General features: G+C 44.8%; 1 long non-coding RNA gene across 1 annotated transcript; it reads right to left on the bottom strand.

Annotated features, from left to right (window-relative positions):
* Positions 1-70,509: 70,509 nt before the first annotated feature.
* LOC143781235 (uncharacterized) lies at positions 70,510-139,414 on the bottom strand. Its single transcript, XR_013216635.1, has 3 exons — positions 139,373-139,414; positions 122,960-123,084; positions 70,510-70,644 (listed from the first exon to the last, which is right to left on the bottom strand). It is a non-coding gene; the product is annotated as an uncharacterized LOC143781235 (long non-coding RNA).
* Positions 139,415-144,179: the final 4,765 nt, after the last annotated feature.

The following is a 144,179-nucleotide window of genomic DNA, read 5'->3' as shown; positions in this document are numbered from 1 at the left end:
TGGTGGCCTTTAGCGATACTGCGTGTCTGGAGCTGGGCTCAGCTGCCTCATTTCCTGCTATGCTGGTTCCTATTTAACTCCACCTGCACCTTTGTTTGTTGCCTGCTGTCGTTGTATTCAGTACTGGTTCTGATCTCTCTGGACTTCCTTGTGACCTGTCTCCATCCGGAGAAGCTAAGTCTTGCTAGTTCATGTTTGCTCATTTTTCTCTTGAAAATATGTTTCATTATATGATGAGTTCAGTCCAGCTTGCTTATATGTGATTTTTTTGCTTGCTGGAAGTTCTGGGGTGCAGAGTGCGCCCCTCACATCGTGAGTCGGTGTGGGGGTTCTTGTATTTTCTGCGTGGATAGTTTTTGATAGTTTTTGTACTGACCGCACAGATCCCTTGCTATCTTCAGTCTATTTAGCGTTAGCGGGCCTCATTTGCTTAAACCTGTTTTTCATTACTACGTTTGTATTTTCCCCTTAACTCACCGTTATTATTTGTGGGGGCTGTCTAAACTTTGGGGTCATTTCTCTGAGGCAAGTGAGGCTTGCTTTCTCTCTAGGGGTAGATAGTTCCTCAGGCTGTGACGAGGCGTCTAGGTTTTTAGGTAACGCTCCACGGCTGCCTTTAGTGTGTTTTGGATAGGTTCAGTGTTGCGGTCAGTATAGTTTCCACATCCCCAGAGCTCGTCCTAATATTCTGGTTTACCTATCAGGTCAGTTTGGTGATCCTACCACTGGATCATAACAGTACAGCAGGCCGGTAAAGAGTTAATGCATCGCAAAAGAGGGATAAGAGAAATCTTGAGTTCATTTTTTTTTTTTTTTCCTTTGCAGTGTGTCTAGCCTCTCTCCTCCCCTTAATCTCTGGGTGGTTCAGAATTCAGCTGCAGCTATGGACCTTCAGAGTCTGTCTTCTAGTGTGGATCATCTCACTGCTCGAGTACAAGGCATTCAGGATTATGTAGTTCGCAGTCCTATGTCAGAGCCTAAGATACCTATTCCTGAGTTGTTCTCCGGAGACAGATCTAGGTTTTTGAACTTTTAAAATAATTGCAAATTATTCCTTTCTCTGAGACCTTGTTCCTCTGGTGATCCGGTTCAGCAAGTTAAAATTGTTATTTCTTTGTTGCGTGGTGACCCTCAGGATTGGGCATTCTCTCTGGCGCCAGGAGATCCTGCATTGCAAAATGTGGATGCGTTTTTTCTGGCGCTTGGAGTGCTTTATGAGGAACCTAATCTGGTAGACCAAGCAGAAAAGGTTTTGCTGGCTCTCTCCCAGGGTCAGGATGAAGCAGAGGTTTACTGTCAGAAGTTTAGGAAATGGTCTGTGCTCACTCAATGGAATGAGTGTGCCCTGGCAGCGATTTTCAGAAAGGGTCTTTCTGAAACCATTAAGGATGTTATGGTGGGGTTCCCCACGCCTGCAGGTCTGAATGAGTCAATGTCTTTGGCCATTCAGATTGATCGGCGTTTGCGGGATCGCAAACCAGTGCACCATCTGGCGGTATTTTCTGAACAGAAGCCTGAGTCTATGCAATGTGACAGGATTCTGACCAGAATTGAATGGCAAAATCACAGATGTCAGAATGGGTTGTGCTTTTACTGTGGTGATTCTGCTCATGTTATCTCAGATTGTTCTAAGCGCACAAAAAACTTCGCTAAGTGTGTCACCATTGGTACTGTACAACTTAAATTCATTTTGTCTGTTACTTTAATTTGTTCTCTGTCATCCTACTCAGTTATGGCTTTTGTGGATTCAGGTGCCGCCCTGAATTTGATGGATTTGTCTTTTGCCAGGCGCTGTGGTTTTGTCTTGGAGCCTTTGCAATTCCCTATTCCACTAAAGGGAATTGATGCCACGTCATTGGCCAAGAATAAACCTCAGTACTGGGCTCAAATGACTATGTGCATGACTCCTGCACATCAGGAGGTGATTCGCTTTCTTGTGTTTCATAATTTGCATGATGTTGTCGTGTTGGGTCTGCCATGGCTACAGGCTCATAATCCAGTCCTGGATTGGAAAGCAATGTCTGTGTCAAGTTGGGGTTGCCAGGGGATTCATGGCGATGCTCCTTTGGTGTCAATTGCTTCTTCTACTCCTTCTGAAGTCCCTGAATTTTTTTCGGACTACCAGGATGTATTTGATGAGCCCAAGTCCAGTGCCCTACCTCCTCATAGGGATTGTGATTGCGCCATAAATTTGATTCCTGGTAGTAAGTTCCCTAAGGGACGACTTTTTAATTTGTCTGTACCAGAACATGCTGCTATGCGGAGTTATATCAAGGAGTCTTTGGAGAAGGGGCATATTCGCCCGTCCTCGTCCCCTTTGGGTGCGGGGTTCTTTTTTGTGGCCGAGAAGGATGGTTCTCTGTTGTGATTTTGCTTTTTGCTCCCTCTAGTGGTCATTAGTGATTTGACTCTGGAGCGTCTGTCTTTTCCTATATCCTCACCTGGGCCGTTAGTTCAGGGGCGTTGCTATATAAGCTCCCTGGACCTTCAGTTCAATGCCTGGCATCGTTGAAATCAGAGCTAATCTGTTGTGCTCTTGTCCTCTGATCCTGGTTCCTGTTTTTCAAGCTAAGTCTGCTTCCTTGCTTTTTGCTTTTGTTTTGTTTGGTATTTTTGTCCAGCTTGTTCCTATCTGTATCCTGACCTTTGCTGGAAGCTCTAGGGGGCTGGTGTTCTCCCCCCGGACCGTTAGACGGTTCGGGGGTTCTTGAATCTCCAGCGTGGATTTTTATAGGGTTTTTGTTGACCAGATAAGTTATCTTGCTATATTCTGCTATTAGTAAGCTGGCCTCTCTTTGCTGAACCTGGTTCATTTCTGTGTTTGTCATTTCCTCTTACCTCACCGTTATTATTTGTGGGGGGCTTGTATCTTGCTTTGGGGTCCCTTTCTCTGGAGGCAAGAGAGGTCTTTGTTTTCTTCTCCTAGGGGTAGTTAGATTCTCCGGCTGGCGCGAGTCATCTAGCGATCACCGTAGGCATGATCCCCGGCTACTTCTAGTGTTGGCTTTAGGAGTAGCTATTTGGTCAACCCAGTTACCACAGCCCTATGAGCTGGATTTTTGTATCTTGCAGACTTACACGTTCCTCTGAGACCCTGTCCACTGGGGTCATAACAGTATGCCAGGCCAGTATTAAATGTTTAATGCATTGCAGAAGTGGGATTATAAGAAAGAAAATTTTGAGTTTTTTTTTTTCCTCTCTCATTTTTTTTTTCTTTTCCCCTTTACCTCAGAGTGGCTTAAGCTTGCTGCAGACATGAATGTCCAGACCTTGATTACAAGTGTGGACCAGCTTGCCGCTCGTGTGCAGGGTATACAAGATTATGTTACCAGAAATCCTAGGTCTGAACCCAAGATTCCGATTCCTGAACTGTTTTCAGGAGACCGATTTAAGTTTAGGAATTTCAGGAATAATTGTAAATTATTTTTGTCCCTGAAACCTTGTTCGTCTGGAGACTCTGCTCAACAAGTAAAAATTGTTATTTCATTCTTACGGGGTGACCCTCAGGATTGGGCTTTTTCGTTGGCGCCAGGAGATCCGGCATTGGCTGATATTGATGCGTTTTTTCTGGCGCTCGGTTTACTTTATGAGGAACCCAATCTTGAGATTCAGGCAGAGAAAGCCTTGCTGGCTATGTCTCAGGGCCAGGACGAGGCTGAGGTGTATTGCCAAAAATTTCGGAAATGGTCCGTGCTGACACATTGGAACGAGTGTGCACTGGCCGCTAATTTTAGAAATGGCCTTTCTGAGGCCATTAAGAATGTTATGGTGGGTTTTCCCATTCCCACAGGTCTGAATGATACCATGTCCCTGGCTATTCAAATTGACCGGCGGTTGCGGGAGCGCAAAACCGCAAATTCCCTCATGTTGTTGTCTGAACAGACACCTGATGTGATGCAATGTGATAGAAAAACCGCAAATTCCCTCATGGTGTTGTCTGAACGGACACCTGATTTGATGCAATGTGATAGAATCCTGACTAGAAATGAGAGGAAAATTCATAGACGCCGGAATGGCTTGTGCTACTACTGTGGTGATTCTACACATGTTATCTCAGCATGCTCTAAACGTATATCTAAGGTTGTTAGTCCTGTCACCGTTGGTAATTTGCATCCTAAGTTTATTCTGTCTGTAACTTTGATTTGCTCACTGTCATCTTATCCTGTCATGGCGTTTGTAGATTCAGGTGCTGCCCTGAGTCTTATGGATCTCTCATTTGCTAAGCGCTGTGGTTTTATTCTTGAACCATTAGAAAATCCTATCCCTCTTAGGGGTATTGATGCTACGCCATTGGCAGAAAATAAGCCGCAGTATTGGACACAGGTTACCATGTGCATGACTCCTGAACACCGCGAGGTGATACGTTTTCTCGTTCTACATAAAATGCATGATTTGATTGTTTTGGGGCTGCCATGGTTACAGACCCATAATCCAGTCCTTGACTGGAAGGCTATGTCAGTGTCTAGTTGGGGCTGTCGTGGTATTCATGAGGATTCCCTGCCTGTGTCTATTGCTTCTTCTATGCCTTCGGAAGTTCCGGAGTACTTGTCTGATTATCAGGATGTCTTTAGCGAGTCCAGGTCCAGTGCATTGCCTCCTCATAGGGAATGTGACTGTGCAATAGATTTGATTCCAGGCAGTAAATTTCCTAAGGGAAGACTGTTTAATCTGTCGATACCTGAACATACCGCTATGCGTTCATATATCAAGGAGTCTCTGGAGAAAGGACACATCCGTCCGTCTTCTTCCCCTCTTGGTGCGGGATTCTTTTTTGTGGCTAAAAAGGACGGATCTTTGAGGCCTTGTATTGACTATCGGCTTTTAAATAAGATCACTGTCAAATTTCAGTATCCTTTGCCGCTGTTGTCTGACTTGTTTGCCCGGATTAAAGGTGCCAAGTGGTTTACCAAGATAGACCTTCGTGGTGCGTACAACCTTGTGCGCATTAAGCAAGGGGATGAATGGAAAACCGCATTCAATACGCCCGAAGGTCATTTTGAGTACTTGGTGATGCCTTTTGGGCTCTCTAATGCCCCTTCAGTTTTTCAGTCCTTTATGCATGACATTTTCTGGAACTATCTGTATAAATTTCTGATCGTTTATCTGGATGATATTCTGTTTTTTTCTGATAATTGGGACTCGCATGTGGAGCAGGTCAGGATGGTCTTTAAAATTTTGCATGAAAATTCTTTGTTTGTCAAGGGCTCAAAGTGTCTTTTTGGTGTACAGAAGGTTCCCTTTTTGGGGTTCATTTTTTCCCCTTCTGCTGTGGAGATGGACCCAGTCAAGGTCCGAGCTATTCTTGATTGGACTCAGCCCTCGTCAGTTAAGAGTCTTCAGAAGTTCTTGGGTTTCGCTAACTTCTACCATCGTTTTATCGCTAACTTTTCTAGCATTGTGAAACCTTTGACGGATATGACCAAGAAGGGCTCCGATGTGGTTAATTGGGCTCCTGCTGCCGTGGAGGCTTTCCAGGAGTTGAAACGTCGGTTTACTTCGGCGCCTGTTTTGTGCCAGCCTGATGTCTCGCTTCCCTTTCAGGTTGAGGTGGATGCTTCAGAGATTGGAGCAGGGGCCGTTTTGTCGCAGAGAGGCCCTGGTTGCTCTGTTATGAGACCTTGCGCCTTTTTCTCTAGGAAGTTTTCGCCTGCGGAGCGAAATTATGATGTGGGCAATCGGGAGTTGTTGGCCATGAAATGGGCATTTGAGGAGTGGCGTCATTGGCTCGAGGGTGCTAAGCATCGTGTGGTGGTCTTGACTGATCACAAAAATCTGATGTATCTCGAGTCTGCTAAACGCCTGAATCCTAGACAGGCCCGCTGGTCATTGTTTTTCTCCCGTTTTGACTTTGTTGTCTCGTATTTACCAGGTTCAAAAAATGTGAAGGCCGATGCTCTTTCCAGGAGCTTTGTGCCTGATGCTCCTGGAGTCGCTGAACCTGTTGGTATTCTTAAGGATGGTATTATCTTGTCAGCTATTTCTCCAGATCTGCGACGTGTGTTGCAGAGATTTCAGGCTGATAGGCCTGATTCTTGTCCACCTGACAGACTGTTTGTGCCTGATAAGTGGACCAGCAGAGTCATTTCCGAGGTTCATTCCTCGGTGTTGGCAGGTCACCCAGGAATTTTTGGCACCAGAGATCTGGTGGCCAGATCCTTTTGGTGGCCTTCCTTGTCTAGGGATGTGCGGTCATTTGTACAGTCCTGTGGGACTTGTGCTCGAGCTAAGCCTTGCTGTTCTCGTGCCAGCGGGTTGCTCTTGCCCTTGCCTGTCCCTAAGAGACCTTGGACACATATCTCCATGGATTTCATTTCTGATCTTCCGGTGTCTCAGGGCATGTCTGTTATCTGGGTGATATGTGATCGCTTCTCCAAGATGGTCCATTTGGTTCCTTTGCCTAAACTGCCTTCCTCTTCCGATCTGGTTCCTGTGTTTTTCCAGAACGTGGTTCGTTTGCACGGCATCCCTGAGAATATTGTGTCAGACAGAGGATCCCAGTTCGTTTCCAGATTCTGGCGATCCTTTTGTAGTAGGATGGGCATTGACTTGTCGTTTTCGTCTGCTTTCCATCCTCAGACTAATGGACAGACGGAGCGAACTAATCAGACTTTGGAGGCTTATTTGAGGTGTTTTGTCTCTGCTGATCAGGACGATTGGGTGACCTTCTTGCCATTAGCTGAGTTTGCCCTTAATAATCGGGCTAGTTCCGCCACCTTGGTTTCGCCGTTTTTCTGCAACTCTGGTTTCCACCCTCGTTTTTCTTCGGGTCATGTGGAACCTTCTGACTGCCCTGGGGTGGATTCTGTGGTGGATAGGTTGCAGCGGATCTGGAATCTTGTGGTGGACAACTTGAAGTTGTCACAGGAGAGGGCTCAGCGCTTTGCCAACCGCCGCCGCGGTGTGGGTCCCCGACTACGTGTTGGGGATTTGGTGTGGCTTTCTTCCCGCTTTGTTCCTATGAAGGTTTCCTCTCCCAAATTTAAACCTCGTTTTATTGGTCCTTACAAGATATTGGAAATTCTTAATCCTGTATCCTTTCGCCTGGATCTTCCTGTGTCGTTTGCTATCCACAACGTGTTTCATAGGTCCTTGTTGCGGCGGTACGTTGTGCCTGTGGTTCCTTCTGCTGAGCCTCCTGCTCCGGTGTTGGTTGAGGGCGAGTTGGAGTACGTGGTGGAGAAGATCTTGGATTCTCGTCTCTCCAGGCGGAGGCTTCAGTACCTGGTCAAGTGGAAGGGCTATGGTCAGGAAGATAATTCCTGGGTGGTCGCCTCTGATGTTCATGCGGCCGATTTAGTTCGTGCCTTTCACGCCGCTCATCCTGATCGCCCTGGTGGTCGTGGTGAGAGTTCGGTGACCCCTCACTAAGGGGGGGGGTACTGTTGTGATTTTGCTTTTTGCTCCCTCTAGTGGTCATTAGTGATTTGACTCTGGAGCGTCTGTCTTTTCCTATATCCTCACCTGGGCCGTTAGTTCAGGGGCGTTGCTGTATAAGCTCCCTGGACCTTCAGTTCAATGCCTGGCATCGTTGAAATCAGAGCTAATCTGTTGTGCTCTTGTCCTCTGATCCTGGTTCCTGTTTTTCAAGCTAAGTCTGCTTCCTTGCTTTTTGCTTTTGTTTTGTTTGGTATTTTTGTCCAGCTTGTTCCTATCTGTATCCTGACCTTTGCTGGAAGCTCTAGGGGGCTGGTGTTCTCCCCCCGGACCGTTAGACGGTTCGGGGGTTCTTGAATCTCCAGCGTGGATTTTTATAGGGTTTTTGTTGACCAGATAAGTTATCTTGCTATATTCTGCTATTAGTAAGCTGGCCTCTCTTTGCTGAACCTGGTTCATTTCTGTGTTTGTCATTTCCTCTTACCTCACCGTTATTATTTGTGGGGGGCTTGTATCTTGCTTTGGGGTCCCTTTCTCTGGAGGCAAGAGAGGTCTTTGTTTTCTTCTCCTAGGGGTAGTTAGATTCTCCGGCTGGCGCGAGTCATCTAGCGATCACCGTAGGCATGATCCCCGGCTACTTCTAGTGTTGGCTTTAGGAGTAGCTATTTGGTCAACCCAGTTACCACAGCCCTATGAGCTGGATTTTTGTATCTTGCAGACTTACACGTTCCTCTGAGACCCTGTCCACTGGGGTCATAACAGTTCTCTAAGACCCTGTATAGATTATCGCCTTCTAAATAACATCACGGTAAAATTTCAGTATCCTTTGCCACTGTTGTCCGATCTGTTTGCTCGGATTAGGGGGGCCAGTTCGTTCACCAAGATAGATCTTCGTGGAGCGTATAATCTTGTGCGTATAAAGCAGGGTGATGAATGGAAAACAGCATTTAATACGCCCAAAGGCCATTTTGAGTACTTGTTGATGCCTTTTGGGCTTTCTAATGCCCCTTCTGTGTTCCAGTCCTTCATGCATGACATCTTCTGAGAGTATCTGGATAGGTTTATGATTGTGTACCTGGATGATATTTTGGTCTTTTCTGATGATTGGGAATCTCATGTGAAGCAGGTCAGGATGGTATTTCGGGTCCTGCGAGCCAATGCCTTGTTTGTGAAGGGCTCTAAATGTCTCTTCGGAATCCAGAAGGTTTCCTTTTTGGGCTTTATTTTTTCTCCTTCTACCATTGAGATGGATCCAGTCAAGGTCCAGGCTATTCATGACTGGACTCAACCTACATCGGTAAAAAGTCTTCAGAAGTTCTTGGGTTTTGCTAATTTTTACCGTCGCTTCATCACTAATTTTTCCAGTGTGGTTAAGCCTTTGATGGATTTGACTAAGAAGGGTTCTGATGTGACGAATTGGTCTCCTGCGGCCGTGGAGGCCTTTCAGGAGCTCAAACGTCGGTTCTCTTCGGCTCCTGTCTTGCGTCAACCGGATGTCTCTCTACCATTCCAGGTCGAGGTGGATGCTTCTGAGATTGGAGCAGGGGCTGTCTTGTCACAGAGAAACTCTGATGGCTCTGTGATGAGGCAATGTGCTTTCTTTTCAAGAAAGTTTTTGCCTGCCGAGCGGAATTATGATGTTGGTAATCGGGAGTTGTTGGCAATGAAGTGGGCATTTGAGGAGTGGCGACATTGGCTTGAGGGAGCCAAACATCGTGTGGTGGTCTTGACTGATCACAAGAATTTGACTTATCTCGAGTCTGCTAAACGGCTAAATCCTAGACAGGCTCGATGGTCGCTGTTTTTCTCCCGTTTCAATTTCGTGGTTTCATACTTTCCGGGTTCGAAGAACGTGAAGGCTGATGCTCTTTCTAGGAGCTTTGTGCCTGACTCTCCGGGAGTTTCTGAACCGGCTGGTGTCCTCAGAGAAGGGGTGATTTTGTCTGCCATCTCCCCTGATTTACGATGGGTACTGCAGGAATTTCAGGCCAATAGACCTGATCGTTGTCCACCGGAGATACTGTTTGTCCCGGTTAGATGGACCAGTAGAGTCATTTCCGAGGTTCATTCTTCGGTGTTGGCAGGTCACCCTGGGATTTTTGGTACCAGGGATTTGGTGGCTAGGTCCTTTTGGTGGCCTTCCTTGTCGCGGGATGTGCGTTCCTTTGTGCAGTCCTGTGGGATTTGTGCTCGGGCCAAGCCTTGCTGTTCTCGTGCCAGTGGTTTGCTTTTGCCTTTGCCTGTCCCGAAGAGGCCCTGGACGCATATTTCCATGGATTTTATTTAGGATCTTCCAGTATCTCAGAAGATGTCTGTTATCTGGGTGGTTTGTGATCGTTTTTCTAAAATGGTCCATTTGGTGCCCTTGCCTAAGCTGCCTTCCTCCTCTGATTTGGTTCCACTGTTTTTTCAGAATGTGGTTCGTTTGCATGGTATTCCTGAGAATATTGTGTCTGACAGAGGATCCCAGTTTGTGTCCAGATTTTGGCGGTCCTTTTTTGCTAAGAAGGGCATTGAATTATCTTTTTCATCGGCCTTCCATCCTCAGACGAATGGCCAAACCGAACGTACTAATCAGACCTTGGAGACTTATCTGAGATGTTTTGTTTCTGCTGATCAGGATGACTGGGTGACTTTTTTGCCATTGGCTGAGTTCGCCCTCAATAATCGGGCTAGTTCTGCTACTTTGGTTTCGCCTTTTTTTTGCAATTCTGGTTTTCATCCTCGTTTTTCCTCAGGTCAGGTTGAGCCTTCTGACTGTCCTGGGGTGTATTCTGTGGTGGATAGGTTGCAGCAGATTTGGAACCAAGTGGTGGACAATTTGACGTTGTCACAAGAGAAGGCTCAGGGCTTTGCTAACTGCCGTCGCTGTGTGGGTCCCCGACTTCGTGTGGAGGATTTGGTGTGGTTGTCTTCTCGTTATGTTCCGATGAAGGTCTCCTCTCCTAAGTTCAAGCCTTGTTTCATCGGTCCTTATAAGATTTTGGAAATCCTCAACACTGTGTCATTTCGTTTGGACCTCCCAGCATCATTTGCCATTCACAATGTGTTCCATAGGTCATTGTTGCGGAGATATGTGGTGCCTGTGGTTCCTTCTGTTGATCCTCCTGCTCCGGTCTTGGTCGAGGGAGAATTGGAGTATGTGGTGGAGAAGATCTTGGATTCTCGTGTTTCGAGACGAAGGCTTCAGTACTTGGTTAAATGGAAGGGCTATGGTCAGGAGGATAATTCCTGGGTTGTCGCCTCTGATGTCCATGCGGCCGATTTGGTTCGTGCCTTTCATTTGGCTCGTCCTGATCGGCCTGGGGGCTCTGGTGAGGGTTCGGTGACCCTTCCTCAAGGGGGGGTACTGTTGTGAATTCCGTTTGGGCTCCCTCTGGTGGCCTTTAGCGATACTGCGGGTCTGGAGCTGGGCTCAGCTGCCTCATTTCCTGCTATGCTGGTTCCTATTTAACTCCACCTGCACCTTTGTTTGTTGCCTGCTGTCGTTGTATTCAGTACTGGTTCTGATCTCTCTGGACTTCCTTGTGACCTGTCTCCATCCGGAGAAGCTAAGTCTTGCTAGTTCATGTTTGCTCATTTTTCTCTTGAAAATATGTTTCATTATATGATGAGTTCAGTCCAGCTTGCTTATATGTGATTTTTTGCTTGCTGGAAGTTCTGGGGTGCAGAGTGCGCCCCTCACATCGTGAGTCGGTGTGGGGGTTCTTGTATTTTCTGCGTGGATAGTTTTTGTACTGACCGCACAGATCCCTTGCTATCTTCAGTCTATTTAGCGTTAGCGGGCCTCATTTGCTTAAACCTGTTTTTCATTACTACGTTTGTATTTTCCCCTTAACTCACCGTTATTATTTGTGGGGGCTGTCTAAACTTTGGGGTCATTTCTCTGAGGCAAGTGAGGCTTGCTTTCTCTCTAGGGGTAGATAGTTCCTCAGGCTGTGACGAGGCGTCTAGGTTTTTAGGTAACGCTCCACGGCTGCCTTTAGTGTGTTTTGGATAGGTTCAGTGTTGCGGTCAGTATAGTTTCCACATCCCCAGAGCTCGTCCTAATATTCTGGTTTACCTATCAGGTCAGTTTGGTGATCCTACCACCGGATCATAACAGGTTAGGGTTGTGTTGAGTTAGGTTTCTGTTGGGTTAGGGTTGTGGTTAGCGTTAGGGTTGTGTTTTGCTTAGGGTTGGGTTTAGGGCTGTGTTAGGGTTGGAGTTACAATTGGGGTGTTTCCACTGTTTAGGCACATCAAGTGGTCTCAAAACGCGACATGGTGCCTGCCATCGATTCCAGCCAATTTTGCGTTCAAAAAGTCAAACAGTGCTCCCTCTCTTCTGAAACCTGCCATGTGCCCAAACAGTGGATTTACCCCACTTGTGGGGTATCGGAGTACTCAGGAGAAATTGCACAACAAACTATGGGGTCCATTTTCTCCTGATATCCTTGAAAAAGTAAAAAAGTTTGGGTCTAAAGTAAATTTTATGTGAAAAAAATTAAATTCATTGTGTGCAGAATTATTAGGCAAGTTGTATTTTAGAGGATTATTTTTAGTATTGATCAACAACTATGTTCGCAATCAACCCAAAAGACTCATAAATATCAATGCATAATATTTTTGGAAGTTGGAGTGGGTTTTTTTCTTTAGATTTGGCTATCTTAGGAGGCTATCTAAGGAAGTGATTGAAATTTTGGAGTCATTGGCAGAAGAAAGTGAGCCACATGAGGTAAATACCATCCCCTCTAGTCTGTTCACTAAATCTAAGATTTTTCCATCTCTTAGTATATGCCCTGCCATAGAAATTTTTACTCGGCTGGTTACTAAAGATATTGAAACCTTAGCTCGGACCCAAAAAAATGGAGACAATTTGTCTAAGGAAGAAAGAGTAGCCTTAAAACAGCTAGGAGATTGGGACGATGTGGTTCTAAAACCAGCCGATAAAGGAGGGAATTTAGTAATTTGGCCAAAAGCAATGTATGAGAGTCAGGCCTATAAACTCCTTAATGATGGCAAGTGCTATAAGAGATTGACTTTAAACCCCATTTCTTCATACCAACAGAGCCTGGTGTTGATTTTAGAGACAGCATTCGAAAAGGGTCTAATTACTAAGATTTTTTTAGACCGAATTCGGGATCATCAACCGAAAATGCCTACCTTTTATTTGATACCAAAGGTACATAAAAATGCTTTAGATCCACCAGGACGGCCTATTGTGGCAGGGAATGAGGGCTTATGTGAAATTATATGTAATGTAATTGATCATTTTTTGAAGCCGATTGTTTCCACTCTGCCCTCTTTCATTAGAGATACTAGTCAAGCTCTACAGCGAATGGATCAGCTACAGCTGGAGGACAATCAAGTTTTGGTGACAGCTGATGTGGAAGCCTTGTATTCCTCTATAAAGCATTGTGATGGTTTGGCAGCAACAGCACTGTTCCTCCGCTCTAGTAATATCGAAGACTCTCTGGTGGACCTCATCCTGATTCTCCTTGAATTCGTTTTGAAACATAATATCTTCACCTTTAACAACAAGACCTATCTGCAGCTCCAAGGTACGGCAATGGGGGCTTCTTGTGCCCCCTCATATGCCAACTTATTCCTTGGAGCATGGGAGAGAGACATTTTTATGGGTGATAAAATTGTGGAAATAGGGGGGGTCCACAACTGGATGAGGTATATAGACGACATCATGTTTGTCTGGGAGGGTACGGAACATGGCTTGGAAAATCTGATGAAACAACTGAATGATAATGACATCAATGTAAAACTTACCTTTAAATCTGGCAGGTGTCTTGAATTTTTGGACGTCTGGATCGAGGCATCGGACACTGGAATCATCAAAACTGACGTATATCGAAAACCGACGGCTACAAATTCATACCTCCAAGCTGACTCAGCGCACCTGGCTAGTACCATCCGTGGCATTCCTATAGGTCAGTTCTTAAGGGCTAAGAAAATTTGCTCTGATCAATTGAGTTATGACAAACAAAGTATAGAATTGACCAGGAGATTTGAAAACCGAGGATACAGCCGCAGGATGATAAAGAGAGGGCAGAGGAGGGCGGAAGCGATTTCACGTAATGACCTCCTGTACAAAAATCAACTCAAGAAGAACGATGACAAAAAACAAATACGATTTATCTCTACATTTAATGGCCAGTGGTGTAATTTGCAAGGGGCAATCCAGCAACATTGGAAAGTATTGCTCACTGACCCCATTCTGAGAAAGATTTTACCTACATCCCCTCAATGTGTCGCAAGACGTTCTGCTAATTTTAAAGATCTATTAGTGCATAGCCACTACGAGTCGAAAGGATTTTCTGGTATTAAACCCTTATCTTGGGGTTTTTTCCCATGTGGCTTGTGCAAAGCCTGTGGGAATTTGGATAAATCCAAAAAATTTGGAAACTTCGATGGGTCACGTCAATTCGACATACGTAGGCACCTTACCTGCATGTCCAGAGGTGTTGTTTATCATGCCACCTGCCCATGCGGGAAGGTGTATATAGGCCTGACCACGAGGGAATTAAAAATTAGGGTTAGAGAACATGTTTTAGACATAGAAAAAGCTGCTATAGTGAAGGATGACCTTCTGTTAAAAACACTCCCTAGGCACTTCAAAAGATACCATAAGTGCAACCCTCGTGGCCTGCGATTCAAAGCCATTGATCAGGTGGATTTGGGAGTGAGGGGTGGAGACATCAAAAAATCTTTGGCAAAACTTGAATGTCGATGGATCTACCGTTTGGGCACTTTAAGTCCGGCTGGACTTAATGAGAACATGGGCTATTCTGCATTTTTATGATTGGCATCCTTTTTAATAAGGGGAAGGGGAGTCCATTTATATCTGGTTTATCAAATGTATATATATGCTGATTTTAATGTCTTTTATTCTTACACTCTTTAGTTCCATTTGTATGAGTCGTTGTCCGATACTATGGAGGGCCGAGAGAGGATATGTGAAATAATGTCCTGAATAAATCACCGTATCTTGTGGAGGAAGAATGAAATATGGAGGAAGACCCCTCTGGGGGGGGGGGGGTATAATTATAATTAGGCTGGTAGAGTATAGTTTGAATATTTTGTATATATCAATTATTTGTTATATATGCACATCACATGGACTTTATATAGAGGTAGTATGTTATATACCTTGGTGTGTGTGCATATAGGTATAAATTCAGCACCTGGGATTGATACATAGGGGTTGGATTGGATGGAGCCTTCTTTATGTATATGTACATGTATATTCATGTGAAAGTGTATATATATATATACATAGCACTATATTAACACTTTTTGTATTTTATTATAATAATTATATTGGGATTTTAAAGAAGTTTGTTGAGAGATTAGGGTATCATAAATCTTGGATATATTAGTAGGATAGTGCACTCATACATTATTTATATATATATTTTTTAATTTTAATATTGGCACTTAGTTTATAAATATAGCCTGGTGCTATGGTATAGTAATTAACTAATATGCACATATATTTATATTTTATGAGGCACTTAAATAGTGTTTCATAATGTAGAATATTATAGCACTATATGCACTTTTCAATTATAAAGATCGCACAGTTTTTGAGCTATAATTTTATTATAAAAATTTGCACAATATACACTTTATACACAACAACATGTATATACTAGGGCGATATCAAATTTACTATATACTGATTGCAATCTAGCCGCTATGTGGAGAATGGTTTTGTCCTTATTTTCCCCTCTTTTTCCTTCCTCCATTTACTTTGTCTCTTCGTGTACAGCTGTTTTCTTTTCAAGGTTTTTTCTAAGTGCCGGTGGGTAGTGCGCATGCGTACCGGCCCCGAACTCCGTCACTTCCGGTAGACGCTCTTACACTGACACTGACACGCAAACTATAGCGTGCGTGTCATTGAGCGTTGTTATGGAAGGATGACGTAGGAGGCGGGGAAGGGTACGCGATGCGCCGCATCACCTGACCGGCGCTGGACATCACTGATAGGATAAGGCTCATATAAATACACGGCCTCCCCTCACCTTGACACGCCCCCGGAAGAAGCTGGCGGCGAAACGCGCGTCGGGGTGAGGGGACGCCAGGACCATCCACGTTATAGGTAACCATTATATTTTCTACTATTTACTACTTTTGTTATAGTCCATCAGGCTTTAGTCCTAGGTTTCACATTATTCCTCCTGATAGAGAGATAGTGCTTGTAGAGATTTGTCTGCAGGCTAAGTACAACATAGGCTTTTCAAGCTATTATTTATGCGTAGCCTCTTAGGACTTACAATCATTTTGATTTTTAAACATTGGTTATTTTTGTGGGAAATTTTTCTTGGTGTATACCTGGCGTCCTTTAGACAGTATTTTGCTATTTTATTTTGTTTTTATTTATTGTCACATGTGACCTAATAAAAATGTTTATTTTATATTATGTGGGATCTCTTCTTTGTCCCTGAAAGAATTTGATGGGATTTGGTTTGCGTAGTTATTTGAAGTGCCCCCTTAGATTATTTAGGACTTTAGTTGATTTATCTTAGGAGGATATCTGTATGTGCAGGTAAATATTACTGTTCAGAATTATTAGGCAACTTAATAAAAACCAAATATATTCCCATCTCACTAGTTTATTTTCACCAGGTAAACCAATATAACTGCACAAAATTTAGAAATAAACAGTTCTGACATGCAAAAACAAAACCCCCCAAAATTAGTGACCAATATAGCCACCTTTCTTTATGATGACACTCAGCAGCCTTCCATCCATAGATTCTGTCAGTTGCTTGATCTGTTTACGATCAACATTGCATGCAGCAGCCACCACAGCCTCTCAGACACTGTCCCAAGAGGTGTACTGTTTTCCCTCCCTGTAGATCTTACATTTTATGAGGGACCACAGGTTCTCTATGGGGTTCAGATCAGGTGAACAAGGGGGCCATGTCATTATTTTTTCTTCTTTGAGACCTTTACTGGCAAGCCATGCTGTGGAGTAGTTGGAGGCATGTGATGGAGCATTGTCTTGCATGAAAATCATGTTTTTCTTGAACGATACCGACTTCTTCCTGTACCACTGCTTGAAGGAGTTGTCTTCCAAAAACTGGCAGTAGGTCTGGGAGTTAAGCTTCACTCCATCCTCAACCCGAAAAGGTCCCACAAGGTCATCTTTGATGATACCAGCCCATACCAGTACCCCACCTCCACTTTGCTGGCATCTGAGTCGGAGTGGAGCTCTCTGCCCTTTACTGATCCAGCCTCTGGCCCATCCATCTGGCCCATCAAGAGTCACTCTCATTTCATTGGTACATAAAACCTTTGAAAAGTCAGTCCTAAGATATTTCTTGGCCCAGTCTTGACGTTTTATCTTATGTTTCTTGTTCAAAGGTGGTCGTTTTTCAGCCTTCCTTATCTTGACCATGTCCCTGAGTATCGCACACCTTGTTCTTTTTGTTTCTCCAGTAACGTTGCAGCTCTGAAATATGGCAAAACAGGTGGTAAATGGCATCTTCGCAGCTTCACACTTGATTTTCCTCAATTCATGGGCAGTTATTTTGAGCCCTTTTTTGTCCAACACACTTCTTGCGACCCTGTTGGCTGTTTGCCATGAAATGCTTGATTGTTCGGTGATCACACTTCAAAAGTTTTGTAATTTTAAGACTGCTGCATCCCTCTGCAAGACATCTCACAATTTTGGACTTTTTAGAGCCCGTCAAATCTCTCTTCTGACCCATTTTGCCAAAGGAAAGGAAGTTGCCTAATAATTAAGCACACCTTATATAGGGTTTTGATGTCATTAGACAACACCCCTCCTCATTACAGAGATGCACATCACCTGATTTACTTAATTGGTGGTTGGCTCTCAAGCCTGAACAGCTTGGGAGCAGGACAACATGTATAAAAAGTATCATGTGATCAAAATACAACTTGACTAATAATTCTGCACACAGTGTATTAATTTTTTCCTCCCCATTGCTTTAGTTCTCGTGAAGCACATGAAGGGTTAAATAACTTCTAGAATATGGTTTTGAGAACACTGAGGGTGCACTTTTTAGAATGGTGTCACTTTTGAGTCTTCTTTGTCATGTTGACCCCTCAAAGTCACTTCAAATGTGATGTGGTCCCTAAAAACAAATGGTTTTGTAAATTTTGTTGGAAAAATGAGAAATCGCTGGTCAAATTTCAATCCTTATAACTTTTTACTCCAATATCCCACACCAGGATGGATTAAATGCCTGCAAATTCTTCCTGGAAAACACAGGGACTGAAGCGGATTCTGTGGTGAAACTTATAAAATTCATCCCCACCCACAATTACTTTGATCTTGACAAGAAGATCTATCTACAGGAGACTGGCACAGCAATGGGAAGTAAAATGGCCCCACAGGATGCAAATCTTTTCATGGCCAAGCTTCAAAGTGACTTTTTGTCCTCATGTCCCACCAGGCCTCTGGCGTACTACCGCTACATTGATGATATTTTAATCAGCTGGACGGAGTCTGAGCCACAGCTAAAGACGTTCCATGAACAGTTTAATCAATTTCATCCTACCATCAACTTGACACTCAACTACTCCTGTACTGAAATTAACTTTTTGGACACCATCATTAAGCTGCAGAACAATAAAAGAAAGACATCCCTGTATCAGAAGCCAATCGACCATCCAACATACCTTAAATGGGACAGTTTCTATCCAAAACACATAAAAAACTCTATTGTCTACAGCCAAGCCATCAGATACAATCGTATATATTCCAACCCAATGGCTAGGGATGAACACCTTGGTCGCCTCAGAAAGACCTTTTTGAATCAGGGCTACCATCCAAGAACAACTGAAAACCAGATTACAAAAGCCATCAGAATATAAAGGAATCACCTGCTACATTACAAAGATAAAGAAGAAAATAACCGGGTACCTCTAGTAGTTACCTACCATCCAAATCTGGAGGTGCTAAGGGGAGCTGCACAGAAATTACAACCTTTCCTTGCAATCAGAAAAAATGTAAAACCTGTCCATTTATAATGACCACGGACAAGATAAAGATCCCCAATTCACATCAGGACTACGAGATACCAGGTACTTTCAGCTGCGTCACTTCTAATGTGGTGTACTTAATTATTTGTACTAAATGTCCAACTGGGGGTCTGTATGTTGGGGAGACAGGGCAAAAGCTTAGAACAAGAATGAATTCTCACTGCCACACAATAAGAGAAAAAAAGATGGATCTACCTGTGGCAATACATTTTTGTCTCCCAAATCATAACATTATGGACATGAAATTACTTGTATTAAAAGGTAGCTTCAAATCTAAGAGAGACAGAAGAGTATGGGAACATAAACTGATGATGACCTTTGACAGTCTTAGTGCAGGAATGAATGTGTCGCATGGATTTATGTCTTTTTACATCGACTAAGGAACTCGCCCCTCAGGCTATGTGGGGTTATCACAACAGAACCAGACCCCAATCAGAGGACAATAAAACATTGGACCAAGAACTGGACCAATATTTATGGACATAACTGTTTAGCACTCATGGTAATTCTGCTTCATGTCACCTGTCTTATCCATGGGGTTTTTTTCTCTGTGTTATGTTGTGCATAAATATGTGATTCTTCAGAATTCCTTTTAGTCTTTGCCTCATGAAGAGACCTGTGTAGTCTCGAAAGCTTGCAATTTGTTACCATCTTTTCAGTTAGCCATTAAAAGGTATCAACCACTGAGGTCTCTCAATTCTAAATATTTTTCTGTCACAGGTAAAACATTATAGTTGTAGTAAATCCCCCAATCCCACTCTATTAAATATGGAAACACCGTAACCACAGCATTTTATACTAGTGTCTTCCAGGAAATTTATACTGTGTAGTTTTGGCTGATGGTTTTAATCACTTCCAGTAATGTGCAACATCTGGTTTTATAGGTTTTATATGACCTGTGGATATGTTTACGAAACGTGTGTCGGAGCAGAGGGAAGCACAAACTCAGACCTTGCTGCAGTTCACGGGACGTCCATTGATTTAATCACCATTAGGTAATGTTTTGTTAAAAAACTTCTCTTATAGACTATTAAGTTAGTGCTTATATTAACATAGTGGTGGCCACATGGCTTGTAATTGGGGAAAAATGTAAACCCTATTCACATACAGTTGCACTTTGACATTATGAATGTATATGGAGTTGTACTTTAAATGTGCTCAATTTCACATTGACTAAGGCTACAATCCTATAATTAGTAATTATATTGCTTGATAGGGTTTTCTCTATTTTGAGTTGGATTTTCATAAAACCTGTGAATCGACTAATTACTGCTATCATATGCAGAGTTTGTTATGCAATCCCTCACATAAGAGGCATGTTCTGTTTTATGAAACTATATGTTGTTTTGTTTCTTTTTCATAATTTGGATAATACAATTTATTTTTTAAATAATTACGTTGAAGTGGTCACCTATATTTGCCTGCTCCCATTAATGTGGGACGATTATGGACAACATTTTGACTTACTTTATTGTTTGTGATGCCGCATTTTTGGACACTTTTCTTTCATCGTACTGTATACGTTCTTTACATGAACTGATACAAACTCTTAAAAAACAGTGCAATTCCGGGTTGTGAGGTTATAAAATGCAAACAATCTTAAGGGTGGTGAACACTTTTCAAAGCCACTGTATTACATAAAAATAACATTAAAATGAAATATAGACATATACTATATAGTATAGGGAAATTTTTTTAGGAAGGTGTGAAAAAATGCTGCACAGGAAAAATGCTTTAAAAAATAAAAATGTAACAAAATGAATAAAGAAAAGAGACATTTAAATGAAATTAATATTTGTAATGACTGTCCCTTTACCTTCAAAACAGCCTCAATTCTTATAGGTTCGCTTGCACTTTGTTCTTGAAGAAACCTGGCAGAGAGCATGGTTGTCAACTTGACTTTTTATTTTTTTCTGGACAGCTTGTCAAAAAATCACGGACAATTTTTTTTTTTACGGACGCATTGGAAAACCATAACAAATGATTATCATTAGAAGTGTCTCCTGACCATAATTCTGATAAGAAAACATTAGTTGCATTCATTGTAAATTCTAAAATGATGATAATTACAGTCGTAACAACCTGTATAAGTTTATTCAGCCTCAAAAAATCACAGACACTTCAGAAAAATTTTAGAGACATGGAATAAAAATCCTATTTTTATGTACTGTATTGGAATTTCTGGACATCTGGAAACCCTGGCAGAGAGGTTGTTCCAAACAACTTAGAAAAATAAATACAGATCTGCAGATGTATGCTTGTGCAAATCTTTCTGTCTCTCATGTAACCCACACAGACTCCATTATATTGAGATCGGGGCTGTGTGAAGGCATTGTCATCACTTCTACGACTCCTTGTTCTTCTTTCCACTGAAGATAGTTTTTACTGACATTAGATGAATGTTGGGAGCTGTTGGTCTGCAGCAGAATAAATTTAAAGCTAATCAGACGCTTTGATACCATTTTGAAGGTAAAATGTTGTCACACTGATTATTGATGTGATTTAAATTTCTCATTTGATTTCTCTTGTCTTCTCTTATTGTTTATTGATAAAAAAATTGTAAACAATTCTATTTCTGAACGCCTTTTTACTTTGTAGCAGTTTTTTCCACACCCACCTAAAACTTGTATGTATAAAAATATACAGGGTGAGCCATGAATATGGATACACCTAAATAAAATGAGAATAGATGGTGATGTCAACTTCCTGCTTGAGGCACATTAGTATATGGGAGGGGGAAAACTTTTTAAGATGGGTGGTGACCATGGCGGCCATTTTGAAGTTGGCCATTTTGGATCCAACTTTGTTTTGTCCAATGGGAAGAGGGTCATGTGACACATCAAACTTATTGAGAATTTCACAATAAAAGCAATGGTGTGCTTGGGTTTAACATAAAATTATTCTTTCATGAGTTATTTACAAGTTTCTCTTTGTTTACAGCCATTGACATGTCGCAGAGGTTAACACGTGAGGAGTGGATAGAAATTGTGTTGATATCTGAATGCAGTACCCAGGTCATTGCAGCAGATTTCAAATGCAAGACACCCTATGCAAGAGAACTGTCACTATTCCCATGTTATTTAGGCTTTGCTTTGCCCATTCTGCAAATTCAGAGCACTAATCTGGGTCATCCTCGTTGAGATGCTGGCTGCAGCAGCCGGATTTTGTAAATGTGCCATTTGTGAGTAGCTAATATCCGTAGAAGGGATGTTTGACTGATGCCAGATCGGTGCTCTGAATTTGCATAATGGGCAAAACAAATATTGGAACAGTACCCTCAGTTTACACAGAACATTATGTTCAGTGATAAGGCAAACTTTTTTGGGTGGGACATTTATATGGATACACCTAAATAACATGGTAATGGTGACAGTTTTCTTGTGTAGGGTGTCTTGCATTGGAATCTGTTGCAATAACCCGGGTACAGCGCTCACCAGACATCAACACAATTTCTATCCACTCCTCACATGTTAATCTCTGCAACATGTCAATGGCTGTAAACAAAGAGAAACTTGTAAATAACTCAAGAAAGAATAAAGTTACGTTAAAACCAAGTACACCATTGTTTTTCTTGGGAAATTCTCAATAAGTTTGATGTGTCACATGACCCTCTTCCCATTGGACAAAATAAAGTTGGATCCAAAATGATAGACTTCAAAATGGCCGCCATGGTCACCACTAGTGATGAGCGAATATACTCATTACTCAAGATTTCTCGAGCATGCTCAGGGGTCCTCCGAGTATTTTTTAATGCTCAGAGATTTAGTTTTTCTTGCTGCAGCTGAATGATTTACATCTGTTAGCCAGTAAAAGTCCATGTGGGGATTCCCTAGCAACCAGGCAACCCCCACATGTACTTATGCTGGCTAACAGATGTAAATCATTCAGCTGTTTCAAGAAAAACGAAATCTCCGAGCTCTAAAAAATACTCGGAGGACCCCCGAGCATGCTTGAGAAATCTCGAGTAACGAGTATATTCACTCATCACTAGTCACCACCCATCTTGAAAAGTTTCCCCCTCCCATATACTAATGTGCCACAAACAGGACGTTGATATTACCAACCATTCCCATTTTATTTAGTTGCATCCATATACATGGCCCACTCTGTAGATCTCTCTGTATATACAGTTGTGTGAAAAAGTGTTTGCACCCTTCCTGATTTCATATTCTTTTGCATGTTGTCATATTTAAATGTTTTGGATCACCAAACAAATTTAAATATTAGGCAAAGATAACACAAATAAACCCAAAATGCAATTTTTAAATTAAAGTCTTTATTATTAAGAGAGAAAAAAATCCAAACCTATGGGGTGCTCCCCCCACTTAAAACATAAATTAACTCTGGTTTATCACATCTTTGAGAAGCTGAGTTCAGATTTCCTACCTAAATGCAGGCCTGCTCACTGCCATGCCTGTTCTCAATCAAGAAATAACTTAAATAGGACCTGCCTGATAAAGTGAAGTAGACCAAAAGCTCCTCAAAAGCTACATATCATGCCGCTATCCCAAAAAATTGTGTAACAAATGAGAAATAAAATTAATTGAGATCTATAAGTCTGGAAAAAGTTATTAAGCCATTTCTAAAGCTTTTCAACTCCAGCGAACCACAGTGAGAGCCATTATGCACAAATGACGAAAACAGGGACCTGCGGTAAACCTTCTCTGGAGTAGCAAGCCAACCAAGATTACCCAAAGAGCGCAGCAATGACTCATCCAAGTGATCACAAAACACCCCACAACAACATCCAAAGAACTGCAGGCCTTATTTTTCCCAGTTAAGGTCAGTGTTCATGACTCCACCACAAGAAAGAGACTGGGCAAAAAATGGCCTGCATGGCAGAGTTCAAAGACAGAAACCACTGCTGAGCCATAAGAACATAAAGGCTCATTTCAGTGTTGCCAAAGAACATCTTGATGATTCCCAAGACTTTTTGGATAATAGTCTGTGGACTGACAAAACAAAAGTTGAACATTTTGGAAGGTGTATGTCCCATTTTATTTGATGTATAAAAGTAACTCAGCATTTCAGAAAAAAAATTATGCCAACAGTATAATATGGTGGTGGTAGTGTGATAGTCTGGAGCGGTTTTGCTGCTTCAGGACCAGGAAAACTTTCTGTGGTGAATGGAGCCATGAATTCTGCTAACTACCAAAAAGTCCTGAAGTAGAATGTCTGGCCATCTATTTGTGACCTCAAGCTGAAGCACAGTTGGGTTATACAGCAGGACAATGATCCAAAACACACCAGCAAGTCCACCTCAGAAAGGCTTAACAATAACAAAATTAAGACTTTGGAGTGGCCTAGTCAAACTCCTGACCTTAATCCGATCAATATGCTGTGGCATATTATTAAAAAGGCACTTCATGCTTGGAAACCCACCAATGTGGCTGAATTGCAATGATTCTGCAAAGATGACTGGGCCAAAATACCTGCACAGAATTGCATCAAATCCGCAGTGTAGTGCACAACCAATGTAAGTCTATGGGAGCTGCAGACTTGTTGTGCACATGCTGCCGAAAAAGCCGCACCGAAACGCAGCTTTTTTTCCGCAGCATGTCACTTCTTTTGTACTGAACTGCAGCGTTTCTGCACCCTTAGGCTGCCGTCACACTAACAGTATTTGGTCAGTATTTTACATCAGTATTTGGAAGCCAAAACCAGGACTGGGTGATAAATGCAGAAGTGGTGCATATGTTTCTATTACACTTTTCCACTCCTGGTTTTGGCTTACAAATACTGATGTAAAATACTGACCAAATACTGCTAGTGTGATGACAGCCTTAGGCTGCCGTCACACTAGCAGTATTTGGTCAGTATTTTACATCAGTATTTGTAAGCTAAAACCAGGAGTGGGTGATAAATGCAGAAGTGGTGGATATGTTTCTATTATACTTTTCCTCTATTTGTTCCACTCCTGGTTTTGGCTTACAAATACTGATGTAAAATACTGACCAAATACTGCTAGTGTGATGGCAGCCTTAGACTTTCATTAAGTCGGGCACATCCGCAGCACAACCACAGATGTAAAAAAGATCTGCAGTTTTGCTGCCGATGTGGGTCCAAGAAAAGCTGCAGTTCGGGAGGAGGGAAGTGTGTGGGTGGTGACTGTGTGTGTATATGTGTGCGGGCGGGGTCTGCCGGCTGTTCAGATGTGTGCGGCGCTGTGCAGGACTGTTCAGGTGTGTGCAGGGTCTGTGGGCTGTTCAGATGTGTGCGGGTGTGTGCAGGACTGTTTGGATGTGTGTGGTGCTGTGCGGGACTATTTGGGTGTGTGCGGGACTGTTCGGGGCTGTGCGGGTTTTTGCCTGGCTGTTCGGGTGTGTGCGGGACTGCTCAGGTGTGTGCATGAATGTTCGAGTGTGTGCAGGGCTGTGCGGGTGTGTGCCTGGCTGTTCGGGTGTGTGCGGGACTGTTCGGATGTGTGCGGCGCTGTGCGGGGCAGTTCGGGTGTGTGCTGGACTGTTCGGGTGTGTGCGCGGCTGTGCGGGGGTTCTTTTGGGGTGTGTGCAGGCATCATCCAATGGGACTACAAGTACACAGCATCTGCAACTAATTCGGATGTAATCCGGACAGTGGACACGCACCCTACACTATACATACATCTATGAATAGATATATCTATCCAGATATATCTATAGATAGATATATGAATAGATAGCTGTATGCATCTATAGATCTATCTATATGTAGATCTGTCTATCCATTTCATCTATCATCTATCTGTCTATCTGTGTGTAATTGAGTGTGGGTTGGACAATTGTAAAAGAGGAGGTTGGACAATAATGACATCACAAATCTTTTTTTGTTCAATAATACATCTTTATTTAGCTTACAAAACGCACACAAACCGCACAAAAAAAATTAAAAATGCATCAAAACCTCACAAAAAATGCACCAAAAATGCATCAAAACTGCATCAAATACTGCATCAAAACTACACCAAAAACTGCATCAAAACCGCCCCAAAAACTGCCTCAAAACTGCACCAAAAACTGCATCAAAACCACAACAAATACTGCACAAAAACACAAGAAAACTGCACCAAAAAGTGCATCAAAACTGCACCAAAAACTGCATCAAAAACGCATCAAAACTGCAACAAAAACTGCATCAAAACCGCACCAAAAACTGCCTCTAAAGCTGCATTAAAACCGCACCAAATACTGCATCATAAACACAAGAAAGCTGCACCAAACACTGCACCAAAACCACACCAAATACTGCATCAAAACCGAACCAAAAGCTGCATCAAAACCGCACCAAAAACAGCCTAAAAGCTGCACTAAAAACTGCATCAAAACCACACCAAATACTGCATCAAAAACGCAAGAAAACTGCACAAAAAATGCATCAAAACCGCACTAAAAACTGCATCAAAAGCGCATCAAAAACTGCATCAAAACCGCACCAAAAACTGCCTCAAAACTTCACCAAATACTGCATCAAAACCGCACAAAGTACTGTATCAAAAACACAAGAAAATTGCACCAAAAACTGCATCAAAACTGCACCAAAAACTGCATCAAAACCGCACGAAATACTGCATCAAAACTGCACCAAAAACTGCATCAAAACTGCACCAAAAATTGCATCAAAATGCATCAAAACTGCATCAAAACCACACCAAAAACTGCATCAAAAGCGCATCAAAACTGCACCATAGACTGCATCAAAACCGCACCAAAGACTTCCTCAAAAACACAAGAAAACTGCATCAAAAACTGCACCAAAACCACAACAAATACTGCATCAAAGCAGCACCAAAAACTGCATCAAAACCGCACCAAAAACTGCATCAAAACTGCAGCAAAAACTGAATCAAAACCGCTCAAAAAATGCACAAAACTTGCGTCAAAACCATGCAAAAACCATGAAAAAAACGTGAAAAAAATGCATAAAAAACGCAGCTGCGCTTTCTGCAAGGAGATGCAGATTTTGTGCAGAAAATTCTGCACCCAAATTAGCAGCGTATGCACACATCCTAAAACTGACCTGCCATTATGATTCTCCAGGTGATAACGAGTTCATAGACACCAAACACATCTAGGTTATTTTTTATCTAAGTGGTGAAAAAAAATTCCAAACTTTGCTAAAAAGAAATAAAATAATTGTGCCATTTTCCGATACCTGTAGCGTCTATATTTTCTCAGATATCGGGTATGGTGAGGGCTAATTTTTTGCATGCCGAGCTGACGTTTTTAATGATACCACTCTTGTGCAGATACATTCTTTTGATCGCCCGTTATTGCATTTTAATGCAATGTCGCGGCGACCAAAAAATCATAATTTTGGCTTTTGATTTTTTTTTTCTAGCTACGCCGTTTAGCGTTCATGTAAATTTTTTTGTTGTATTGAAAACAGCTGACATGTTGCACATTTGAAGTGGGCTCATCGCTGAAGCCCACCTCAAAGCGGGGGATACTGCCACCTGACGTACTATTCCGTCAGCTAGCGTAGGAAAGAACAAGACGTGCACTCTTGCTAATACAGTGCAGACTGAACATGGAGGAGTCCCCCAAAGTGTAGTCACGAACATCAACAGTTGCACTCAAATAAATCTTCAGAGTATTATTAGCCAAACACGTGGTTTTTTATTATTTTGAAAAAACACCCAAATAGATATATCACCGCAGTGTTGCAAGGTAACGTTTCGACCCACTGGGTCTTTCTCAAACCTTACTGAAACAGAAAAAAATATATACACGGTATCACTAAAACATGAACGAATAACATAATCAAACAAAAGTATGTACAAGTATAATGTCCCTATACAATAGAATTCGCACTAAGTCAGTACAATAGTAAATGAGGCGGCAGTATGGCGGGACCCTTCAAGGTACTGGAAAGGAGCCGTGGTAAATAACATCAGCGGTGCAGAAGGACGTATACTCTAGGCGTGATATCTAGGAGTGAAATCAAGAGGCAAGCACCTTTGGGATCTCAATATGACAAGGGCTCAATAAACGAAGAGCACAGTAACAACAGTATCATAGAACGTATAGCAAAATAGTATCTTGGAAACAAACAATATGGAAGACACTTGGAAATAACAATCACATTATAATGTAGGAGCCAGTGGAGGTTCCTTGGTAGTATATATAGCACCATAGCTGAAGATATGAGGTACCCTGGTGGTGGACATAAACAGCAGTATATTAAGTAATGGGTACTGACCTTATAGCAGTAGAGACTGAGAGGAGGGCAAAAATCCCTGGAAAGGGGCAGGATTCCCGTTAGGCGCTGTAAGAAGGAAGGCCACAGTGGCAAGTATAGTGAAGTAGGCTGTGAGACCAAAGTGGAGGGAGAAAGGGCGGCGGGTATAGTTACCTATCCATGAGTTGTATCGGGTGTCTGCGGTGGTGATGTGTGGGACCAGGGAGATGAGGGCCTTTTATGCCGGGCGACAGGAAGCGTGGAGCGCCGGGTGCGCAGGTGCATTGAGAGGCGGCTCGAAGGAGGCTTGGAGCGCACTGGTGATAGAATCCAGTTTGCGTATGCACAGTATAGATAGAGGGACGCTGTGAGCGGTAATCCCTGTCTGGACTTAAGCTGTGAGCCTGCGCAGTGTGATTGAAGGCGATACGGGACACAAAAGGGACAGGATCCCTTCAACAAAGTGTATTGCAAGCGCTGATGGCAGGTGTTAGTAGTACACCCTGGTTGGTGATGCAGTATGGATACTCACTAGGGGCTTGTAAGCATGTGGAATGAACTTGAAAATGGGGAATAATAAATGAAAAAATAATAATGTAAAATAGAGGAAATATAAAAAAATAAAAAAATGAAAAAATTCATGAGATGAAAAATTATAAAGAATGATGGAAAATAAGCTGGAAAATAAACTCGCAGATGAAATAAAATATGAAAAACTAAAATATGAAAAACTAAAAAGGATGAAAAAATGAAATAATGAAAAAAGAAAAAAAAAAAGAAAAAAATGAAATGATGAAAAAAAGGAAAGAAAAAGAAAAAAGGGAAATATAAAGAAACGAAAAAAATTGAAAAAAATTGAAAAAAATGAAAAAAATGAAAACAAATGAAAAATGGAATTTTTTTAAATGAATAAAATCGGGGTAAAGAGGCATACAACATACCGTACTCACCCTAAGAAGGAGGCAGAGGACTAGTGTGTCTGAAAAAGAAGGATATAGATTAGTAATAAGGTAGTAAAGAAGACTGCACATCCACCACCTGTACGGGTACAAGGGTAACAAATGTTAATATTGTCCCCACAATGAGTGGGGGTGTAGTTACCTAATTATGAGGTCCAGTTCCCTGTTCAGGCCTCTAGGGGCCAATGTTTGAAGGGTGTATATCCAATAAGCCTCCCTCTCCTTCAAACGTTTTATGTGGTTTCCATGTGTCCGCGGCCGCTCGACTTGCTCGATGACTTGAACTCTCAGTTGCGAGACACTGTGGTTCGCACTGATGAAGTGATGAGGGACCGGTAGCCATATCTTCTTGCAGCGTATAGTCGACTTGTGACTGGCAATTCTGTCACGTAAATGCTGGGTAGTTTCCCCCACATAAAGAAGGCCACACGGGCATTTTATGAGATACACAACGTAGTTGGTATCACATGTGTAAAAGCCTTTGATATTGAAATGTTTGCCTGTGTGAGGGTGGGTGATTCTGTCTCCCTTGATGATATTAGAGCAACAGGCACAGCTAAGGCACGGGAATGTACCTTTGCGTTTCGTGCCCAGGAAGGTCTGTTTAGGGACTCTTGAGAAACTCCCTACGTCGGCTCTGACTAAGCTGTCTCTGACGTTCTGTGGACGTCGTTTGCACATGAGTGCAGGAGTGTGAAAGGTTTCGACATTAGGATAGGATTTAGCTAAGATGGACCAATGTTTATGGATGACATTGTAGATTTTAGGCATCACCGGGTGGTGCGTGTGAACAAATGTGACCCTTTCTTTAGTGGGAGCAGTGGGTGGTATCAACCGAGGTTCCACGGCCCTAGCTTTCTCCTTTGTGAGGAGCTGGCAGGAAGGGGTTAATGAACAATATGTTTCAGTGAAAGAAAAAGAAAAACAAATTCTGCTCCAGAGGGGGAAAGCCGACGGCCGGGGGCCAATATTTGTAGCCCGGGAAGGGGGTAACACCCATGACCCCTCTCTAGGCTATGAATATCAGCCCGCAGCTGTCTGCGTAGCCTTTACTGGCTATTAAAATAGGGAGACCCCCCAAAAAAATGACGTGGGGTCCCCCTATATTTTATAGCCAGAAAGGCTATGCGGACAGCTCCGGGCTGATATTCATAGCCTAGAGAGGGGCCATGGATATTGGGCCCCCCGGCTACAAATACCAGTCCACAGTCACCCCAGAAATGGCGCATCTGTGAGATGCGCCAATTCCGGCACTTAACCCCTCTCTTCCCACTCCCGAGTAGCGGTGGGATATGGGGTAATAAGGGGTTAATGTCAACTTGCTATTGTAAGGTGACATTAAGCCGGGTTAATAATGGAGAGGCGTCAATATGAGGCCTATCCATTATTAATCCTATAGTAGTGAAAGAGTTAAAAAAGACACAGCCAGAAAAAAGTATTTTAATATTCTTAATTTAACCATACTTACCATACTTCATGTTTTACTATGCTCTTTTGTGTCTTCAAGTTTCTTGGTGGTGTGTGAACATGTTCCTACAGACTTGTTCACTGTGTAAGTAGCTAATGTGTTCCTGTTTCCATAATTGTTCTCTTGTGTCTACAAGACTGGGGAGTTACCCACCACTCCTTGTGGGCTATCTGCACAAAAGCTGTTCCACTCAGCGTGTCCACATGGACATTTCCTCTCTGAACCCTGTTCATACAGGTAATATACAGATGATCAGGTTTTTAAATACATCAGATAGGGATTGCATACATCAGTTAGGACTGCTCTATATGGGTATACCTTGACGTTTGGTGAAGCAGCTTAGTAAACATTTTTTGCAAAAAAACGTATCAACCAAATACCCTGGTTTTTTACATCTTTTTACTAGCACTTGCAGATTACTGTGATTTTTTGAAATTGAGTGTTTTTGATTTTACTATGCTCTTCTGTGTCTTCAAGTTTCTTGGTGGTGTGTGAACATGATCCTACAGACTTGTTCACTGTGCAAGTAGCCCATGTGTTCCTGTTACCATACTTCAGTGCCTGCAAAAAATGTAAAATAATAAACCGTATACTCACTTTTCGCCATAGTCCAATTAATAACAAGGGTCCCACGACGATCTCCCCTATAGAACAGTGACATCGGGTGATGTCACCGCTCTATAGGACCTCCAGTGACACACTGACAGGAGACAATGGCTCCTGCAGTGCATCACTGAGAGGTTACCATAGTTCACTGGTCTCACTTTATGGCATTTTCTGCGTGGGAACTTTCTCACACAGAAATGCCAAAAGTGAGACTAGGGACTATTTTCTCACAGGGGCATTGGAATACATTGTGAGGAATACATTGTGGATGGATACCTTCCATCATTGTATTCCTGGAGCCCCTGGAGAGCAGTCGCATTAGCTGATGCTGCTGTTCTCCATGGGAGATCGTCGAGAGACACTCGTTTTAATTGGATTTCTGCGGATCAGGGAGTACAGTATTTGTTTATTACTTTAATGTTTTTTACAGGTGACACTGGCTTCGGGGTTTAAAGTGACAAGTGATGGTGAGTATGTACTCTATGTTATATGTACTGTATGTCTATATGTATATTGTATGTATGTACTGTATGTGGCATGTTGCTTGTCGCATGTTGCATGCTGCATGTTGTCACATGTTGCATGATGTCACATGTTGCATGTTGCGTGTCGCATGTCATCGCATGTTGCATGTTGTCGCATGTTGTCAGATGTCGCATGTTGCATGTTGTCGCATATTTTCGCATGTTGCATGTTGTCACATGTCGCATGCTGCATGTCGCATGTTGCATGCCGCATGTTGCATGTCGCATGTTGTCACATGTTGCATGTCTCATGTAGCATGTCTAATGTCGCATGTCGCATTCGCATGCTGCATGTCGCATGTTGCATGTTGTCACATGTTGCATGTTGTCACATGTCGTATGCTGCATGTCGTATGCTGCATGTCACATGTTGTCACATGTCGAATGTTGCATGGTGCATGTCGCATGTGCATGGTGCATGTCGCATGGTGTATGTTGCATGGTGTATGTCGCATGGTGCATGGTGCATGTCGAAAGTCACATGGTGCATGTCACATGTCGCATGGTGCATGTCACATGTTGTCACATGTCGAATGTTGCATGGTGCATGTCGCATGGTGCATGTTGCATGGTGTATGTCGCATGGTGCATGGTGCATGTCGAAAGTCACATGGTGCATGTCACATGTCGCATGGTGCATGGCACATGTTGCATGGTGTATGTTCTGTATGTGTGTAATGTATGTTGTATGTATGTATGTATGTATTGTATATGTGTGTATGTGTTTTTTTACATTTAACGCATTAGCCGGATGATGGGACTACTACTGTCCCATCATTGGCTAATGTGTCACTCACTGTCACTGTAGCAGGCAGAGCCCGATGGGACTTGTAGTCCCATCGGACGATGCCCGCACACTCCGGCACCTTCCGCAGATTCACCGCACCCCTTGCCACCGTCACCGCACCGGCCGCCACCTGTTGTGAATTCTGCTCTTGGGTTCCCTCCGGTGGTTGTTGGTGGTAATACAGTTGTCCCTGGGTTGCAATCCTGGGCAGGTGTCCCTGCTGATTGCAGTGCTGACTGGGGTATTTAAGGTTGCAGGATTCATTAGTCCTTGCCAGTTGTCCATTCTTCTTGGAAGGTTTGGATCTCAGTCTGGTTCCTCCTGCCCAGCTGCCAATTCAGCAAAGATAAGAGTCTGGTTTTTGTTTCTGCAACACACATGCTGTGTGCTTTACAGATCAGTGCTATTCATTGTTTTTTCTTGTCCAGCTTAGACTGTGCCATGATTTTTCCAGTCAAGTTGGATTCTCAGGAGATGCAGATATACGTTCCATGTCTTTAGTTAGATGGTGGAATTTTTGTATTATCTGCTGTGGATATTTTCAGGGTTTTATTACTGACCGCTTAGGATTCTGTCCTATCCTTTCCTATTTAGCTAGAGTGGCCTCTTTTGCTAAACCCAGTTTTCTGCCTGCGTGTGTCTTTCCTCTAATACTCACAGTCAATATTTGTGGGGGCTGTTATGACCTGGTGGTTAGGAGTACCCGAAGTGACCTGATGGTTAAAACAGAAAACCTGGGACAAGCTCTGAGGAAGTGGTAACTCTACTGACCGCAATCCCTAATCCTATCACACACACTAGAAATAGCCGTGGAGCATACCTAACTCTCCCTAGACGCCTCTTCACAGCCTAAGAGCTAACTACCCCTAAAGATAGAAATAGCAGCCTACCTTGCCTCAGAGAAATTCCCCAAAGTAAAGGTAGCCCCCCACAAATATTAACTGTGAGTTAAGAGGGAAGTGACAAACACAGGAATGAAACAGATTTTAGCAAAGGAGGCCGAATCTTCTCTAGAAAGACAGAGGATAGGAAAGGGAACCATGTGGTCAGTATGAAAAACTACAAAAACCACGCAGAGTGTGCAAAAAGATCTCCACACCGACTCACGGTGTGGAGGTGCAGCTCTGCACCCCCAGAGTTTCCAGCTAGCAAGGAAATATCATAATAGCAGGCTGGACTGAAACATAGCATGTACTGAAAAATATATTCAAAAACCAATGAACAGCAAATGACTAGCAAGGACTTAGCTTCTGCTGGAGTAGTCAGGTCATCTGAGAATTCCAAGAGAGATCTGAACCAGTACTGAGACATTGACAGGTGGTATGAACTAACGACCTGGGCAGAGTTAAATAGGGATGCAAGCAGCAGCAATAAACGAGGGCAGCTGAGAAAGCCAACCTCAAAGATTAACAGTTCCACTCAAAGCCACCAGAGGGTGTCCAAGAACAGAACTCACCAAAGTACCATTCACGACCACAGGAGGGAGCCCGAGGATGGAATTCACAACAGGGGGCTGTCTATCCTTTGGGGTTCTGCTCTGAGGCAAGATATGATTCCCATTTCCATCTATAGGGGTATTTAGTCCTCCGGCTGTGTCGAGGTGTCTAGGATTGTTAGGTACATCCCACGGCTACTTCTAGTTGCGGTGTCAGTTTAGGGATTGCGGTCAGTATAGGTTCCACCTAATCCTGAGAAAGTCTCATGCGGCTCCAAGGTCACCGGATCATAACAGCCGCCACCGCATTGGCCGCACATCTCAGCAGATGAGCTCGACCGGCCAGCAGACCCCAACCCCGCCCACCCCCAGATCCCAGCCTTGCCCACAGCCCAGCACAGCCCCACAGGAAGCCCCCAGCCCCGCCCAGAGCCCAGTCACTCTTGAGTGACTGCTGTCTGTGGAGGCTGGGTCACATCTGTTGCTGATGTCACGTCAATTTCCTGAGTCTCGAAATTGACGTGGCGTCGGCGGAAATAGCAGCGGCTGCAGCCTGGGGTTCACGTGACTGGAATCAGCTGCCGCCATAACGCTGCTCACAGGCAAAAACGGCAACAGAAGGTATTTATAAAATTCATTAAGGGCCCCGGGGGGATACATTGGGGGGTTAACTGAAAGTAGTGGACAACCCCTTTAATAATAAAGACATTAATTTAAAAATTGCATTTTATGTTTACTTTTGTTATATCGGTCTAAAATTTTAATTTGTTTGATGCAAACATGCAAATTAATATTTAATTAGAAATGGGGCAAACACTTTTTTTATAAAAAAGTATATACATCTGTACATATATAGTGATGAGTGAATTTGTTTGGAAAATGATCGCCAAACATAAATTCGGCACGAATATGGCACATTCGGATTCGTGATTGGAAAGACAAGAAAAATTTTATTCTTTTTGGAAGTGCATTGAACAGCAAGGTGGATTGCTGCTGAGGGGAAAAAGAAAAAAAAATCTTTAAATCTTCAGCTTAGGGAGTGTGAACGAGCTGAGTGTGACCTGAGCGTAAGTGTGAATGGCGGTAAGTGTGACTTGTGATTCAGTGAAGAGGTATTTGGAAAGCCTTTAACAAATACCTGTGTGAATTGGTGTGAGCTGCTGAATTAGGAGTAGCTATATTCACAAGGGGTTAACTTAGGGTGGGGGCTCATAATTAACCCCTTCATGACCCAGCCTATTTTGACCTTAATGACCTGGCCGTTTTTTGCAATTCTGACCAGTGTCCCTTTATGAGGTAATAACTCAGGAACGCTTCAACGTATCGTAGCGATTCTGAGATTGTTTTTTCGTGACATATTGGGCTTCATGTTAGTGGTAAATTTAGGTCGATAATTTCTTATTAGTTTATTTGTGAAAAAATGGAAATTTGGCGAAAATTTTGAAAATTTTGCAATTTTCACATTTTGAATTTTTATTCTGTTAAACCAGAGAGTTATGTGACACAAAATAGTTAATAAATAACATTTCCCACATGTCTACTTTACATCAGCACAATTTTGGAACCAAATTTTTTTTTTGCTAGGAAGTTATAAGGGTTAAAATTTGACCAGTGATTTCTCATTTTTACAACAAAATGTACAAAACCATTTTTTTAGGGACCACCTCACATTTAAAGTCAGTTTGAAGGTTCTATATGGCTGAAAATACCCAAAAGTGACACCATTCTAAAAACTGCACCCCTCCAGGTGCTCAAAACCACATTCAAGAAGTTTATTAACCCTTCAGGTGTTTCACAGCAGCAGAAGCAACATGGAAGGAAAAAATGAACATTTAACTTTTTAGTCACAAAAATGATGTTTTAGCAACAATTTTTTTACTTTCCCAAGGGTAAAAGGAGAAACTGGACCATGAACGTTGTTGTCCAATTTGTCCTGAGTACGCTGATACCTCACATGTGGGGGTAAACCACTGTTTGGGTGCACGGCAGGGCTCGGAAGGGAAGGAGCACCATTTGACTTTTTGAATGAAAAATTGGCTCCAATCTTTAACGGACACCATGTCGCGTTTGGAGAGGCCCTGTGTGCCTAAACATTGGAGCTCCCCCAAAAGTGACCCCATTTTGGAAACTAAACCTCCCAAGGAACTAATCTAGATGTGTTGTGAGCACTTTGAACCCCCAAGTGCTTCACAGAAGTTTATAATGCAGAGCCATGAAAATAAAAAATAATTTTTCTTTTCTCAAAAATGATTTTTTAGCCCACAATTTTTTATTTTCCCAAGGGTAACTGGAGAAATTGGACACCAAAACTTGTTGTCCAGTTTCTTCTGAGTACGCTGATACCCCACATGTGGGGGTAAACCACTGTTTGGGCACACGTCGGGGTTCGGAAGGGAAGTAGTGACGTTTTGAAATGCAGACTTTGATGGAATGCTCTGCGGGCGTCAAGTTGCGTTTGCAGAGCCCCTGATGTGCCTAAATAGTAGAAACTCCCCAGAAGTGACCCCATTTTGGAAACTAGACCCCCCAAGGAACTTATCTAGATGCATAGTGAGCACTTTAAACCCCCAAGTGCTTCACAGAAGTTTATATCGCAGAGCCGTGAAAATAATAAATGTGTTTTCTTTCCTCAAAAATATTTTTTTAGCCCAGAATTTTTTAATTTTTCCAAGGGTAACAGGAGAAATTTGATCCCAAGAGTTGTTGTCCAGTTTCTCCTGAGTATGCTGATACCCCATATGTGGGGGTAAACCACTGTTTGGGCACAGTCTGGGGCTCGGAAGTGAAGTAGTCACGTTTTGGAATGCAGACTTTGATGGAATGGTCTGCGGGCATCATGTTACGTTTGCAGAGCCCTTGATGTGCCTAAACAGTGGAAACCCCCCACAAGTGACCTCATTTTGGAAACTAGACCCCCCAAGGAACTTATCTAGATGTGTAGTGAGCACTTAGAACCCCCAAGTGCTTCATAGAAGTTTACAACGCAGAGCCGTGAAAATAAAAAATAATTTTTCATTCCTCAAAAATTATGTTTTAGCAAGCAATTTTTTATTTTCTCAAGAGTAACAGGAGAAATTGGACCCCAATAGTTGTTGTCCAGTTTGTCCTGAGTACGCTGGTACCCCATATGTTGGGGTAAACCACTGTTTGGGCACACGTCGGGGCTCGGAAGGGAAGCAGTGACTTTTTGAAATGCAGATTTTGATGGAATGGTCTGCGGGTGTCACGTTGCATTTGCAGAGCCCCTGATGTGCCTAAACAGTAGAAACCCCTAACAAATGACCCTATTTTAGAAACTAGACCCCCCAAGGAACTTATCTAGATGTGTGGTGAGCACTTTGAACCCCCAAGTGCTTCACAGAAGTTTATAACGCAGAGCTGTGAAAATGAAAAATAATTTTCATTCCTCTAATATTATGTTTTAGCAAGCAATTTTTTATTTTCGCAAGGGTAACAGGAGAAATTGGACCCCAATAATTGTTGCCCAGTTTGTCCTGAGTATGCTGGTACCCCATATGTGGGGGTAAACCACTGTTTGGGCGCACGTCGGGGCTCGGAAGGGAGGGAGCACCATTTGACTTTTTGAACGCAAGATTGGCTGGAATCAATGGTGGCGCCATGTTGCGTTTGGAGACCCCTGATGTGCCTAAACAGTGGAAACCCCTCAATTCTAACTCCAACACTAACCCCAACACACCCCTAACCCTAATCCCAACTCTAACCATGACCCAATCACAACCCTAATCCCAACACACCCCTAACCACAATCCTAACCCTAATCCCAACCCGAACCCTAATCCCAACCCTAACCCTAATCCCAACCCTAACTCTAATCCCAACCCTAACTCTAACCCCAACCCTAACCACAACTTTAACCCCAACACACCCCTAACCATAACCCTAACCACAAGCCTATTCTTAACCCTATTTCCAACCCTAGCCCTAATTCCAACCCTAACTCTAATTCCAACCCTATGGCTATGTGCCCACGTTACGGATTCGTGTGAGATTTTTCCGAACCATTTTTGAAAAATCCGCAGGTAAAAGGCACTGCGTTTTACCTGTGGATTTACCGCGGATTTCCAGTGTTTTTTGTGTGGATTTCACCTGCAGATTCCTATTATGGAGCAGGTGTAAAACGCTGCGGAATCCACACAAAGAATTGACATGCTGCGGAAAATACAATGCAGCGTTTCCGCGCTGTATTTTCCGCACCATGGGCACAGCGGATTTGGTTTTCCATAGGTTTACATGGTACTGTAAACCTGATGGAACACTGCTACGAATCCGCAGCGGCCAATCCGCTGCGGATCCGCAGCCAAATCCGCACCGTGTGCACATATCCTTATTCTAACGCTAACCCTAGTTCTAACCCTACCCCTAACCCTACCCCTAACCCTACCCCTAACCCTAACCCTAACCCTGCCCCTAACCCTACCCCTAACCCTAACCCTAGTTCTAACCCTAGTGGAAAAAAAAATATTTTCTTTATTTTATTATTGTCCCTACCTATGGGGGTGATAAAGGGGGGGTTCATTTACTATTTTTTTTATTTTGATCAGTGTGATAGGTTTTATCACAGTGATCAAAATGTAGCTGGAACGAATCTGCCGGCCCTGCAGATTCGGCGGGCGCACTGCGCATGCGCCCGCCATTTTGGAAGATGGCGGCGCCTGTGGAGAAGATGGACGGACACCGGGAGACTCGGTAAGTATGAGGGGGGGTGATCGGAGCACGGGGGGGTGATCGGAGTACGGGGGGTGGGATCGGAGCACGGGGGGAGCGGGCAGGAGGACGGTGGAGCGGACAGGAGGACGGAGGGGAGCACGGGACAGAACCGAGGACTGGGGAAGCGATCGGTGGGTGTGGTGGGGGACAGATTAGGTTTTGCAGCCATGGCCGATGATATTACAGCATCGGCCATGGCTGGATTGTAATATTTCACCAGTTTTCATAGTGAAATATTACAAATCGCTCTGATTGGCTGTTTCACTTTTAACAGCCAATCAGAGCGATCGTAGCCACGGGGGGGTGAAGCCACCCCCCTGGGCTGAAGTACCACTCCCCCTGTCCCTGCAGATCGGGTGAAATTGGAGTTAACCCTTTCACCCGACCTGCAGGGATGCGATCGTTCCATCACGCCACATAGGCGTCATGGGTCGGATTGGCACAGGTTTTCATGACGCCTACGTGGCGTCATGGGTCGGGAAGGGGTTAAGGGCTTATAAGGGGCAGCTGTTTGGGGCTCAAGTCCTTTTTGGAAGTGCATTGAACAGCAAGGTGGATTGCTGCTGAGGGGAAAAAAATATTTAAATCTTCAGCTTAGCGAGTGTAAACGAGCTGAGTGTGACCTGAGCGTAAGTGTGTGCGGCGGTAAGTGTGACTTGTGATTCGGTGACTTTGGATTCAGGGAGTTTCCAAGGGAGGAATTGCTGTCTGTATTTTATTAATACTTTGTATTTATTTTAATTTAACGCTTCTGTCTGGTGCAATCCCCATTAGGAAATGTGCTCCACTATTGTTAATGCCATCCAGTGCACATCTTGCCACATGTATGCAGTCCTTGATCAGCCAGTCAAGGGTGCATACTGCTGTGCGAGATGTGAGCACATTGTGCATTTGGAAGCCCAGATTCTGAATCTAAATGTGCAGCTGGCAACACTGAGATCCATAGACAATATGGAGAGGAGTCTTCTGCTCACTGAGCAGACGCTCAATGGGATATATGAGGGGGGGATGGTAGGATGGAGCTGCCGGACAGTGAAGTAGCAAGCTGGGTGACAGAAGGCCGGGTAGAGGGAAGAGTGCCAGGGAGGCTAGTCCTGATCTGGCACACCCCAATAAGTTTGCTAAGTTGGCAGATGAGGGGGGTGCCAATACAGGGGTAGCACTGCTGCAGCCAGGCATGTCCTCTGAAAGCCGGAGGAGTGACTGCTACAGTAAGGAGGATAGCAGGGCAGGCCAGACAGGTGCTGGTAGTGGAGGACTCAATTATTAGGGGAACAGATAGGGCAATCTGTCACCAAAGACAGGGATCGTCAAACAGTGTGCTGCCTACCTGGTGCTCGAGTCCTACACATCGCTGACCGGGTGGACAGATTACTGGGAGGGGCTGGTGAGGACCCAGCGGTCATGGTGCACATTGGCACAAATGACAAAGTTAGAGGTAGTTGGAAGGTCCTTAAAGATGATTTCAGGGAATTAGGCTGCAAGCTGAAAGCAAGGACCTCCAACGTGGTATTTTCTGAAATACTGCCTGTACCATGTGCCACGCCAGAGAGGCAACGGGATATTAGGGAGGTTTATAAGTGGCTCAAGAATTGGTGTAGGAAGGAGGGGTTTGGGCTCCTGCAGAACTGGGCCGACTTCTCAATTGGCTACAGGCTCTACGCTAGGGACGAGCTGCACCTCAATGGGGAAGGTGCAGCTGTGCTGGGGAGAAAATAGCTAGAAGGTTGGAGGAGTGTTTAAACTAGGGATTGGGGGAGGGAATTCATTTTTTAGAAGGAGAAGATAGTGCAGATAGAGACCTGGGCACAAATAAGGAAGTTGGGGGTGGCGGTGGCATGGGGGGTGGGGTTAGAACAGTTAATAATTTAAGAAAGAATAGAGGTACAGAGAGGAACATCAAGTGCATGTAGACTAATGCCAGAAGCCTCACCAACAAAGTGGATGAATTAGAATTAATGTTGTTGGAGCATAATTATGACATGGTGGCGATATCTGAAACATGGCTGGATGAGAGTCATGACTGGGCTGTTAACTTGCAGGGCTATAGCCTTTTCAGAAATGACTGTACATATAAGCGAGGAGGAGGGGTGTGTCTGTACGTAAAATCATCCTTAAAACCCATCCGGCGTGATAATATAGGTGAATTTAATGAAAATGTCCCTGTGGGTGGAGATAAGGGGAGAGGGAAAAATAGTGATCACAAAATAATAAGTTTTATAAGTATCATTTAATAAGATGGGTAGTAGGGGGGTTACAAGGACACTAAACTTCAGGAGGGCAAATTTCCAACGGATGAGAGAGGATCTTGGTGCAATTAACTGGGACGATATCCTGAGACATAAAAATACACAAAGAAAATGGGAGACATTTAGTAGCATCCTGGATAGGACCTGTGCACAGTATATTGTTATGATCCGGTGACCTTGGAGCCGCATGAAACTTTCTCTGGAGTCGGTGGAACCTGTACTGACCGCAAATCCTGAACTAACACCGCAACTAGAAGTAGCCGTGGGGTGTACCTAACAAACCCTAGACACCTCGACACAGCCGGAGGACTAAATACTCATATAGATGGAAATAGGAATACTACCTTGCCTCAGAGCAGACCACCAAAGGATAGGCAGCCCCCCACGAATAATGACTGTGAGTAGGAGAAGAAAAGACACACGCAGGTAGAAAACAGGATTTAGCAAAAGAGGCCACTCTAGCTAAATAGGAAAGGATAGGACAGATTACTAGGCAGTCAGTAATAAAACCCTTCCAAAAATATCCACCGCAGATAATACAAAAAATTCCACAATCTAACTAAAGACGTGGAATGAATATCTGCAACCCCAGAGAATCCAACAAGACTGAAAAAATGCTTTCACAATCTAAGCTGGACAAGAAAACACAAAGAATAGCACTGAATTATGAAGCACACTGCATGTGTGCCACAGAAAAAAGAACCAGACACTTATCTTTGCTGATTTGGCAGAAAGGCAGGAGGAACCAGGCAGAGGTGCAACACCTCCAAACAACAATTGACAACTGGCAAGGACTAATGAATTCTGCACACCTAAATACCCCAGTCAGAACTGCAATCAGCAGACACACCTGACCAGGACTGCAACCCAGGGACAACTGCATTACCACCTACTACCACCGGAGGGAACCCAAAAGCAGAATTCACAACAGTACCCTCCCCTTGAGGAGGGGTCACCGAACCCTCACCAGCGCCCCCAGGCCGATCAGGACGAGCCAGATGAAAGGCATGGACCAAATCAGCAGCATGGACATCAGAAGCAAAAACCCAAGAATTATCCTCCTGGCCATAACCCTTCCATTTGACAAGGTACTGAAGCCTCCGCCTCGAAAAACGAGAATCCAAAATCTTCTCAACCACATACTCCAACTCCCCATCAACCAAAACAGCGGCCGGAGGATCAACAGAGGGAACAACGGGCACCACATATTTCCGCAATAAAGATCTATGGAAGACATTATGGATAGCAAAAGAGGCCGGAAGCGCCAATCGAAAAGACACTGGATTAATAATCCCAGAAATCCTATAAGGACCAATAAACCGAGGCTTAAACTTAGGGGAAGAGACCTTCATAGGAACATGACGGGAAGACAACCAAACCAAATCCCCAACCCGAAGCCGGGAACCAACACACCGACGACGGTTAGCAAAACGTTTAGCCTCCTCCTGAGACAAGACCAAATTGTCCACCACTTGAGCCCAAATCTGCTGCAACCTGTCAACCACAGAAACCACACCAGGACAGTCAGAAGGCTCAACCTGCCCAGAAGAAAAACGAGGATGAAAACCAAAATTACAAAAAAAAGGCGAAACCAAAGTAGCCGAACTAGCCCGATTATTTAGGGCAAACTCGGCCAATGGCAAAAAGGCCACCCAATCATCCTGATCAGCAGACACAAAGCATCTCAAATAAGTCTCCAAAGTCTGATTAGTTTGCTTGGTCTGGCCATTTGTCTGAGGATGAAATGCAGAAGTAAAAGACAAATCAATGCCCAGCCTAGCACAAAAGGCCCGCCAAAACTTAGAAACAAACTGGGAACCTCTGTTGGACACAATATTCTCCGGAATACCATGCAAGCGAACCACATGCTGAAAAAACAACGGAACCAACTCTGAAGAGGAAGGCAATTTAGGTAAAGGCACCAAATGAACCATCTTAGAAAACCGGTCACAAACCACCCAGATAACCGACATCCTCTGGGAAACCGGAAGATCAGAAATAAAATCCATAGAAATATGCGTCCAGGGCCTCTCAGGGACCGGCAATGGCAAAAGTAACCCACTAGCACGGGAACAACAAGGCTTGGCCCGCGCACAAGTCCCACAGGACTGCACAAAAGAACGCACATCACGAGACAATGAAGGCCACCAAAAGGACCTACCAACCAAATCTCTGGTACCAAAAATACCAGGATGACCAGCCAACACAGAACAGTGAACCTCAGAAATCACTCTACTAGTCCATCTGTAAGGAACAAACAATTTCCCCACAGGACAGCGGTCAGGTCTATCAGCCTGAAATTCCTGAAGAACCCGCCGTAAATCAGGGGAAATGGCAGAAAGGACCACCCCTTCTTTCAGAATGCCGACCGGTTCAAGGACCTCAGGAGAATCAGGCAAAAAACTCCAAGAAAGGGCATCAGCCTTAATATTCTTAGAACCCTGAAGATACGAAACCACAAAATTCTGTAGAAGGACGTAGATCTGGGGATTTATTATGATGGAATATAGGCTGAACTGGATGGACAAATGTCTTTTTTCGGCCTTACTAACTATGTAACTATGTAAAAATCAAAACGGGAAAAAAACAAGGACCATCGAGCCTGTCTAGGACTCAGCCGTTTGGCAGACTCGAGGTAAATCAAATTCTTATGATCGGTCAGGACCACAATACGGTGCTTAGCTCCCTCAAGCCAATGTCGCCACTCCTCAAACACCCACTTCATAGCCAACAACTCCCGATTGCCGACATCATAATTGCATTCAGCAGGCTAAAACTTGCGGGAGAAGAAGGCACACGGTTTCATCAAAGAAGCAACAGAATCCCTGAGACAAAACGGCCCCTGCCCCAATCTCAGAAGCGTCAATCTCAACCTGAAACGGAAGAGAAACATCCGGTTGGTGCAACACCGGAGCAGAAGTAAATCGGCGTTTAAGCTCCTGAAAGGCAGAGACAGCCACAGAGGACCAATTCGCCACATCAGCGCCTTTTTTCGTCAAATCAGTCAAGGGTTTAACCATGCTGGAGAAGTTAGCAATGAAACGGCGATCAAAATTTGCCAAACCCAAAAATTTCTGAAGGCTCTTCACGGATGTGGGTTGAATCCAATCATGAATGGCCTGAACCTTAACCGGATCCATCTCCATAGATGAGGGAGAAAAAATAAAGCCCAAAAAAGAAACCTTCTGCACCCCAAAGAGACACTTAGACCGCTTCACAAACAAAGCATTGTCACAAAGGATCTGAAATACCATCCTGACCTGTTCCACATGAGACTCCCAATCATCGGAAAAAATCTAAATATCGTCCAAATATACAATCAAGAATTTATCAATATAAGTCCGGAAGATATCATGCATGAAGGATTGAAAAACAGATGGAGCATTAGTGAGCCCGAATGGCATCACAAGGTATTCAAAATGGCCTTCGGGCGTATTAAACGCAGTTTTCCATTCATCACCCTGCTTAATACGAACAAGATTATATGCCCCCCGAAAGTCAATCTTCGTAAACCAACTAGCCCCCTTAATCCTAGCAAACAAATCGGAAAGCAAAGGTAAAGGGTATTGAAACTTGACCGTGATCTTATTCAAGAGGCGATAATCAATACAAGGTCTCAAGGAGCCATCCTTCTTAGCAACAAAAAAAACCGGCTCCCAAAGGTGAAGAAGATGGCCGAATATGCCCTTTCTCCAAAGACTCCTTAACATAACTCCGCATGGCGGTATGTTCAGGCACAGACAGGTTGAAAAGTCGGCCATTAGGAAACTTACTGCCTGGAATCAAGTCAATCGCACAATCACAGTCCATGTGCGGTGGAAGGGAACTGGACTTGGGCTCATCGAATACATCCTGAAAATCAGACAAAAACTCTGGAATTTCAGAAGAGGAAGAAGAGGAGATTGACATCAAAGGAACATCATTATGAACCCCCTGACAACTCCAACTAGTCACAGACATAGATTTCCAATCCAATACAGGATTATGTACCTGCAACCACGGGAAACCCAGCACGATAACATCATGCAAATTATGCAACACCAGAAATCGACAATCTTCCTGATGGGCTGGCGCCATGTGCATGGTCACCTGTGTCCAAAACTGGGGCTTATTTTTAGCCAAAGGTGTAGCATCAATGCCCCTTAAAGGAATAGGGTTCTGCAAAGGCTGCAAGGGAAAACCACAACGCCTGGCAAACCCAAAATCCATTAAGCTCAAGGCGGCGCCTGAATCCACAAACGCCATGACAGAAAATGATGACAATGAGCAGATCAAGGACACCGATAACAGAAATTTAGGTTGTACTGTACTGATAGTAAATGAACTAGCAATCCTCTTTGTCCGCTTAGGGCAGACTGAAATGACATGAGAAGCATTGCCACAATAATAACACAACCTATTCTGACGTCTGAATCCTTGTCGTTCCGTTCTAGACAAAATCCTATCACACTGCATTGGCTCAGGACTTTGCTCTAAGGACGACGCCACAGCACGCACAGTTCCACGCTCCCGCAAGCGCCGATCAATCTGAATGGCCAGAGACATAGAATCACTCAGACCGGAAGGTGTGGGAAACCCCACCATAACATCTTTAACGGATTCAGAAAGACCCTTTCTGAAAATTGCCGCCAAAGCATCATCATTCCAATTAGTCAACCCAGACCATTTTCTAAATTTCTGACAATACAATTCTGCCGCCTCTTGACCCTGAGACAGGGCCAACAAGGTTTTCTCCGCTTGATCCACAAAATTCGGTTCATCATATAATAATCCTAAAGCGTGAAAAAAGGAGTCTACATTAAGCAAGGCCGGATTCCCAGATTCCAGGGAGAATGCCCAATCCTGTGGATCGCCACGCAGCAGGGAGATGACAATTTTAACCTGCTGAATGGAATCACCGGAGGATCGCGGTCTCAGAGCAAAAAACAGTTTACAATTGTTTTTAAAACTCAAAAATTTGGACCTATCACCAAAAAACAAATCAGAAGTAGGATTCTTCGGCTCTAAAGCAGGAGTCTGAACAATATAATCAGAAATACCCTGTACCCTAGCAGCAAGCTGGTCTACACGAGAAGTTAATTCCTGAACATCCATGCTGGCACAAGACTCCTCAGCCACCCATAGATAAAGAGGGAAGAAAAGACAAAGCAGACTGCAGAAAAAAAAATGGCTCAACACCTTTCTTCCCTTCTTCTGAGATGCATTTAACTCATTATGGGCCAGTTGTACTGTTATGATCCGGTGACCTTGGAGCCGCATGAAACTTTCTCTGGAGTCGGTGGAACCTGTACTGACCGCAAATCCTGAACTAACACCGCAACTAGAAGTAGCAGTGGGGTGTGCCTAACAAACTCTAGACACCTCGACACAGCCGGAGGACTAAATACCCCTATAGATGGAAATAGGAATACTACCTTGCCTCAGAGCAGACCCCCAAAGGATAGGCAGCCCCCCACAAATAATGACTGTGAGTAGGAGAAGAAAAGACACACGCAGGTAGAAAACAGGATTTAGCAAAAGAGGCCACTCTAGCTAAATAGGAAAGGATAGGACAGATTACTAGGCGGTCAGTAATAAAACCCTTCCAAAAATATCCACCGCAGATGATACAAAAAATTCCACAATCTAACTAAAGACGTGGAATGAATATCTGCAACCCCAGAGAATCCAACAAGACTGAGAAAATACTGACACAATCTAAGCTGGACAAGAAAACACAAAGAATAGCACTGAATTATGAAGCACACTGCATGTGTGCCACAGAAAAAAGAACCAGACACTTATCTTTGCTGATTTGGCAGAAAGGCAGGAGGAACCAGGCAGAGGTGCAACACCTCCAAACAACAATTGACAACTGGCAAGGACTAATGAATTCTGCACACCTAAATACCCCAGTCAGAACTGCAATCAGCAGACACACCTGACCAGGACTGCAACCCAGGGACAACTGCATTACCACCTACTACCACCGGAGGGAACCCAAAAGCAGAATTCACAACAGTATATACTGTATGGGAATAAACATACTAGAAATAGGAGGAAACCAATATGGCTAAATAGAGCTGTAAGGGGCACTATAAGTGACAAAAAGAAAGCATTTAGAGAATTAAAGGAAGTAGGTAGTGATGAGGCATTAAATAAATACAAAAAATTAAATAAATTCTGTAAAAAGCAAATCAAGGCAGCAAAAATTGTGACAGAGAGACTTATTGCCAGAGAGACTAAAAATAATTCCCAAATATTCTTTAACTACATAAATAGTAAGAAACTAAAAAATGAAAGTGTTGGCCCCCTTAAAAATAGTCTGGGTGAAATGGTGGATGAGGATGAGGAAAAAGCCAATATGCTAAACGACTTTTTTTCATCAGTATTTACAAAAGAAAATCCCATAGCAGACAATATGATCAGTGATAACAAAAATTCCCCATTAAGTGTCACCTGCTTAACCCAGCAGGAAGTACGGCGGCGTCTAAAAATCACTAAAATTGACAAGTGTCCAGGCCCGGATGGGATACACCCCCGTGAACTGCAGGAATTAAGTACAGTCATTGATAGACCATTATTTTTAATCTTTAATACATACAAAATAAATGAAAAAAAAACAGAGTGGGGTCCCCTATAATTTTCCTCTTTTTTTCTTTGGTCCTTCTTTTATTGTCTCCCTTGTTTTTAATTTTGTTTGCTGTTATTCATTTTAACCATTTTGTATTTTCAGTATATATGTATTGGACTCTTGCTGAGATGGTCTTGGTTGGAGGGACTTTTTGGTTATCCAACACAATGTATCCAGGATCGCATTGGGGCGTCTCTATGACTACCAACTTAAGTGTAGGACTGCGGATTAACACAACGAAGAACCCTTTCCATATTATAATCTTATAAATTTTTATTGTATTTGTATGGATTCTGTTTGCATAGATCTGTTTTTGATGTGTCCGCTTAGTACTGGGTGATGTGACAAAGTATCTCGGTCCTGCTCTTTGGCTTATACTCATGGTACTCTTGCCCTGCTTGTAGCCAGTAATTAAGAAGGCTCCGCGGTACGTGCATGCGCGGTAGGCTTGGACTCTGCATACACCCCTTGATGGCGTCCTTTCAGCACTGATGGGATCACTGACGTCACGGAGAGATTTCCTCCATATCCCTTTCAATGCTGGTACTGCCGGACGTAATGTTGATGCAGCCCAAGATCCGCCCCTCATGCACTTCATGGAGTGACGCCAATTGCGATCAGCTGTTGGAGCCTATTATAAGAGCCCTTCCAACTCAGCAACTCACACAAGCCTCCCGAGGAAGCAGATTATTGCGAAACGTACATCGGGGCTACAAAACCCGGCGGGCACCATTCCCACATGGGTAAGCACTTTATGCAGTATAGATGTTAAGCACTTGGCACTTTATTTGAGTGGCATTACATGGGTTTCCCGGCAGGTTGTTATTTTGTATCTATTTGTGGTAACGCTAGGGCCTTGTGTGTGCTTGGCAGACCTCTGTCTGCATGATGCACAGTGTAGAGTTTCACACTGAGGTCAGTTATTCAAATCCATGCTGCTATTAGGTGCTAAAATTGATTGCTATGGTACCGATGTGTTTGTTTATTGTGTTGTCACTAGGGTTGAGCGACTTTCATTTTTTTAAGATCGAGTAGGGTTTTGGGAAACCCGATTTTGTCCAGAGTCGAGTCGAGTGCAGTCGGCCGATTATCGCTAAAAGTCGGGGATCGACCGAAACACGAAACCCAATGCAAGTCAATGGGGAAGCATAGTCGGCAGTGAGTGGAGGCCAGGAAAACACCTACAGTGCCCATTTTAATGCCAAAAACATCCATTCTTGTTTCTGAAGCTTGCCAATCTTAATTAACTGTATAATAATAGTTGGGCATAGGGAATTGGGGGAAAGTTGTGGGGGGAGTAGGGCTGGCTCAAGTTTTTCGTGGGCCCAGGAAATGCGGACTACGTCACGGCGGTGTTGCAGGGAAAGGTAAGTATTTAAAAGTTGCAAGTGCTGTGATCCTGAGCAAGCAGGGGGGGGGCCCACTCGTTCGCATTGCCACTGGCACAGGGCCCCTCAAAGTACGGCGGTGTGTTTGCATGGCGGGGGCGCCTCCCACCAGCAGCGACACTTTTGCGTACTCTGAGGGGCCCTGTGCCAGTGACGTCGCCAACGAGTATGCCCCCCCACCTGATGAAGGAACCTGCACTTTCATCTGCACCTTCCTCTTTGTCCCTGTGTAAGGTGGTATAACATGCGGGAAGGGGAACCTTACTTTCAGCAGGGACAGATTCTGGCTGTGTAGAGTACAAGGGGAATGTAGTGGTCTAGGTCAATGTACCAGCAGACTCATTTAGCAGTGGCTGGGCAATGGGCAGGATGAGGAGGAAACAGATATAGGGCCAAAGAATAAAGTAGGCTACATGCAGTTCAAAATTGGTAACAGGACTAAACAGGCGGCATTGCTTTGTTCAGTGGAGTAGCAAACCCAAGAGCAGCAGACACTGTTTCAATGGCCTAACCACACTAGTAGGCCAAATGCAGTTTAATATCTGATAGTATAGGGCGAAAGCCAGAATGTGGAAGCTCAGCTTTGTTCAGTTGAGGACAACACCAGGGAGGGGCAGACACCTTTAGTAGGCCGGAAAAGCCTATTGCATTTTTTAAAATGGTAATTTGGAGCAGAAGGTTGAAGCTCAGCTTTATTTAGTTGAGGGCAACACCAGGCAGGGGCACACAGACAGACACCTTTAGTAGGCCGGAAAAGCCTATTGCATTTTTCAAAATGGTAATTTGGAGCAGAAGGTTGAAGCTCAGCTTTATTTAGTTGAGGGCAACACCAGGGAGGGGCAGAAGCCGTTAGTAGGCCCTAACCACCATTTTTTTTTTTTAAACCACATAATGAGAGCCGGAAGGTTGAAGCTCAGCTTTATTTAGTTGAGGACAACACCAGGGAGGGGCAGAAGCCGTTAGTAGGCCCTAACCACCATTTTTTTTTTTAAAACCACTTAATGAGAGCCGGAAGGTTGAAGCTCAGCTTTATTTAGTTGAGGACAACACCAGGGAGGGGCAGAAGCCGTTAGTAGGCCCTAACCACCATTTTTTTTTTTAAAACCACTTAATGAGAGCCGGAAGGTTGAAGCTCAGCTTTATTTAGTTGAGGACAACACCAGGGAGGGGCAGAAGCCGTTAGTAGGCCCTAACCACCATTTTTTTTTTTTAAAACCACTTAATGAGAGCCGGAAGGTTGAAGCTCAGCTTTATTTACTTGAGGACAACACCAGGGAGGGGCAGAAGCCGTTAGTAGGCCCTAACCACCATTTTTTTTTTTAAAACCACATAATGAGAGCCGGAAGGTTGAAGCTCAGCTTTATTTAGTTGAGGACAACACCAGGGAGGGGCACACAGACAGACACCTTTAGTAGGCCGGAAAAGCCTATTGCATTTTTCAAAATGGTAATTTGGAGCAGAAGGTTGAAGCTCAGCTTTATTTAGTTGAGGGCAACACCAGGGAGGGGCAGAAGCCGTTAGTAGGCCCTAACCACCATTTTTTTTTTTTAAAACCACTTAATGAGAGCCGGAAGGTTGAAGCTCAGCTTTATTTAGTTGAGGACAACACCAGGCAGGGGCACACAGACAGACACCTTTAGTAGGCCTGAAAAGCCTATTGCATTTTTCAAAATGGTAATTTGGAGCAGAAGGTTGAAGCTCAGCTTTATTTAGTTGAGGGCAACACCAGGGAGGGGCAGAAGCCGTTAGTAGGCCCTAACCACCATTTTTTTTTTTAAAACCACATAATGAGAGCCGGAAGGTTGAAGCTCAGCTTTATTTAGTTGAGGACAACACCAGGGAGGGGCAGAAGCCGTTAGTAGGCCCTAACCACCATTTTTTTTTTTTAAAACCACTTAATGAGAGCCGGAAGGTTGAAGCTCAGCTTTATTTAGTTGAGGACAACACCAGGGAGGGGCAGAAGCCGTTAGTAGGCCCTAACCACCATTTTTTTTTTTAAAACCACTTAATGAGAGCCGGAAGGTTGAAGCTCAGCTTTATTTAGTTGAGGACAACACCAGGGAGGGGCAGAAGCCGTTAGTAGGCCCTAACCACCATTTTTTTTTTTTAAAACCACTTAATGAGAGCCGGAAGGTTGAAGCTCAGCTTTATTTAGTTGAGGACAACACCAGGGAGGGGCAGAAGCCGTTAGTAGGCCCTAACCACCATTTTTTTTTAAAACCACATAATGAGAGCCGGAAGGTTGAAGCTCAGCTTTATTTAGTTGAGGACAACACCAGGGAGGGGCACACAGACAGACACCTTTAGTAGGCCGGAAAAGCCTATTGCATTTTTCAAAATGGTAATTTGGAGCAGAAGGTTGAAGCTCAGCTTTATTTAGTTGAGGGCAACACCAGGGAGGGGCAGAAGCCGTTAGTAGGCCCTAACCACCATTTTTTTTTTTTAAAACCACTTAATGAGAGCCGGAAGGTTGAAGCTCAGCTTTATTTAGTTGAGGACAACACCAGGCAGGGGCACACAGACAGACACCTTTAGTAGGCCTGAAAAGCCTATTGCATTTTTCAAAATGGTAATTTGGAGCAGAAGGTTGAAGCTCAGCTTTATTTAGTTGAGGGCAACACCAGGGAGGGGCAGAAGCCGTTAGTAGGCCCTAACCACCATTTTTTTTTTTAAAACCACATAATGAGAGCCGGAAGGTTGAAGCTCAGCTTTATTTAGTTGAGGACAACACCAGGGAGGGGCAGAAGCCGTTAGTAGGCCCTAACCACCATTTTTTTTTTTTAAAACCACTTAATGAGAGCCGGAAGGTTGAAGCTCAGCTTTATTTAGTTGAGGACAACACCAGGGAGGGGCACACAGACAGACACCTTTAGTAGGCCGGAAAAGCCTATTGCATTTTTCAAAATGGTAATTTGGAGCAGAAGGTTGAAGCTCAGCTTTATTTAGTTGAGGGCAACACCAGGGAGGGGCAGAAGCCGTTAGTAGGCCCTAACCAAAGTTGAAGGCCAAATGCAGTTTAATTTCTGATACTATAGGCCGAAAGCCAGAAGGTGGAAGTTCCGATTTAGACAGTGGAGGACAATTTGAATTAGGGACTGCAGACAGACTTAGTAGGCTGTCCCCTGTGGACCATGCATCCACCACATTAACCCATTGCGCCGTAATGGACACGTAATCTTCCGTGGCCATGCCTACAGGTCCATGCGTCTGTTGTCAGGTGCACCTTTGTACTCACAGATTGCCAGAGTGCATGGACAATGCGGTCTTCTACATGCTGGTGGAGGGTTGGGATGGCTTTTCTCGCAAAAGAAGTGTCGACTGGTTAGCTTGTAGCGTGGTACAGCGTAGTCCATCATGGCCTTATTAATAGTAAATAAAATATATAACTAGGCTCTATGAACTTTTAAATAGGTTCCAGGGGTACACGGGCAGCATTGGTGTGGTCAGTGGAGGAGTATTGCAAGTAGGGGCTGCAGACAGGCTATCAAAGGCCTAAAATAACAAACAGTAGGCAGTCATGGCAGTTTTACATCGGTTACATGGATACACAGGCAGGCACTCCAGGCAGCATTGTGGTCAGTGGAGGAGTATTGCAAGTAGGGGCCGCAGACAGGCTATCAAAGGCCTAAAATAACAAACAATAGGCTCATGGCAGTTTTACAGCGGTTACATGGATACACGGGCAGGCAGCTTGGTGGTGGTGAGTGGAGGAGTATTTAAAGTAGGGACCGCAGACAGGCTATCAAAGGCCTAAAATAACAAACAATAGGCTTATGGCAGTTTTACAGCGGTTACATGGATACACGGGCAGGCAGCTTGGTGGTGGTGAGTGGAGGAGTATTTAAAGTAGGGACCGCAGACAGGCTATCAAAGGCCTAACATAACAAACAATAGGCTCATGGCAGTTTCACAGCGGTTACATGGATACACGGGCAGGCAGCTTGGTGGTGGTGAGTGGAGGAGTATTTAAAGTAGGGACCGCAGACAGGCTATCAAAGGCCTAAAATAACAAACAATAGGCTCATGGCAGTTTTACAGCGGTTACATGGATACACAGGCAGCTTGGTGGTGAGTGGAGGAGTATTTAAAGTAGGGACCGCAGACAGGCTATCAAAGGCCTAAAATAACAAACAATAGGCTCATGGCAGCTTTACAGCGGTTACATGGATACACGGGCAGGCAGCTTGGTGGTCAGTGGAGGAGTATTTAAAGTAGGGACCGCAGACAGGCTTCAAAGGCCTAACATAAGAAAATGGGCTGGCTGTAGGCACTTTATAATTGGTTCCAGGGGTACACGGGCAGCAGTGGTCTGGTCAGTGGAGGAGTATTTAAAGTAGGGACCGCAGACAGGCTATCAAAGGCCTAAAATAACAAACAATAGGCTCATGGCAGCTTTACAGCGGTTACATGGATACACAGGCAGCTTGGTGGTGAGTGGAGGAGTATTTAAAGTAGGGACCGCAGACAGGCTATCAAAGGCCTAAAATAACAAACAATAGGCTCATGGCAGCTTTACAGCGGTTACATGGATACACGGGCAGGCAGCTTGGTGGTCAGTGGAGGAGTATTTAAAGTAGGGACCGCAGACAGGCTTCAAAGGCCTAACATAAGAAAATGGGCTGGCTGTAGGCACTTTATAATTGGTTCCAGGGGTACACGGGCAGCAGTGGTCTGGTCAGTGGAGGAGTATTTAAAGTAGGGACCGCAGACAGGCTATCAAAGGCCTAAAATAACAAACAATAGGCTTATGGCAGTTTTACAGCGGTTACATGGATACACGGGCAGGCAGCTTGGTGGTGGTGAGTGGAGGAGTATTTAAAGTAGGGACCGCAGACAGGCTATCAAAGGCCTAACATAACAAACAATAGGCTCATGGCAGTTTCACAGCGGTTACATGGATACACGGGCAGGCAGCTTGGTGGTGGTGAGTGGAGGAGTATTTAAAGTAGGGACCGCAGACAGGCTATCAAAGGCCTAAAATAACAAACAATAGGCTCATGGCAGTTTTACAGCGGTTACATGGATACACGGGCAGGCAGCTTGGTGGTCAGTGGAGGAGTATTTAAAGTAGGGACCGCAGACAGGCTTCAAAGGCCTAACATAAGAAAATGGGCTGGCTGTAGGCACTTTATAATTGGTTCCAGGGGTACACGGGCAGCAGTGGTCTGGTCAGTGGAGGAGTATTTAAAGTAGGGACCGCAGACAGGCTATCAAAGGCCTAAAATAACAAACAATAGGCTCATGGCAGCTTTACAGCGGTTACATGGATACACAGGCAGCTTGGTGGTGAGTGGAGGAGTATTTAAAGTAGGGACCGCAGACAGGCTATCAAAGGCCTAAAATAACAAACAAAAGGCTCATGGCAGCTTTACAGCGGTTACATGGATACACAGGCAGCTTGGTGGTGAGTGGAGGAGTATTTAAAGTAGGGACCGCAGACAGGCTATCAAAGGCCTAAAATAACAAACAATAGGCTCATGGCATCTTTACAGCGGTTACATGGATACACAGGCAGCTTGGTGGTGAGTGGAGGAGTAGTTAAAGTAGGGACCGCAGACAGGCTATCAAAGGCCTAAAATAACAAACAATAGGCTCATGGCAGCTTTACAGCGGTTACATGGATACACGGGCAGGCAGCTTGGTGGTCAGTGGAGGAGTATTTAAAGTAGGGACCGCAGACAGGCTATCAAAGGCCTAAAATAACAAACAATAGGCTCATGGCAGCTTTACAGCGGTTACATGGATACACAGGCAGCTTGGTGGTGAGTGGAGGAGTATTTAAAGTAGGGACCGCAGACAGGCTATCAAAGGCCTAAAATAACAAACAATAGGCTCATGGCAGCTTTACAGCGGTTACATGGATACACGGGCTGGCAGCTTGGTGGTCAGTGGAGGAGTATTTAAAGTAGGGACCGCAGACAGGCTTCAAAGGCCTAACATAAGAAAATGGGCTGGCTGTAGGCACTTTATAATTGGTTCCAGGGGTACACGGGCAGCAGTGGTCTGGTCAGTGGAGGAGTATTTAAAGTAGGGACCGCAGACAGGCTATCAAAGGCCTAAAATAACAAACAATAGGCTCATGGCAGCTTTACAGCGGTTACATGGATACACAGGCAGCTTGGTGGTGAGTGGAGGAGTATTTAAAGTAGGGACCGCAGACAGGCTATCAAAGGCCTAAAATAACAAACAATAGGCTCATGGCAGCTTTACAGCGGTTACATGGATACACAGGCAGCTTGGTGGTGAGTGGAGGAGTATTTAAAGTAGGGACCGCAGACAGGCTATCAAAGGCCTAAAATAACAAACAATAGGCTCATGGCAGCTTTACAGCGGTTACATGGATACACAGGCAGCTTGGTGGTGAGTGGAGGAGTATTTAAAGTAGGGACCGCAGACAGGCTATCAAAGGCCTAAAATAACAAACAATAGGCTCATGGCAGCTTTACAGCGGTTACATGGATACACAGGCAGCTTGGTGGTGAGTGGAGGAGTATTTAAAGTAGGGACCGCAGACAGGCTATCAAAGGCCTAAAATAACAAACAATAGGCTCATGGCAGCTTTACAGCGGTTACATGGATACACAGGCAGCTTGGTGGTGAGTGGAGGAGTAGTGCAAGGAGTGTCTGTCCCAGTACTCCCAAAATATAAATAGATGTTAATGTCTCGCAAAACAACCAAAACAAAAAAAAAGGTGGCATACTTAGGTACAGGGGTGGGCTCATCTACTGAGTTTCTGACATAGTAATTTGGCAGTAACTATTTAATGGTGCCAATATAGGACACAGACACAGACTACTTTAAGTTGCATCATAGATGTCTACAAATTTGTATTGTCAGTGCCAGACATTGAATGATGTCAGCGAATAGACTAAAGATTGGTGGAGCTGTGCGACATAATTTTGCACGTGGTAGAGCACATTTTGAGCTGGGGTAGGGGGGAACTCTCTTGAGGCCGGCGGGACCGCCCCAGGGCCCCTCATGTTACAACGGTGTGTCTGACGTTGGGTGCGCACCACCACCGCCAGAGACACTACATTGTACTATGAGGGACCCAGTAGCAATGCCGTCAACCAAAAGCGAGCACACCCACCTCTTCAGACAAACAGCAGTCTCACGGGTGCTTGCGCCAAGTCGCGATACCACGGCCCCGTGTGGGGAGTTTTGCCATTTAGGGAGGTGTAAACATGTCGTATGCTGTACAATCAGCTGCAGCAAATTAGACATTAGAAAAGTAATTCACAGGCAAGAGCTTTTCATAGGAAAGCTAGGTGTCGGCCGGGCAAGGTGGGGCAAAAGATTTCGAAATCCAGTTGTGGTTCATTTTAATGAATGTTAGATCGTCAACATTTTGGGTAGCCAGACGAGTCCTTTTTTCGGTTAATATTGAACCTGCAGCACTGAATACTCTTTCTGATAGGACACTTGCTGCCGGGCAAGCAAGCTCCTGCAATGCATATTCTGCCAATTCTGGCCAGGTGTCTAATTTGGAGGCCCAGTAATCAAATGGGAATGACGGTTGAGGGAGAACATCGATAAGGGATGAAAAATAGTTAGTAACCATACTGGACAAATGTTGTCTCCTGTCACTTTCAATTGATGCAGCAGTACCTGTCCTGTCTGCGGTCATAGCAAAATCACTCCACAACCTGGTCAGAAAACCCCTCTGTCCAACGCCACTTCTGATGTGTGCACCCCTAACACTCCTAGTCTGCTGCCCCCTGGAGCTCGTGTGAGAACGATCACGTGCGCTGTGTGCTGGGAATGCCTGAAGCAAACGGTCAACAAGAGTTGATTGTTTGGTTGCTAATATTAGTTCCAAGTTCTCATGTGGCATAATATTTTGCAATTTGCCTTTATAGCGTGGATCAAGGAGGCAGGCCAACCAGTAATCGTCATCGTTCATCATTTTCGTAATGCGTGTGTCCCTTTTTAGGATACGTAAGGCATAATCCGCCATGTGGGCCAAAGTTCCAGTTGTCAAATCTCCGGTTGTGATTGGTTGAGGGGCAGTTGCAGGCAAATCTACGTCACTTGTGTCCCTCAAAAAACCAGAACCCGGCCGTGACACGCAACCAAATTCCTGTGCCCCCGGGAAAGGTTCGGCATTAAAAATATACTCATCCCCATCATCCTCCTCGTCCTCCACCTCCTCTTCGCCCGCTACCTCGTCCTGTACACTGCCCTGACCAGACAATGGCTGACTGTCATCAAGGCTTTCCTCTTCCTCTGGTGCAGACGCCTGCTCCTTTATGTGCGTCAAACTTTGCATCAGCAGACGCATTAGGGGGATGCTCATGCTTATTACGGCGTTGTCTGCACTAACCAGCCGTGTGCATTCCTCAAAACACTGAAGAACTTGACACATGTCTTGTATCTTAGACCACTGCACACCTGACAACTCCATGTCTGCCATCCTACTGCCTGCCCGTGTATCCTCCCACAAATAAATAACAGCACGCCTCTGTTCGCACAGTCTCTGAAGCATGTGCAGTGTTGAGTTCCACCTTGTTGCAACGTCTATGATTAGGCGATGCTGGGGAAGGTTCAAAGACCGCTGATAGGTCTGCATACGGCTGGCGTGTACAGGCGAACGTCGGATATGTGAGCAAAGTGCACGCACTTTGAGGAGCAGGTCGGAGAACCCAGGATAAGTTTTCAATAAGCACTGCACCACCAGGTTTAAGGTGTGAGCCAGGCAAGGAATGTGTTTCAGTTGGGAAAGGGAGATGGCAGCCATGAAATTCCTTCCGTTATCACTCACTACCTTGCCTGCCTCAAGATCTACTGTGCCCAGCCACGACTGCGTTTCTTGTTGCAAGAACTCGGACAGAACTTCCGCGGTGTGTCTGTTGTCGCCCAAGCACTTCATAGCCAATACAGCCTGCTGACGCTTGGCAGTAGCTGGCCCATAATGGGACAACTGGTGTGCAACAGTGTCATCTGCCGATGGAGTGGTTGGCAGACTGCGTTCTGTGGAAGAGCTGTAGCTTCTGCAGGAGGAGGAGGAGGAGGAGGAGGAGGGGGTGCGAACGCCTACAGCCAACTGTTTCCTAGACCGTGGGCTAGGCACAACTGTCCCTAAATTGATGTCGCCTGTGGACCCTGCATCCACCACATTCACCCAGTGTGCCGTGATGGACACATAACGTCCCTGGCCATGCCTACTGGTCCATGCATCTGTAGTCAGGTGCACCTTTGTACTCACAGATTGCCTGAGTGCATGGACGATGCGCTGTTTAACATGCTGGTGCAGGGCTGGGATGGCTTTTCTGGAAAAAAAGTGTCGACTGGGTAGCTCGTATCGTGGTTCAGCGTACTCCATCAGGGCTTTGAAAGCTTCGCTTTCAACTAACCGGTAGGGCATCATCTCTAACGAGATTAGTCTAGCTATGTGGGCGTTAAAACCCTGTGTACGCGGATGCGAGGATAAGTACTTCCTTTTTCTAACCAGAGTCTCATGTAGGGTGAGCTGGACTGGAGAGCTGGAGATCGTGGAACTTTCGGGTGTGCCGGTGTACATGGCAGACTGAGAGACGGTTGGAGACGGTATTGTTTCCGCCGGTGCCCTAGATGCAATATTTCCTCCTACAAAACTGGTGATTCCCTGACCCTGACTGCTTTTGGCTGGCAAAGAAACCTGCACAGATACTGCCGGTGGTGCGGAAAATGGTGGCCTTACAGTGACGGAAGGGATGTTGCGTCGCTGACTAGCTTCATTGGCCGAGGGTGCTACAACCTTGAGGGACGTTTGGTAGTTAGTCCAGGCTTGAAAATGCATGGTGGTTAAGTGTCTATGCATGCAACTAGTATTTAGACTTTTCAGATTCTGACCTCTGCTTAAGCTAGTTGAACATTTTTGACAGATGACTTTGCGCTGATCAGTTGGATGTTGTTTAAAAAAATGCCAGACTGCACTCTTCCTAGACTCGGATCCCTTTTCAGGGATTGCAGACTGAGCTTTAACCGGATGGCAACGCTGTGCTCCAACAGGTTTTGGCTTTGACACGCGTTTTGGGCCAGATACGGGCCCGGCAGATGGAACCTGTTGCGATGTTGATGCCTGCTGCGGCCCCTCCTCCACCTCCGCTTCTGAACTACTGCCGCCTGCACCCTGTTCCCCCAATGGCTGCCAATCGGGGTCAATAACTGGGTCATCTATTACCTCCTCTTCGAGCTCGTGTGCAACTTCGTCTGTGTCACTGTGTCGGTCGGTGGTATAGCGTTCGTGGCGGGGCAACATAGTCTCATCAGGGTCTGATTGTGGATCTGTACCCTGAGAGGGCAATGTGGTGGTCTGAGTCAAAGGAGCAGCATAGTACTCTGGCTGTGGCTGTGCATCAGTGCACTCCATGTCAGAATATACTTGTAATGGGCATGGCCTGTTAAATGTTTCACTTTCTAAGCCAGGGACGGTATGTGTAAAGAGCTCCATGGAGTGACCCGTTGTGTCGCCTGCTGCATCCTTCTCTCTTGTTGTAGTTTTTGCTGAGGAGGACAAGGAAGCGACTTGTCCCTGACCGTGAACATCCACAAGCGACGCGCTGCTTTTACATTTACCAGTTTCGGAAGAGGAGGCAAAAGAGCTAGAGGCTGAGTCTGCAATGTAAGCCAAAACTTGCTGTTGCTGCTCCGCCTTTAAAAGCGGTTTTCCTACTCCCAGAAAAGAGAGCGTTCGAGGCCTTGTGTAGCCTGACGACGAAACTGGCTCCACAGCTCCAGACTTAGGTGGAATATTTTTATCCCCACGACCACCTGATGCTCCACTACCACTACCATCATTACCAGCTGACAATGAACGCCCACGACGACCTCTTGCACCAGACTTCCTCATTGTTTTAAAATCTTAACCAAAGTAACTTTATTTGTTGCTGTCAAACAACTTACACGGTGAGCTATAACTTCAGTATGATTTCAATATCCCTTAACAGGTTGGTGAGACCACAAGGAAAATCAGGCACAATGTTACACACTCTGTTTTCTGTGGCACAAAATCACAGAGATGACACACAAGCAGGACTGTCACTCAAGCACTAATGTCAATATTAATCTCCCACCTAATTTATGTTTTTTTTTTTTTCAGGGAGACTTTAGAAACCAAATAATATTAAAAAAAAAAAAAAAAAAAAAAAAAAAGGCTTTCTATGGCCCACAATTAGAGAGAGAGAGGTGGCACACCCAGGAGTCAAGACTGGCACACAAGCTGAAAGGGCAATATTACTCTCCCACTGTTTTTTTATGTATTTTTTGTTTTTTAAGGGAGACTTTAGAAACCCAATAATATTTTTTTAAAAAAATAAATAGGCTTTCTATGGCCCACTGAATGAGAGGGAGAGAGGTGGCACACCCAGGAGTCAAGACTGGCACACAAGCTGAAAGGGCAATATTACTCTCCCACTGTTTTTTTAGGTTTTTTTTTTTTTTTCAGGGAGACTTTAGAAACCAAATAATATTAAAAAAAAAAAAAAAAAAATAGGCTTGCTATAGCCCACTGAATGAGAGATAGCACACACAGCAGTGGCACACAAGCCCTGACTGAGGCCAATATTTTTCTCCCACTGATTGATGTAGTGTTTTTGTGTTGAGGTAGAATTTAGAACACAAATCACGGAAAAAATAAATAGGCTTTCTATGGCCCACTGAATGAAAGGGAGAGAGGTGGCACACCCAGGAGTCAAGACTGGCACACAAGCTGAAAGGGCAATATTACTCTCCCACTGTTTTTTTATGTATTTTTTGTTTTTTCAGGGAGACTTTAGAAACCCAATAATATTTAAAAAAAAAATAAATAGGCTTTCTATGGCCCACTGAATGAGAGGGAGAGAGGTGGCACACCCAGGAGTCAAGACTGGCACACAAGCTGAAAGGGCAATATTACTCTCCCACTGTTTTTTTAGGTTTTTTTTTTTTTTTCAGGGAGACTTTAGAAACCAAATAATATTAAAAAAAAATAAAAAAATAGGCTTGCTATAGCCCACTGAATGAGAGATAGCACACACAGCAGTGGCACACAAGCCCTGACTGAGGCCAATATTTTTCTCCCACTGATTGATGTAGTGTTTTTGTGTTGAGGTAGAATTTAGAACACAAATCACGGAAAAAATAAATAGGCTTTCTATGGCCCACTGAATGAAAGGGAGAGAGGTGGCACACCCAGGAGTCAAGACTGGCACACAAGCTGAAAGGGCAATATTACTCTCCCACTGTTTTTTTATGTATTTTTTGTTTTTTCAGGGAGACTTTAGAAACCCAATAATATTTAAAAAAAAAAATAAATAGGCTTTCTATGGCCCACTGAATGAGAAGGAGAGAGGTGGCACACCCAGGAGTCAAGACTGGCACACAAGCTGAAAGGGCAATATTACTCTCCCACTGTTTTTTTAGGTTTTTTTTTTTTTTTCAGGGAGACTTTAGAAACCAAATAATATTAAAAAAAAAAAAAAAAAATAGGCTTGCTATAGCCCACTGAATGAGAGATAGCACACACAGCAGTGGCACACAAGCCCTGACTGAGGCCAATATTTTTCTCCCACTGATTGATGTAGTGTTTTTGTGTTGAGGTAGAATTTAGAACACAAATCACGGAAAAAATAAATAGGCTTTCTATGGCCCACTGAATGAAAGGGAGAGAGGTGGCACACCCAGGAGTCAAGACTGGCACACAAGCTGAAAGGGCAATATTACTCTCCCACTGTTTTTTTATGTATTTTTTGTTTTTTCAGGGAGACTTTAGAAACCCAATAATATTTAAAAAAAAAAATAAATAGGCTTTCTATGGCCCACTGAATGAGAGGGAGAGAGGTGGCACACCCAGGAGTCAAGACTGGCACACAAGCTGAAAGGGCAATATTACTCTCCCACTGTTTTTTTAGGTTTTTTTTTTTTTTTCAGGGAGACTTTAGAAACCAAATAATATTAAAAAAAAAAAAAAAAAAAAATAGGCTTGCTATAGCCCACTGAATGAGAGATAGCACACACAGCAGTGGCACACAAGCCCTGACTGAGGCCAATATTTTTCTCCCACTGATTGATGTAGTGTTTTTGTGTTGAGGTAGAATTTAGAACACAAATCACGGAAAAAATAAATAGGCTTTCTATGGCCCACTGAATGAAAGGGAGAGAGGTGGCACACCCAGGAGTCAAGACTGGCACACAAGCTGAAAGGGCAATATTACTCTCCCACTGTTTTTTTATGTATTTTTTGTTTTTTCAGGGAGACTTTAGAAACCCAATAATATTTAAAAAAAAAATAAATAGGCTTTCTATGGCCCACTGAATGAGAGGGAGAGAGGTGGCACACCCAGGAGTCAAGACTGGCACACAAGCTGAAAGGGCAATATTACTCTCCCACTGTTTTTTTAGGTTTTTTTTTTTTTTTCAGGGAGACTTTAGAAACCAAATAATATTAAAAAAAAAAATAAAAAAATAGGCTTGCTATAGCCCACTGAATGAGAGATAGCACACACAGCAGTGGCACACAAGCCCTGACTGAGGCCAATATTTTTCTCCCACTGATTGATGTAGTGTTTTTGTGTTGAGGTAGAATTTAGAACACAAATCACGGAAAAAATAAATAGGCTTTCTATGGCCCACTGAATGAAAGGGAGAGAGGTGGCACACCCAGGAGTCAAGACTGGCACACAAGCTGAAAGGGCAATATTACTCTCCCACTGTTTTTTTATGTATTTTTTGTTTTTTCAGGGAGACTTTAGAAACCCAATAATATTTAAAAAAATAAATAAATAGGCTTTCTATGGCCCACTGAATGAGAGGGAGAGAGGTGGCACACCCAGGAGTCAAGACTGGCACACAAGCTGAAAGGGCAATATTACTCTCCCACTGTTTTTTTAGGTTTTTTTTTTTTTTTCAGGGAGACTTTAGAAACCAAATAATATTAAAAAAAAAAATAAAAAAATAGGCTTGCTATAGCCCACTGAATGAGAGATAGCACACACAGCAGTGGCACACAAGCCCTGACTGAGGCCAATATTTTTCTCCCACTGATTGATGTAGTGTTTTTGTGTTGAGGTAGATTTTAGAACACAAATCACGGAAAAAATAAATAGGCTTTCTATGGCCCACTCAGTGAGAGATGGCACACACAGGGATGGCACTGTAGCAGAAATGCCAATCTTAATCTCCCACAAAAAAAAACAAAAAAAAAAAAAAAACTGTCCTACAATTACTATCTCCCTGCAGTAATGTAAGCCAGGTATGGCAGGCAGCAATAGGAGTGGACTGATGCACAAATTAAATAAAAAGTGTGGACAAACAAAAAAGATAGCTGTGCAGAAAGGAAGGAACAAGAGGATATGTGCTTTGAAAAAAGCAGTTGGTTTCCACAGTGTCGTACACACAGCAATACAGCTATCACGGAGCCTTCTAGGGCAGCCCAATGAGCTACAGCGCTGAGGGGAAAAAAAATAAAAAATAGCTTCCACAGTCCCTGCACACCGAAGGTGGTGTTGGACAGTGGAAATCGCTGCAGCACAAGCGGTTTGGTGGTTAGTGGACCCTGCCTAATGCTCTCCCTGCTTCTGACGAAGCGGCAGCAACCTGTCCCTAAGCTCAGATCAGCAGCAGTAAGATGGCGGTCGGCGGGAACGCCCCTTTATAGCCCCTGTGACGCCGCAGACAGCAAGCCAATCACTGCAATGCCCTTCTCTAAGATGGTGGGGACCAGGATCTATGTCATCACGCTGCCCACACTCTGCGTTCACCTTCATTGGCTGAGAAATGGCGCTTTTCGCGTCATTGAAATGCGACTTTGGCGCGAAAGTCACGTACCGCATGGCCGACAAGCACAGGGGTCGGATCGGGTTTCATGAGACGCCGACTTAGCCAAAAGTCGGCGACTTTTGAAAATGATCGACCCGTTTCGCTCAACCCTAGTTGTCACCAATAGTGTTGAGCGATACCGTCCGATACTTGAAAGTATCGGTATCGGAAAGTATCGGCCGATACCGGCAAAGTATCGGATCTAATCCGATACCGATACCCAATACCAATACAAGTCAATGGGACTCAAGTATCGGACGGTATCCCTGATGGTTCCCAGGGTCTGAAGGAGAGGAAACTCTCCTTCAGGCCCTGGGATCCATATTAATGTGTAAAATAAAGAATTAAAATAAAAAATATTGCTATACTCACCTCTCCGACGCAGCCTGGACCTCACCGAGGGAACCGGCAGCGTTCTTTGCTTAAAATGCGCGCGTTTACTGCCTTCCGTGACGTCACGGCTTGTGATTGGTCTCGTGCCGCCCATGTGGCCGCGACGCGACCAATCACAGCAAGCCGTGACGTAATTTTCAGGTCCTGAATGCCTAATTCTAGGCATTCAGGATTTTAAAATTACGTTCCGGCTTGTGATTGTTCGCGTCGCAATCACATGGGCGGCGCGACCAATCACAAGCCGTGACGTCACGGGAGGCAGGAAACGCGCGCATTTTAAAATTACGTCACGGCTTGTGATTGGTTGCGTGCCGCCCATGTGACCGCGACGCGACCAATCACAGCAAGCCGTGACATAATTTTCAGGTCCTGAATGCAGAATTAGGCATTCAGGACCTAAAATTATGTCACGGCTTGCTGTGATTGGTCGCGGCACGCGACCAACCACAAGCCGTGACGTCACGGAAGGCAGTAAACGCGCGCATTTTAAGAAAAGAACGCTGCCGGTTCCCTCGGTGAGGTCCAGGCTGCGTCGGAGAGGTGAGTATAGCAATATTTTTTATTTTAATTCTTTATTTTACACATTAATGTTGTTTCGATACCGATACCCGATACCACAAAAGTATCGGATCTCGGTATCGGAATTCCGATACCCGCAAGTATCGACCGATACCCGATACTTGCGGTATCGGAATGCTCAACACTAGTCACCAACTATCTATCATTTTACTGACTTTTTATGATGTTTTGTATTCTCTAATAAAGCTATATATATTTTTCACTATATTTGTGTACTGTGTAAAATACTTTTGGGGCGTTATACTCCGGTGATTCTTATAGGTCTAATTTTCATAAACAGTTGAGAGAAAACCAAATTCTGAAAGCTGATGTTAATATTATGTGAAAGAGACTGTTAGGTGTCGAGTTCGCACCGCTGCACAGGGGGAATCTCGAACCATGTCTGCTGTGGTCTCCCATTCTCCTCCAGCCACAGAGGAACCTGCTCAGTGGTGACATCGGTCCCAGCATCTGGCTCAGCCTGATACTGTGCAAATGGTTACTGTTACCTTTCCAGGCTCTGCCCTTGTAGCCAGCACTGGTCAGCGGCCAGCAGGCTTTTCTGAGACTAAGTCCTGCTTTTCACGCACTGAGCATGCCAACGGGAGGACCTCTCATTGGAGGTCTGGAGTCACACGCTCAGGCCCTCTTGCAGCTCCTATTGGTCCACCAGGAAGGTCCTGTAGAGCTGCAACTATAAAAGGTTTGCATAACCACACGGCCATGCGCTAGTATCAAATGTGTTTGGCTTATGCCAGTGGATACTATGCCACTCTATACTTATGTGGTTTGAGGCTGTAGCTTTGGGACTGTACACTCAGGCAAGCAGCTAGCGTCAGTGGGGGCAATTAGCCTTGGCTTAGCATCTGGTTCCTTCATGTGTTAGCACAGAAGAGTTCCAGAGCAAGCACAACCCTTAGTTAGGGTAATAGTTTGTGTACAGCATGACTGTGAGTCAACAGAAATCACTTCCAGTTCACACGGGGTGAAGCTTAACCCACATGTGAGCTCAGAGGTTATCCGCCATTACTTTGCAGCAGATAGCTCTGCACGGTGGACTCCGGGCTGCGAACGCACCTTGTAGCTACTTATTTATACTCGTTGCGTTCCGCTAGCCCTAACAGTATACCAGCGCCAGGGTCTGGCTAAGTAATGGCGGACAAACAGCGATTGCAGGGGTAGGTCCAGCAGCTGGAGGGCAGGTTGGTGGCTCTCGAGCGTGCAACCTCAGCTGTGGATGTTACCGCAATAGCTGTTCAGGCTGCTAGCGTGGCTGAAGCATATTTAACCACTGCCACCCCTGTTCCAACTTTATCCCACCTTCCACTGCCAGAGAAATACTCTGGTGACAGTAAATCATGTAGGAGTTTCGTGAGCCAGTGCAGTTTACAACTCGAGCTCCTGGCTGCACGTTTTCCCACAGAGCGGGCAAAGGTGGGATTCATTATTTCTCTTCTGTCGGACAGGGCGTTGGAGTGGGCTACGCCGCTGTGGGAGCATGACGATCATGTGGTGCAGAGTGCTCCTCTGTTTTTGAGCACTCTGAAACAGGCCTTTTTAGGACCTCAAGTCACCCATGATACGGCGCTCCAACTGCTGGCATTGACTCAGGGGTCATGCATTGTCAGCAATTTTGCCATCCACTTTCGGACTTTAGCATCCGAGCTGAAGTGGCCAGATAAAGCCCTCATCCCAGTATTTTGGAGGGGGCTGGCTGACCATGTGAAGGACGCTTTGGCCACTAGGGAGATTCTTGCCACACTGGAGGAGCTCATAGCAGTATCAAATCGCATCGACCTTCGTTTTAACGAGCGAAGGTTGGAGCAAGCGTACTGTAGGTAGAGGTTTCGGCTGGCTCCCACCTTCGCCAAACCTCTGGAATCTCCGGTCCAGGCATCCATGTCACATGAGGTCATGGAGGTGTCACGAGCGTAATCTAAGTCCCGGACCACTCGTGCACTTAAGGTCTGTCATGTTTTCCGGCTGTCAGGACACCTTGCCTCCAGGTGTTCTCAGCGGTTGGGAAAACATCAGCGTCTTGTGGTAGTCGGAGGAGGTAAACTAGACATGTTGATGTTTTCCTCCAAATTGTCCTTCAAGGGGACAATTACCATAGGCCCGTCCACTATTATGGTAGAGCTTTGCATGGACTCTGGGGTGGAGGGCAATTTTATGACATCTGCTTTTGCCCAGCGACACACAATACCCCTGGTGATGCTCGCCAAACCTGTGACCGTTCGAGTGGTAAACGGGTCAATACTACCCTCACAGATTACACACAAAACCATTTTATTCACTCTTTCCATGTCTCCATCTCATCAGGAGATTATTTCCCTACTAGTCATTCCCGAGGGAATTGATGAGGTCTTGTTGGGGATGCCATGGCTACTATACCACTCTCCTCATATAGAGTGGTCCTCAGGGAAAATTTTGGGATGGAGTAAATCCTGTGAGGGTAGATGTCAGAGGGAGTGCATTCAGGTTGCTACAACTGAGGTACCCACCTCTCTCCCCAAGCACTATTGACCCTATACGGACGTGTTCCCCAAAAGGGCTGCGGAGACCCTTCTGCCTCACCACCCCTATGACTGTCCTATTGATCTCTTGCCTGGTGCAGAGCCTACCCGGGGTCGAGTCTATCCGTTATCTCTTCTGGAGATGGAGGCAATATCCCAGTACATCCAAGAGAATCTGGCAAGAGGATTCATTAGGAAGTCAGTGTCACCTGCAGGGGCTGGGTTCTTCTTCATGCAGAAGAAGAGTGGAGAACTATGTCCATGCATAGACTACAGGTGTCTTAACGCCATCACCATTAAGAATAAGTACCCACTACCCCTGATATCTGATCTCTTTGATAGGCTACGGGGAGCAAGGGTATTTACTAAATTAGATCTGCGGGGTGCTTACAACCTGATTCGCATCCGTGAGGGGGACAAATGGAAGACGGCTTTTAACACCAGGGATGGGCACTATGAATATCTGGTGATGCCCTTTGGGCTTTGTAATGCCCCAGCCATTTTCCAGGACTTTGTAAACGACATCTTCTAGGATATGCTCACCAACTCGGTCATAGTCTATATGGATGATATTCTCATCTACTCTCCAGATATTGACTCCCACCGGAGAGATGTTTGCAAAGTCTTCGACCTCTTACGGGCAAACTCCCTCTACGCCAAATTGGAGAAGTGTGTGTTTGAGCAGGAGTCCTTGCCTTTCCTTTGCTATATCATCTCTGCCCAGGGATTGGCTATGGATCCTGTCAAGCTACAGGCTGTGATGGACTGGCAGGAACCTCATTCTCTCAAAGCGGTGCAGCACTTTATAGGGTTCATTAATTACTATCGCCAGTTCATTCCCCACTTCTCAACTTTGGTAGCTCCCTTGGTTGCCCTCACCAAGAAGGGAGCAAATCCCAAATTGTGGTAGGAGGAGGTCTCCAAGGCCTTTCTCATTATTAAGTCACACTTCGCTAGCACTCCCGTCCTACATCGCCCCGATGTAGATAAGCCATTTATATTGGAGGTGGATGCCTCATCCGTTGGTGCTGGAGCAATCCTCTTCCAAAATGATTCTCAAGGTCAGAAGCATCCTTGCTTCTTCTTCTACAAGACCTTTTCACCAGCAGAGAGGAATTATTCCATCAGGGACAGGGAGTTGCTAGCCATGAAGTTGGCTTTCTCAGAGTGGACACACCTCCTGGAGGGGGCTCGCTTTCCCTTACAAGTTTTTACAGACCACAAAAATTTAGTGTACTTGCAGACAGCCCATCTGCTAAACTCTCTTCAGGCAAGATGGTCCCTGTTCTTCTCCCGGTTCCATTTCACCCTCCATTTTCTCTCTGGGGAGAAGAACATTAATGCTGATGCTCTCTCCTGGTCCGTAGTGTCATCAGAGGAGGAGGAGCCTCAGCTTATTGTCCTTTCTGAGAGCCTGAGAACCGTTGCTAGAGTCTGTGCCCCTGGGCAAGATGTTTGTACCATCAAATTTGCGACCGGAGTTTTTCTCTTGGGCTTATTCATCCAGGGCGTGTGTCTCCTGCACCAAGAATCAGTCTCCTACGCAACGGCCGGCTGGGCTACTTTACCCCCTGCCAGTGGCAGACAGGTCCTGGGAGATGGTCGGGATGGACTTTGTGGTGGGCTTACCTAAGTCTCGTAGCTGCACCATTATCTGGGTAGTCACCAATCATTTTTCTAAAATGGTGCACTTGGTGCCACTTCCACGGTTACCTCCTGCACGGGCCTTGGCAGTGTTGTTTATAAAACATATTTTCCATCTACATGGCATGCCTGACAAAATTGTCAGTGACCAGGGTCCCCAGTTCACTTCTCGGCTTTGGAGAGAGCTCTGTCATTTACTCTGCATTGAGCTGAATCTCTCTTCTGCATACCATCCCGAGACGAATGGGTTGGTAGAGAGGGCCAACCAGACTCTGGTGACAAACCTGCGACATTTTCTCTCTGCTAGGCAGGATGACTGGACATCTTTGCTACCTTGGGTGGAATTTGCTTTGAACAATAACGTAGCCAACTCCACTGGGCAGACTCCATTTCTCCTTAATTACGGCCAGCATCTGCGTGTCTCTGTGCCCATGCCCATGTCCTCCACTGATTCCAGGGTGGCAGACTGGGCAGTGGAGACACATGACATTTGGGAACACACACAGGATGCCATTCGGGCCTCCAAGGAGAGAATGAGGGTTTCTGCTGATGCACACCGGCGCCCCGCTCCGACCGTCGCTCCTGGTGACTTAGTGTGGCTCTCTGCCCGTAACATAAGGCTGCGAGTTGAGTCCACTAAGTTTGAACCTCGCTACATTGGTCCTTTCAAGGTTCTGGAACAGGTTAACCCTGTGGTCTACTGTTTGGCAGTTCCTCCGCACCTTGGTATCACCGACACCTTTCATGTTTCCCTCTTAAAGCCCATCTATATGTCCCACTTTTCCGAGTCATCTGCCGGAACATCGGGTTCATCCACAGATGAGTACCAGGTGAACTCTATCTTGGGGTGCAAGGTGATACATGGCAAGAAGTACTATCTGGTGGTCTGGAAGGGTCACGGCTCAGAGGACAGAACCTGGGAACCTGTGGAGCACATTTGGGCTCCGCTGCTCATTGCAGGCTTTGAGCGTAGCGAGGCTCAAGGAGGAAGGGGCCCTAGGAGGGGGGTAATGTTAGGTGTCGAGTTCCTGCAGGTGCACAGGGGGAATCATGAACCATGTCTGCTGTAGTCTCCCATTCTCCTCCAGCCGCAGTGGAACCTGCTCAGCGGAGATGTCAGTCCCAGCGTCTGGCTCAGCCTGATACTGTGCGAATGGTTACTGTTGCCTTTCCAGGCTCTGCCCTTGTAGTCAGCACTGGTCAGCGGTGAGCAGGCTTTTCTGGGACTAAGTCCTGCTTTTCACGTGCAGAGCATGCCCACGGGAGGACCTCTCATTGGAGGTCAGGGGTCACACGCTCATACCCTGTAGCAGCTCCTATTGGTCATCCAGGAAGGTCCTGTAGAGCTGCAACTATAAAAGATTCACATGGCCGCACGGCCATGCGCTAGTATCAGATGTGTTTGGCTTATGCCAGTGGATAATATGCCACTCTATACTTATGTGGTTTGAGGCTGTAGCTTTGGGACTGTACACTCAGGCAGGCAGCTAGCATCAGTGGGGGCAATTAGCCTTGGCTTAGCATCTGGTTCCTTCATGTGTGCGGTTAGCACAGAAGAGTTCCAGAGCACGCACAACCCTTAGTTAGGGTAATAGTTTGTGTACAGCATGACTCTGTGAGTCAACAGAGATCACTTCCAGTTCACACGGGGTGAAGCTTAACCCACGTGTGAGCTCAGAGTTAATCCGCCATTACTTTGCAGCAGATATCTCTGCACGGTGGACCCCGGGCAGCAAACGCACCTTGTAGCTACCTATTTATACTTGGTGCGTTCCACTATCCCTAACAGAGACAATATTCATATAGGCTCCCATGCTATTAATATCAGCTCACAGCTGTATACTTAGTCTTTCCTGGTTATTAAAATAGAGGACCTCCCAAAAAATGACATGGGGTTTCCCTGTATTTTTGATAACCAGCCTGGCAAAACTGACTGCAAGCTTCGACCCTCAGATATCAGATTCAGCAAAGCTGGTTATCAAAAATTGAAGTGTACCCACGTTGTATTTTTTAATTATTTAAATAAATAATTAAAAGAAAACATGTGGGCCCCACCCATTTTTTGATAACCAGTCAAACTAAAGCTGACAGTTGGGGGCTGGTATTATAGTTTTTTAAATAATTTATTTAAATAATGTGCAGTTTCCTTTGATTTATAGCTTTGATAACACCATCTCTCATGGCCAGGATCTAGAGACAGTTATTCCATTCTAAGCCAAGAAAGGCACTAATGTGAATAACTCTTTAAATAGCAAAACATGGGACATTGTAACAGAATAGACATTAGACACTTCTGCTTCAATCTTTTCAGAATCAGCAGAGATGCTCATTTATTGGGTTATTATTTTCTCTTCATACTTGACTACTATTTTAGATGAATGCTTTCTCTTCCACTCTGATTTTGACTTCAGACTGTTGAGTCTTCATTTATCTTTCAACTTGCTCATACTGGATTCCATACTAAACAAACCAAACAAGAGAGAAATTATCACCTCAAAAAGTAAAGTATATACCCAGAGTATACTGTAGAGAATTACAAATAATTACAAGAGATCAATGATAATCATTTTATACTAAATACTCTGCCAAGTAGTAATTTTAATAGTTTAATTTACCCAAATCTGCATTGTGCTCAAAAGCAAAAACTAATAAATAATTCATATGACATAATGCCATTCTACTATGGAATCAAAAGCATTTAATGTTCTAGCTAGATTAATTTTAAAACTAATGGTTTCCTTATAATAAGAAGCCTAAGGCATGAACTTTGAATAAAACATTGAAAAAGCAATAACCCGCAGTGGATTCAAAATATCTGTTACATAATGTAATTATTGATACTACTTATATGTAAAAATGTTTAGTGCACATAAAGTCAGGGGTGAATTAAGATAATCAGGCTTTCATGCATTTTAAAGTGCCTGGACCCCCCCCAGCATTTGATATATCATGTGTCATATCAAATGATGTTTTGGGAATTCATGTCATACATCATCTGATGTGAGGAGAAAGATGGAATTTCACTAATGTACAAGGTTATACTTACAATAGTGAATACTATTTAATAAGGGTTAGTGGAATGCCCGCCAGGGTCATGGGGTACTCAGTACTGGGTCCGGTCATTATTAAAGGGGAGGTCACGGTGGCGGCGACCCGGTCCGTGTCCCTGGGCCCAAGTTAAAGGGATGGTCATTAAAGGGGTTGTGAAAATAATAAATGCTTGTGATGCCACCTGTGCTTCTTGGTCAGAGGTGACCGACACTGCTTAAAGGGGTCCTCTGGGGCTATGGTGCTGCAGCAAAGTTGGTGTCACTTCCCACAGGTGAAGTGAAGTCCCCAGGGCTCCCATTGTGTTTGGCCAGAGTGATGCGGTGCCAGAATAAACAGGGCACACAGGATTTGTCTCTTTACCTGGTTTACTGGTTGTAGTAAGCCACAGTCCAGGGTACCAGCAACAGGTGGTGATGTGGTCCGGCCGGCCTGGAGGCAATGGTGGATCCCTCTCCCAGGTGAGGTTTGCAAGCCTTCCTGCTCGCGCTCTTATGCAAGCTCCCTTACAAAGTCCTCTCTCTCCTGTCCTGGGACAGTACCTCATATGGTGGGCAATGTGAGCCTTTTTACGGGGTCTCTATCACGACCCGGGCTCTCTGTGTACTTCTGCACCTTCGGGTGTGGGTGCGGACAGATGACATACAATCTTCTGTCCTTCCAGTCCTGCAGTGAGACTTGTAGCACAACACATGCTCGGGCTCCCAATGCCCGGTTTCTGCGCTCTAACTTAGAGGGTGCCCGGTCACAGTTCCCCTCCAAGCTCCTTTCTTCTCCTTTGCTTCTCCCCTCAAGTGCTAACTTTCATTGCAACCCTTGTTCTATTCCATCCTGGAGCTGCAGCTTCACACGTGGATGCACGGCCCAACTCTCCTCACAGTCCTCTCTTCTCTAACGTCTGCTACCATCTGCCTAACTCCTCCTTCAGACCAGAAAATATATATCTGGGGAAAGCTCCCCTGAATCTGGGTTCAGAGCTCCCCATTCTGGCCTGGATTCAGAATGTGTTGCATGGCATGACATCACCCTCCCCGAAGTGAAGGCAACATCACTGTGACAACCGGTTATCTGGGGTGGTACATTAGCACTGTACATCAGGGGTGTCAAACTGCATTCCTCAAGGGCCTCAAACCATGCGTGTTTTCAAGATTTCCTTCTCATTGCACAAGGTGCTGGAATCATTCTGTGCAGGTGATTAAATGATCACCTGTGCAATACAAGGAAATCCTGAAAACATGACCTGTTTGCAGCCCTTGAGGAATGTAGTTTGACACCCCTGCTGTACATAACAAGAGAGGGTGCTATGTAATAAAGGATGGTGCTACAGTTGTGTGAAAACTTCCTGATTTCTATTCGTTTGCTTGCTTGTCACACTTAAATCTTTCATATCACCAAACAAGTGTAAATATTAAACAAAGATCACAAAAGTAGACACAAAATGCAGTTTTTAAATGAAGGCCTTTATTAATAAGGGTAAAAGTAATCCAAACCTACAGGGCTCTGTGTTAAAAAGTGATTTCCCCCTTAACTTAATAAGTGGGTGGGCTGTACTTAGCTGCAACAACTGCAATCAAACATTTGCGATAACTGGTAATGAGTCTTTTACAATGCTCTGGAGGAATTTTGGCTCAGTCATCTTTGGAATTTTTTTGTAATTCAGCCACATTGGAGGCTTTTTGAGCATGAAAAGCTTTTTTAACCCCTCAACCACCGAGGGTGGTTTGCACGTTAATGACAGGGCCAATTTTTACAATTCTGACCACTGTCCATTTATGAGGTAATAACTCTGGAACGCTTCAATGGGTCCCAGTGATTATGAGATTATTTTCTCATGATAAATTGTACTTCATGTTAGTGGTAAAATTTATTTGATATGTCTTGCGTTTATTTGTGAAAAAAACGGAAATTTGGTAAAAATTTTCAAAATGTCACAATTTTCCAACTTTGAATTTTCATGCCCTTAAATCACAGAGATATGTCACACAAAATAGTTAATAAGTAACATTTCCCACATGTCTACTTTATATTAGCACAATTTTAGAACCAAAATTTACCTCACAAAATATTTTTCTGCAGAAATGTGGCATTCTTTCTGGAGTACAGAAGTCTCCTGAATGGAGCAAAAATATCAGCATAAAATGAATAGACACAGAAATATCCCCTATTTTCTGGAGCACTGTATTAGAACAGATAATTTAGATTTTTAAATGTGGACTCTTGGACGGAGCAAAAATATGAAGAAAAGATTATTAGATATTGAAATGTGACCTGCTTTCTGTAAGATGGTATTACAACAAAAAAAAATAGATTCTCTAATGTGGCCATCTGGCTCAAGCACAATATTAGCAGCACAAAAGAGTTATAAGCTGAAATGTGGCCTGGGGTCATACACAATTAGCAAAAATGATTGATCTGCTGGAAGGTCGGTTTCACAGCTGCACAGGATCCTATGTATCTGCACTAGCTGACTGTCAATCATCCACCTAGATAATTTTCTGACTATCCTATAGCAGCAGTAGGATCAGTCTTTCTGCACTGCTACACTGACAAAATGTCCACTCTTTATATGGAGAGGGACATGTAACTTCAGCAGACAATGACACAAGCACTTGTGTCTGGACAGTGTGGATGGTTTCTGCGCCCTGATTGACTGCTGTAATCAACACACAGAACAGGGGTTACTGTTATGATTCTTCCGCTCAGTAAATTATTGCTATTCTGTTCTATGGAAACTGTCCTGCTGAGCTGTCTGTGTCTTGATTGACAGCTCTGCTTTCCAATCTGTGACTGAGATGTGCGGGACTTTCTGCAGGGGTTCAGTGTTCTGGTGATCGCAGAGCTACTTAATGTTGCATAGTTTGGTCAGAGAAGAAACTTGAGAGAGTAGATTATATGGGGTAATTCAACTTTTATTTTCACAGAATATTAGGTACCTGCATCAGCTTCTTAATACAGCATTACGTGAAGTACGAATGACCTTCTACCAGAGAGAAAGTGAAACCAATGTACAAAAAGTATATGCATTACATTCAACTAAGCATTTAACCCTAACAACATCGCCATCTACTGTCAGAAAAGTGTAAACTCCTCCTGCACACAAATAAGTCTGTATTTGTTGCATATCTGCCAACACGCCTTCTCAACAGTAAGGACTTATTCAGTTAAGCCTAATTTCTTCATCAGTCTCTGATGTCCTTCAACATTCAATGTCTTTGTGAAAATATCTGCTGTCATATCTTCAGTTGGGCAGTACTCTAAATTTAGGATTCCTTGTTCCTGGTGATCTATCAAGAAGTGAAACTTCACATCAATGTGTTTAGTTTTAGGATTAACTCTTTTCATCTGAACAAGAACTAGACATCCTTCATTGTCCTCATAGATCTTTTTTGGTCCCAGTTGTTTTTATCCTAAGTCTATTAGTTGTCTTAACCATAGAACTTCTTGACTGGCATGTGCTGTGGCAACATTATCTGCTTCTATTGACGACAGTGTCAGGCCATGTGCACACGTTCAGGATTGTTAGCGTTTTTTTCGCGTTTTTTCGCTATAAAAACGTGATAAAAACGCGAAAAAAAACGCTTACATAAGCCTCCTATTATTTACAGGGTATTCCGCATTTTTTGTGCAAATGTTGCGATTTTTTCCGCGAAAAAATCGCATAGCGGAAAAAAAAGCAACATGTTCATTAAAAATGCGGAATTGCAGGGATTCCGCACACCTAGGGGTCCATTGATCTGCTTACTTCCCGCACGGGGCTGTGCACACCATGCGGGAAGTAAGCAGATTATATGCGGTTGGTACCCAGGGTGGAGGAGAGGAGACTCTCCTCCACGCACTGGGCACCATATAAGTGGTCAAAAAATAAGAAATAAAATAATAAACAGTCCTATACTCACCCTCGATGTATTCCCGCCTCCTCGCACGCTGCCGTTCGGTTCCTGTAGCTGGTGTGCGCTGAAGGACCTCGCCGAATGACGTCACTGTCCTGTGATTGGTCGTGAGCGGTCATGTGACCGCTCACGTGACCGTGACGTCACGGGAGGTCCTGTGCGCACAGACCAGCTAGAAGAGGAGCCGGACGGCCGCTGAGGAGATGTCTGGGTGAGTATAAGCATTTTTTTTATTTTTTTTATTATTTTTAAACATTCTATCTTTTACTATAGATGCTGCATAAGCTGCATCTATAGTAAAAAGTTGGTCACACTTGTCAAACGCTATGTTTGACAAGTGTGACCAACCTGTCAGTCAGTTTTCCAAGCGATGCTACAGATCGCTTGGAAAACTTTAGCATTCTGCAAGCTAATTACGCTTGCAGAATGCTAAAAAAACGCGAAAAAAACGGAAAAAAAACGCAAAAAAAAAATGCGGATTTCTTGCAGAAAATTTCCGGTTTTCTTCAGGAATTTTCTGCAAGAAATCCGCAACGTGTGCACATACCCTTACTGTAGATTGTTTCTTACTAGTCCAACTAATTGGCCTGCCTGAGAGCAAGAAAAGATAGCTACTGGTAAATTTCCTGTCAATTGGATCTCCAGCCCGGTCTGCATCAACGTATCCCATTAAAATGCATTTCTCACTTGCAAGTAGTTTCAGTTTAACACTGCTAGTCCCTTTCAAATAACAGATTACTCTCTTCACTGCATTCCAATCCATTTTGTTTGGCTTTGACACCTTCATGTTCAAAATTCCCACTGCTGTCGCAATATCTGGCCTTGTAACAGTCGCACAATATAATAATTTTCCTTTTGCCTTTCTGTATTGTTCATTATTCGGTAAGAGATTCTGTTCACTATTTATTTGCTTCAGATAGTTGGCTTCCATTGGAGACTCTACTGGTTTTGCATCTTCCAATCCAAATGTTTCAATTATGTCTTGAATCATGTGATTTTGATTAAGAAGGAAACTCCCGTCTTCTTTTCTTTCTATCTGTATTCGTAGGTACTGTTTCACATTTTCCAGATCTTTGATCTCAAAGTGTTGATCCAAAGTTTTCACTATCTCCACTTCATCCCTTTCTTTAAAAAAAAAAACTAAAATATAGGCCACATATATCAGTACATAGATCCATCCATCTGTCCGTCTCTTTGTATATAAACAAGGATCCGCCTTGCTTCTTTGAAAATGTTCATTTATGAGTACTTATGTGATTTTATCATTCCATGCTTTAGCAGCTTGTTTTAAACTATAAATACTTTTCTGTAGCTTACAAACCATGTTTGGTTTCCTTTTATCCTTGAATCCTGGGGGTTGTTCCATTTAAATGACTTCTGTTAAGTCTCCATTCAGAAATGCTGCCTTTACATACAGATGTTTCAACTGCATTTGTTTTGTTGCTGCAACTGCAAAAAAAGTTCTGATTGTGGGGTGTTTGACAACTGGAGCAAAAGTCTCATCATAGTCTGCTCCATATTTCTGAGAATAGCCTTTAGCTATGAATCTTGCTCGGTATCGATCAGCTGTGCCATCTGCTTGGTATTATACTTTAGAAACCCATTTGCATCCTATAGCCTTTTTTTCTTTTGGCAGTCCTGTCAGTGTCCATGTCTGTGAATCATGCATGGATTTTATTTCTGTTTCTGCAGCCTTTATCCATTTGTTGGCCTCTTCTTCCGTAAGTTGAGATATGTCCTTCCAAGATGTAGGTTCATAAATTTTATTTGTACTTGCCTTGTATGTAAGATGCTGAGGTAGTCTTCCCATATTGAGCGTCTTGGTTCTGTGTCTGTATGAAGCTATATCTCTTGACTTTCAGTTTTTTGATTTTCCTCAACCAGATATTCCTGCAGTTATATCACTGTCATTTCTCTAATTTTTCATTTCCAGTGATGTCATTATGTCATCATCTAGATCTTCAATGATTGTTACACTGTTATTCACTGTGATGTGATTCTGTTTGTCTTGGATCTAGGATTCTGTATCCTTTGCAATTGTCACTATATCCGACAAATATTCCTTCAATGGCTCTGTTTTGAAGTTTGGAGCATTTTTCTTCTGGAAGAAACAAAAAACTTTGCAACCAAAAACTCTTAAATGATTCACACTTGGTTTCTTACCTTGCCACAGTTCATAAGGTTATTTTTCAGTTTTCTTGAAAAAAGTCTGTTTTGCAGATAAGTAGCTTCATTGCTGCTTCACCCCAGGATTTCTTTGGTAGTTTGGAGTCTGTTAGCACACATCTTATCATTTCAGTCAGAATTCTGTTTTTTCTTTCTGCTACCCCCCGCCCTCTTGTTCACGTGTGTATGGTACAGTGTTTTGATGCTCTATTCCATTCTGTCTTAGGCCATGCTCACACTTTGCGTGTTTTACCGCGGATCCGCGGCAATTTTGATGCTGCGGGTCCGCAGCAGTTTCCATTGCATTTACATTTACATGTAAACCCTATGGAAACCGCAAACCGCTGTCCACATGCTGCGGGAAAAACCGCGCAGAAATGCAGCGGTTTACAACCCGCAGCATGTCACTTCTTTGTGCAGAATCGCTGCGATTCTGCACACATAGGAATGCATTGAACCGCTTACTTCCCGCATGGGGCTGTGCCCACGATGAGGGAAGTAAGCTGATAATGTGCAGATGGTACCCGGGTGGAGGAGAGGAGACTCTGCTCCAGGCCCTGGGAACCATATTTGTGTGTAAAAAAAAGAATTAAAATAAAAAATAATGATATACTCACCTCTCAGCGCTGCACGCGGCCGTCTGGTCTGGGTTGCTGTGCGAGCAGGGCCTGAGATGACGTCGCGGTCACATGACCGTGACGTCACGAAGGTCCTTCTCGCACAGCATCTTTGGAACCGGACCGCCGCGTGCAGCGCCGAGGAGATCGGGACATCAGAGGGTGAGTATATAACCAATTTTTATTATTTTTACCATTACTATTGATGCTGCATATTGCAGCATATGCAGCATCAATAGTATAGGAGTAAACCCGCAGTGGAAACCGCAAAACAAACCGCGATAAATCTGCAGGGATAACCACAGCGGTTTTGCCCTGCAGATTTATCAAATCCGCTGTGGGAGAACCCGCAGAGGACGCCGTAAAGTGTGCACATAGCCTTAAGTAGTTTTCTTTTTGGTATCCTGTAAATTCACCTCCATTATCACTTCTGATGATGATTGGCTTCCTCTGAAACCTGTTATTTGACTTTGTCACATAATCTTCTAATTTTTCAAAAACTTCATTTTTGTTCTTTATCAAGTATGTGACTGTGTGTCTTGAGTAGTCATCTATGAAGGTCACCATATATCTATTACCTCCTGATGAGGTCACTTTCATGAGTCCACATCAGGGGTGGATTAAGGGTAGCCAGGGCCCCGGGCTGTTCAGACACTGTGGTCCCCCCCGGTCATGTGACGGGGGGGGCATGTGATGGGGGGGGGGTCATGCGACGGGGGGGTCATATTATACCCGAACCAGATTATTCCAGAAAAATGGCCGGGCCCTACTCTACTGTAACCTATTAAATATTTGTTAAAATCTGCAATATAATTTAGGTATATTTTGACCAATAATATCACATACAAGGAACAAATACCACCGCGCCATGACCAGACCACAAATTACAAACACAGTGATCGAATAATATCACATACAAGGAACAAATACCACCACACCATGTCAAGACCACATATTACCACCACTTCGTGACCAAATAGCACATTCAAGGGACAAATACCACAACACCATTTCCAGACCACATATTACCACCACATAGTGACTGAACACTACAATACTGATCAGTAATAATAATAAAAAAAAAACACACAATACTATCACCATAAGTGCCAGTATTCACAGGAGATCTATACTTAGTATGCAGTGTCTGTGTAGAGGTAATACAGAGATCACTGGTGACTAGTGTTGAGCGATACCGTCCGATACTTGAAAGTATCGGTATCGGAAAGTATCGGCCGATACCGGCAAAGTATCGGATCTAATCCGATACCGATACCCGATACCAATACAAGTCAATGGGACTCAAGTATCGGACGGTATCCCTGATGGTTCCCAGGGTCTGAAGGAGAGGAAACTCTCCTTCAGGCCCTGGGAACCATATTAATGTGTAAAATAAAGAATTAAAATAAAAAATATTGCTATACTCACCTCACCGAGGGAACCGGCAGCGTTGTTTGCTTAAAATGTGCTCTTTTCCTTCCTTCCATGACGTCACGGCTTCTGATTGGTCGCGTGCCGCCCATGTGGCCGCGACGCGACCAATCACAGCAAGCCGTGACGTAATTTTCAGGTCCTTCTAGGCATTCAGTATTTTAAAATTACGTTCCGGCTTTGTGATTGGTCGCGTCGCGGTCACATGGGCGACGCGACCAATCACAAGCCGTGACGTCACGGGAGGCAGGAGACGCGCGCATTTAAAATGCGCGCGTGTCCAGCCTCCCGTGACGTCACGGCTTGTGATTGGTCGCGTCGCCCATGTGACCGCGACGCGACCAATCACAAGCCAGAACGTAATTTTAAAATCCTGAAGGACCTGAAATTACGTCACGGCTTGCTGTGATTGGTTGCGTCGCGGCCACATGGGCAACACGACCAATCACAAGCCGTGACGTCACGGGAGGATGGACACGCGCGCATTTTAAAATGCGCGCGTCTCCTGCCTCCCGTGACGTCACGGCTTGTGATTGGTCGCATCGCCCATGTGACCGCGACGCGACCAATCACAAAGCCGGAACGTAATTTTAAAATACTGAATGCCTAGAAGGACCTGAAAATTACGTCACGGCTTGCTGTGATTGGTCGCGTCGCGGCCACATGGGCGGCACGCGACCAATCAGAAGCCGTGACGTCACGGAAGGAAGGAAAAGCGCGCATTTTAAGCAAACAACGCTGCCGGTTCCCTCGGTGAGGTCCAGGCTGCGTCAGAGAGGTGAGTATAGCAATATTTTTTATTTTAATTCTTTCTTTTACACATTAATGTTGTTTCGATACCGATACCCGATACCACAAAAGTATCGGATCTCGGTATCGGAATTCCGATACCCGCAAGTATCGGCCGATACCCGATACTTGCGGTATCGGAATGCTCAACACTACTGGTGACATTATACACAGGAGCTCTGTATATAGTGTATAGGTAATACAGTGATCACTGGTGACATTGTACACAGGACCTCTGTATATAGTATACAGTGTATAGTGTCAATGTATAGGTAACACTGACTCACCAATGACGTCTCTAGGTGAAGTCCTTCATCTTTCATCCAGCACAGACCGCCATCATTTCTTCCAGCCAGGACTCATTTCTGCAGGAAATAACACAGTTATCTCGAGCTCTGCTTGCAGAACACATTACTTAATTTTTCACAACTTCTACATTACACATGGAGAAAAAAAGGCGATATAGAGTCACTCTGCACAGTAACAGGACCGCCCCCCCATTTAAAACAGTATACTCAAAAAATAAAATAAATACATCACTGCAGTAATAATATCCCTTAATTAGCCCCTATGGTAATAATATTCCCCACCCTGGCCCCGTGTGTCTCATTCCTGGCTCCTGCCATATGTTCTCCCATCCTGCACTCATGAGTATCCATTCTACCCCATGTGATCTCCCCATCCTGCCCCATCTGTCTCCATCGTATTCTCCTGCCCCATGATCCAATCCTGCCCCATGTCTTTCAATCTGCCCTGTGTCTACATTCTGCCCATGCCTCCAGTCCTGCCCCCAGTGTGTCCAGCAATCTGCCCCAGTGTGTCCAGCATATTACCCCCAGTGTGTCCAGCAATCTGCCCCAGTATGTCCAGCATATTGCCCCAGTAACCAGCAATCTGCCCCAGTGTGTCCAGCATTGCCCCCAGACAGTGTCTCCAGCAATCTGCCCCAGTGTCTGACTCCAGCATATTGCCCCCAGACAGTGTGTTCAACAATCTGCCCCAGTATGTCCAGCATATTGCCCCAGTGTGTCCAGCATATTACCACCAGTGTGTCCTGCAATCTGCCCCAGTATGTCCAATTGTCCAGCATTGCCCCCAGTGTGTCCAGCAATCTGCCCCATTGTCTCAAGCATATTACCCCCAGTGTGTCCAGCAATCTGCCCCAGTATGTCCAGCAATCTGCCCCAGTGTCTCCAGCAATCTGCCCCAGTGTGTCCTCCAGCATTGCCCCAGTGTCTCCAGCAATCTGCCCCAGTGTGTCCTCCAGCATTGCCCCAGTGTGTCCTCGAGCATTGCCCCAGTGTGTCCAGCAATTTGCCCCAGTGTCTCCAGCATTGCCCCAGTGTCTCCAGCATTGCCCCAGTGTCTCCAGCATTGCCCCAGTGTCTACAGCAATCTGCCCCAGTGTCTACAGCAATCTGCCCCAGTGTCTACAGCAATCTGCCCCAGTGTCTACAGCATTGCCCCAGTGTCTCCAGCAATCTGCCCCAGTGTCTCCAGCAATCTGCCCCAGTGTCTCCAGCAATCTGCCCCAGTGTGTCCAGCATTGCCCCCAGTGTGTCCGGCAATCTGCCCCAGTGTCTACAGCAATCTGCCCCAGTGTCTACAGCAATCTGCCCCAGTGTCTACAGCATTGCCCCAGTGTCTACAGCATTGCCCCAGTGTCTCCAGCAATCTGCCCCAGTGTCTCCAGCAATCTGCCCCAGTGTCTCCAGCATTGCCCCCAGTGTGTCCGGCAATCTGCCCCAGTGTCTACAGCAATCTGCCCCAGTGTCTACAGCAATCTGCCCCAGTGTCTACAGCATTGCCCCAGTGTCTCCAGCATTGCCCCAGTGTCTCCAGCAATCTGCCCCAGTGTCTCCAGCAATCTGCCCCAGTGTCTCCAGCATTGCCCCCAGTGTGTCCAGCAATCTGCCCCAGTGTTTACAGCAATCTGCCCCAGTGTCTACAGCAATCTGCTCCAGTGTCTACAACAATCTGCCCCAGTGTCTACAGCATTGCCCCAGTGTCTCCAGCAATCTGCCCCAGTGTCTCCAGCATTGCCCCCAGTGTGTCCAGCAATCTGCCCCAGTGTTTACAGCAATCTGCCCCATTGTCTACAGCAATCTGCTCCAGTGTCTACAACAATCTGCCCCAGTGTCTACAGCATTGCCCCAGTGTCTACAGCAATCTGCCCCAGTGTCTACAGCAATCTGCCCCAGTGTCTACAACAATCTGCCCCAGTGTCTACAGCATTGCCCCAGTGTCTACAGCAATCTGCCCCAGTGTCTACAGCAATCTGCCCCAGTGTCTACAGCAATCTGCCCCAGTGTCTCCAGCATTGCCCCAGTGTCTACAGCAATCTGTCCCAGTGTCTCCAGCATTGCCCTAGTGTCTCCAGCAATCTGTCCCAGTGTCTACAACAATCTGCCCCAGTGTCTACAGCATTGCCCCAGTGTCTACAGCAATCTGCCCCAGTGTCTACAGCAATCTGCCCCAGTGTCTACAGCAATCTGCCCCAGTGTCTACAGCAATGTGTCCCAGTGTCTCCAGCATTGCCCCCAGTGTGTCCAGCAATCTGCCCCAGTGTCTCCAGCATTGCCCCAGTGTCTACAGCAATCTGTCCCAGTGTCTCCAGCATTGCCCTAGTGTCTCCAGCAATCTGTCCCAGTGTCTCCAGCAATCTGTCCCAGTGTCTCCAGCATTGCCCTAGTGTCTCCAGCAATCTGCCCCAGTGTGTCCAGCAATCTGCCCCAGTGTCTCCAGCAATCTGCCCCAGTGTCTCCAGCATTGCCTCAGTGTCTACAGCATTGCCCCCAATGTGTCCACAGTCCACCGTTAGCTTATAAAAAAAAAACGAAAAAAAAAAAACAGTCTCCTCACCTTACCAGCGCTCCACACGGCGAGCTCCCTCCAGCAGCGCACACTCGCCGGCGACTGACAATGACGTCAGACGCCGGCGACGTGTGAGCTGCGGCCGACTTCAGCTGCCAGCCTCCAATTGGCTGGCTGGCGGCTGTTGTTAACTATTGAGGTGCGGGCGTGCGCACGCACCTCAATAGGAAAGCGCCGCAGCGCCGGAAGGGGCCCAGTGAGCAGATGAGAAGGGGCCCGATGCGGACCCCCTCTCTCTGCCCACCGGGTCCGGGGGCGGGGCACATAAATGCCGGCGGGCCGGGCATTCAGTCACACTCCGGCGGATTATCAGAGGGTCAATCTGCGGTGGCCCAGGGCCCCCCCAAGCCACTGGGCCCTGGGCTACCGCCCATATTGACGCTCTGATAATCCGCCCCTGGTCCACATACATCAGTGTGTACCAAGCCAAGTGATCTTGTGCTTTTTGTCTCACTCTCTTTAGGTATAGATAGTCTTGTAGCTTTAGATTTTATACAACATTCACATTTTACAGTAGTTGAGTAATCAGATATCAAATATCAATAGGTCTTTTGTCAAATTAATCTTTTGTAATGCCATTATACACTCAGGATGTCTATGTCCTAGATGTCTAAGCCACATATGAATACAATTCTTGTGATCATGTGTACATAACTTCATTTGTTCCTATAATGTGTCTAGATGATATAATTGTTCACCTGTTTTGACATTAATTATTACCTTATCACCCGCTAGGATTGTACAATGATCATCTTTGATCTTAGATTATGTGGGGTAATTCAACTTTTATCTTCACAGAACATGAGGTGCATGCATCAGCTTCTTAATACAGCGCAGCAGGAAGTTCGAAGGAACTTTTACCAGAGAGAAAGTGAAACCAAAGTACAACAGGCATATGCATTACATTCAATTAAGCATATAACAGTAACAACTAGGGTTGAGCGACTTTCATTTTTTAAAGATCGAGCGGGGTTTTGTGAAACCCGACTTTGTCCAGAGTCGAGTCGAGTGCAGTCGGTCGATTATCGCTAAAAGTCGGGGATCGACCGAAACACGAAACCCAATGCAAGTCAATGGGGAAGCATAGTCGGCAGTGCGTGGAGGCCAGGAAAACACCTACAGTGCCCATTTTAATGCCAAAAACATCCATTCTTGTTTCTGAAGCTTGTCAATCTTAATTAACTTTATAATAATAGTTGGGCATAGGAAATTGGGGGTCATTTGGCAAAAGTTGTGGGGGGTAGGGCTGGTTCAAGGCTTTAGTGGGCCCAGGAAATGTGGACTCCGTCACGGCGGTGGAGCAGGGAGAGGTAAGTATTTCAACGTTGCAAGTGCTGTGATCCTGAGCAAGCAGGGGGGGGCCCACTCGTTCGCATTGGCACTGGCACAGGGCCCCTCAAAGTACAGCTGTGTGTTTGCATGGTGGGGGCGCCTCCCACTGGCAGCGACACTTTTGCGTACTCTGAGGGGCCCTGTGCCCGTGACGTCGCCAACGAGTATGCCCCCCCACCTGATGAAGGAACCTGCACTTTCATCTGCACCTTCCTCTTTGTCCCTGTGTAAGGTGGTATAACATGCGGGAAGGGGAACCTTACTTTCAGCAGGGTCAGATTCTGGCTGTGTAGAGTGCAAGGGGAATGTAGTGGTCTAGGTCAATGTACCAGCAGACTCATCTAGCAGTGGCTGGGCAATGGGCAGGATGAGGAGGAAACAGATATAGGGCCAAAGAATAAAGTAGGCTAAATGCAGTTCAAAATTGGTAACAGGACTAAACAGGCGGCATTGCTTTGTTCAGTGGAGTAGCAAACCCAAGAGCAGCAGACACTGTTTTAAGGGCCCAACCACACTAGTAGGCCAAATGCAGTTTAATATCTGCTACTGTAGGCCAAAAGCCAGAAGGTTGAAGCTCAGCTTTATTCAGTTGAGGACAAACAACATGGAGGGGCAGACACCGTTAGTAGGCCCTAACCACCAATTTTTAAAAACACAGCACTTAATGACAGCCAGAAGGTTGAAGCTCAGCTGTATTCAGTTGAGGTCAGACTCAACACCAGGGAGGGGCAGACACCGTTAGTAGGTCGTAAACAAAGTTGAAGGTCAAATGCAGTTTAATATCTGATACTATAGGCTGAAAGCCAGAAGGTTGAAGCTCAGCTGTATTCAGTTGAGGTCAACACCAGGGAGGGGCAGACACCGTTAGTAGGCCGTAACCAAAGTTGAAGGCCAAATGCAGTTTAATATCTGATACTATAGGCCGAAAGCCAGAAGGTTGAAGCTCAGCTGTATTCAGTTGAGGGCAAACACCAGGGAGGAGCAGACACCGTTAGTAGGCCCTAAACACCCTTTTTTTTAAAAAAAAAAACAGCACTTAATGAGAGCCAGAAGGTAGAAGCTCAGCTTTATTCAGTTGAGGACAAACACCAGGCTGGGGCAGACACCATTAGTAGGCCCTAAACACCAATTTTGTTTTAAACAACATCACTTAATGAGAGCCAGAAGGTTGAAGCTCAGATTTATTCATTTGAGGACAACTTGAATTAGGGACTGCAGACAGACTTACCAGGCTGTCGCCTGTGTGGACCATGCATCCAATACATTAACCCATTGCACCACAAAGGACACGTAACCTTCCGTGGCCATGCCTACAGGTCCATGTGTCTGTTGTCAGGTGTACCTTTGGACTCACAGATTGACATAGTGCATGGACAATGCGGTCTTTTACATGCTGGTGGAGGGGTGGGATGGCTTTTCTCGCAAAAGAATTGTCAACTGGGTAGCCCATAGCATGGTACAGCGTAGTCCATCATGGCTTTATTAATATTAGATAAAATAAAAAAATAGGCTCTATGCACTGTAAAATAGGTTCCAGGGGTAAACGGGCAGCATTGGTGTGGTCAGTGGAGGAGTAATGCAAGTAGGGACCGCAGACAGGCTATCAAAGGCCTAAAATAACAAACAATAGGCTCATGGCAGTTTTATATTGGTTACATGGATGCACAGGCAGGCAGCATTGTGGTCAGTGGAGGAGTAATGCAAGTAGGGACCGCAGACAGGCTATCAAAGGCCTAAAATAACAAACAATAGGCTCATGGCAGTTTTACATCGGTTACATGGATACACAGGCAGGCAGCATTGTGGTCAGTGGAGGAGTAATGCAAGTAGGGACCGCAGACAGGCTATCAAAGGCCTAAAATAACAAACAATAGGCTCATGGCAGTTTTACATCGGTTACATGGATACACAGGCAGGCAGCATTGTGGTCAGTGGAGGAGTAATGCAAGTAGGGACCGCAGACAGGCTATCAAAGGCCTAAAATAACAAACAATAGGCTCATGGTAGTTTTACATCGGTTACATGGATACACAGGCAGGCAGCATTGTGGTCAGTGGAGGAGTAATGCAAGTAGGGACCGCAGACAGGCTATCAAAGGCCTAAAATAACAAACAATAGGCTCATGGCAGTTTTACATCGGTTACATGGATGCACAGGCAGGCAGCATTGTGGTCAGTGGAGGAGTAATGCAAGTAGGGACCGCAGACAGGCTATCAAAGGCCTAAAATAACAAACAATAGGCTCATGGCAGTTTTATATCGGTTACATGGATGCACAGGCAGGCAGCATTGTGGTCAGTGGAGGAGTATTGCAAGGAGTGTCTGACACAGTTAGTACTCCAAAAAAATAAATAGATGTTAATGTCTCGCAAAACAACTATAAGTAAAAAAAGGGTGTCATGCTTAGGTACAGGGGTGGGCTCAACTGCAGAGTTTATGACAAAGTAATTTGGCAGTAAATTAGTATTTACTGGTGTCAATATAGGACACTGACCCAGACTACTTTAACTAGCATCATAGATGCAAACAAATTGGTATTGTTTGTCAGTGCCAGGCATTGAATGATGTCAGTGCATAGACTAAACATTGGTGGAGTTGTGGATAATTTTGCACGTGGTAGAGCACAGTTTGAGCTGGGGGGGAACTCTCTTGTGGCCGGCGGTACCGCCCCAGGGCCCCTCATGTTACAATGGTGTGTCTGACATTGGGTGTGCACCACCACCGCCAGAGACACTACATTGTACTATGAGGGACCCAGTGGCAGTGCCGTCGACCAAAAGCGGGCACACCCACCTCTTCAGACAATCAGCACTGTAACGGGTGCTTGCGTCAAGTGGCGAGACAACGGCCCCGTGGGGGGATTTTTCCCATTGGGGGAGGTGTAAACATGTCGTATGCTGGACAAACAGCTGCTGCAAATTAACAGATTGGAACACTCAGTAAGACCAGTCCACAAGCAAGACCTTTTTTATAGGAAAGCTAGGTGTCAGCCGGGAAAGGTGGGGCAAAATAATTTGAAATCCAGGAGTGGTTCATTTTAATGAAGGTGAAATCATCCACATTTTGGGTAGCCAGACGAGTCCTTTTTTCGGTTAATATTGAACCAGCAGCACTGAATACTCTTTCTGATAGCACACTAGCTGCTGGGCAAGCAAGCTCCTGCAACGCATATTCTGCCAATTCAGGCCAGGTGTCTAATTTTGATGCCCAGTAATCAAATGGGAATGACGGTTGAGGGAGAACATCGATAAGGGAAGAAAAATAGTTAGTAACCATACTGGACAAATGTTGTCTCCTGTCACTTTGAATAGATGCTGCAGTACCTGTCCTGTCTGCGGTCATTGCGAAATCACTCCATAACCTGGTCAGAAAACCCCTCTGTCCAATGCCACTTCTGATTTGTGCACCTCTAACACCTCTGCCATGTAGCCCCCTGCAGCTTGTGTGAGACTGAGAACCATCACCGGCGCTGTGTGCTGGGAATGCCTGAATCAAACGGTCTACAAGAGTAGCTTGTTTGGTTGCTAATATTTGTTCGAGGTTCTCATGTGGCATAATATTTTGCAATTTGCCTTTATAGCGAGGGTCAAGGATGCAGGCCAACCAATAATCGTCATCGCTCATCATTTTAATAATGCGTGTGTCCCTTTTGAGGATACGTAAGGCATAATCCGCCATGTGGGCCAAAGTTCCAGTTGTCAAATCTGCGGTTGTGCTGGTTGGAGGGGCTGTTACAGGCAAATCTACGTCACTTGTCTCCCTTAAAAAAACAGAACCCAGCCTTGCAACGCCACTAATTTCTGTTGGCCCAGGAGAAGCTTCCTCATTCAAAAAGTACTCATCCCCATCATCCTCCTCGTCCTCGTCCTCCTCTTCGCCCGCTACCGCGTCCTCTACACGGCTCTGACCAGACAATGGCTGACTGTCATCAAGGCTTTCCTCTTCCTCGGCTGCAGACGCCTGCTCCTTTATGTGCGTTAAACTTTGCATCAGCAGACGCATTAGGGGGATGCTCATGCTTATTATGGCGTTGTCTGCACTAACCAGCCATGTGCATTCCTCAAAACACTAAAGGACTTGACACAGGTCTTGTAGCTTCGACCACTGCACACCTGACAACTCCATGTCTGCCATCCAACTGCCTGCCCGTGTATGTGTATCCTCCCACAAAAACATAACAGCACGCATCTGTTCGCACAGTCTCTGAAGCATGTGCAGTGTGGAGTTCCACCTTGTTGAAATGTCGATGATTAGGCGATGCTGGGGAAGGTTCAAAGACCGCTGATAGTTCTGCGTACGGCTGGAGTGTACGGGCGAACGGCGGATATGCGAGCAAAGTCTGCGCACTTTGAGGAGCAGGTCGGGTAACCCCGGGTAACTTTTCAGGAAGCACTGCACCACCAGGTTTAAGGTGTGAGCCAGGCAAGGAATGTGTTTCAGTTGGGAAAGGGCTATGGCAGCCATGAAATTCATTCCGTTATCACTCACAACCTTGCCTGCCTCAAGATGTACAGTGCCCAGCCATGACTGAGTTTCATTCTGCAAGAACTCGGACAGAAATTCCGCAGTGTGTCTGTTGTCGCCCAAACACTTCATTGCCAATACAGCCTGCTGACGCTTGCCACTAGCTGTCCCATAATGGCACACCTGGTGTGCAACAGTGGCAGCTGCGGATGGAGTGGATGTGCGACTGCGGTGTGTGGACGAGCTCTCGCTTCTGCATGAGGAGGAGGAAGAGGAGGAGGGGGGGCGAACGCCTACAGCCAACTCTTTCCTTGACCGTGGACTAGGCAAAACTGTCCCAATATTGCTGTCCCCTGTGGACCCTGCATCCACCACATTCACCCAGTGTGCCGTGATGGACACGTAACGTCCCTGGCCATGCCTACTGGTCCATGCATATGTTGTCAGGTGCACCTTTGTAGTCACAGACTGCCTGAGTGCATGGACGATGCGGTCTTTAACATGCTGTTGGAGGGCTGGGATGGCTTTTCTAGAAAAGAAGTGCCGACTGGGTAGCTCGTAGCGTGGTACAGCGTAGTCCATCAGCGCTTTGAAAGCTTCGCTTTCAACTAACCGGTAGGGCATCATCTCTAATGAGATTAGTCTAGCAATGTGGGCGTTCAAACCCTGTGTACGCGGATGCGAGGATGAGTACTTCCTTTTCCTAACAAGAGTCTCATGTAGGGTGAGCTGGACTGGAGAGCTGGAGATCGTGGAACTAGCAGTGGTGCCGGTGGACATGGGTGAGTGAGAGAGGGTTGGAGATGGTATTCTTGCCGGTGCCCTACATGCAGTGTTTCCTACTGCAAACCTGGTGATTCTCTGACTGCTTTGGCCTGGCGACGAAAGCTGCACAGATACTGCCGGTGGTGCGGGAAATGGTGGGTTTACAGTGAGGGAAGGGATGTAGCATTGCTGACTAGCTTCATTGGCCGAGGGTGCTGCAACCTTTAGGGACATTTGGTAGTTATTCCAGGCTTGCAAATGCATGGTGGATAAATGTCTATGCATGCAACTTGTATTTAGACTTTTAAGATTCTGCCCTCTGCTTAAGGTAGTTGAACATTTTTGACAGATGACTTTGCGCTGATCATTTGGATGTTGTTTAAAAAAATGCCAGACTGCACTCTTTCTACTATCGGATAACTTTTCAGGCATTGCAGACTGAGCTTCTTTAACTGGATGGCCACGTTGTCCTCCAACAGGTTTTGGTTTTGCCACGCGTTTTTGGCCAGATACGGGCACGGTAGATGGAACCTGTTGTGATGTTGATGCCTGCTGCGGCTCCTCCTCCTCCGCTTCTGAACTACTGCCGCCTGCACCCTGTTCCCCCAATGGCTGCCAATCAGGGTCAACAACTGGGTCATCTATGATTTCCTCTTCTATGTCGTGTGCAACTTCGTCTGTGTCACCGTGTAAGCTGGTGGTATAGCGTTCGTGACGGGGCACCATAGTCTCCGCTGGGTTTGATTCTGCCTCACTACACTGCAAGGGCAATGTTCTGGTCTGAGTCAAAGGAACAGCATAGTAATCTGGCTGTGGCTGTGCATCTGTGCACTCCATGTCCGATTCAACTTCTAATGGGCATGGCCTGTTAACTGTTTCACTGTCTAACCCAGGAACGGTATGTGTAAAGAGCTCCATGGAGTAACCTGTTGTGTCGACTGACGCATCCTTCACTGTTGTTCTGGGTGAAGGACACAAGGAAGAAACTTGTTCCTGACCGGGAGCAACCACTGATGATGCACTGCTCTGACATTTGGCACTTTCCGAGGAGGAGGCGAAAGAGCTAGAGGCAGAGTGAGCAATAAAAGCCAATACTTGTTCCTCCTGCTCCGGCTTCAAAAGTGGTTTTCCTACTCCCAGAAAAGAGAGCGTTCGAGGCCTTGTGTAGGCAGACGACGTTTTTGGCCCAACAACTCGAGACTTAGGTGCTGTACTGCTTTTACCACGACCACCTGATGCTCCACCACCACTACCATCATTACCAGCTGACAATGACCGCCCACGGCCACGACCTCTTCCACTAGACTTCCTCATTGTTTGCAAAACGTAACCAAAGTAATGCTATTTGTTACTGTAAAACAACTTATAAGGTGAACTCAAACTTCTGTAGGATTTATATATACCTTTATAGGTGCCTGACACTGAAAGGAAAATCAGGCCCAATGTTACACACTAGGCTTTCTGTGCCCCAATAATTTGAGACATATGGCACACACAGGAGCAGCACTCAAGCAGACTTGCCAATATTTATCTCCCACTAATTATTTTTTTTTTAAAAGGGAGAATTTACCCCCCCTCCAAAAAAGGCCCAGTATTACACAGTGGTTTTCGGTGGCACACAATGAGAGAGAGATGCCACCCACAGCAATGGCACGGAGGCAGACTTGCCAATATTTATCTCCCACTAATTATTTTTTTTTGAAAAGGGAGAATGTACCCAAAAACAAAATAAATGGCCAAGTATCACACACTGGTTTTTGGTGGCACACAATGAGAGACAGATGCCACACACAGGACTGGCATGGACGCAGACTTGCCAATATTTATCTCCCACTAATTATTTTTTTTTGAAAAGGGAGAATGTACCCAAAAACAAAAAAAATGGCCAAGTATCACACACTGGTTTTTGGTGGCACACAATGAGAGACAGATGCCACACACAGGACTGGCACGGAGGCAGACTTGCCAATATTTATCTCCCACTAACTATTTTTTTTAGAAAAGGGAGAATGTCCCCAAAAACAAAAAAATGGCCAAGTATCACACACTGGTTTTCGGTGGCACACAATGAGAGACAGATGCCACACACAGCAATGGCACGGAGGCAGACTTGCCAATATTTATCTCCCACTAATTTTTTTTTTTTAAAAGGGAGAATGTACCCCCCCCCAAAAAAAAAATGGCCAAGTATTACACAGTGTTTTCGGTTGCACACAAAGAGAGACAGATACCACACACAGCAATGGCACGGAGGCAGACTTGCCAATATTTATCTCCCACTAATTTTTTTTTGGGAAAAGGGAGAATGTACCCCCCCCAAAAAAAAAATGGCCAAGTATTACACAGTGTTTTCGGTGCCACACAATGACAGACAGATGCCACACACAGCAATGGCACGGAGGCAGACTTGCCAATATTTATCCCGCACTAATTTTTTTTTTTGGAAAAGGGAGAATTTAGCAAAAAAAAAAAAGGCCAAGTATTACACAGTGTTTTCGGTGGCACACAATGAGAGACAGATACCACACACAGCAATGGCACGGAGGCAGACTTGCCAATATTTATCTCCCACTAATTTTTTTTTGGGAAAAGGGAGAATTTAGCAAAAAAAAAAAAAATGGCCAAGTATTACACAGTGTTTTCGGTGGCACACAATGAGAGACAGATACCACACACAGCAATGGCACGGAGGCAGACTTGCCAATATTTATCTCCCACTAATTTTTTTTTTGGAAAAGGGAGAATGTACCCCCCCCAAAAAAAAAAATGGCCAAGTATTACACAGTGTTTTCGGTGCCACACAATGACAGACAGATGCCACACACAGCAATGGCACGGAGGCAGACTTGCCAATATTTATCTCCCACTAATTTTTTTTTGGGAAAAGGGAGAATTTAGCAAAAAAAAAAAAGGGCCAAGTATTACACAGTGTTTTCGGTGGCACACAATGAGAGACAGATACCACACACAGCAATGGCACGGAGGCAGACTTGCCAATATTTATCTCCCACTAATTTTTTTTTTGGAAAAGGGAGAATTTAGCAAAAAAAAAAAGGGCCAAGTATTACACAGTGTTTTCGGTGGCACACAATGAGAGACAGATACCACACACAGCAATGGCACGGAGGCAGACTTGCCAATATTTATCTCCCACTAATTTTTTTGGGGGAAACGGGAGAATTTAGCAAAAAAAAATGGCCAAGTATTACATAGTGTTTTCGGTGGCACACAATGAGAGACAGATACCACACACAGCAATGGCACGGAGGCAGACTTGCCAATATTTATCTCCCACTAATTTTTTTTTTTTGAAAAGGGAGAATGTACCGCAAAAAAAAAAAAATGGCCAAGTATTACACAGTGTTTTCGGTGCCACACAATGAGAGACAGATGCCACACACAGCAATGGCACGGAGGCAGACTTGCCAATATTTATCTCCCACTAATTTTTTTTGGGGAAAAGGGAGAATTTAGCAAAAAAAAAAAACAAAATGGCCAAGTATTACACAGTGTTTTCGGTGCCACACAATGACAGACAGATGCCACACACAGCAATGGCACGGAGGCAGACTTGCCAATATTTATCTCCCACTAATTTTTTTTTGGGAAAAGGGAGAATTTAGCAAAAAAAAAAAAAATGGCCATGTATTACACAGTGTTTTCGGTGGCACACAATGAGAGACAGATGCCACACACAGCAATGGCACGGAGGCAGACTTGACAATATTTATCTCCCACTATTTTTTTTTTTTAAAACGGAGAATGTACCCCCCCCAAAAAAAAAAATGGCCAAGTATTACACAGTGTTTTCGGTGGCACACAATGAGAGACAGATACCACACACAGCAATGGCACGGAGGCAGACTTGCCAATATTTATCTCCCACTAATTTTTTTTTTTGGAAAAGGGAGAATGTACCCCAAAAAAAAAAAAAATGGCCAAGTATTACACAGTGTTTTCGGTGCCACACAATGACAGACAGATGCCACACACAGCAATGGCACGGAGGCAGACTTGCCAATATTTATCTCCCACTATTTTTTTTTTTTGGAAAAGGGAGAATTTAGCAAAAAAATAAAAAGGGCCAAGTATTACACAGTGTTTTCGGTGGCACACAATGAGATACAGATACCACACACAGCAATGGCACGGAGGCAGACTTGCCAATATTTATCTCCCACTAATTTTTTTTTGGGAAAAGGGAGAATTTAGCAAAAAAAAAAAGGGCCAAGTATTACACAGTGTTTTCGGTGGCACACAATGAGAGACAGATACCACACACAGCAATGGCACGGAGGCAGACTTGCCAATATTTATCTCCCACTAATTTTTTTTTTTTGAAAAGGGAGAATGTACCGCAAAAAAAAAAAAATGGCCAAGTATTACACAGTGTTTTCGGTGCCACACAATGAGAGACAGATGCCACACACAGCAATGGCACGGAGGCAGACTTGCCAATATTTATCTCCCACTAATTTTTTTTGGGGAAAAGGGAGAATTTAGCAAAAAAAAAAACAAAATGGCCAAGTATTACACAGTGTTTTCGGTGCCACACAATGACAGACAGATGCCACACACAGCAATGGCACGGAGGCAGACTTGCCAATATTTATCTCCCACTAATTTTTTTTTGGGAAAAGGGAGAATTTAGCAAAAAAAAAAAAATGGCCATGTATTACACAGTGTTTTCGGTGGCACACAATGAGAGACAGATGCCACACACAGCAATGGCACGGAGGCAGACTTGCCAATATTTATCTCCCACTATTTTTTTTTTTTAAAACGGAGAATGTACCCCCCCAAAAAAAAAAAATGGCCAAGTATTACACAGTGTTTTCGGTGGCACACAATGAGAGACAGATACCACACACAGCAATGGCACGGAGGCAGACTTGCCAATATTTATCTCCCACTAATTTTTTTTTTTGGAAAAGGGAGAATGTACCCCAAAAAAAAAAAAAATGGCCAAGTATTACACAGTGTTTTCGGTGCCACACAATGACAGACAGATGCCACACACAGCAATGGCACGGAGGCAGACTTGCCAATATTTATCTCCCACTATTTTTTTTTTTTGGAAAAGGGAGAATTTAGCAAAAAAATAAAAAGGGCCAAGTATTACACAGTGTTTTCGGTGGCACACAATGAGAGACAGATACCACACACAGCAATGGCACGGAGGCAGACTTGCCAATATTTATCTCCCACTAATTTTTTTTTGGGAAAAGGGAGAATTTAGCAAAAAAAAAAAAAAAAATGGCCAGGTATTACACAGTGTTTTCGGTGGCACACAATGAGACAGATACCACACACAGCAATGGCACGGAGGCAGACTTGCCAATATTTATCTCCCACTAATTTTTTTTTTGGAAAAGGGAGAATGTACACAAAAAAAAAAAAATGGCCAAGTATTACACAGTGTTTTCGGTGCCACACAATGACAGACAAATGCCACACACAGCAATGGCACGGATGCAGACTTGCCAATATTTATCTCCCACTAATTTGTTTTTTGGAAAAGGGAGAATTTAGCAAAAAAAAAAAAAAATGGCCAAGTATTACACAGTGTTTTCGGTGCCACACAATGACAGACAGATGCCACACACAGCAATGGCACGGAGGCAGACTTGCCAATATTTATCTCCCACTATTTTTTTTTTTTTGGAAAAGGGAGAATTTAGCAAAAAAAAAAAAAGGGCCAAGTATTACTCAGTGTTTTTGGTGCCACACAATGACAGACAGATGCCACACACAGCAATGGCACGGATGCAGACTTGCCAATATTTATCTCCCACTAATTTTTTTTTTGGAAAAGGGAGAATTTAGCAAAAAAAAAAAAAAAATGGCCAAGTATTACATAGTGTTTTCGGTGGCACACAATGAGAGACAGATACCACACACAGCAATGGCACGGAGGCAGACTTGCCAATATTTATCTCCTACTAATTTTTTTTTTTTGAAAAGGGAGAATGTACCCCAAAAAAAAAAAAATGGCCAAGTATTACACAGTGTTTTCGGTGCCACACAATGAGAGACAGATGCCACACACAGCAATGGCACGGAGGCAGACTTGCCAATATTTATCTCCCACTAATTTTTTTTGGGGAAAAGGGAGAATTTAGCAAAAAAAAAAACAAAATGGCCAAGTATTACACAGTGTTTTCGGTGCCACACAATGACAGACAGATGCCACACACAGCAATGGCACGGAGGCAGACTTGCCAATATTTATCTCCCACTAATTTTTTTTGGGGAAAAGGGAGAATTTAGCAAAAAAAAAAACAAAATGGCCAAGTATTACACAGTGTTTTCGGTGGCACACAATGAGAGACAGATGCCACACACAGCAATGGCACGGAGGCAGACTTGCCAATATTTATCTCCCACTAATTTTTTTTTTTAAAAGGGAGAATGTACCCCCCCCCAAAAAAAATGGCCAAGTATTACACAGTGTTTTCGGTGGCACACAATGAGAGACAGATACCACACACAGCAATGGCACGGAGGCAGACTTGCCAATATTTATCTCCCACTAATTTTTTTTTTTGGAAAAGGGAGAATGTACCCAAAAAAAAAAAAAAATGGCCAAGTATTACACAGTGTTTTCGGTGCCACACAATGACAGACAGATGCCACACACAGCAATGGCACGGAGGCAGACTTGCCAATATTTATCTCCCACTATTTTTTTTTTTTGGAAAAGGGAGAATTTAGCAAAAAAAAAAAAGGGCCAAGTATTACACAGTGTTTTCGGTGGCACACAATGAGAGACAGATACCACACAGAGCAATGGCACGGAGGCAGACTTGCCAATATTTATCTCCCACTAATTTTTTTTTTGGAAAAGGGAGAATTTAGCAAAAAAAAAAATGGCCAGGTATTACACAGTGTTTTCGGTGGCACACAATGAGACAGATACCACACACAGCAATGGCACGGAGGCAGACTTGCCAATATTTATCTCCCACTAATTTTTTTTTTGGAAAAGGGAGAATGTACACAAAAAAAAAAAAATGGCCAAGTATTACACAGTGTTTTCGGTGCCACACAATGACAGACAGATGCCACACACAGCAATGGCACGGATGCAGACTTGCCAATATTTATCTCCCACTAATTTTTTTTTTGGAAAAGGGAGAATTTAGCAAAAAAAAAAAAAAATGGCCAAGTATTACACAGTGTTTTCGGTGCCACACAATGACAGACAGATGCCACACACAGCAATGGCACGGAGGCAGACTTGCCAATATTTATCTCCCACTATTTTTTTTTTTTTGGAAAAGGGAGAATTTAGCAAAAAAAAAAAAAGGGCCAAGTATTACACAGTGTTTTCGGTGGCACACAATGAGAGACAGATACCACACACAGCAATGGCACGGAGGCAGTCTTGCCAATATTTATCTCCCACTAATTTTTTTTGGGGAAAAGGGAGAATTTAGCAAAAAAAAAAAAAAAATGGCCAAGTATTACACAGTGTTTTCGGTGGCACACAATGAGACAGATACCACACACAGCAATGGCACGGAGGCAGACTTGCCAATATTTATCTCCCACTAATTTTTTTTTTTGGAAAAGGGAGAATGTACCCCAAAAAAAAAAAAAAGGCCAAGTATTACACAGTGTTTTCGGTGCCACACAATGAGAGACAGATACCACACACAGCAATGGCACGGAGGCAGACTTGCCAATATTTATTTCCCTGCAGTTATCTCAGAAAAGTATGGCAGGCAGCTATAAAAAGGACTGCGGCACACAAAAGTGTGGACAAACACACAAGATAGCTGTGCAGAAAGGAAGGAAAAACAGGATTTGTGCTTTGAAAAAAGCAGTTGGTTTGCACAGCGGTGTACACACAGGCTGTTGTGAATTTGGATTCTGGGCTCCCCCGGTGGCTACTGGTGGAATTGAACTGGTGTCTTCATCTTCTCTGTTCACCTGTTCCCATCAAGATGTGGGAGTCGCTATATAACCTTGCTGCTCTGTTAGTTGCTTGCCGGTCAACAATGTTATCAGAAGCCTCTCTGTGCTTGTTCCTGCTCCTAGACAACTACTAGATAAGTTGGACTCTTGTCCATGTTTGTTTTTGCATTTTGTTCCAGTTCACAGCTGTAGTTTCGTTACTGTGTCTGGAAAGCTCTTGTGAACAGGAATTGCCACTCTGGTGTTATGAGTTAATGCCAGAGTTATAAAGTAATTTCTGGATGGTGTTTTTGATAGGGTTTTCAGCTGACCATGAAAGTGTCCTTTCTGTCTTCTGCTATGTAGTAAGTGGACCTCAAATTTGCTAAACCTATTTTCATACTACGTTTGTTATTTCATCTCAACTCACCGCCAATACATGTGGGGGGCCTCTGTCTCCTTTCGGGGTATTTCTCTAGAGGTGAGCTAGGACTAATATTTTCCTCTGCTAGCTTTATTTAGTCCTCCGGCTGGTGCTGGGCATCTAGAATCAACGTAGGCATGCTACCCGGCCACTGCTAGTTGTGCGTTAGGTTTAGTTCATGGTCAGCTCAGTTCCCATCTTCCAAGAGCTAGTTCCTATATATGCTTATGCTATGTTCTCTTGCCATTGAGATCATGACAGTTTGATCGGCCCGCAAAGTGTTAATTGTTTGGGCTGAAGCAGGAGAAAAAGAAGTGTTGAAGGGAAATTTTTTTTTTTTTTTTTTCCCCTCAGAGTTTTGCTGCCTAGCCCTTAATTGCTGTCTAGCTGCTTCTTACCTCCTCTTAACCCTTGAATGGCTCTGTGTCCACCTGTTTGTAATGGATCTTCAGAGTGTAACTGCAGGTTTGAATAATCTCGCCACGAAGGTACAAAATTTGCAAGATTTTGTTTGTCATGCACCTGTATCTGAGCCGAGAATTCCTTTGCCGGAATTTTTCTCGGGGAATAGATCCGGGTTTCAGAATTTTCGAAATAATTGCAAATTATTTTTGTCTCTGAAATCTCGCTCTGCCGGAGACCCTGCACAGCAGGTCAGGATTGTGATTTCCTTGCTCCGGGGCGACCCTCAAGACTGGGCTTTTTCATTGACACCAGGGGATCCTGCGTTGCTCAATGTGGATGCGTTTTTTCTGGCCTTGGGGTTGCTTTATGACGAACCTCATTTGGAGCTTCAGGCAGAAAAAACTTTGATGTCCCTATCTCAGGGGCAAGATGAAGCGGAAATTTACTGCCAAAGATTCCGTAAATGGTCTGTGCTTACTCAGTGGAATGAGTGCGCCCTGGCGGCGACTTTCAGAGAGGGTCTCTCTGATGCCATTAAGGATGTTATGGTGGGGTTCCCTGTGCCTGCGGGTCTGAATGAGTCCATGACAATGGCTATTCAGATCGATAGGCGTTTGCGGGAGCGCAAACCAGTGCACCATCTGGCGGTGTCCACTGAGAAGTCGCCAGAGAGTATGCAGTGTGATAGAATTCTGTCCCGAAGCGAGCGGCAGAATTTTAGACGGAAAAATGGGTTGTGTTTCTATTGTGGTGATTCTACTCATGTTATATCAGCATGCTCTAAGCGCACTAAAAAGCTTGGTAAATCTGTTTCCATTTGCACCTTACCGTCTAAATTTATTCTATCTGTGACCCTGATTTGCTCTTTGTCATCTATTACCACGGACGCCTATGTCGACTCTGGCGCCGCTTTGAGTCTTATGGATTGGTCCTTTGCCAAACGCTGTGTGTATGATTTAGAGCCTTTGGAGACTCCTATTCCTCTGAAGGGGATTGACTCCACCCCATTGGCTAATAATAAACCACAATACTGGACACAAGTAACTATGCGTATTAATCCGGATCACCAGGAGATTATTCGCTTTCTGGTGCTGTATAATCTACATGATGATTTGGTGCTAGGATTGCCTTGGCTGCAATCTCACAACCCAGTCCTCGACTGGAGAGCTATGTCTGTGTTGAGCTGGGGATGTAAGGGGGCTCATGGGGATGTACCTGTGGTTTCCATTTCATCATCCATTCCCTCTGAAATTCCTGAGTTCCTGTCTGACTATCGTGACGTCTTTGAAGAATCCAAGCTTGGTTCGTTACCTCCGCACCGAGAGTGCGATTGTGCCATAGATTTAATCCCGGGTAGTAAATACCCAAAGGGTCGTTTATTTAATCTGTCTGTGCCTGAACATGCTGCTATGCGAGAATATATAAAGGAGTCCTTGGAAAAGGGACATATTCGTCCATCGTCATCTCCCTTAGGAGCCGGTTTTTTCTTTGTGTCAAAAAAAGACGGCTCTTTGAGACCATGTATTGATTATCGGCTTTTGAATAAAATCACTGTTAAATATCAATACCCATTGCCGTTGCTGACTGATTTGTTTGCTCGCATAAAGGGGGCCAAGTGGTTCTCTAAGATTGACCTTCGTGGGGCGTATAATTTGGTGCGAATCAGGCAGGGGGATGAGTGGAAAACCGCATTTAATACGCCCGAGGGCCACTTTGAGTATTTAGTGATGCCTTTTGGTCTTTCTAATTCTCCGTCAGTTTTCCAGTCCTTTATGCATGATATTTTTCGCGATTATTTGGATAAATTTATGATTGTGTATCTGGATGATATTCTGATTTTTTCGGATGACTGGGACTCTCATGTCCAGCAAGTCAGGAGGGTTTTTCAGGTTTTGCGGTCTAATTCTTTGTGTGTGCAGGGTTCTAAGTGTGTTTTTGGGGTACAGAGGATTTCCTTTTTGGGATATATTTTTTCCCCCTCTTCCATTGAAATGGATCCTGTCAAGGTTCAAGCTATTTGTGATTGGACGCAGCCCTCTTCTCTTAAGAGTCTTCAGAAATTTTTGGGCTTTGCTAACTTTTATCGTCGATTTATTGCTGGTTTTTCGGATATTGCTAAGCCATTGACCGATTTGACTAAGAAGGGTGCTGATGTTGCTGATTGGTCCCCTGATGCTGTGGAGGCCTTTCGGGAGCTTAAGCGCCGTTTTTCCTCTGCCCCTGTGTTGCGTCAGCCTGATGTTGCTCTACCTTTTCAGGTTGAGGTCGACGCTTCTGAGATCGGAGCTGGGGCAGTGTTGTCGCAGAAAAGTTCTGACTGCTCCGTGATGAGGCCTTGTGCCTTCTTTTCCCGTAAATTTTCGCCCGCTGAGCGGAATTATGATGTTGGGAATCGGGAGCTTTTGGCCATGAAGTGGGCTTTTGAGGAGTGGCGCCATTGGCTTGAGGGGGCCAGACATCAGGTGGTGGTATTGACTGACCACAAAAATTTGATTTATCTTGAGACCGCCAGGCGCCTGAATCCTAGACAGGCGCGCTGGTCATTATTTTTCTCTCGGTTTAATTTTGTGGTGTCATACCTACCGGGTTCTAAGAATGTTAAGGCGGATGCCCTTTCTAGGAGTTTTGAGCCTGACTCGCCTGGTAACTCTGAGCCCACAGGTATCCTTAAGGATGGAGTGGTATTGTCAGCCGTTTCTCCAGACCTGCGGCGGGCCTTGCAGGAGTTTCAGGCGGAGAGACCTGATCGTTGCCCACCTGATAAACTGTTTGTTCCTGATGATTGGACCAGTAGAGTCATCTCTGAGGTTCATTCTTCTGCGTTGGCAGGTCATCCTGGCATTTTTGGTACCAGGGATTTGGTGGCAAGGTCCTTCTGGTGGCCTTCCCTGTCACGAGATGTGCGAGGCTTTGTGCAGTCTTGTGACGTTTGTGCTCGGGCCAAGCCTTGTTGTTCTCGGGCTAGTGGATTATTGTTGCCCTTGCCTATTCCTAAGAGGCCTTGGACGCACATCTCGATGGATTTTATTTCAGATCTGCCTGTTTCTCAGAAGATGTCTGTCATCTGGGTGGTGTGTGACCGTTTTTCTAAGATGGTCCATTTGGTTCCTCTGCCCAAGTTACCTTCTTCTTCCGAGTTGGTTCCTCTGTTTTTTCAAAATGTTGTTCGTTTGCATGGTATTCCTGAGAATATCGTTTCTGACAGAGGGACCCAATTCGTGTCTAGATTTTGGCGGGCATTCTGTGCTAGGATGGGCATAGATTTATCTTTTTCGTCCGCTTTCCATCCTCAGACGAATGGCCAGACCGAGCGGATTAATCAGACCCTGGAGACATATCTGAGGTGTTTTGTGTCTGCTGACCAGGATGATTGGGTTGTTTTCTTGCCATTGGCGGAGTTCGCTCTCAATAATCGGGCCAGCTCTGCCACTTTGGTGTCCCCGTTTTTCTGTAATTCGGGGTTTCATCCTCGATTTTCCTCTGGTCAGGTGGAATCTTCGGATTGTCCTGGAGTGGATGCTGTGGTGGAGAGATTGCATCAGATCTGGGGGCAGGTGGTGGACAATTTGAGGTTGTCCCAGGAGAAGACTCAGCTTTTTGCCAACCGCCACCGTCGTGTTGGTCCTCGGCTTTCTGTTGGGGATTTGGTGTGGTTGTCTTCTCGTTTTGTCCCTATGAGGGTCTCTTCTCCTAAGTTTAAGCCTCGGTTTATCGGCCCGTATAAGATATTGGAGATTCTTAACCCTGTTTCCTTCCGTTTGGACCTCCCTGCATCCTTTTCTATTCATAACGTTTTTCATCGGTCGTTATTGCGCAGGTATGAGGTACCGGTTGTGCCTTCCGTTGAGCCTCCTGCTCCGGTGTTGGTTGAGGGTGAGTTGGAGTACGTTGTGGAGAAAATCTTGGACTCTCGTGTTTCCAGACGGAGACTCCAGTATCTGGTCAAGTGGAAGGGATACGGCCAGGAGGATAATTCTTGGGTGAATGCATCTGATGTTCATGCCTCCGATCTGGTTCGTGCCTTTCATAGGGCCCATCCTGATCGCCCTGGTGGTTCTGGTGAGGGTTCGGTGCCCCCTCCTTGAGGGGGGGGTACTGTTGTGAATTTGGATTCTGGGCTCCCCCGGTGGCTACTGGTGGAATTGAACTGGTGTCTTCATCTTCTCTGTTCACCTGTTCCCATCAAGATGTGGGAGTCGCTATATAACCTTGCTGCTCTGTTAGTTGCTTGCCGGTCAACAATGTTATCAGAAGCCTCTCTGTGCTTGTTCCTGCTCCTAGACAACTACTAGATAAGTTGGACTCTTGTCCATGTTTGTTTTTGCATTTTGTTCCAGTTCACAGCTGTAGTTTCGTTACTGTGTCTGGAAAGCTCTTGTGAACAGGAATTGCCACTCTGGTGTTATGAGTTAATGCCAGAGTTATAAAGTAATTTCTGGATGGTGTTTTTGATAGGGTTTTCAGCTGACCATGAAAGTGTCCTTTCTGTCTTCTGCTATGTAGTAAGTGGACCTCAAATTTGCTAAACCTATTTTCATACTACGTTTGTTATTTCATCTCAACTCACCGCCAATACATGTGGGGGGCCTCTGTCTCCTTTCGGGGTATTTCTCTAGAGGTGAGCTAGGACTAATATTTTCCTCTGCTAGCTTTATTTAGTCCTCCGGCTGGTGCTGGGCATCTAGAATCAACGTAGGCATGCTACCCGGCCACTGCTAGTTGTGCGTTAGGTTTAGTTCATGGTCAGCTCAGTTCCCATCTTCCAAGAGCTAGTTCCTATATATGCTTATGCTATGTTCTCTTGCCATTGAGATCATGACAACAGGCACAGCAACGCAGCTATCAGAGTCAGGGAGCCTTCTAGGGCAGCCCAATGAGCTACAGTGCTGAGGAAAAAAAATGTAGCTTCCACTGTCCCTGCAATCAAAAGGTGGTGTTGGACAGTGGAAATCGCTACAGCACAAGCGGTTTGTAGCTTTATGTACCCTGCCTAACACTATCCCTGCTTCCGAAGAAGCTACAGCAACATCTCCCTACGCTCAGATCAGCAGCAGTAAGATGGCGGTCGGCGGGAACGCCCCTTTATAGCCCCTGTGACGCTGCAGAAAGCAAGCCAATCACTGCAATGCCCTTCTCTAAGATGGTGGGGACTGAGATCTATGTCATCACGCTGCCCACACTCTGCGTCCACCTTCATTGGCTGAGAAATGGCGCTTTTAGCGTCATTGAAACGCGACTTTGGCGCGAAAGTCGCGTACCGCATGGCAGACCCCACACAGGGATCGGCTCGGTTTCATGAGACGCCGACTTTGCCAAAAGTCGGCGACTTATGAAATTGAACGATCCGTTTCGCTCAACCCTAGTAACAACATCTCCATCTACTTTCAGAAAAGTGTAAACTCCTCTTGCACACAAATAAGTCTGTATCTGTTGCATATCTGCCAACACTTAACTGAGCTGTTTGCCCCTGATCCTTGCCAGATGTAGTTTGTGCTTCTTGGTGAGTGCTAGCCTGATTCTGTTGCTCTGAGTTCTGATCTTCTGCTGCCTGACCGTTTAGACCATATTCTGACTATTCCTTTGTCTTGTCCTCTGACTTTTGATCTGCTATCTCTTGCTATTGACCCGGGATTGTGACCTGACTTACGCCTTCACCTTTTCCCTTGGTTGTCTATGAACACTCTCAGTATTGACTTCAGAACGTCTGACTCTCCTGCCTCATGGCCTGTCTGTGAGTAGTGACTAGCATTACAATGATTCATATATGCTCCCAATCCAGTCTGGAACAAAAGAAAAAGACCTTTTACAATACTCACCTATGAGATGGTCCAGTCCGATGGTCATTGCTGTCTTCCTCCGGTACCTCCCTCCTTCTTACAATGCCACCCTCCTTCTGTACTTTGCATGGATGACTAATCTTATGTCATTCAAACAATGTAGCCAGCATCGCACTCCTGCGGAGGCGTACTTCTACTGCTGTGCGCAAGTGCCAAGTCTCTTTGACCTTTCTTAGTGGATGTGCCCTGCAAAAGAAAGAGGAAAAGTACACCTGCACAAGAGCGCAATGCTGGAGACATTATGTGGATGACATAGGACATCATCCATATGAAGCACAGAAGGAGAACGGCATCAAATGAAAAAGGTAGGCACTGGAGTAAGACAGCAATGTTCTTCGCATTGGACCGTCCCATAGGTGAGTATAATAAAAGGTGTTTTTCTTTTGTTGCAGGTCAGATTGGGGGCATATATACAGTATATTAGAATGCTGTATATCAGGGCTGAAAGTTGGTGGCCTTATCTCACATGAACAGTGAGGGAATACACACTCATGTCAGTCTTTGATACTTTCCACACATGACACCTAAAGAATCTGGTAAAGAGACAGTGAGGGCATCAGGTCTCTGATATTATATAATCTGTGGGACAATTTAATTTCACACCTCTTATCTAAACTAATTAGTGTTAAAACTATTCAAGCTTATTCTGTTAGTTTTTTTTAAAATGTCCATTAATTACACCGTGTTACCTTTTCTTGTCACAGTATACGTGTGTGTGCTTGTTTCTTCAGACACCTTAAATTTTCTTGAAAGATTGCTTTGTAACATCATTTAATATATTTTTGTTATCCACTAACCCCAACATACATATGACATGCCAGTATGTTATATGCCAGCTGCCTGACTTTGAGGTGGGCTTGTACGCTGAGCCTGCATCTTTCTCCGCAAATGATAGCTGATTTAGTCAGCCATCATCTGCCTTTTTCAGCTGCTTGTGGAGTGGAGCCTGTGACTGTTAACCTATTAAATGCCTCTGTCAATCTCTGACAATTGCCTTTAACACGCGCTGACAGGGGCATGTGTTGTTCCACACTCTCATTTGCGCTCTCATTACATGGGTTGTCTTGACAGCCGGGGGTTTGCCGAAGACCCTTGTGCCTGTTATTACAATCTTCCTGTGAAAACCAGCATTTACAGTGGAGGAAATAAGTATTTCATCCCTTGCTGATTTTTTAGTTTGCCCACTGACAAAGACATGAACAGTCTATAATTTTAAGGGTAGGTTAATTTTAACATTGAGAGGTAGAATGTCAAAAATAAAATCCAGAAAAATCACATTGTATAAATTATATAAATGTATTTGCATTTTGCAGTGAGAAATAAATATTTGATCCCTCTGGTAATCACGACTTAATATTTGGTGGCAAAACCCTTGTTGGCAAGCACAGCAGTGAGACGCTTTTTGTAGTTGAAGATGAGGTTTGTGCACATGTCAGGAGGAATTTTGGGCCACTCCTCGTTGCAGATCATCTCTAAATCATTAAGATTTTGAGGTTGTCGCTTGGCAACTTGGAGCTTCAATTCCCCCCATAAGTTTTCTATGGGATTAAGGTCTGGAGACTGGCTAGGCCACTCTACAAAAAACAAAAAGTTTGTGGTTTTGGTACTGTCCGGGATGGGCTCCCTGGTTTTGGACGTGCGCCCTTGTGTCCTCTGAGACCTTGAATCTGTATATAAAAGGGTGCGGTTTTGATTTTTTTTTTTACTCTGATGGCTAGGCCACTCCATGACTTTAATGTTCTTCTTCTTGAGCCACTCCTTTGTTGCCTTGATTGTATGTTTTGGGTCATTGTCTTGCTGGAAGACCCAGCCACGACCCATCCTTAATGTCCTGGCCCTCCGGATTTTACGGTACATGGCTCCATCCATTCTTCTATTGATGCAGTGAAGTAGTCTTTAGCAGAGGAACACCCAAAAACATAATGTATCCACCTCCATACTTGACAGTGGAGATGGTGTTCTTTGTGTTACCTTTTCTTTTCCTCCAAACATGGCGAGTTGAGTTAATGCCAAAGAGTAGACCTTAACATTTGTCTCATCTGACCACAGCACCTTCTCTCAATCACTCACAGAATCATCCAAGTGTTCATTGGAAAACTTCAGATGGGTCTGCACATGTTCCTTCTTGAGCGGTGGACCTTGCGAGCACTGCAGGATTTTAAACCTTTACGGTGTAATGTGTTACCAATGGTTTTCTTGATGACTGTGGTGCATTAAGATCATTAACAGGTTCTTCTAGTGTAATTTTAGGCTGATCTCTCACCTTCCTCATAATCAAGGATACCCCACAAGGTGAGATTTTGCATGGTGCCCCAGATTGATATCAATTGACATTGTATTTCTTCCAATTTCTTACTATTGCACCAACAGTTGTCTCCTTCTCACCCAGCATCCATCTTACTTATGTTTTTGTAGCCCATTCCAGCTTTGTGAAGGTCTATGATCTTGTCCCTGACATCCTTATAAAGCTCTTTGGTCCTGCCATGTTGTAGAGGTTTGAGTCTGACTGATTAATAGAGCCTGTGGACAGGTTGTCTTTTATAAAGTTGACTATGTAAGACTGCTGTCTTTAAGTGTTAATGGAGGTAATGAGTTGATTAGGAGCTTGTCTGTAGGAGCCAGAAATTTTAATGGCTGGTAGGGGATCAAATACTTATTTTTCACTGCAAATGCAAATAAATTTATATAATTTATACAATGTGATTTTCTGGATTTTATTTTTGATATTCTTTCTCTCAATGTTAAAATTAACCTACCCTTAAAATTATAGACTATTCATGTCTTTGTCAGTGGGCAAACTTACCAAATCAGCAAGGGATAAAATTCTTATTTCCCCCACTGTAGCTGGCATTCATTGAAGATCATGATTATAGCTATTCATAGCTCAAGCTATCAGACAATTGCAGCTTCAAGTACCCTAAGGGAACTATTGATTTCAGTGAAAAGTTAAATAAATGTTTTAAAAAATATGAAAAAAAAAATTAAATCACCCCTCTTTTGCCCCATTAAAACGAAAACTTTTTTTTCTAAATACACATATTTAGTATCACAGCATTTGCAACAGTCCAATTTATTCAAATATAGAAAAAAAAATTAGTCTAATTGGTAAACGTTGTAATAAGAAAAAAAAATTAAAAGCCAGAATTACGTTTTGTTAGCTGCCGCAACATTGCAATGAAATGCAATAAGAGGTGATGATCAAAACACAGTGTCTACCTCAAAATGGTATCAGTAAAAACATCTGCTCAGGGTGAAAAAAAAAAGCCCTCACACAGTTGACAATTTTACAGTATAGTGAACATGGTAAATAAGAAACTCATAAAACAATTGTGAAATTGCACTTTTTTTGAAATATCAACGAACTCAGAATTTTTTTCTCACTTTCCAGTGCATCACATGATAAAACTAATGGTGTAATTCAAAAATACAACTTGTCCTGCAATAAACAAGCTCTTATATGGCTATTTTGATGGAAAAATAAAAAAATTTGGCTCTTGGAAGAGAGGAAAAAAATGGAAAATGGGCAACATTTATGGCAGATTACCATGATATACCATAAATCTCTGAACTCCAGAGAAATAGTAAAGATGGAGAGAGTGTGCCCTAGTTTGCGGGAGTTAAGAAACTTTCACACATTTTTATATCTCACATAAACTGCAATAATGATAGTTGCCTGCATTTGTGGCCGTCTCATCTCCTACTCTGCAATGTTTCCTGAGAAAAGAGATTTCTGTAGTCATTAACCAGACAAAATAATATTTATAAATCTTACTGAAATCCTTACTGAAATAGTTGAAAGTAATTTACCAATGTTGATCAAATAGATTATACACATATTTTTGGCTGAAAAAAAAATTGCACTCTATGGAATATAGTTCTCTGTAGTTTTGTATTAATGTAGTCAAGAGTTTTTCTCCCATATATTAGTTAAAAGTTAGATATAATTAATTTGGAAATATTGTGTACTGAATACTGAAGAACATTTGAGTCTAACCTGATCATTGAAGCACACCCACAGAAATCCTAAATGCATTGTCTGCCTTTTACAACACTTTGTGCTTATACAAGAATGATTAATTCTAATCTTCAGAAATGGCTAATATATTCAATTACTTGGAATAATTATGAAAGCCTGCAGATATTTGAACATAATAAAGATAATTATACTCTACATTATGTCAGGCCTTAAGACAAGGTAATGTGCTTAAGCCTCATACTTTCACCCGACTGTGAAAATGAAATTCTTTTCAGATGTAATCGCTTTAGTCAGTAAAAGTTTATCATGCATGGTGTCCTATCACATATACTCTATAGGAAAGAAAAGTAATTGAAAATTCTTGCTCTCAAAATATATCAAATTTTTGTCTGGAATTATCTGCTGTCCTCTATACAGTAAAAACTGTGACCCAAACCTTACTCATCTACAAATCATCTTGTCTTATAAATATACCAAAAGGTCCCAGCAGAAATGAGGAAGAAAGATTAAAACATTTTATTACTTTGTCACTGGATTAATATTCGAATAATATTCTGACAAAAACAGTTCTTGTTTAGAGCAATAATGTTTTAAAAATAAACCCTCTTGTAACGTATTTCCTTCTTTCTCATTTATAAAATAGACATTATCAGCTGCACATAATGTGAGATTTCCTACAAAACTATTCTCAACACATAGGGCGCGATTCATTAATGCACCTTATTCTTTTAGACCTAATGAACTCATACATAATCAAATGACATGTAATGAATTAGGCACACCTTCTCACTGGCATGCGCCTCTCCACCTATATTACTTCATTTAGGGACTGAAGTACATTTCAGGTGGAAGTTACGCTACTGAGGTGCAGCAATTATTGAAGAATTTATTAGGCAAGACTCATGATGTTCTGTCACACCCATGATCTTCGCACTTTGTAAGATCTGGCCAGGACTGCCATGACAATACCAAAAATGTATGTACAACTTTGAGTTCAAGAGTATTTTATGCCAGAAATCTGGAGAGAACATATTAATGAATCAGGAGTGTTGAGCGATACCTTCCGATATGCAAAGGTATCGGTATCGGATTGGATCGGCCGATACCCCAAAAATATCGGATATCGCCGATACCGATACCCGATACCAATGCATATCAATGGGACACAAAATATCGGAATGGTTCCCAGGGTCTGAAGGAGAGGAAACTCACTGCATTCTTAGGAACGGAGGCTGCCGGTTACATCGCTAAGGTCCAGGGTCCGCCGGAGTATATCCATATTTTTTATTTGTATTCTTTATTTTTTACATGAATATGGATCCCAGGGCCTGAAGGAGAGTCTCCTCTCCTCCAGACCCTGGGAACCATACACTGGGAACTTCCGATTCCGATTTCCGATATCACAAAAATATCGGACCTCAGTATCGGAATTCCGATACAGCAAATATCGGCCGATACCCGATACTTGCGGTATCGGAATGCTCAACACTAATCAGGACCATAATTTCATAAGTAGTATACTGTAATTGAAAGAAAAAAATCAAGATGATAGTTGTCTTTTGCGGATACTACTTCCTAAAATAGATGGATTTTCTGCTTTCTCTTTCTTAATTGACAGCTGTGGATTTATATGAGCCAGGAAGGGGCAGATATAGATGAAAAAGGTGGGCGCCAAGGTTAACTAAGCTATTTTGCTCTGTCAAGGCAAGACTAAGCCCTATGTGGATTGTTTTCAACAATTAAGAGAAAAGCTAAGTACTCCCTCTTTGAAATGAATTCTCTGCTTTTATATAATAGGATATAATTAAAAAATAATGTTCCCTAGAAGGTCATACATTTAGGAAGATCCAACCTCAGATGCACAACTACCAGGGCCGATGTTAGGGAAAACAAACTCAGCAATTCCAGGATCTCTTCCGAAAATGGCCCTCCAGCATTAGCATAGCTACCAGGGAGACAGAATGGACTATCACTTCAGGCCCACAGATTGCATCAGTGTGCACAGTTGTAGAGTATTGAACCATGGGAGCCTGTGGACTATAGAATGTTGGGAACATGCACAGGATTCACAGTACCGCCACAGCTGGTGTGACAATGTCACCACGTCGTTCCACCCTTGCTGGGACACTAACTGTGCTGAGATGTGGGCTCACCAGGATTAAAGGGACTCTGTCACCTGAATTTGGAGGGAACAATTTTCAGCCATGGAGGTGGGGTTTTCGGGTGTTTGATTCACCCTTTCCTTGCATGCTGGCTGCAAAATTGGATTGAAGTTCATTCTCTGTCCTCCATAGTACACGCCTGCGTAAGGCAAGATTGCCTTGTGCAGGCATGTACTACGGAGGACAGAGAATGAACTTCAATCCAATATTGCAGCCAGCATGCAAGGAAAGGGTGAATCAAACACCCGAAAACCCCGCCTCCATGGCTGAAAATTGTTCCCTCCAAATTCAGGTGACAGAGTCCCTTTAAGGATTAGGTGACTATAGAGAGTATATTTTTTATTTTATGAGTCAATAATTGAGGAAAAATGTGGGCGCATTATACTATATAGTAGTGGCTACTTAGGGGCCATCATATCATGTGGGATTATTCTGTATGTGAATACTGTGAAATTCATCACATTATGAGGGGTTATACGGACCATCATACTGTGGGGGAGGGCTGTGGGGTCCATCATGATATGGGGGATCATAACATGTGGGGTTGCTGTGGGGAGATAATACTGTATGAGTGAGAGTGTGAGGTGAAATCACACTGGGTGGGGACCTGTGCTGGCCAGGTGGCCATCATACTTCATAGAGGTTTTATGAGCCATCATACTGTGCCCTCACACTTTCCCCCATGCTTCGCCTTATATATAATGCAGCCCAAATTAATACCACAAAACTGTGTCATACCCCACACTATCCAGCCTCCATACTGTGCCCACTTAAACCTTAATAACCAAGCTATTCACTCACTCTTTCCCCTCACACTTCCACCCTCTGTATTTTGTCCCTCCATACTATCCAGTCTCTACACAGTGCTCTCCCACACAATTCCTCCTCCCCTATACTCTCCCCTACATGAAAATCCTGTTTCTTTGACTTTATGAAGCACGTACCTTGTTGCAGTCCTCTACTCCTTTTTGGCATGTTTATTTGACCTCACCAAGTTGCTTTTTGTTACACCTTGACTCTACAACTGTTGACAAACAGAGCTTCAATTGTACTGTCATCTGAAAGAGCCAAGTATAACTGAATGCAGGGAGACAATATTTTACTTGTTTTCCATCTGGCTGTCAGTTTAACAATTGGCTTGGAGAATGGTCCAATCCCACATCCGGGGTGTGGGGACAAAATATCCGTCCTTAGGAAACATCTTAGACAGCCCCATGAGTTGGCGCAAAAGTGCCCCACTGCTGGCTGTGCCTGTGTCAAATATTACCCTGGCTGTAACCCCCCCAGTTATGGCCCTGGTAATTATCTATTTAATAGTGTTGAGCATTCCGATACCGCAAGTATCGGGTATCGGCCGATATTTGCGGTATCGGAATACCGATACCGAGTTCCGATATTTTTGCGATATCGGGAATCGGTATCGGGATCCATATTCATGTGTAAAATAAAGAATAAAAATAAAAAATAGGGATATACTCACCCCTCCGGCAGCCCCTGGACCTTAGCGTTGTAACCGGCAGCCTTCGTTCCTAAGAATGAGCGCGTGAAGGGCCTTCGATGACGTCGCGGCTTGTGATTGGTCGCATGAGCGGTCACATGAGCGGTCACGCGACCAATCACAAGCCGCGACGTCATCGAAGGTCCTTCACGCGCTCATTCTTAGGAACGGAGGCTGCCGGTTACAGCGCTAAGCTCCAGGGACCGTCCGAGGGTGAGTATATCCCTATTTTTTTTTTTTTATTCTTTATTTTACACATGAATATGGATCCCAGGGCCTGAAGGAGCGTTTCCTCTCCTTCAGACCCTGGGAACCATCCAGGATACCTTCCGATACTTGTGTGCCATTGACTTGCATTGGTATCGGGTATCGGTATCGGCGATATCCGATATTTTTCGGATATCGGCCGATACCATCCAATACCGATACCTTTGAGTATCGGAAGGTATCGCTCAACACTACTATTTAATAAAAACTAAGCTAAAATGAAGAAGCAGTGAGTAGAAAAATTAATAACATCCCGTGAATCAAAACAATGTAAAATGGGAATGGTTAGTGATATGTATGCATGTTGGCTCAGTGGTTAGCACTGCAGCCTTGCAGCACTGGAGTCCTGGGATCAAATCCCACCAAGGACAACATCTGCAAGGAGTTTGTATGTTCTCGCCGTGTTTGCGTGGGTTTCCTCTGGGTACTCCCACATTTCAAAGACATACTGATAGGGAATTTAGATTGTGAGCCCCGTTGGGGACAGCGATGATTATGTGTGCAAATTGTAAAGCGCTGCAAAATATGTTAGCGCTATATAAAAATAAAGATTATTATTACATCAACTTCCTGTTTGTGGCACACTAGTATATAGGAGGGGGGAAACTTTTCAAGATGGGTGGTGACCATGGCGGCCATTTTGGAGTTGGCCATTTTGGATCCAATTTTATTTTTTCCAATGGGAAGAGGGTCATGTGACACATCTAATTTATTGAGAATTTCACATGAAAACCAATGGTGTGCTTGGTTTTAACGTAACTTTATTCTTTCAGGAGTTATTTACAAGTTTATGACCACTTATAAAATGTGTTCAAAGTGCTGCCCATACTGTTGGACTGTCAATGCAACCCTCTTCTCCCACTCTTGTCACATTGATAGCAACACCGCAGAAGAAATGCTAGTCAGATTCCTTGTAGGAATGCTCGGGCCTGACACCCATAATGTGGTGGAGCACCATCTTGCTGGAAAAACTCAGGGAATGTGCCATTTTCAGTGCATTAAGAGGGCAACACATCATCATGTAGCAATTTCAGATATCCAGTGGCATTGGGGTTTCCATTGATGAAGAATGGCCCCACTATCTTTGTACCCCATATACCACACCATACCATCAATTATGGGTGTCAGGTCTGAGCATTCCTACATGAATAGTTTCCTGGAAAGTGGATTGGTCATCGTGGGCCAGTTTAATGTCCACCAAGGTCTCCCGATCTGACCCCCTTAGACTTTTATCTTTGGGGTCATCTGAAGGCAATTGTCTATGCTGTGAAACAGATGTGCAGCATCTGAAACAATGCATACTTGAAGCCTGTGCTAGCATTTCTTTTGTGGTGTTGCTATCAGTGTGTCAAGAGTGGGAGAAGAGGGTTGCGCTGACAATCCAACACAATGGGCACCAAAATGTGCCACAAAAAACTTAATACTCTATAGGTGACTAATTGAATTCAAAAGAAAATGTCAATGCATTTTTGGAGTGTTATATACCACTGAAATATAACATGCAAATTGCCTCTTCTGAGAAAAAGAGGACTTAAACTCTATAGCGCCACCTGTTGGAAGTGGCGATCCCACAAATCACAATCAACCCTTTAACGAGTCGTCCCAGAGGAGCAGGGCCGGACTGGCCATCGGGCAGTTCTGGCAAATGCCAGAAGGGCCGATGGCAGTAGTGGGCCGCTCGAGTGTGCCGCTGTCGGCACACTCTCCCCGCTGTCGGCGCACTCCCGGCCCCGCATTCAACTATACCGGCGTCATAGACGCCAATACAGTTGAATGCAATGATGGAGGAGAGAGCGTCTGCTGACGCTTCCTCTCCCATCATTCCCCGCTCTGCCTGCCGCTGACACTGCGGGTGCGCGATGACATCATATCATCGCGCACCTGCTGTGTGACCGGGCGGGCAGACTGCGACTGCTGAGACCAGAGCCAGAGCAGCGCGGGGCAGGAGGAAAGGTGAGTAGAGTGTTTTTTTTGTTTTTTTTTATCAATGAGTGATGACTGGATTGTGGAGCTATTGGGGGGGGGCTGTGCTGCATTCCATTCTATGGGCCTCTGCTGCATTATATTCTATGGGGCTGTGCTGCATTCCATTCTATGGGCCTCTGCTGCATTATATTCTATGGGGCTGGCTGCATTCCATTCTATGGGCCTCTGCTGCATTATATTCTATGGGGCTGTGCTGCATTCCATTCTATGGGCCTCTGCTGCATTATATTCTATGGGGCTGGCTGCATTCCATTCTATGGGCCTCTGCTGCATTATATTCTATGGGGCTGGCTGCATTCCATTCTATGGGCCTCTGCTGCATTATATTCTATGGGGCTGTGCTGCATTCCATTCTATGGGACTCTGCTGCATTATATTCTATTGGGCTGGCTGCATTCCATTCTATGGGCCTCTGCTGCATTATATGCTATGGGGCTGGCTGCATTCCATTCTATGGGCCTCTGCTGCATTATATTCTATGGGGCTGGCTGCATTCCATTCTATGGGCCTCTGCTGCATTATATTCTATGGGGCTGGCTGCATTCCATTCTATGGGCCTCTGCTGCATTATATTCTATAGGGCTGGCTGCATTCCATTCTATGGGCCTCTGCTGCATTATATTCTATGGGGCTGTGCTGCATTCCATTCTATGGGCCTCTGCTGCATTATATTCTATGGGGCTGGCTGCATTCCATTCTATGGGCCTCTGCTGCATTATATTCTATGGGGCTGGCTGCATTCCATTCTATGGGCCTCTGCTGCATTATATTCTATAGGGCTGGCTGCATTCCATTCTATGGGCCTCTGCTGCATTATATTCTATGGGGCTGTGCTGCATTCCATTCTATGGGCCTCTGCTGCATTATATTCTATGGGGCTGGCTGCATTCCATTCTATGGGCCTCTGCTGCATTATATTCTATGGGGCTGTGCTGCATTCCATTCTATGGGCCTCTGCTGCATTATATTCTATGGGGCTGGCTGCATTCCATTCTATGGGCCTCTGCTGCATTATATTCTATGGGGCTGGCTGCATTCCATTCTATGGGCCTCTGCTGCATTATATTCTATGGGGCTGGCTGCATTCCATTCTGTGGGCCTCTGCTGCATTATATTCTATAGGGCTGGCTGCATTCCATTCTACGGGCCTCTGCTGCATTCCATTCTATGGGCCTGTGCTGCATTATATTCTATGGGCCTCTGCTGCATTATATTCTATGGGGCTGGCTGCATTCCATTCTATGGGCCTCTGCTGCATTCCATTCTATGGGCCTGTGCTGCATTATATTCTATGGGCCTCTGCTGCATTATATTCTATGGGGCTGGCTGCATTCCATTCTATGGGCCTCTGCTGCATTATATTCTATGGGGCTGGCTGCATTCCATTCTATGGGCCTCTGCTGCATTATATTCTATGGGGCTGGCTGCATTCCATTCTATGGGCCTCTGCTGCATTATATTCTATAGGGCTGGCTGCATTCCATTCTACGGGCCTCTGCTGCATTATATTCTATGGGGCTGGCTGCATTCCATTCTATGGGCCTCTGCTGCATTATATTCTATGGGGCTGGCTGCATTCCATTCTATGGGCCTCTGCTGCATTATATTCTATGGGGCTGTGCTGCATTCCATTCTATGGGCCTCTGCTGCATTATATTCTATGGGGCTGGCTGCATTCCATTCTATGGGCCTCTGCTGCATTATATTCTATTGGGCTGGCTGCATTCCATTCTATGGGCCTCTGCTGCATTATATTCTATGGGGCTGGCTGCATTCCATTCTATGGGCCTCTGCTGCATTATATTCTATGGGGCTGGCTGCATTCCATTCTATGGGCCTCTGCTGCATTATATTCTATAGGGCTGGCTGCATTCCATTCTATGGGCCTCTGCTGCATTATATTCTATGGGGCTGTGCTGCATTCCATTCTATGGGCCTCTGCTGCATTATATTCTATGGGGCTGGCTGCATTCCATTCTTTGGGCCTCTGCTGCATTATATTCTATGGGGCTGGCTGCATTCCATTCTATGGGCCTCTGCTGCATTATATTCTATAGGGCAGGCTGCATTCCATTCTATGGGCCTCTGCTGCATTATATTCTATGGGGCTGTGCTGCATTCCATTCTATGGGCCTCTGCTGCATTATATTCTATGGGGCTGTGCTGCATTCCATTATATGGGCCTCTGCTGCATTATATTCTATGGGGCTGGCTGCATTCCATTCTATGGGCCTGTGCTGCATTATATTCTATGGGCCTCTGCTGCATTATATTCTATGGGGCTGGCTGCATTCCATTCTATGGGCCTCTGCTGCATTATATTCTATGGGGCTGGCTGCATTCCATTCTATGGGCCTCTGCTGCATTATATTCTATGGGGCTGGCTGCATTCCATTCTATGGGCCTCTGCTGCATTATATTCTATAGAGCTGGCTGCATTCCATTCTACGGGCCTCTGCTGCATTATATTCTATGGCGCTGTGCTGCATTCCATTCTATGGGCCTCTGCTGCATTATATTCTATGGGGCTGGCTGCATTCCATTCTATGGGCCTCTGCTGCATTATATTCTATGGGGCTGGCTGCATTCCATTCTATGGGCCTCTGCTGCATTATATTCTATGGGGCTGGCTGCATTCCATTCTATGGGCCTCTGCTGCATTATATTCTATGGGGCTGTGCTGCATTCCATTCTATGGGCCTCTGCTGCATTATATTCTATGGGGCTGGCTGCATTCCATTCTATGGGCCTCTGCTGCATTATATTCTATGGGGCTGGCTGCATTCCATTCTATGGGCCTGTGCTGCAATATATTCTATGGGCCGCTGCTGCATTATATTCTATGGGGCTGGCTGCATTCCATTCTATGGGCCTCTGCTGCATTATATTCTATGGGGCTGTGCTGCATTCCATTCTATGGGCCTCTGCTGCATTATATTCTATGGGGCTGGCTGCATTCCATTCTATGGGCCTCTGCTGCATTATATTCTATGGGGCTGGCTGCATTCCATTCTATGGGCCTCTGCTGCATTATATTTTATGGGGCTGGCTGCATTCCATTCTATGGGCCTCTGCTGCATTATATTCTATGGGGCTGGCTGCATTCCATTCTATGGGCCTCTGCTGCATTATATTCTATGGGGCTGGCTGCATTCCATTCTATGGGCCTCTGCTGCATTATATTCTATGGGGCTGGCTGCATTCCATTCTATGGGCCTCTGCTGCATTATATTCTATAGGGCTGGCTGCATTCCATTCTATGGGCCTCTGCTGCATTATATTCTATGGGGCTGTGCTGCATTCCATTCTATGGGCCTCTGCTGCATTATATTCTATGGGGCTGGCTGCATTCCATTCTATGGGCCTCTGCTGCATTATATTCTATGGGGCTGGCTGCATTCCATTCTATGGGCCTCTGCTGCATTATATTCTATGGGGCTGGCTGTATTCCATTCTATGGGCCTCTTCTGCATTATATTCTATGGGGCTGGCTGCATTCCATTCTATGGGCCTCTGCTGCATTATATTCTATGGGGCTGGCTGCATTCCATTCTATGGGCCTGTGCTGCATTATATTCTATGGGCCTCTGCTGCATTATATTCTATGGGCCTGTGCTGCATTATATTCTATGGGGCTGTGCTGCATTCCATTCTATGGGCCTGTGCTGCATTATATTGTATGGGGGCTGTGCTGCATTACATTCTATGGGGCTGTGCTGCATTACATTCTATGGGGCTGTGCTGCATTATATTGTATGGGGGCTGTGCTGCATTACATTTTATGGGGCTGTGCTGCATTATATTGTATGGTGGCTGGCTGCATTACATTCTATGGTGACTGGCTGCATTACATTCTATGGGGGCTGTGCTGCATTACATTCTATGGGGGCTGTGCTGCATTACATTCTATGGGGGCTGTGCTGCATTACATTCTATGGGGGCTGTGCAGCATTACATTCTATGGGGCTGTGCTGTATTATAGTCTATGGGGGCTGGCTGTATTACATTCTATGGGGGCTGTGCTGTATTACATTCTATGGGGGCTGAGCTGTAATGCTGGATACAGCTGTAATTATATGTTATATAGTCGTGTTACACTCGACTGTTATATAGTCGTGTTACCCTCACTTTTTGTAGCCTACAAGTGTACAAAGATATTATACAGTCACCATGTGACAAGTGGGCCTGTGTGACTTCAAATGCCAGGGCTGAATTTAAGTCCCAGTCCGGCCCTGCAGAGGAGCATTGCACGGCGAATAAGCCTCCTTACCTTGACAAGCCAGCTGGTATGTCACTCTCCATAAGGAGAAACGTTACCCCTTGAAATATAACAGAAAGCATGTAATACTCTGTGGATGAATAATTGAATCCAGAAATATTTTTCAACACTTTTTTGGAAAGTTATATGACACTGAAATGTACTGCAAAGCACATAATACTCCATGGGTAATTGAACCCTGAAATATTTTTAAATACATTTTTTGAGTGTTGTATAAACCCAAAATGTACCACAGAGCTTGTAGTACTGTATGGGTGAGTAATTGAATCCAGAAATATTTTTCAACAATTTTTTGTACTGTTATATAACACTGAAATGTACCAGAAAGCATGTTGTTCTCTATGGATGAATAATTGATTACAGAAATATTTTCCAATTGTTTTTTTGGAGTTTTGCATACCACCATAATGTAACAATAACAGCATTAAACTGTAGGGATGACTAATTGAATCCAGAAAATTTTTTTGAACGAAAATATTTTGAAATTGTAGCTGATATACTTTTACACTTATAAAAGCTTTTCAGAAAGTGCAAAACCAGGCAAAAATTATAAGGAGAGTCATCCGGTCATACACAGACCAATGAAAATCAACAACTGTCGGACCTCTTTCAACTATTTTTAAAGTGTAGTTGCTGTACTACTACAGTCATATACAAAGTTCATAGCTAGGAAAAATTTACAAGGAGGGTCATCCATAGACCCCTGAAAGGCAAAAACTGTCCATTTTGGTGGGTTTCCTCTTCCTCTACCTCCTACATCAGTTCCTGAACCCCCTCCTGCTCCTCCTCATCCTCCATCTCTGTGGTCTTATCTCAGAGCACATCACCCACATCAGCCCAGAAGCTAAATGCTCTGCAGCACTGTATCAGCAAAGCGGCCACAGGCTCTGCTCAAGCTAATTTGTCAAGGAGACAACCTGAGCATCAAGACATAGTTACTTAAAGAGATAACAAACCAGACAGATCTGTGGCTTTTGCGGCTGAACCTCCAGTCAAACATGGTTGTGTGTAATAATGGCCATAACCTGGTGGCTGTGAAGCCTGGCAAACTCACACAGCGCCATTTCTGCAAATCAGCTCCAGTTGACACCGCTCTGGCAGTGCTGCAGCAGCACATGCTAGTGCCAGATCAACGACTGCTGTGCGACATGCCCATGTACTGGAACTCCACACTGTACAAGCTGGCAAGGCTTTGTGAGCAGCAGAGGTCAGTTGTTGAGTGCCAACTCCAGCACGCCGTTAGTATTCTGGTCATCCTCCGCACATAACTATTGCAGATTGGGCATGGATGTCTGACATATGTGTGGTTCTCCAAGACTTTGAGGAGTCCACAATGATGAGGAGTGTAGATGATGCCATAGTTAGTGCAATCCCGCTTCTGTGCATACTTAAACTGTAGCTGCTCACTATTAAACATGAAGCTTTGCATGTGAACTAGGTGATGTAAGAAGACATGAGACAGGGAGCTGTTACCCAGCCTCATCTCATCTGCTCTGTGCAGATTGTGCCACAATGAGGAGGTGGACACTGAGGAGAAAAAGGAGCTGGTAGCTAGCACAACAGAGGCTAGTACTCACACAATCTTCTCCCGATCTATCCTATGTGAATGGGCTGAGGATGGGAATGAAGAGGAGGAGAGGGAGGAGGAGGAGCAGGAGATGGAGCGTCGTCATCATGGTGGAGACAGGGAAGTTTTGGCGGTAGAGAGATTGGCACATATGGCAGACTTTATGTATCATTTCCTTTCCCTTGACCCTTGCATTATATTCAATGGTGCTATACCAGAAGGCCATTGTGGAAAATATGTTGAAAAAATTCCCATCAGACAATGCTAATGGCAGTGGGCAAGTTTCCTTGCCCAGGCAAGGAGAAGAGGCAAGGGAGATATACTGTACATTAGAGTCAGTGGTACATTTTCAAAGGCTTGGACCAATTTGATGACACCAGCATCCAGGACCTGATGACCAGGTATTTTTGACAAGGAGGAAAAGTTTATAAAGATGGTCAAGCAATAGCTGGCTAATCAAATAGGCTTACTCCCTAATTCCTCTGCGACTTTCAATTATTGGGTCTCAAAGCTGGACACCTGGCATAAACTGTCCCTCTATGAATTGGAGATTTTATGCTGCCCTGATGCTAGCATCTTGTCTGTATGAATTTTTAGTGTCTTTAGGGCTTGGAAGGGAAGGAGCACCATTTGACATTGGGAGAGCAAAATTGGCTCGAATAGAAAGCTGATGCCATGTCGCATTTGCAGAGCCCCTAATTTGTCTAAACAGTGGAAAACCTCTACAAATCACCCTAAAGGATTTTATCCAATGGTGTGTTGAGCATCTGAAACCCACAGGTGCTTCACAAAATGTTAAAACATTAGACCATTATAATAAAAAAATTAAAGTTTTTTCCCCCAAAAGATGACCTTTTATTGACATCATAGGTAGACCACAACTATGAGAGTCAAAATGAGAAAACAAATCCAGAAAATCACCTTGTCTGATTTGGCAAGATTTATTTTGCAAATTATGGCGGGAAATAAGTATTTAGTCATCAAAAAACATGCAAGATTTCTGGCTCTCACAGACCTGTAACTTTTTCTTTAAGGGGCTCCTCTGTCCTCCACTCATTACCTGTAGTAAAGGCACCTGTTTGAACGTGTTATCCATATAAAAAAGACCTGTCCACAACCTCAGTCACACTCCAAACTCCACTATGGTGAAGACCAAAGAGCTGTCAAAGGATACCAGAAACCAAATTGTAGCTCTGCACCAGGCTGGGAAGACTGAATCTGCAATAGGCAAGCAGTTTGGTGTGATGAAATTAACTGTGGGAGCAATAATAAGAAAATGGAAGACATACAAGACCACTAATAATCTCCCTCGATCTGGGGCTCCATGCAAGATATCATCCCGTGGAGTCAAAATGATCACAAGAACGGTAAGCATAAAACCCAGAACCACACGGGGGACCTAGTGAATGACCTCCATAGAGCTGAGACCACCTTAATGAAGGCTACCATCAGTAACACACTATGCCACCAGGGACTCAAAATTCTGCAGTGCCAGACGTGTCCCCCTGCTTAAGCCCGTACATGTCCGGACCCGTCTGAAGTTTGCTTGAGTGCATTTGGATTATCCAGAAGAGTATTGGGAGAATGTCACATGGTCTGATGAAACCAAAGTAGAACTATTTTGTAGAAACAAAAGTCGTCGTGTTTGGAGGAAACAGAATGCTTAGTTGCATCCAAAGGACACCATACCTACTGTGAAGCATGGGGGTGGCAACATCATGCTTTGGGGCTGTTTCTCTGCAAAGGGACCAGGACGACTGATCCATGTAAATGAAAGAATGAATGGGGCCATGTATCGTGAGATTTTAAATGAAAACCTCCTTCCATCAGCAAGGGCATTTAAGATGAAACATGGATGTGTATTTCAGCATGATAATGATCCCAAGCATACTCAAACAGGCTAATGGACCTTTTTAAACGCCTATGAAGCCTTTGCAGGTGATTTTTTGTTAATTATTCCAATTTGCTGAGTTAATGACTTTGGGGTTTTCATTGGTTGTAAGCCATAATCATCAACATTAACAGAAATAAACACTTGAAATAGATCACTCTCTAATGACTCTATATATTATGAGTTTCACTTTTTGGATTGAACAACTGAAATAAATTAACTTTTTGATGATATTCTAATTTAGTGAGAAGCACTTATAAGTATATCAATGTCATGACATGAGAATACCCTTTTAAATCTTGTAAGTTGTAGAGAAGGGCTTTTAGGAATCTGATCCATGTTTCCATCACATAATGCAGATGCTTGAACAGAATTAGAATTGGGAAATTTGGAGGCCATGTCACTATCCTGATCTCTTTGTCATACACCTCAAATTATTCCTACACACTGTTGCAAAAAAACAGGGTTCATTATCCTGCTGAAAAGGCTGAAAGGGCACACAGCCCCATATGCAGCAAGCTGTGATGCACTGTATATCCTTGCAATGTTCTATCGCTGCAAATATTACTTTTATCAGCAATTTGTAATAAAAGAGATTTTGAAGCTTTGGAACAGACAGGCTAGCCTTTCCTTCCAAGCATTTTAGTGAGTTTTGCTCACGGAACTATTGATAGGTTTCCCTACTTTGACCATAATTGATATATATTTTTTTTTAAATTATATATGTATATACATATATATGATAATATAATTGACATTCTATACACTGCACAATATAAATTCTGCAAATCACTTCAAATCATTGTTGACTGAGCATGCTATAAACAGTACACAAAACTTGCTGTAAATCACTTGGCTATATCTCACATTTTTGATCACATCCTCCTTACACATACCAATCTTTCCTATTTTAAACAAAATAACTTCAAAAACTCACTGTTCACTTGCTCCCTAATACAACCCACCTCTTGAAAATGGCATTGAAACTAGATAATCAATATTATTCAACTCATCTATCAGTGGTTTAATAATATGGTTGACCCATGTTTTATGTATTCCATGCAATTTTCCAATTAATCTGTTTTATTGTTTTTTTTTCTATTCCCTTTATTGTTAAGTAGCAACAATGTGGATATTATCTTTCTGAGGAATGTAGCTGAAAGGAAAAAAAGTGGAGAAACTGGGTGAAAAGGAAAACGCATACAGTACCTTGTCCTTTTGTCCAATATATTAAAACTTGTGCCATAATGGGAGTCATATTTCAACTTTGCCCTTGCTTTTGCATAGTTAGCTCCATGTTTGGTGGCGATTCATCCTTCAGTCAAGAAATCTTACTAAAAATATTAAACGGTAATTTTTAGTACAATCATGCAAGATTATTTCTTGTCTATTTATTTGTGAACATTATATTATCTGGGTTACGTTTCTTGTAACAAGTTGATTTCTTCCAGTAATCTCAATTCCAGCTAATGCATTTGTACTTCATGTTTTATGACATTGGAGTATCATAAATCCCACATTACATTTACAACAGTATGGTACAAGAAAAGTGGTTGCGAGTCAAATTGGACAACTAGAGATTTATAAGAGTAATCTACTTCTGCCAACAATTTAACTGCTCATGCGCTATATAGATCAAAAACAACTACTACTACCAGCAGAAAAAATACAAGTGTATTTCTAGGTGTATCAAGTGGTCTTTGGAAGAGTATAGAAAAATTGGCAATAACCCTTATGATGAAAAGTCCCAGGACAAGTTTGTCCTAGAATAGGGCATGTCAGGAACACACAAGAGTAAAAATATTGCACCCAAAAAGCTGGGACGTAAAAATGACATAAGTCCCTTTGGCTAATTGAAAGGGCCAACAAAATGTGATCTGATATAGTCTGCTCTAATACATACTCCTTTACCCCTAAAAGGAAACTATCATCAGAAATTGACAGGATAATGTGTAAAACGTATTTTTTTTAATGTATACGTATAACAATCTGCAATAAAAATAATTAAAAAACTTACAATTTTCCCACTGACCACTGGGTTTTTGTTTTATTTACTATAACCTCATGTTGTCTCAGGAAACAACACATGAACATAGTGTCAGAACCCAAACCTATCTTTTGTATTGAAATTTACTATATAATTGTCTAAGGGCCACTTCAGTCTTTCTGTCTGTCCTTCTGTCTGTCTGTCTTTCTTTCTGTCACGGATATTCATTGGTCGCGGCCTCTGACTCTCATGGAATCCAAGTCACTGATTGGTCTTGCCAGCTGCCTGTCATGGCTGCCGAGACCAATCAGCGACGGCCACAGTCCGATTATTCCCTCCCTACTCCTCTGCACTCAGTGCCAGGCGCCTGCTCCATACTCCCCGCAGTCACGGCTCACACAGGGTTAATGCCAGCGGTATCGGACCGCGTTATGCCGCGGGTAACTCACTCCGTTACCGCCGCTATTAACCCTGTGTGACCAAGTTTTTACTATTGAGGCTGCCTATGCAGCCTCAATAGTAAAAACATCTAATGTTAAAAATAATAAAAAAATAAAAAATCATTATGTACTCACCTTCCGCTGACTTTCCCGCTCCTCGCAACGCTCTGGTGACCGGTCCATGCAAGCGGCAGGTTCCGGTACTAAGGATGGTGTGCGACAAGGACCTGCCATGACGTCACGGTCATGTGACCGCGACGCCATCACAGGCCCTGCGCGCCTGCACGAGAAGGACCTGCCATGACGTCACGGTCATGTGACCACGACTTCATCACACCCTGGGACCGGAAGCTGCTGTCTGCACCGAACAGGCGACAAAACCACAAGGGTATCCTCGGAAGGTGAGTTTATGTTTATTTTTTATTTTTTAACCTGTGACATACGTGGCTGGGCAATATACTACATAACTGGGCAATATACTACGTGACTGGCCAATATACTACGTGGCTGGGCAATATACTACGTGGCTCTGTGCTATATACTACATCGCTGTGCAATATACTATGTGGCTCTGTGCTGTATACTACGTGGCTCTGTGCTGTATACTACGTCACTGGGCAGTATACTACGTGGCTCTGTGCTGTATACTATGTCACTGTGCAATATACTACGTGGCTCTGTGCTGTATACTACGTAACTGGGCAATATACTACGTAACTGGGCAATATACTACATGGCTGGGCAATATATTATGTAACTGGGCAATATACTATGTCACTGGGCAATATACTGCTTCACTGGGCAATATAGTAAGTCACTGGGCAATATACTATGTAACTTAGCAATATACTACGTGGCTGGGCAATATACCACGTGAACATGCATATTCTAGAATACCTGATGCGTTAGAATCGGGCCACCATCTAGTATCTAATAAGCTTGTGGAAAAGTAATTATGAAAGGAGCTGTCTTATGATCGTCTGGTAGATGATACATGGCAGCGGATCCCAGAAGGCAAATGGATGCCACAACATAGTTATATGGATTACTATACAAAACATATCTATATATATATATATAAGAGGCATAGTGATTACTCGCTAATCCCGCCCCCTGCACAGTAGCTCCACCCCCACATCACCACACATAATCCCGCCCCCACCCCATTATTACACACAATCCCGCCCCCACCACAATACCACACACAATCCCGCCCCCTCTACATTACCACACACAATCCCGCCCCCCACCATATTACCACACACAATCCTGAACCCCCACCACATTACCACACACAATCCCGCCCCCCACCCCATTATTACACACAATCCCGCCCCCCCACCCCATTATTACACACAATCCCACCCCCACCACATTACCACAAACAATCCCGCCCCCCACCACATTACCACACACAATCCTGCCCCCCACCACATTACCACACACAATCCCACCCCCACCACATTATCACACACAATCCCGCCCCCAACACATTACCACACACAGTCCTGCCCCCACCACATTACCACACACAATCCCGCCCCCCCACCACATTACCACACATAATCCTGCCCCCCACCACATTACCACACATAATCCCGCCCCCTCACCATATTACCACACATAATCCCGCCCCCCACCACATTACCACACATAATACCGCCCCCACCACATTACCGCACATAATCCCGCCCCCACATCACCACACATAATCCCGCCCCCCACCCCATTATTACACACAATCCTGCCCCCACCATATTACCACACACAATCCCGCCCCCACCACATTACCACACACAATCCCGCCTCCACCGCATTACCACACACAATCCCGCCCCAACTACATTACCACACACAATCCCACCTCCACCACATTACCACACACAATCCTGCCCCCACCACATTACCACACAAAATCCCACCACCCACCACATTACCACACAAAATCCGGCCCCCCCACCACATTACCACACACAATCCCGCCCCCACCACATTACCACACACAATCCAGCCCCCACCACATTACCACACACAATCCAGCCCCCCCACCACATTATCACACACAATCCCACTCCCCCACCACATTACAACACACAATCCCGCCCCACCACCACATTACCACACATATTCCTGCCCCCCACCACATTACCACACATAATCCCGCCCCCACCACATTACCACACATAATCCCGCCCCCTACCACATTACCACACACAATCCCGCCCCCCACCACATTACCACACACAATCCCACCCCCCACCACATTACCACACACAATACCACTCCCCCACCACATTACCACACACAATCTCGCCCCTCACCACATTACCACACATAATCCCACCCCCCACCACATTACCACACATAAACCCGCCCCCACCACATTACCAAACATAATCCCGCCCCCCACCACATTACCACATATAATCCCGCCCCCCCACAACATTACCACACATAATCCCGCCCCCACCACATTACCACACATAATCCCGCCCCCACCACATTACCACACATAATCTTGCCCCCACCACATTGCCAAACACAATCCTGCCCCCCACCACATTACCACACATAATCCCGCCCCCCCACCATATTACCACACATAATCCCACCCCCCCACATTACCACACGAGGCTCTATCCCCCCACATTACCACACGAGGCTCGGTCCTCACACATTACCAGACAAGGCTCTGTCCCCACACATTACCATACGAGGCTCCGTCCTCACACATTACCACACTAGGCTCCGTACCCACACATCACTACACGAGGCTCTGTCCCCACACATTACCATACGAGGCTCCGTCCCTCCACATTACTACACGAGGCTCCATCCCCACACATTACCACACAAGGCTCTGTCCCCACACATTACCACACGAATCTAGTTTGCTTTTAATTTTACACTGCGAATAAAATGTATTAGTATTATTCTGATTTTTAATTATTATTGTTATTAACTTCATTTTAAGTTAATTTACCACCTGCGTAAGCGCTATTGAATGTTGTCATTATTTACTTTAGATTAATCACTAGCAGCGTTAATTAGATATCAATGAGCATGCCGCGCGTTAGCTGGCTGGAAACAGCTAGTATACCAAATATGTACCAAACTAGAATATAGCAACCTACAAAAAGATACATGACCAGAAAATTGTCAAATTAATATAAATGACCCATTTAGATATGAAAATATATAAAAACATGACGTGGGGAGATTACCACAAATAAATTAAAAACTATGTATACATCCAATAGTGAGAGGTACTGATGTCATCAAGAATAAATATTGCTAATTGCATATATATATATATATATATATATATATATATATATATATATATATATATATACATATACTAGATGTTTCCAGCCAGCTAATGCTCAGCACGCTCATTGCTATCTAATTAACGCTGCTGGTGACTAAACTAAAGTAAATAATGACAACATTCAATAGCGCTTATGCAGGTGGTAAATTAACTTAAAATGAAGTTAATAATAGTGTGGTGATGTGTTGGGGGCGGGATTGTGTGGTGATGTGGCGGGATTATGTGTGGTGTCACGATTCACACCGTGACTGTCACCAATTGTCAAGGTCCCTTAGCCGCTGCCCACAATATGTCACGGATTGGGGTGACTTCAGACCAGCAGACGGCTATCACATGTGCAGGGGCTTATCCTAGTTATCCCTCCACTGCCACAATGTGATGAAAAAACACCCACGAGGCTATTGACCTCTTAGTTTACAGCAGGGGCTTATTTTAGGTATCCCACTGCTCTTCAGTATACCATGAACTGCAGGGATTTGTGTCTATCCCGCTTACAGTTCCACTTAACACTTGCAGCTCTCTGGCGCCCCCCTTACTCTCAGGTCAGATTAGGTACTGCACCTGGGGTAATTAGTCGCCAGAAAGGCTGCCTGCTATGTACTGGCTATTGGGCGCACTGCAGCAACGCGATAACTACTCCCACTCAGGCAGGAACAATAATTATCAAGCCGCAGTCGCTACAGTGACCCCCCCAAAAAGCCGGCACACGGTAAGCTGCCACCAGCGCCGATTAAACGGGTTCGGCTGCTAACCCCCAAAATAGTAGCGTAAATTCCCTTCAAAGACAGGGTACGTTTTTAGAGCATGGAGAACGAACTAGTAATAAATATGATACCCCATAAATGATTTTTAGGCAGTGTTTATAAAATTTTTAACAAAGATGTTACAAATGAGACAATTGCAAATATGTACAAGGTAATTATAAAAATAAAAGGATTAAAGGAAGAAAAGATAACTCACATGTTCTTAGATCATTGCATTGCAGGCAACAGGCTAGGAGCTTTCCATCTATCCCAGTGCATTGGGCACTCGCAGTCTGGTCGCTTCAGGTAAAAACTCACAACTCTCCTCTCTCGGATGCCTGCCAGCACTTAAAACCTACAGTCTGTGACCTCACAGAAAGGGCTTGGTTTTCCAACTCCTCCTACCTCTTCGGTTTCACTAACTGGGCATTAAATATATCTGATGCCCGTAACTTCGCCACCGAACATAAAATAATCGCACCATACCCATCGTTCATCTCATAGTATCGTGGGCATTCCGATGAGATCAAATATGTCCTATTTGTCACGCACACTGACAGAGAAATCCCTACCTCTGTACCAGATGGAGCTACAAGCCTGTGATTAGAGTGATGCGTAGATCCTCCGAGTGTGATTATGACGATATATTTTGGTGTTCGTAACTTAAACGGTTTGCATAATATCTTCCAAAAACAGAACAAAGACCTTCTATGCATTCTAGAAGTTTCTCTAACAGTTCCTGCTAACACAAATTTCTCTTGCAGCTATGCTAGTCGTAAATACCTTTCGTCAATAAAACTCCCCCCACAAGGCAAGCTCTTCTACACAGACAGATAGAAACACAGGAAAGGAAAGAGAACCAGAGAGAGGGGGGGGGGGGTTTAGCCCCCGCATGCTAGCAAGAAAACTAACTTATGATATTTCATACCATATCGTGACACCTCCCCCTTTTGGCGTGCGCTACGGCGGCAGGACCTCTCGGTATGCCTCCATGCGCACCTCCGTGGGTTCACCCTGGCGGGAGAGTCCATCTGCATTACCATGCTCTTTGCCCGCTTTGTGTTTAACGGTGAAGTCAAATTGCTGAAGGGCAAGGTTCCAGCGTAGCAACCTGCCATTGGTTCCACACATGGTGCTTAGCCAGCGCAGAGGGTTGTGGTCGGTCACCACGGTGAAGGTGCGACCGTACAAGTAGGGCTGCAAGCGCTGCAGGGCCCAGACTATGGCCAGGCACTCCTTCTCGATGGTGGAGTAGGCCACTTCCCTCGGCAAAAGTTTCCGGCTCAGGTACAGCACGGGGTGCTCTTGGTCCTCCGAGTCAACCTGGCTGAGCACAGCACCAAGGCCAAACTCACTGGCGTCGGTCTGTACCAAGAACGGTCGACTGCTGTCGACGGCTTTCAACACAGGGGCGTTGCACAGTGCTGTTTTCAACGCCTGGAAGGCCCCCTCACAGCCATCTGTCCAGTTGACGATGTGGGGTAGCTTCTTCCTGGTGAGGTCCGTCAAAGGTTTTGCCAGGCTACTATAGTGCTGCACGAAGCGCCTATAGTACCCTGCAGTGCCCAGGAAGGACATCACCTGTTTCTTGTTCCTGGGAGTGGGCCAGTTCACGATCACGCCCACTTTGTCAGGCTCTGGCTTTAGGGTGTTTCCACCTACCCGGTGCCCCAGGTAGTGAACCTCCCTCATGCCCATCTGGCCCTTTCCCGGCTTGATAGTCAGTCCTGCTCGGTGAATTCGCCCGAGCACCTCTTCGAGATGCTGCAGGTGTTCATCCCAGGAGGGACTGAAGATGGCAATGTCATCTAAGTACGCCACAGCGTACTTCTCCAGTCCCTGAAGCAGGAGATTGACCATCCGCTGGAAAGTGGCAGGGGCATTCTTCATGCCGAAGGGCATGACCGTGGACTCGTACAGTCCAAAGGGTGTGATAAAGGCGGACTTCTCCTGCGCCTCGGGGCTCAGGGGAATCTGCCAGTATCCGCGACTCAGATCCATTATTGTCAGGTATTCTGCGCCAGCTAACTTCTCAAGCAGCTCCTCGATGCGCGGCATTGGGTGCGCGTCAGAGGCTGTAATGGCATTGAGCCCCCTGTAGTCCACGCAGAACCGGGTGGTCCGGTCCTTCTTTGGCACGAGAACTACAGGTGAGGCCCACGCGCTCTTTGACCGTCGAATCACCCCCAGCTGCAACATCTCATCGATCTCCTGGCGCATAATCTGCTGCACCTGGTCAGAGATTCTATAGGGTGTTCGCCGTAGTGGGGCGTGATTCCCGGTGTCCACCTCGTGGATGGCTAACTCAGTCCTTCCAGGCCGGTTGGAGAACACGACCCGGAAGGGTTCCAGTGTGGTTTGCAACTGCAACCGCTGTGGTTCATCTAGCGAGGCGCTCACCTCCACGTCCTCAATGGACCCACGGGCCTTGGCTTGGGCCAGCATGTCCTGGAGGGCGTCTTCCTCCCCGTCTTCGGGTGCGCTGCAGACCGGTAGGACGAAAGGTTCACGTTCGTGATGAGCCTTCATCATGTTGACGTGAAAGGCCTTTCGCCTACCCCGAGCGTGGTCAAGCGTGACCACGTAGGTGACCGGGTTGAGCTGTTGGTGGACGACGTACGGGCCCTCCCAGGCTGCCTGAAGCTTATCCGTTGGTACAGGAACCAGCACCCACACCTTTTGACCCACGTGGTAGGTCCGCTCCCGGGCGTTCTGGTCGTACCAGTGCTTCTGATCAGCCTGAGCCTGCGTCATGTTGTCATGCACCAACTGCGTCAAGGTCTGCATCTTGTCACGGAAGCGCATGACATACTCCACTATGGACACTTCAGAAGGGTTCGGCTCCTCTTCCCAGGATTCTCTTACCAACCCAAGGGGTCCCCGGACTCGCCTGCCGTACCGGAGCTCGAAGGGGGAGAACCCCGTCGAGGCCTGCGGAACCTCTCTGTAAGCGAATAGCAGGTGTGGGAGGTACCGCTCCCAGTCGCGCCCTTGTGTCTCAACCAGCATGCGTAGCATCTGTTTGAGGGTACCATTGAAGCGTTCACACAAGCCATTGGTCTGTGGGTGATACGCACTCGATACCAGGTGCTTCACCTGCATTTTCTTACAGAGAGCCTCCATTAGGTGAGACATAAATTGGGTCCCTCGATCAGTAAGCATTTCCCTGGGAAATCCTACACGTGAAAAGATGGCCAACAGGGCATCCGCCACCTTATCTGCCCTAATTGACGACAGAGCTACTGCCTCTGGGTACCGGGTAGCGTAGTCTACCACAGTAAGAATATATTGCTTTCCAGAGCTGCTGGTGACGGCCAGCGGGCCCACAATGTCCACCGCAATCCTCTGGAAAGGCTCCTCTATCACTGGCAAAGGGATCAGGGGAGCCTTAAGAGCAGGCCCCGCCTTCCCCACTCTTTGGCAGGTGACACAAGAGCGGCAGTAGTTTGACACATCTGTCCCCATCTTAGGCCAATAGAAGTGTTGAGACAGCCGGGCCTTAGTTTTGCTGATCCCCAAGTGTCCAGCTAGCGGGATCTCATGGGCAATCCGCAACAACTCACCCCGGAATTGCTGCGGGACGACCAGCTGTCTTTCCCTCAACCACTCCTTTTGTGATTCTCCGGGTACTGTCTCCCGGTACAACCTTCCTCCTTCCCAGAACACCTTCTCCTTATCAGTCTTGGAGAAGCTATTCTCGGCGAGTTGTCTCAAACTCTCTAGGCTCACATCTGTGTGCAGAGCGGCCTGAAACTCCTGGCTAGGGGAAGCCAGAAGCGATGTCAGGGTCCCTTCCCCACGGGAGCCCTCTGGGACCTGCACTGGGTCCACCTCTGGTTCAGTCATACTGATGACTGAGGAGGGTCCGGAAGGCAGACAGGTATCTGTGTTCCGGGCACTCTGACTGCGGGTGACAGCAGCTACGTAGGCTGTCTCCCCGGGGATTTCTACAGACCCAACAGCCGACGCTGCTATGGGCTCTACCTCCCCATCCACCCCCGTTACCTCAGGAGCATTGCTACTTATGGGCCAGTTACCTTCCTCGGTGGCACTGGTCAATTTCATGGCGTCACCTGTCTCACGGTTCCCATGTATCTCCCCATTTCTTGTAGCACCGACACTTGCCCCTGCTAGGGGTTCCTCAGCCGTCTCACTCCGCAGAGCAACGTGGCTGAGCACTCCTGTACCTATGGACACATCAACTTTTACAGAAACATCATTATCAGATACAGTTGGCACAGGTACAACATTTTCACCATCAATCCTAGGGAAAAAATGGTTAGCAGATGCATCACTACAAGATAAAGCATGGTCAGGTAACACATGCGATTTCCCATCATCATCATCATCATCATCATCCCCAGGGTTAACTTTACCCTCATTAGTAGATTGGGGAGGAGGGTCATCCACGAAGTATGCAACCAACCTCCCCAAATCAGTCCCCAACAAAACATCAGTGGGCAAATTATCAGACAGCCCCACTTCCTTCACCCCGCTCTCAGCACCCCAATCAATAAAAACCCGGGCCATCGGTAAGGGACAGCTGATGCCCCCAATCCCAGTGACAGTTAGGGTTTTCCCCGGAATGATTTCTTCAGGGGCCGCCAGTTCGGGTCGGATGAGGGTTCGTTCAGCCCCGGTGTCCTTGAGGCCTGTAGCAACACGACCTCCCACAGTGACATGCTGTACGTTATCACACCCCCTCCCAACCACACCACCCACCAAAAGAACGGCTGCATTAGGCCCTGGGGCCTGAGATGAGGGGTTCTTCTGCTTGGCTGGACATTGGTGACTGAGGTGTCCAGTCTGCCTGCAGTGGTAACACTGGCGAAGTTCGGTGGTAGGTCTGGTGCTGTTGGCCACGGGGACAGGACCTCTGGTGTGTTGGCTGGCAGGGGTACTGGCGTTGGATGCAGGCTTACCCCCTCTCCAGCTGGAGGTGACTGGCTTCCGCACTTCCGATCTACGGTTGGCCTCATAGGCATCGGCAATCTGCGCTGCTTTCGTCACGTCTTTGGGTTCTCTGTCCATCACAAACTGTCGCACCTCAGTTGGGCAAAGACGGAAGAACTGGTCTTTGATCATCAGGTCTCGCAGCTGTGCAAAGGTGGTCACTGACAGTCCTTGGGTCCACTGGTCAAAGTGGGTCCCCAGTCCATGCACCACATCACTGTAACTGTCGTGTGGGCCACGTTGGAGGGTCCGAAACTTTTTACGGTACACCTCGGGTGTAAGCTGGTACTTGGCTATGAGAGCCTGCTTGATGGCCTCATAGTCACCATCTTGTTCTTGAGGGAGTGCAGCAAACGCCTCCAGAGCTTTTCCTCTCAGCCCTGGTGTCAGGTACCGTGCCCATTCTTGTGTAGGCAGCTGGTACTGTCTGCAGGCTTTCTCAAAGGCCCGCAGAAAAGTGTCCAAGTCCCCATCCTTTTCCATAACAGGAAAGTGGTCGGGTCGGGGTTTTGGTGTCTGAGCGCTGCTGGGCTCACGGCTGGACTGGGACGACCCCTGCATTTGCAGTTGGGCCATCTGCAGCTGGTACTCCCGCTGCGCTTGGGCCTCTCGCTCGGCTCGCTGGGCCTGGGCCTCTCGCTCGGCTCGGGCCTCGGCCTCCTGCCGGTATTGCTGAATCAGCTGCAGACGTCTCTCTAGATCATCTGCGGGGCATTGTTGCAGAGCCAGCTGCAGGAGGAGGTCTGCGCCCCCTTGGTTGCCAGTAGGGCCCGTATTCAGTGGTTGGACCTCTGCGGCAGCACCATGCTCGCTTGTGCCAGCTTCTGCGGCCTCTGGGCTCTGTGGCCTGGCTTGGTCTGCTTCAAATTGCACCAGTTCAGCGACCATTTGAGCCTTGGACTTGTCCTGGGGTTTCAGGCCATGGTACATGCATATCCCAGCAAGAGTGTCTTTCTTCTGCTGGGTGTACCAGGCTTCTCCTTTCGCAGCCATGGTTGCCAAATAAAAGATAGAATAGAAAAACGAAAAGAAAGGGAAGGGATAATTACCAGTACACAATTGTCTCACAACTAATAAACACTGAGTTCGTTCTCCAAACTTATTTGCGCAGAGTTCTCGCAAGAACTTTCTGCAAGTTTTTAGTGAGAGAAATGATTGCTCAAACCAAATCACTAATGCTCTAATATCCCACCGCCTTGCCACCAATATGTCACGATTCACACCGTGACTGTCACCAATTGTCAAGGTCCCTTAGCCGCTGCCCACAATATGTCACGGATTGGGGTGACTTCAGACCAGCAGACGGCTATCACATGTGCAGGGGCTTATCCTAGTTATCCCTCCACTGCCACAATGTGATGAAAAAACACCCACGAGGCTATTGACCTCTTAGTTTACAGCAGGGGCTTATTTTAGGTATCCCACTGCTCTTCAGTATACCATGAACTGCAGGGATTTGTGTCTATCCCGCTTACAGTTCCACTTAACACTTGCAGCTCTCTGGCGCCCCCCTTACTCTCAGGTCAGATTAGGTACTGCACCTGGGGTAATTAGTCGCCAGAAAGGCTGCCTGCTATGTACTGGCTATTGGGCGCACTGCAGCAACGCGATAACTACTCCCACTCAGGCAGGAACAATAATTATCAAGCCGCAGTCGCTACAGTGACCCCCCCCAAAAAGCCGGCACACGGTAAGCTGCCACCAGCGCCGATTAAACGGGTTCGGCTGCTAACCCCCAAAATAGTAGCGTAAATTCCCTTCAAAGACAGGGTACGTTTTTAGAGCATGGAGAACGAACTAGTAATAAATATGATACCCCATAAATGATTTTTAGGCAGTGTTTATAAAATTTTTAACAAAGATGTTACAAATGAGACAATTGCAAATATGTACAAGGTAATTATAAAAATAAAAGGATTAAAGGAAGAAAAGATAACTCACATGTTCTTAGATCATTGCATTGCAGGCAACAGGCTAGGAGCTTTCCATCTATCCCAGTGCATTGGGCACTCGCAGTCTGGTCGCTTCAGGTAAAAACTCACAACTCTCCTCTCTCGGATGCCTGCCAGCACTTAAAACCTACAGTCTGTGACCTCACAGAAAGGGCTTGGTTTTCCAACTCCTCCTACCTCTTCGGTTTCACTAACTGGGCATTAAATATATCTGATGCCCGTAACTTCGCCACCGAACATAAAATAATCGCACCATACCCATCGTTCATCTCATAGTATCGTGGGCATTCCGATGAGATCAAATATGTCCTATTTGTCACGCACACTGACAGAGAAATCCCTACCTCTGTACCAGATGGAGCTACAAGCCTGTGATTAGAGTGATGCGTAGATCCTCCGAGTGTGATTATGACGATATATTTTGGTGTTCGTAACTTAAACGGTTTGCATAATATCTTCCAAAAACAGAACAAAGACCTTCTATGCGTTCTAGAAGTTTCTCTAACAGTTCCTGCTAACACAAATTTCTCTTGCAGCTATGCTAGTCGTAAATACCTTTCGTCAATAAAACTCCCCCCACAAGGCAAGCTCTTCTACACAGACAGATAGAAACACAGGAAAGGAAAGAGAACCAGAGAGAGGGGGGGGGGGGTTTAGCCCCCGCATGCTAGCAAGAAAACTAACTTATGATATTTCATACCATATCGTGACATGTGGTAATGGGGTGGGGCAGGATTATGTGTAGTAATGGGGTGGGGGGGCAGGATTATGTGTAGTAATGGGGTGGGGGGGCGGGATTATGTGCAGTAATGTGGTGGGGGGCGGGATTATGTGTGGTAATGTGGTGGGGGGGTGGGATTACGTGTGGTGATGTGGTGGGAGGGTAGGATTATGTGTGGTGATGTGGTGGGGGGCAAAATTACGTGTGGTGGTGTGGTGGGGGGAGGAATTATGTGTGGTGATGTGTTGGGGGCATGGGATTATGTTTGGTGATGTGGTCGGGGGGCGGGATTATGTGTGGTGATGTGGTGGGGGGTGGGATTACGTGTGGTGATGTGGTGGGGGGGCAGGACTACGTGTGGTGATGTGTTGGGGGCGTGGGATTATGTGTGGTGATGTGGTGGGCGGGATTAAGTGTGATGTGGTGGGCAGACGGGATTACGTGTGATGTGGTGGGGGGCGGGATTATGTGTGGTGATGTGGTGGGCGGGATTAAGTGTGGTGATGTGGTGGGCAGGCGGAATTATGTGTGGTGATGTGGTGGGGGGTGGGATTATGTGTGGTAATGTGGTGGGGTGGGATTATGTGTAGTAATGTGGTGGGGGACGGGATTATGTGTGGTGATGTTGTGGGGGGTGGGATTATGTGTGGTGATGTGTTGGGGGGCAGGATTATGTGTGGTGATGTGCTGGAGGCGTGTGATTATGTGTGGTGATGTGGTGGGGGGTGGGATTATGTGTGGTAATGTGGTGGGGGGCGGGATTATGTGTAGTAATGTGGTGGGGGGTGGGATTATGTGTAGTGATGGGGTGGGGGGCGGGATTATCTGTGGTGATGTGTTGGGGGGCAGGATTATGTGTGGTGATGTGCTGGAGGCGTGTGATTATGTGTGGTGATGTGGTGGGGGGTGGGATTATGTGTGGTAATGTGGTGGGGGGCGGGATTATGTGTGGTAATGTGGTGGGGGCAGGATTATGTGTGATAATGTGGTGGGGGGGTGGGATTATGTGTGGTAATGTGGTGGGGGGTGGGATTATGTGTAGTAATGTGGTGGGGAGGGTGGGATTGTGTGTGGTGATGTGGTGGGGAGGGTGGGATTGTGTGTGGTGATATGGTGGGGGGTGGGATTATGTGTGGTAATGTGGTGGGGGGCTAGATTATGTGTGGTTATGTGGTGGGGGGCAGGATTATGTGTGGTAATGTGGTGGGGGGCAGGATTATCTGTAGTAATGTGGTGGGGGGTGGGATTATGCGTGGTAATGTGGGGGGTGGGATTATGTGTGGTAATGTGGAGAGGTGGGATTATGTGTGGTAATGTGGTTGGGGGCGGGATTATCTGTGGCAATGTGGTGGGGGGTGGGATTATGTGTAGTAATGTGGTGGGGTGGTGGGATTATGTGTGGTGATGTGGTGGGGGTGCGGGATTATGTGTGGTAATGTGGCGGGGGCGGGATTATGTGTGGTAATGTTTTGGGGGGCGGGATTATGTGTGGTAATGTGGTGGGGGGCCGGATTATGTGTGGTAATGTGGTGGGGGTGGGATTATGTGTGGTAATGTGGTGGGGGCGGGATTATCTGTGGTAATGGTGGGGGGTGGGATTTTGTGTGGTAATGTGGTAGGGGGGATTATCTGCTGTAATGTGGTGTGGGGCGGGATTATGTGTGGTAATGTGGTGGGGGTCGGGATTATGTGTGGTAATGTGGTGGGGGGCAGGATTATGTGTGGTAATCATTTATGTGTAGTAATGTGGTGGGGGCGGGATTATGTGTAGTAATGTGGTGGGGGGTGGGATTATGTGTGGTAATGTGGTGGGAGGGCGGGATTATGTGTGGTAATGTGGGGGGATTATGTGTGGTAATGTGGGGGGATTATGTGTGGTAATGTGGTGGGGGCGGGATTATGTGTAGTAATGTGGTGGGGGCGGGATTATCTGTAATAATGTGGTGGGGGAGGGATTATGTGTGGTAATGTGGTGGGGGCGTGATTATGTGTGGTAATGTGGTGGGGGGGCAGGATTATCTTTGGTAATGTGGTGGGGGGCGGGATTATGTATAGTAATGTGGTGGGGTGGCAGGATTATGTGTGGTGATGTGGTGGGGGTGCGGGATTATGTGTGGTAATGTGGCGGGGGGTGGGATTATGTGTGTTAATGTGGTGGGGGGCAGGATTATGTGTGGTAATGTGGTGGGGGGCCGGATTATGTGGGGTAATGTGGTGGGGGGTGGGATTATGTGTGGTAATGTGGTGGGGGGCGGGATTGTGTATGGTAATGTGGAGGGGGTGGGATTATCTGTGGTAATGTGGTGGGGGGCGGGATTGTGTGTGGTAATGTGGTAGGGGGGATTATCTGCTGTAATGTGGTGGGGGGCGGGATTATGTGTGGTAATGTGGTGGGGGTCAGGGTTATGGGTTATGTGTGGTAATGTGGTGGGGGCGGGATTATGTGTGGTAATGTGGTGGGGGCAGAAATACGTGTAATAATGTGGTGGGGGGCGGGATTATGTGTAGTAATGTGGTGGGGGGGTGGGATTATGTGTGGTAATGTGGTGGGAGGGCGGGATTATGTGTGGTAATGTGGTGGGGGCGGGATTATGTGTAGTAATGTGGTGGGGTGGCGGGATTATGTGTGGTGATGTGGTGGGGGGCGGGATTATGTGTGGTCATGGGGTGGGGGGATTATGTGTGGTGATGTGTTTGGGGGCAGGATTGTGTGGTGATGTGTTGGGGGGTGGGATTGTGTGTGGTGATGTGGTGAGGGGGCGGGATTTGTGGGGGGCTGGATTGTGTGTGGTGATGTGGTGCGGATTGTGTGTGGTAATGTGGTGGGGGGCAGGATTATGTGTGGTGATGTGGGGGGGGCAGGATTATGTGTGGTGATGTGGTGGGGGCGGAGCTACTGTGCAGGGGACAGGATTAGCGAGTAATCACGATGCCTCTTATATATATATATATATATATATATATATATATATACTTGGAGCAGTGACCCCTAAGTTGGTAGAATGGGTACAACAGATCCCAGGAGCAACATTTGAGCTCACTGTCCAGAAAAGTGCAATGCTGCAATGCTGGGAACAACTAATATATATATATATATATATATATATATATATAAACTCAAAAAAAGGAAAAGCAGCACAAAATAATTGAAAAAAGTGGACTTTAATGCCTGAACGGCGTGGCAACGTTTCGGATGTGTTCTCCTTTGTCAAGCAATGAATACAAGGGTGAGACCACATTTTATATCCAACACAAACATATCTCATTAGAAAATCATTAAATATAATAAAGTCAATAGTATTAAACAGTGTTATTGTGCATCATCAGTGTAACAGTGCAATTGTGCAAGTTACTCAGCCCATCAAACCACAGCTATTGACGGGTATTATGAATACCATACTGCGTGAAAATAATTAAAAATAGCTTAATAGCCAATTGTTATTAAAAACAAATCAGGTGTCCTTACTAATGATATTATAATCCGAGTACACTTACATACACAGCTCAGTAATGGCAGCCATGATCACGGCGTTCCCACGTGCCTACTGCACATGTCCGTGACATCACAGTCAGGGACCTACAATGCTCTGCCCTGCAGCTGCTCAGAGCCATCCGAGGACCATGGCGCCATATTAGCTAGGGGCGGCTTTGCCCACATGGAGGACAGGACCACATAACTATTGCAATAGCAATATAAAAAATACAATAGCGATCCTAGTAACCCCAAACTCTGCATTACTCAGGAATTATTGTACAGAATATGAAAAACATAAAAAATATATAAAAAATAAAATATTTATAAAACTAAAAAAATTATGTACAAAATCAAACTACTCCATACACGGTCATATATATAAGAATAGTCTTCTCTACTCGGGAACATACTCGATGTGCCGCCGTATTTAAAGGGACCCAGACATAAGTCTGTAATACGTCACCAAGGTCCAGGAAGCCCCCCTTATTAAAGTGGGGCATCCTGACCCTGAGTAGGGAAACGGAGACCTTTGGGGGCGGGTACCCCCCGTGTTTCTCCAAACCCCCACAATATGACGCACATGACCCAATCTTTGGTTACATTTTCAACATCCCTAGAGAGACATAAAAGACCAAATGACCAAAGCAGGGGAGTTTCCTATGTTTATAAATTCAAGCTTTTATTCTCTATAAATATATATCGAAAAGAATCAAAATATCAAGAGAGATGCAGAGATCAAGGAAAGAGGAAAGCAAAAAAATCCACATTATAGAATAGTCAGTATGGGTCCATCGTCCATTGCTCAAAGTCGTAGCCACAATATAGTATCTCGGTATGTAAGATAGGACACCTGAAAAAGGACAGATAACTACATAAGTTTCTTTTAAAACATAAAAAATATATATAAAATATGCACTTAGGAGAGAATATAACCACTATCACATTTACATAATTGAATTAAGTTTGAAATCCACATTAAGACCATAAGGTTTTAAAGTATTCAGTTTTTTTATCCATTCCAACTCTTTCTTTTTAAGTAACCGTATACGGTCACCTCCCCTTCTCTGAACCGGTACCATATCAATAATACGGAACCGCAGTTGTTTTTCAGTATGACACTTCTCCGTGAAATGCTTAGACACTGGTAGATCCAAACGTTTCTTCCTTATGGTATGTCGGTGTTGATTGATTCTAGTCTTGAAATCACACGTAGTTTCACCGACATACCATAAGGAACAAGGACACTGGAGTAAATATACAACAAACTCTGAGTCGCATGTCAAATAATGCTGTATCCTATATTCCTCATTCGTGATTGGATGGAAGAAATTAGACCCCTTGAGCATCAAATTACAATTAATACAGGACAAGCATGGAAAACAACCTTTCCTACTGTTGCCAGTAAGTGTGGCCTGACCCTGTTTTTTAAATGACCCTATATCAGACTTCACCAGAGTAGACACAATAGTTCGACTACGTTTATATGAGAAAATTGGTGGTTTAGAGAACTCCTTCACTTCGGGAGAACATTTATTAAGCATTCCCCAATGTTTGCATATAATGTCAGCAATTTTGCCACTCTCCTCACAATACGACGTTACAAAAGGAATACGATCAAATTCCTTCAATTTAGGTTTTTTCTGTAGTAGTTCTTTTCTCGGTAATATATCAACCTTATTCTTCTGTATTTGCAACAATTTTTTGGATAACCTCTTTCAGAGAATTTCCCACATGTCCCTTCCATAGATTTTTTTAAAGAATCTTCATTACTTTCAATTCTTTTGACCCGCAAAAGCTGACTGTACGGGATTGATTCTTTAGTTTTTCTGGGGTGTTGACTATTGAAAAGCAATAAATCATTTCTATCTGTGGCTTTTGTAAACAATTGAGTAGTAAATTTACCATTCTCAATTTGAAGATTAACATCCAAAAATTGTATGTTAGTACAAGAGTGTACAAGGGTGAATTTAATTGTTTCATCAATAGTATTCAGGTAGTCATGAAATTTAAGTAAGGACTCTGTTGTACCCGTCCATACGAGGAAGACATCGTCTATGTACCTCCACCACGCGGCCACTTGGCCGAAGTGGTGGGACACATAGACGAAGTCCTCCTCGATGACACTCATAACTATATTTGCATACGCGGGCGCCATGTTCACGCCCATGGCGGTCCCGTGTAATTGCAAATAAAGTGTCTCCAAATAAAAAATAATTTCTAGTCAACACTAGTTCCAACAGCTGTATTACAAAACCCCTGGCCTCACTAGAATAGTGGGTAGTTAGTAACTTTTTATTAACTACGGCGAGCCCCCGAGCGTGGTCAATCGAGGTATATAGCGAAGTGACATCAAACGATGCTAAAACCACTTCGCCAAACACCTCAATCCCACTTATTTTTCTAAAAAATCAGTGGTGTCTCTAACAAATGATTCCGCGCAACCAGCAATTGGGTTAAGGATTTTATCCAGAAAAATCCCAATATTTGAAAAAATAGAGCCACATCCTGACACTATTGGTCTACCCGGGGGGTGCACGAGAGATTTGTGGATCTTTGGTAGCGTGTATATTACCGGTGTCACTGGAAATTTAATGGTCAGAAAATCATATAAATCCTGATCAATAATTTGTTTATGTACAGCATTCTCTAAGATTGTCTTAATTTCTCTTGCTATATCAAACTTAGGATCATGAGTAGTGTTGAGCATTCCGATACCGCAAGTATCGGGTATCGGCCGATATTTGCTGTATCGGAATTCCGATACCGAGATCCAATACTTTTGTGGTATCGGGTATCGGTATCGAAACAACATTAATGTGTAAAATAAAGAATTAAAATAAAAAATATTGCTATACTCACCTCTCCGACGCAGCCTGCACCTTACCGAGGGAACCTGAAGGACCTGAAATTACGTCACGGCTTGCTGTGATTGGTTGCGTCGCGGTCACATGGGCGACGCGACCAATCACAAGCCGTGACGTCACGGGAGGCAGGAGACGCGCGCATTTTAAAATGCGCGCGTGTCCAGCCTCCCGTGACGTCACGGCTTGTGATTGGTCGCGTCGGCCATGTGACCGCGACGCAACCAATCACAACGCCGGAACGTAATTTTAAAATCCTGAAGGACCTGAAGTTACGTCACGGCTTGCTGTGATTGGTTGCGTCCCGGCCACATGGGCGGCGCGCGACCAATCACAAGCCGGGACTTCGCGTAAGGAAGTTAAAGCGCGAATTTTAAGCAAACAACGCTGCCGGTTCCCTCGGTAAGGTGCAGGCTGCGTCGGAGAGGTGAGTATAGCAATATTTTTTATTTTAATTCTCTATTTTACACATTAATATGGTTCCCAGGGCCTGAAGGAGAGTTTCCTCTCCTTCAGACCCTGGGAACCATCAGGAATACCGTCCGATACATGAGTCCCATTGACTTGTATTGGTATCGGGTATCAGTATCGGATTAGATCCGATACTTTGCCGGTATCGGCCGATACTTTCCGATACCGATACTTTCAAGTATCGGACGGTATTGCTCAACACTAATCATGAGACAACCTCTCGTACACCCCCGGGTCCTCCAATTGTCCCTTAATTTCCTCAATATATTCAGTTCTATCTAAGACAACCACTGCACCTCCCTTGTCCGCCTTTTTTATAATTATTTCCTCATTTTGTGCCAGCTCACGTAAGGCTTCCATTTCCCCCACTGTCATATTAGGATGCTCGAATCTTTTTGGACACCCATTTTTCAACTTCTCAATATCATTGCTCACAGCAGATACAAATGCTTCTATAACTGGAGAATTAACTAAAGGAATAAAGTTACTCCTTTTCCTTACGAATACCTGTTTTAAATTAAATTCACTATCAGACACCTTTTCTATACCTGGATTATGGCAAAACCAATCCCTTAGCTTAATCAACCTAAAGAAGTTCTGCAAGTCAAGGCTTAATTGGAACCAGTTCACATGGGTACTAAGTCCAAATGATAAACCCTTATTCAGGGCCGATACCTGACATTCAGTAAGAGTTTTTTTAGAAATATTCACAATTAAACCTGATCCTTGCTCCTCTTTGCCACTTGTTTTTCCGCTGGTGATTTGTATTTCCCTTTTTTCTCTTTTTTGCTGTCTCCGGTGTTTTTTTCCTCCCCTTTTCCTGTGTTCTTCAGCTTTTCTTTTGGGGAATCCAAACCTGAAAGAGTCATGATTAAATTGCAAAAAATTACTGTCATATGTGCAAACAAAATCTTTTTTGGGGAAAAAACCTTTTTTCCTCCAGTTTCCTGAGGTCTCTCTCTGCCAATTATAAATATTTCCTTCCCTATAGTCTTCCATATCGCGATTCCATTTGCCCCGTTTCACCTCTTCCAACTCAAGGCGCAACTTATCAAATTTAGTTTTCAGCAACTCTCTGAAACTAGTCCATTCATCTTCTCTCAAAAGGCTCTTAATCTCAGATTCCAGCACTGGTATATCCAAATAAACTTTTTTTAATTCTTGTTGTAGGTATTCAATATTTAAAAGGATAATGTCCAAACCATACTTATATGAAATCATACTAAATCTTGCACAGAAAAGTGAGTCATTAGTCATTAAGTTGGGGCGGATATTAGACCGAAGGCCTCTTGGGATTTTTTTAGCTTTATAATATTCACTCAAAGTAATGAGATGTAATTGCAATGTTGTGGATTTCTTTAAAGTATTTTCATATTTCAATTTAAGATCATGTAATGAGGGTGTTCTAAGAAAGGTGGCATTTGTTTCCACCTCTCTAATAATTCTCTCCCCATCCTCACTAGTATATGCAAAAACGCCAGTTTCAGGCACATTT

Source organism: Ranitomeya variabilis, chromosome 6, assembly GCF_051348905.1.
Source record: "Ranitomeya variabilis isolate aRanVar5 chromosome 6, aRanVar5.hap1, whole genome shotgun sequence".
Lineage (NCBI taxonomy): Eukaryota > Metazoa > Chordata > Amphibia > Anura > Dendrobatidae > Ranitomeya > Ranitomeya variabilis.
The sequence above is the reverse complement of the archived record's forward strand: the minus strand, read 5'-3'. Positions and strand labels throughout refer to the sequence as shown.